The sequence below is a fragment of the Ammospiza caudacuta genome, chromosome 5 (assembly GCF_027887145.1).
Source record: "Ammospiza caudacuta isolate bAmmCau1 chromosome 5, bAmmCau1.pri, whole genome shotgun sequence".
Lineage (NCBI taxonomy): Eukaryota > Metazoa > Chordata > Aves > Passeriformes > Passerellidae > Ammospiza > Ammospiza caudacuta.
In genome coordinates this window covers 29,675,159-29,785,700 of record NC_080597.1, presented here as the reverse complement: position 1 = coordinate 29,785,700, position 110,542 = coordinate 29,675,159, and the positions used below count along the sequence as shown (strand labels likewise).

Here is a 110,542-nt window from a genome sequence, read left to right as displayed (position 1 = left end):
ACAAGTTCAGGGGGCACTGCAGCAATTAAAATGTCACAACTCAAAATGTCCCACAAGGCACTGAGCCTCTGTCTGGCAAACAGGCAGTGTACATGAAACAAAAAACCCCCTTTCCACCGAGTAAGCAAGATTTGTACCTTCAGGCCACAGCTTCCAACATGCTCATCCTTGAAATGAGCTTCTCACAGCCACACAACACAGCAGCTCCTGTATTTTCACTTTGCTTTCACTTCTGCCTCAACTGACAGCAAGTGTTTCAGCTTGATTTCTGCTGCAGCCTGCTGCAATGGCCAGAGCAGCCAACTATCTCCAGTCATTCTGAAAAGCCTTGTGGCACTCTGATTCAAAGAGCCCGAGACAGTTCATAAGAGGTGTGACCAGGTGGAGACACTTCCATTCTCGTTTCCACTGATGAGAGGTTATCTCTAAGACTGTCATTGCACTTCTCCATCTTTCATTACTTACAGGTGATCTGTGTATTGCATGGCTGTGTTGCTCGCAGGTAATTCAACCTGTGTGCCATCATTTGTTGTGGTGTAACTCAAAGGTTCTGTTTTGGAGTTGTAGCTAAAGCAGGAGCCCTCCCTCTCACCCTGATGTGGGATCAAGGGTTATCTGTAGCTGGTCCCTGTCCCTCAGGAAGCACAGAATGACTCAGTATCTCCAGGCTCATGCAGAGGTTACTGCCTTGGTATCTGGTGTCTACTGCGGTGCTGTTACACTTCACCAACTTCTCCTGTTGGATTTTTGGCCTATCACATGTCTTCATCATCCAGGCAGGTCTGAAGTCCTGAGATTCTGCACCCCCCAATCCCCCCTCTCTTTCTCTTCTTGTTCTTTTACAGAATCAGAACATTTATTTCAGACTCTTAAAACTTTGGTTTTTTCTTTTCCAAAACTGAAGAAATTTTCTGCAGTGTTTGCAAAGGTATACCTGCTCTAGATCAAAAACTTAAATAAGAATTCAAACTGTGTCTGTGATCAGGAAACCCATCCAGCAGCCATGACTATTACAGCCAGGACACACATGAAATTTTTACTTGTCATCTACATTCATGTTTTAAAGCTCTCCAGAAATCCTGTTATAGAACAGATTGGAAGACACCTTTCAGGGTCTCTGGTCCAACCTGATGGCTTTGTGAAGGTCAGCCTCAGAACTATGCCAGCCTGCTCACAGCTTTGAACAGTCAAATTTTGAAAACCTTCTAGTATACTCCACATTATCTCTGGGACCCTGTTGCTGTGCTGAGCTGTCCTCTCGGAGCAGCAATTCTTTGTATCTAGTCACAGTTCTCATTGTTGCAGCTTGTGATTTGCCTTTTGTCCTGTCACTGTGCCATTTGGAGAAGAATCTGACTCCGCCCTGCCTATAAAATCAGCAGTTCATGGTGGTATGACAGGTTAGGACAGTCTGGCTGCTTGAATTCCTGAAAATATTTAGCAGTGGTTTTAATCCCAAAATCCAGCACACCTGCAGGCCTTTGGTGCAACTGTCCAGAGTAGCTTGGGGAATTGGGGCAGCAGTGGGTGTTTTCTGGATGCAGTTCCTGCAGGGAGCTGTGCCTCAATCCCTCCCTCCACAGCCAGGACAGGGGAGTGTAGATCACTGCCTGCCTTCTGAAGCTCCTTCCTAGAGGACCAAAGACTCGAGTCTTCAAAGCTTTACTTCTTCTAACTGCAATTCCCTGCTAGCTCCCTGCTTGCTTTTTTCCTACTTTCCAGCAAACCTGATGCTCAGGCGAAGACCAGCGGTCTTCATCCTGACTCCAGCCAAGCCTAGCCCGCTTGAGGGAAGCAGGACCGAAATCCCTTTCCTTCTCAGAGCCCCGAGCTTTTCGCACCCTCCTCTGCCTCCCTGCTCACCTGCCCCTCCTCGATCGCTGCCCTCGGTGGTTCTGTCCTCGCCGAGCTCCTGGCCGCCCCAGAGTTGCGGGCGCGGCGCTGAGGGCTGTCTGGTGCTGCCACCTTAAGGCTCGAAATTCGTACTCCAGCAAAACCCGTGCCCGCCTTCCCTGGGGACGGAGGGTGGGGAGCTGGGGACCGGCCAGAGGCCGTCTGTAGCAGCTGGAGGATGGCACAAAGCCCTCACCCCACTCTCGCTAACTAGAGCCCGCTAACTCCTCCAGCAGCTCTCAGGGGAAAGCATAGCAGGCTTTCACGGAAGTTTTTGCGTGCACCTCCTGATTTTGTGGCTTGTGAGAAACCATTCTTTGTAATCTGTAGGGCAGAGTGTAATCATCGGAGCAGATGAGGCAGGAGATGAAAGTTTCTCTCTCAGATGTTTTTACAGCCTGCCTTTCTGTGGGGAGAGAGAGGGCTTGAGGCTTGGTTTCATTGGCTCTCAGCCACAAATTAGGGGTGTGGATGCATTTGCACTTTGAATGCTTTTTGGTGGCAAATTTTGTTGTTATTTGGCTTATTGTGTGATCTGCAGCCTTTCTCCTCTCGTTGTGCTTCTGGCTGAAAATTCGTGTGCTGTGTGACACCGAGAGGAGGCACCTCTGACCTGAGGGTCTGTCTGAAGCCACTTCTGGAGAGCAACCAGCCGGGGAAGACAGCGAGATCAGTGGCAGCTCTGACACAGCAGAGACCATGGAAGTCAGCTTGGCCGGGGGTGGCAGCTTTTCCCTCTACTGCTGTTCCCTCCAGCAGCACAAGCAGCAAGGTGTGCTTGTAGGAACCCATGTGGATTCTGTTTCTACAGGAGCACATAGGCGATGGGATCCATATGCCACAAAGCTGTCAGCACAGGTGGTGCCCTTCATTATCAAAAGACTTGCACAGGAAAACAGGTAGCATTAGAAATAGTTGCTGATTTTTAACTCAAAGTGCACAGGTTATCCCAGGTATTAGGCCTTAGGTCAAAACAAAGTGAACACAAATCAAAAAGGTTTTGATTTTGAAAAAAGAAATAACTCATCATAAAGTTAAAAAAAGCAATTGAGGATTTTTGTGAGGCCTTTCCCTCTTTCTGGATATGAGCTAATATGTTTTATCCTGGAGTAGCACAAATGAGAAAGGATCTGCAGAAAGGATTTAACTCACATACATAGTGCCTGTGTTCAGTCCATAGGAGAGCTAAGATTTGTCATCTCCATCTGTGGCATGGCTTTGAAAATTTTCATGGTTTTGTGGTTTTTTTAAGAAACCCAACAGAAAGTTTTAAAGTGTTATCACCTCAAAAGCGTTCATTTTTCATGCCTAGCTCAGGCCTGCATGTTGCTGGTGCTCAGGGACACCTCGTTCTGAGCTGCAGGTGCCACACAGCCATTCCGAGGGATCCTGGGATTCAGCAGTTTTAGGAAGCCCCTGTTTCTGTGCAGGTGGGGAAGCTGCTTATGTCAAGGAGCTTGCTGTTTTGCCATCAGAAGGCAAAAAGCAGGAACCAGCACATCCCAGGATGCTTCCTTACCACTCACCTGCTGCATGGTACTGTGATGTCTTTCAGCAGCAACCTGGACTTTTGGTCAGCTTAAAAATCACAAAAATACTTTCCTTCTCAGTTTCCCTAGCAGCCACCATCTTTGATCCTTCCTCCTTCCTGTGGATACCTCCTGAATAAAAGAGTGTGAGTATTTTTGTTGACACAAAAACACAATTACAAATGAGCACAGAAAATTAAGCTTGTTATGTGCGGTTGCTGTGAGAGTGTAGCAAGTACTGTTGGCAAAAGTAACCTGCAGATCATTTGGTATGGAGCTCCAAAGGTAACTGACAAACTGAAAGCCCAGTAGTAAGGTCTTGCATGAACTTCCATAATTTCTAATTTCTATTTCAATCCATATGCTCCCACTGTTACTAATTCATCTGTGAGCACAACTGTGCCAATACATCAAATCAAAAGTTATTTGAGGGTTTTCTATTCCTACAGAAATACAAAATACACATTTTGAGTTCCAATGCACATTTGGATTTGTGAAGCATAAACAATCATTGGGAGCATCACACTAAAATCAAATATAAACAACCCCCATTTCACTGTCATAGTACATACAGCAATCTTCTATTTTCAGCACACTGAGAAAAACTTCTAAATGCTGACTTGTATTCAAGTCATTGTTTATCCTGACAGAAAGGGTTTTTTGCAGATAAAACCATGAAAAATTCTTAATGAGAACTTGACGCTGCATTATATATGAAAATAATAAACTCTGTACTCTAGCAAGCATGCTGTTCTCTCAGAAATTATTCACAGAGGGTTTAGATCATCAAAATGGTATGTTTGAATATTTTCAGATTAGTGCGATGGTATCATCTGATATTAATGATTAATGAGTGAAAAGATAGAGAATTATTGCTGAAACCTGAAATCTGACTTTCCTGTAAGGAGACAGAATCACCCAAGGTTATTCTGCCTGCTCCTGACAGCCATAAACACTGAATTAGCCAGATTAGCTTCCCTTTTTCTTATTTTATTCGTAAATGACTAAATTGAGGACCTAACTATGAAAAAGCAGCATCCCTGACTATCCTTCCAAGGCATGGAAACAGCAGCAAAATGCTTCCAGTGAAAATCTCCCTCTGCCAGAAGAAAAAGATCCTAGCTAGACACTTCCTGGAACCAGAGTCTTCAGATTAGCTCTTTATCTATTTTAATCTGTATTTGAGATCATTAGCAACATATATCTTTGATTTGTAATCATTCTGGTATCAGTAGGTGATATCATAGGTATCACCTCTTAATTATTCTGGCTCATTAATGCCCTTTGCACCAGGATTTGTAGATTCTTTATCACAACAGAGTAAACAGCTCCATTAAACACATTATGCAAGAGAGGAAATGGAGCCAGGAGCCAGCTGAGTGCTACCCTCTAAGGCACAGCCACTTAGGTTTAGACTTGTGCTTCAGGTTAGGCTTGTGAAAACCACAAAGCCCAGACCTTCAGGGATGTTTCAACTCCAAAATGCATGCAAAGTGAAGTACTTTATGTCATCTCATTACATTTGATTACAATCACTTCATTTCAGAATTTTATTTCTTTACATTGAATTTAGTTTTATTACAAATCTACCATACTCAGATTGTTTCACTTTCTTCTCTGATTTCAAGATGTCAATGAGTAGCAATTCAGCAAGGTTTGGTCCATTTCTATGCATTTTGTGTCATCCCAGACCATTTTATTGTTTTATTTTTTAGCATTTCATTTCATCCCTTTCCTTTCCTGTCCATTCATGTCATTCCCTGATTTCAGGATTTCAATAACTATAATTTTCAATGAGTATAATTTTGGCAAGTTTTGCTTCTCACACTACAACTCATTTCCCAAAATCAGGGAAAAAAGGTAAACAAAGAGACAGAAGAAGAAATTGAAAGAATGAAATGCTAAAAAAAGAAAGAAAATTCTAAAACAAATGGAAAGCAACAAAAGTGACAGGGATGACCTGAAGTGTAGGGAAATGGAGCATGGCTTGCCCAACTGATCCTCATTGAAACCAGAGAACAAAGTCCAACAAACACTCTGGAAAGGAGATATGATGAAATTAAACTTTTACTTTTCTGTACAGTGGTGCTACCTCCAAAGCACAGTTAATACATCTTATTAAACTATGCAGCCAATGTCTGGTAGCTAGCCCACCATCCTAACAGATGGAAGCTCTAGTTTGATTCCCTGTCATGCTGAGGAATTCTTACAACTTTGTATTCTGACTTGGGGGAAGGAAGGTTCACTATCTACTCAGGCTTTATAGAGAACGTGGGGCAGAGCCTCTTCTTTCTATATTCTTTTAAAAAGCAATACCTGTTGTCAAACCTCACAAGGTTCTTAAATCAGCCTCCATTTCACACATGGTCTGAAACTTCCTAACATAATAAGCCTCTCTGAAGAGTGAAATACAGTGAAGTCTTGTCTCTAGATATTGAACAGACCAAGCATGAAATAATTATCAAAATTACTGTGTGCACATTAACATTCACACTATTTGGAATCTGAGACAGTAAAAAGCAAAAGAATTAAAGTACAATGGAGAACCAAGTACATGCTTACCTGATAAACATATCACCAGTTATGCCTCCAGACTTAGAACTTTTGATCTCTGCACCCAAATTCTGTTCTGGGCTTCTACTGGACCTGCCTCAAGACATTTCATGTAACATTCCTTTGTTTATTCAGATGAACACCGAAAGGCAGATATTATTTCATTCTAAAACTGCAATGTTTTCTAAAATGAAATTATTGTATTAAGCCGCTTGGAAGCAAGACAGACTCCTTATATTTATATTACACTTCAGATTACACTAGGGAAAACAATACCTAAAAAGCAGAGTGTCATTATTTCTAATATATAAAGCACTGAGTAAACAGCAAAACTAGAAGAATTTAACTGGAAGCTAGTCTCAAGTATTTGTTTGAAGAATTTAAACAGAAGAAAGATTTATTAAATAACAGCTTTACTGGAAACAAACTTTTTCAGCTTTGCTAAGTAGTGATACCTTCCATTTGAGGATGGACATTTAAATCACCTATGTAATCTAAAGTTTGGAGAAATATAGTTACATTTATCATGATGGTATCTGAGTGCAAAGAAAATCCTAAACCCAGGATTAGGATTATCCGACACAACATCCACTCTCTTCTGTCCATGTTCCCAGAAATGTATATGGTAGAAGTATTTGCCTTTTTCCATCTTCTGCATGTTCAGTTCATGAACATTGCTTTGGGAAATTTAGTGCGGGGATACATGGTGCTCTTTCCTTACAAAATACAAATATTTAAACCAGGTATTCAATATTTCCCAGACAGTTATGAGAAAGCCCAGCTCTGTGCCCTGGCAAGTCCATGTTGTTCTCCTGGCAACTTCAGAAGCCTTAAGCAGAAGAGTCATACAGGATGACATTAATGGAATTGGAAATTATTTCTGCCAGGCTAATTGAAGCCATAGAAAACAGAAAAAAGAATCTTAAAATGCATTCTGTATTGATCCAGGTCTCAGAGAAGTGTGTTCCAACAGCAATCTGCTGGTTTGCAAAACAAGCTTTCTATTGCTGTCTGCAATACATGAATTTGTAGGCTTCATATACAAATTTGTAGATAGGAAAGCTGTTAAAAGTTTCCTGTATTCTGGTACTAAATGGCACAATTGAAATATGCACAAATCACAACCAGGGCGTCTCCAACTCAAGAAGTTTAGGAAAAATATAAGCAAATGAAATTATTATTAACTGGGTAGTGACATAGCTCAGTGTCACAGGACAAATCAATGGCAGAAACCAAATCAAGACTGTTTTATCTGTCTGGCTTCCAAACCATGGATTTAATTACACCATTCTTTCCAAACGTGTCTAAAGAAAAGTAGAATGAGTTTTTCTGTGTGGACTTAAAGGTATCTCTTATGGGGGAAAAAAAAGATACAGGGTTCTAGCCAGTAGCTGTTTCCAAAATTCCCCGGGATGCTCTCATTACAGCAAAGAAAAAACCCCAGGTATCAGTATTAAACCAAAATTGAAAAGAATAGCAAGATACTCACAGCTCCTGAGAAGCTTAAAAAGCAAGAAACCAACACCAGCAGCTGAGAGAAATCAACAGCCTATGGTATCAGGGGCGTAAGCCATGTTTTTCTGACAGTTTCACAAGAGAATGTGAGTCAAGGCAACTGCTGCCAGTCATTTTCCAAATGAGCAGGCACCTTCCCAGAGCTCAGACACATCACAGAGGTTTAATGGAATCTTCAGGAGGCATTTTGGACCAGTGCTGGAACCACAACCTGTGCAAAGCAGCCCCTTGATTCATTTCCTCCCTGCACTGGGCTTAGAAATTGCACGTGCTGAGCTGTTTGGCTGCCTCAGATTGAAGTAACAGTGGGAGCAGTTCAGCCTGTGAGAGAACTGAATTTGGCCATTAAAACCAAGCCAGCTTGCTCTGATCTCTGCTTAACCCCAGCTAACATGACCAGGATGCTGTGGTTAGGGCCCATAACCACAGCTTTGGGTTTGCTGAGCTGCTGAAGCCGTTGCTGGGCAGCGTTACGTGTACGTGTGAGCCCAGTCCTGGATCATCTCAAGCTCTATGAAACGTCAAGTCAAATAAAGCCATTCTGCTCTTATCATTTTCATTTTTCAGTCCTCCCTGTCTAAGGCTTTTCTAGGGGTGACTTCATCTCAGTGGCTGCTTCATTCATCCAGATGTTGATGTTTGCAGCAACTGCACAGCTCACTCTGCCAAACTGCTCACAGCATCACTGGAGCTTGTCTCTTGACATCTTCCAGCACCAGCACAGAGTTGTCTCTCTGAGGTAAAAGAGAGGGGGCCCAAGACATGCATTGCTTTTGGCACCAAGTTCAGATCATTGCTCTTTCAGGGCAAGGGACGTGTCTGGGGATGGGATGGCATGAAGGGTAAAGGCATGGGCAGGGATGGGTGAAAGAAGTAAAGTTCAACTACAACTCACTTTGGTGCCAAGTGACCTGCTGTGATTGATATAGGGAAAAGGGTAGGAAGCCATGGAGAATTTAAGGAAGAAAAGCCTGAAGAACAGATTTCTTTGCAATGTGGGAAGACTGGCAGTAAGTCATAGTAACAGTAACTATGAAAGACTTGGCTATTTCACTTCTGCTGACTGCTTTATTATGAACAAGCTGTTAGCACAGTCCATCTTAAGGCTGTAGAAATACTTCTGATGTTTAAAATCCCTGTCTGAAGGCCAAGAAAGTCACAATGAACCAGCTGACACTAAAATTTCCAGAGTTGGGGTTGTGCTTTAGGCTAAATTTGTTTGGGAACATTCAGCCAAAAGTTTGTTCGTGCCTTTCTAACGGCTGACATCTTTCTTAGAAATCCATTGTTTATCTGACCTTCTCCTAACCCATTAGAAAAATTTCTGGTGCTATTTTCCTGTCTCAGTTGAATGCTTTGAAGCATTACAGACAAAATTTGGCAGGAGGCAGCTTTCTGTTAGGAAGACACATTGCAGCAGCTCTCTAAAACTGTGCTCAAACTTGGCTCTGCTACAGGCACTTGAAACCCCAGTTTGTGTGCACCTGATAGAGCTCTCAGTTCTTCATCTAAAACTCCCCCGAGATGTCTGAGTGGAGCAGGTGCTGGTTATTGCTGGCTGCCAAGGCTGCTAAGGGCAAATGACAAGTGTGAAGCTGGTCTCTGCCATGCACCCCTTGCCCATTCCAGCACCAAAATGGTCAGGGGGAAGCCAGCTGAGTGAAGGCATAACGGGCAAAAGAGACACTGTGTGCTGAAAAAAGGAGGTGGGCGAAGGTTAAAAGAAAGTCTGGAACCAGGTGGGAGACCATGGGGATTTTTGCCTTAGAAGAGGCCACCAAAGAGGAAAGGTTTCTGGGATCTTCACCAGCCCCAGCTCTGCTGTAACCTGGGAGATGAATGGCCAGGGAATGAGAGAGCAGGCTTCACACTAACCAATGTTCTTGAAAGAGGCTTTGCTTCTCCAGAAGGGAAAATTGCTGGGGTTTGTGTCCATCCACATCTGAGGTGTGAAGGAGAAAGCAGTCAGCCTGATGGGATTTGGACAAAAAATCTCTGGAAGCTCATAGAAATATTCATGCTATGTGACCAGCGCTTCCTGGTTGGCTCCAGACTTGAAGCAAAGAAGGAAGGAGGGAAGAAGGAGCGTCTCTTTGGCCATTGGAGGGGTTTCACCCACCGTTGTGGAGAGAGAAGTATGTGGTGCTGGGTAATTACTGAAACAGCAGGTTTCATAACCAGGCACTGACCTCTGACCTCCATGTCCAGGGTGCCAAAGCTGTGATCCTGCAGCAAGATCTGCAGAAGCTGCTTGCAGCCTCAGCTGGGAGCTGGCCATGTGCCGTGGACAGCTGTGTGTGGAACCTTCTAGACTTTTACACTCAGTTCCAACCCTTAGAAGGTCATTTGCCTCCATTGGTGGCATCTCTGAGGGACGCTTTGGGGACAAATGACCACCTGCTCCTCACCCACACAGGCACTGATGATCACTGTGGAAAAGCCCATCTAAACCACCTTTATGGGCAGCGTGTGAACAGTAGGTGGAAAACAGACTTGGAAGACAAAAGCTGTAATTAAAATCAGATTAGTCAGTGATCCTCATCTACTCTGTGCACTGAATACAGGCAGGGTCCTTCAAAAAGGAAATATAGCATGTAATTATAATTAAATCTGATCTTATGGACAATATGGACAAAAAGTCTCAACTAAAGTTGCCTAAATTTTTTAAAATGGCAACTCCTGCATTATATTGGTTCTGGATGCTTTGTTTTGCAAGATTAATAAGTTTTTTCTTAAAGTTGCCTTTTTCTATTTCAGTGCCTTCACTCAAAGAATGTTAATGGCTGCATGCAATTTCTGTAATTCCACGTAGCTCATCTCTAAATTCACTGTGCTCTGCCAAAGATATGCAGCCAGCACAGTGGGGCAGCAGTTAGCTAAAATTAATATTTATGGATTTGGAGGGTCTTTTCTCTGACTTGAAAACTGCTCAAAATATTACTTTATTGGAAAAAAAATGCAAATCATCATCTTCCATCCTTCAGAAGAGTAATGACCCTTTTCTCTTTCTCTGTGTCAGAAAGAGATTTGTTGTCTATTGTTTTTTTGCTGGCTTTGAAAACTGTTCTTTTGCAATGATGAAGCTATAGCACTTGTTCCACTCCTTTGCAGGCCTGGCCATCCATGCTACTAGCCAAAAGTGGAGGAGCTGTCAAGTTTGCAGGAAAGGATCATTTACCAAATTACCTTTTGGAAAGATGTCAATTGGGAAGTCAGTGCCAGTGTAGGGGTCTTTTCCTTAAGCTGATGCATTTCTCAGGTTACAGCTCTGTCACTTTACGTCAAGGCTGAGCCACAGGAAGCAGAGTAGCTGGAGAGTTCCTTTTCTGATGGCCTTCCATCAGAAGGGTGATGTTCATTAGAATTAAATCAATTCTGATCAACCATCCCTGTTAGAGTCCCCAGGTGAATGATGGGAGTCCAACAGCCTTTGGCTCTTTGGCTCTAGCCAGGGTAAGTATAACTGAAAGGACCTAGGTGAATATTTTTCTGCTGAAGTTCATAAAGGTCAGGCTCAAACTAAAGTGAAACAGGCAAGGTAGCATCCTTTTACTGGTGGGGTGATGAGGAAATGCCCACTGACATTCCTGGGGCCACATTTCCCATTTTTCCTCTGTCATCTGAGTGCATGTGTCATGACAATCAATGTGGGAGGAAGCCCTTGATCACCATTTCCCATTCAGCCATCTGCTCAAGCCAGCCCACCGAGGAGGGAACTGCTGCAGCTCTGTCTCCTGAGACCTCACACTAGAGCTGTCTGAAATGTGGAGGGTACTCAAAAGCCAACAGCTCCCAGGCTACACTGAAAACAGAGTTCAGCTCTGGCAGCTCTCCCAGGCCAGACTTGCCAAGAGTGCTCTCTGTCCCATCACCCATAATAACTTAATAACCTTAAGTTTGTCAGCCCCAGTATAAACACCTAAGGGATGTCACCGGTGATCATCCACCAGCTGGACTCTGTACTGTTGATCCCACTTCTTTCAGCCCCACAATGTGAACAATCACCCACCCACTTTATCAGCTACCCTGGTACTGTAGAAAATGGTGTTAAAGGCTTTGCAGTGTCCAGGAAATAAATGAGACACACTGATCTCATGCTTTGAGGAGGTTGCCCTCAAAGAACAACTAGCTCTTCTTGGCAGTTCCTTCGCTCTCCAGGGCAGTTCCCTTTGGGATTCTCTCAGGGAGATCCCTGGATGAAATGAAACCTGTTCTCCTGCAGGTAAAGGCAGTAATGCTGTTTGTACTGCTGATTTCTCGCAGGATTTAGTATTTCACAGTTTCATGGTTGCTGCAGGCAAAATTCATCATTGACCATCATATCCTGAACCAATTCTTCCTATTTTGTGAACAACAAACCCTCCACAGTGTCTCCTCCTGTTGTCTTCTCAATCAGCTGTGTCATGAAGCTGTCTTGAGCACCCTCAAGAAACCATCCAGACTGTGCCTGACCACACAGCCCTTCAGTTAAAGCGCACCGTGAGTTAGCCCTAAGGCCTGTGATTGTGTGGGATGGCTCTCTTGACTTTCTCTCATTTCCCAGGAGTCTGTACTGAGTGCCTGGCCCATCTCTCCCCATAGTGCTTTGCCACCTTCTCCTTGCCCACAGGCACTCAGCTGGTCCATCACCTCTCCCATGGCCACGTTCTGGGCACTCCTCTGCACAGCACACAACCACTCCTCACTGTTTCCAGCCTGTCCTTCCTGAAGACACTGTGCCCATTGGGGCAGCTCTCCGGGTGTGTGATCTACCCTGGTATGTCTCTGTAACTCAGAAGAAATCACAGCTCTGCAGTTGTGTGGGAGCTGGTATTCCCCCCAGTTGTTCCCCGTTCTACAAACAAACAAATTTTGTTTCAAACTACTTGAGACCAACCCTGCACCCTGAGTCATGATGCTCTCAAAACAGGATTCTGCTGTGGACACTCCAGCAAGGTAAGGTCAGCACACAGACAATGAGCATGGAGGTGCCTCCTCTGCCAGGGGAAAGGGCATTGGAGGCCCTGGCTGCACACCAGCGCTGCCTGCACAGCATTTGCAGGGGCGTTGCCCTGCAGCCCGAGCTCCCCATCACTGCTGCAGCAACTGTTCCATTAGGAGGCTTTCCTCTGATCACACTGAGATCACAGATTGCGGCGAGGGTGTATCTGGCCTCCAAGGTCAGTGTCCGGCTAGCTGAGGTTAAGGCCGACACCCAGCTGCATATCCTTCCAGCACCCCTCGGCGTCGTAAGGCCTCGGGCTGTGCTGGTTGCGGACTGGATCGCTGCTAAACGACGAGAAGGAAGGAGTTGGACACTCGCTGGGGGCGAAACAGGTGTATTGGAAAGTCCATGATGCCAGCCAGGGAGGGACGCCCTGACGTACCAGCGAATGACCCAGAACAAGGAGTGCATCAGGGTCATAAAGGGAAGGGGTGGATCCAGGCGGGGTTTACAAAAGACCAATAGGGGGAGGAGAGGGGATGAACCTAACACAAATGACATAGTAGAGAACCCAATAGATACGAGCTATGGGAGGGCCCCTGGGACCACAGCCAACCACAACCCCCAAAGAGGAGAAGCTTCTGGAACACTAGGAGGAGTGGGGGGGTGATTGACTGGACCCAGGGAGAAGAAAAAGTATACATATAAGGGAAAAAGGGGAGGAGGAATTATATAACCTAAAAGATTGACAATACACATAGCAAGGGTTGCTAAGGGAACAACATAACTGGCAGGGCTGTGGCAGGAAAACTGAGGAGGGCAGAACCATTTTACACAAAATGGGGGGGGAGCAGATACATAAAATGGGGGAGGAATTAAATGAACTTAACGAACACACTACAACAACAGATCAAGCTGTGATGAATTTACTGCTTCTTTTTATCTAGAGCTGACTATCCTAAGAGCAAGGCTTGTTGATCTCCATTGGCAGGGATGCCAGGAGCACACAGCTGTGCTGCTTAGAAAATACTTTGACTAACTCCATAATTGTGTCTGGATTACTACTGCCCCAAAGGCTGGATATTTGAGGCACCTTGTAATATATGTGACTTCTTCTTGCAGCTGAGCTGTGTTCCACAGAAGCTGAGGTCATTGTGCTGACTGATACTTGGAGTTTGATAAAAACTTTTAATCCTAGAAACATAAATTATTTTTAAAATCTCAGAGGACTGTTCTAAGCTAATTGCTGTAGTAAGTGCTTTCTGTAAGGGAATGTTTGATCTAACTTGAATTCTCTCAAGTTCCAATGGAACCTCTCCTTAGCCTGCAAAGAGAAACCTGTATGATCTGTGTTTAGGAGCTGCTTCTTCCTTGACTTGCCTGTACTAACAAGAAGGTGACACACAATTTTAAATAACCCCTTTCCAAACTGTCCCATGAAAATGCAGCAGGACTGGTTCCTTGTGAACTTCTCCTTGTCCGTCAGAGAAGGCAGCCAGGGCTCAGCCAGCCCCGCCCCACTGAAGGCATTGTTGGCACCAGCTGCCGCTTTCAGCAGGAACGGAGACCTCTGGGCTCGGGCTTTGGAAGAAGAGGAGGAAGAATGTCCCTCATCACCACTCCCCTAAGGCTGAGCCAAGCAGAGGAGGAGCTTAGAGGTAGAGCCAAGTTTCACAGTCAAAAGCCAGCAAGTGCAGGGAGAGAGGAGCAGCAGAAAAAGGCAGTGTGGGGAAGAGGAGGAAGCAAGGAGAAAGGAGCAGCTGTAAGGGCAAGAAAGTGAGAGAGGAGAAGAGAAAAGGCAAAAGGAGGCAGCAACAGTCTTGGGTCAAAAGAGGAGAAACAAGGAGTAGACAGGCTACAAAATGGCATTGCTCCTGTGGCTGGGGTCCCAGCTGTCATCCATCTGGAGCAACATCTCTATACTGGGAGTCTTTCTTACAGTGTTTACTTTACTGCTTGACTTCATGAAGCGCAGAAAGAAGTGGAGCCGCTACCCGCCGGGCCCAGCCTCGCTGCCATTCATCGGGACCATGTTCTCCATTGACTTCCACAACCCTCACCACTCCTTCGGCCAGGTGAGTGGCAGCCTCTGAGCAAAACCCTCCACATACAATCCACCATGGGCCCAGGAGGGCTGGGACCAGCTACAGGTACATACCATGGAGAACAGGAATTTTCCTTTCCCCTGAAATTGCTAGAGAGAGCTTTAAGACTAACTAGCAAAAAAAGGTAAAGGAATGTAAAAATATGCACACAGGATGATAAACATGGCTAGATAAACTGTGCCCCCAGTGACACAATTGTAGAGCTGGCTGCAAGCCTGACCTGTGGTCAGGCCTGGAGGCAAAGGAGCAGGGAGTTGTGCAAACAATGGAAGACAAACAAATATCTGTGTGCTGGGAATGTGGCTGCAGGAATGGCAGGCTTCCCTGGGAGTTACTGAAGCATGCCTGCAGGCATGTGACATTTTCAGTTAAAGAGACCAGCTTGTGGGATTTGCCCCTGCAGCAATACCCAAAATTAGAGTAGGTTCCTATTCAAAGCAGGGTTTAGCTTTCACAGGGCTTTCACAACCTGCAGCAGATAAAGCACGGGTGTTTTGTGCTTCAGCTTGCAAATTCTAAAGGCCTCTTTTCCAGGACAGCACTGTTCAGCTGCCTATCCAAAACCTGCCAAGTGGAGAAACTAAATACAGCATTTGTATGTAGTTCAAAAGCTTCTCATTTTCAAATCATATCACGTCAGGTCATACTAACCACAGTCTTGACCAGTAATCATTTTTAATGATGTATTTCTAGTGCCAGTGAAGTGCTAATCCCCTTTTCAACCCTACTGCAAATACAGTATTAAGTACTTCAATTCCTTTCAATGCTACAGTGAAGAAATCAAGAATCTTAGCTTTTAAACAAAGAAAAAAAGACAGAAAAAAAAGTAGAAGAAAACTGTGGGGTTTTGCTACTCTTGCACTGTCTTAAAACAACGTACTTCTGAGATATGCTCAGTGTTCCTGACTAGCAAGGGAGCTTTGACCTGCCTGCCCAGGAGTCCATGTCCCATTAAAGGGCTTGTCTACCTGGAGAAGGCTTTGCTCCATGGCCAGCTCCCATGGAGCTGACAGGATTCCCTGTGCAGCCATCCTGATTCAGCTGTATGAGTCTCACAGATCACAGCAGATGTAGGGTTCCAGTTACCAGTTGTACTAGATATGTACACTCTTCTTAGGGAGAAAGTTGACCTGGAACTCCAGTGTGAAATTGCCTTTCCCAGCCATGTTTCTGGAAACCTGTCTTTGGGTAGATCTTTAGGTACAAATGCATCTTGAAACGCAAATTACATATCACTTTATTATCAATACTTCCTTCAGCAGAAGTAGACCAACTGAGAACTTACTTAGCCTTTCAGATCAAAAGAAATAGAACCATTAGGAAATAATTCATTATTGAGCATGCAGTCTTTAAAAATTCCCACAAAGGTTCTTGACAAAATTAAAAGTACTCGCACAATGTTCATGACAACAGTTTGGCCAGGGTAGGTGTGTTCTACATTTTTCCACTTACAGGGCATTGATCCTGCTACAGCTGCTGCTTGGCACTGTTTGGAGCTGATACATTGCAAAGTTCAAGGTCAAAGATCAGCTGAAGATCTCTGAAAAAAAGTACCTCCAAGTTCACTCAGTAGTAAATGCCCTAAAGAAAGATATGGTGATATTTCTGATGTTACACTCAGCTCATTTTCAGGGACATGGGAAGCGACTGCCAGAGCCTGGGCCAGCTCTTGGAACTCCGGTGCCAAGCCCGGAGTGGGGAACTGCCTCGGTACAGGGATTTACCAGAGGCAGAACCTTTAGAGCCACTCGTTCTAAGGTGCCAGACACAAGCCATGACACGAACCAGGTTTAAGTGGTTAAAGTGGCAGAGAAGGTTCGGGAATCACGGGCTGGGTTACCATGAGAGGCAGGGAAACAGCTGGAACAAGGGGCGGGGAATGGCATGAGGGACAGCTTCGAGGAAGGGTAACACTAACTCGGGGAGAACATGGGGGTACAACAGAACAAACCACATAACAAAGAGTCAAAACATAAATTCAAACCGCAACAGACATGCTTTCTTATCTCGGCAGCTTCAGAAGAAGTTTGGAAACATCTTCAGTCTCCAGAACTGCTGGACCAACGTGGTAGTGCTGAATGGGTATAAAGCAGTGAAGGAAGCCCTGGTGCACAAATCAGAGGACTTTGCTGACCGGCCGTACTTTCCAATATATGAACATATGGGCTATGGAAAGAATTGTGAAGGCAAGTCCCATGACAATGGACATGCCTTGATGGCACTAGCAAGCGAAGGATTGGGTAGAGGCAAGATTTTCTCAGTGCAGTGCACCTTTGTGTGTCCCCCTGGTCAACCTCCTTGCATGTCTGGCACCCTTTGGTGGTGATAAACTTGGATTTGATTAAAGGGGGGCTCCCCTTCATGGCTGTAGTACAGCTCCAGCAATCACACACTTCTTCAGCTGTGTAAGGACACTGTACATGGTACAACCTTTCTGCCAGCTCCCAACAGCCACAAATTAGTACTTACAGTGCTTATGTAAGACAAAATGCTTATGGAAAAGGGTACATGTAAGTTTTTGCAAAAAATATGATAATTTAATTCAAGACAGAGTATTTTCCTACATCCTGCCCACATCACATCCTCAGCTCCTGTGTGGTGGCACATGCTGCTACCCAGTTCACACAAGCTATGGGAACAATGCTGAATGTTTTGGAGAGGTGATTCCTTTATCCTTAGCAGCCCTTGTTGCTCCCTTTGAATCCCCCTGCACCTTTGCCAGCCATGCACAAGCTTTAGAAGGTGCAGTGATCCTTTTCTGAATTGCTGTCTGAACAAGCTGCACCAGGTGAGACTGTTTCATCTATCCATACAGACCTGTACCTCCAGACTCACAATTGCTGTTCTCTAGCACCATTCACTTGATGTACAAGCCAAATATCTGACATTTCTTGCTCATCCACAATTCCAGGGATTGTTGTAGCAAGATACGGGCACGTCTGGAAGGAGCTAAGGAGATTTGCACTCTCTACGCTGAGGAACTTTGGGATGGGAAAGAAATCCCTGGAGGAGCGAGTGGTAGAGGAAGCTGGATTTCTTTGTTCTGAAATCAAGTCTGAAGAAGGTTTGTGACATCCACAAGGATGGGGAAATCACAGCAAAAGGCCATACAGTGATGCAGAGAGGAGTAATGCTACAGTCACTGCTGTTTGCATGCAGGGCTCTCTTCCCATGCAAATGCAGTATTCCTAGTCTATGTGCCCTCCTTGGAGCCTCTTCTGCTTTACACAGTGGGGCTACTGTAACACTAATCCATTTGAATCAGTAAACAAATAGGAAATTAGAAAGAGAGAGGTAAAACAGAGTTATTCCCAGAGCTCACTAACTCTACTTGATGAGGTTTAGTGGAACATACTGATATTATCATATGCAATAAAAGTGCAGCTGAGAGTTCACAGCCTGCCATCCAGACACAGAACAATGACTTACCTGTCAAGTCACAGAACAGCCCCACAGTTCAGTTTTTCTTGGGAATTTTCTTCTTTAAACATAGAGCAACTAAATATTAGTAAGAATGAGATTATTTCACTTCCTAGAGTGATGTTTGAGTGGTTTGGGGGCATTTCCTCCTGGTGTTATCAAAGTGGCATTTGTGTATTCTCACTGCTGACAGATGAGGTCCAGCAGTTTGGTGTTGCTGAGCTTCATGGCTTGGTCTCCATTTCCGTTTTCAGGTAAATCTTTTGATATACATGTTCCCTTAAATAATGCTGTCTGCAACATGATCTGCCACATTGTCTTTGGAGACCGTTTTGACTATGGTGATGAGACATTCAAGAAGCTGTCACGGTTATTTCAAAATTCCTTGGATGAAGAAACTGGATTCCTGCCTCAGGTAATCCACAAGCTGTAAGAAGATGCCCTCTATTACTTGAGAGAATTGTGTTTTCCTAATTTTTCTTTTTTTGCATCATGTAATAAATATCTCCTCTCTCTCTCTTTATCCCTTCTTTGGTTCTCACACCCCAGCTTCTTAACGTGGTGCCCATTTTGGTGCGGATCCCTGGAGTGGCACAGAACATCTTTCGAGCACAAAAGGAGTTCATGGACTTCATAGATGAGGCCATTGATAAACATGTGAAGACCTGGGACCCTGCTTACACCCGAGATATCACGGATGTATTTTTAAAGGAAATGGAGAAGGTAGGGTGATACTAGCAGACCCTACAGGATCAGGAGTAGTTCCTTTGCCAGTTCCAACTTGTGAAGCTGACTTTCCTCCTAGAGCTGCACAAAACCTCTTACCAACTAATTTCCTACTATTTCATTCCATGCTGTATCTTGAGAAGAAAGGTATTCTTCATGCCGGAACCTCTTTTATTGTCTTAGGACACCATGTTATCTATTGATGTCCTTGTTTCCATTTCCTGCCTTCACACTTCCTTCAGAATCTAGGAACTTCCTTCCTTCCAGCCTACAAAAATATGAAGGCTTCTAAAAGGCAATAATTGAGAATTCGCTAAATGTCCTAAGTTTGCACCAGGGAACAAGTCAGCATGCAAGGTTCTGTGTAATGTCAGCGCCTCAATGACTGATGCCTCAAGATCAGTCAGAAACTGGAGCAACAGACTGACTTTTTGGAGTCATTGCCCCATCCGCAGCCTGCCTTTAAACCAAGATATGATTTGAAACCAGTGTCTCCTTTGGGATATATATATATTTGAATTGCTTGCTAAGAACTCATTTGCTAGATCTCAGAGGAAGGCCTAAATTCTGAACTTCACTGAAATTAAAAGGAGTCTTTCTTTGAATTCAGTCAGGCACAAAGTCACTATAAAGTTAAAGATATTTGGGTTGGCCTGTCCATCTGCCATATGTTTCTGCACATGGATTCACTACATTTCAAGTACCAGATGAGCAATATTACCAAATTCTGCTTGCAAATCACTTCCCCCATCCAAGTCCTAAGACTGCACTGCTGCTCTGCATTACAAACCCTGCCATGCTGTGGGGATAAGGCACCTCCAGCCCATGGGCAGAGCAACGTGACCCACGTTACTCTGCACTGAGCAGTACAGCCTGGGGGTGGGTGCTGCCTCTTGTCACATCTCTCTTCTGTTCACTAACATCACCTGAAAGCCAGTCTGATAAATCCCTCTCCTGAGTTAACTTGGGTCAAGTCCATCCCAAAGTCCCTTGTCTGAGATCTTTTATTGGAATAACTGTGAGTCTTAAATGCATTATTAATTGCTATCCATATTACAACAGCATCTAAATATACAGAGTAACTTAACAGAAGCTAGTCCCTAGGAAAGGGAAGTATAGAGAGGATTAGAAAAGACAAGCAGGTGAACTCATGCAGAGAGCTTGTCATATCTCATATGCTAACAAATTTGAGCTCAATTAGCATTTGGTTGGGAGACCAGTTTTGCTAGAAGTGGTGTTACAGATTTAGTACGAAGCAATAATCCTTTAACCTGATAGCCCTGATCCTTGTTTTTTTTTATTTTTCAGTAGTAAGAAAACACCAGGGCAGAAGCAACGAGAATCTGTAATGCATAGCTAGAGATAACCCACTTAAAATAATGCTAATTTTGCATTTGCCACAACAATGAAGCCTCCTCTCTCCTCTGTGGCTTTTATCATCTGATCAAACCTGAATAAGTGTGCTCCACTTCCTCTGGGGGAAGATGTTACAGTGAGTGGCAAGGGCCTGCTGTCTGTTTGAGCTGAAGGCACAAGGTGTTTACATCTGTCCTGAAGGCAGGAGTAGCATTCTTCTCTGAGTATGCTGGAGGTGGCTGAGGGCCTTCAAATACAGGAGGTAACGGAGCTACAAAGTACATCACTCATGCTCAGACTGTTGCTTGTGCTGTAGGCCGGTCTCCCAATAAAAAGCAGGAACACATGCTAAAAAATGGATCTAGTGCTTCTCAGCACTTCTCTGGACAGTGATCTTCTTCCCCAGCAATTACTGCAGCTCAGATCACCCACTTTTTTGCTCTCCACAGGGTAAGGCAGCTGAAGAGAATGGTTTCCAGTATAACAACCTTCGTCTGGTTGTTGCAGATTTGTTTATAGCTGGTTCTGAGACCACCTCCACCACTCTCCGGTGGGCATTGCTGTACATGCTTCTCCACCCAGAAATACAGAGTAAGTCAGAAACTTACCTGCAGAAATGGAGCCTCTTCCCTTCAAGAGTCATTTCTCCACAAGGATTTTGCAATCAGGAACAGCTTTGATGATTGTTGGTCTAGCAGAAACAGAGGAGAAACACTTCCCAAACAGCTGTTCTGGCAGGGGTAGCCATGATAAAACGACTGAAGTTTGAAGGGCAAGTTTGCTCTTGCCTTCATTTTGAGGGCTTCATCTGGGGACTGTCTGAGGTCAGTGTAGGCTCTTCCAATATTTGGAACAGATTCTGATTGGTTTAAATTCTCTAATGCTGCTTGTCCAAGCTGGATAGAGGAGGGGTAAGGTAGCATATCAAGTGGCAAGACCTTAATAAGGGTGCTATGAGCAAAGAACAGTTACACATAGCCACTGATCAACTGAAAAATGCCTTCCTGTCTAAAACAGCTGGTCCTGTTCTCACACAGTGCTTACAATCTCCTGCAGCCAGTCTTCCTTCAGCTTGTACCAGATGCCTCTGGTTCTCTAAGGGTCCTCTAATTCTTTATCTCTTCTGCTTTCAGGTAAGGTCCAGGCCGAGATTGATAGAGTGATTGGCAGAGAGAGACCGCCCAGCATGATGGACCAAGCAAGCATGCCTTACACTAATGCTGTGGTCCATGAAGTGCAACGCTGTGGGGATATTGTTCCTGTTGGGCTACCTCACATGACATACCGGGACACCGAGTTGCAAGGCTTCTTTATTCCCAAGGTGACCGTGACCACACAAGCAACACAGCAACCTCTCCTTTTGCAGCTGCCATGCACAGGGTGGGGATGATCCCATCCAACCCTGCAGCATTGCACTTCCAGCCCCAATGGCAGTCACTGCTGAGCACTAAAATAGGACATTTTGCAATGCTAAATTCAGGCAGATGGTCACATCTGTGTTCTAGGCTCACACTTGTTGTATGGGAACACAACTGCAGTGGCAGCTCAGTGCAAAGGTTTCCTTTCCTCTCAATGAACCATGGTATTCACTGCCTGTCAGAAGCAGCCTAACAGACTCTCTAGAGGCACTGAACTCCAGTTTACTGGCTTTCCTGAGATGCTAGCAGTTCAATTCTAATCTCTGAAGCTACTCAGATGCCGTTGGCATTCAGGCCAGTTTCACTGTGACCAGCAGCTGCCCTGGCAGCAGTGGCAGAATTTAAGCCTGGGATTTTTTTGTAGCCGCGTGGTATCTCCTCTGATTTAGAACCTTGACATGTGAAACAGGAAAGCTTTGCAATTTTCCCTGGTCCCTGCAAAAGTTGGGCTTTGAAGTCTGTCAGTCAGCTTTTTCTCTGCAGCTCTAAAACAAGTCCAGGAGGATCTGAGAAGCAGATCCACTGCGTAACCGTGAAATTGGCATTTGCACGCTACAGCCTCTGTAAGGCTACAAATTGCAAAAGTTCAGGTGCTTCAGAGTGTAGGGCAGGCACCAAATGCCATTGGAAAAGGGCCCTGCTTTACCTCTGCTTCAAATAAGATGCAGAAGTGGAAATGGGGGCTATTAGTTGGCAGTCAGGGACTAAAGAGGAACCAGCACTGTTCTGTTGTGCCAAGATAATGCTGCTGGTCTCACTTGTTTCTTCTTGTGGGGGAGTGCAGGGGACGACAATCATCACCAACTTGTCTTCGGTGCTGAAGGATGAGACAGTCTGGGAGAAACCAAACGAGTTTTACCCTGAACACTTCCTGGATGCAAAGGGGCAGTTTGTGAAACCAGAGGCCTTCCTGCCCTTCTCAGCAGGTAAATCTGAGGGGAGGATCCAGCTGCAGGTCAGAAGCACAGCTGGAGGGTGATCCGGTCCCTCCGCGGCAATTCCGGCATTGATTATTGCTCTCTTTGCACACTTCCTCTTCCCTTTCTTGCAGGTCGCCGTGTCTGTCTGGGAGAACAGCTAGCCAGGATGGAGCTCTTTCTCTTCTTTACCACTCTCCTGCAGAAATTCACTTTTGTGCTCCCTGAGGACCAGCCCAGGCCACGGCAGGACGGTCACTTTGCACTCACCAACTCTCCACACCCATACCTGCTGCGAGCTCTCCCAAGATAGGTGCACACCACTCCCCTTTCACTGACAGACCACCACTGCCCAAACTCTGTCAGGAGCATGGCAGGTCTAGGCAGGATCATGCCACGTTCAATCTCAAGTCTCTGCAGAAGGCCACAGCTGTGTAAAGTAAGGATCTAGGCCACTATCTTGTTGAGCTTAATTCCAATTGTGCTTCTTGAATCAGACAAGAGAGCTTCAGCTTCAACAACAAGGTGACATCACAATGTAGTTTCAGTGTAGTGCTTCTGGAAAATCTTACCATCCAGGACATTCATGTCCCCTTCATTCCTTCCTGTTTATTACACACTTCTGTGTGTTGAACAAATATTGCACTGTCTTCATTTCTAGCCTCAAAGAAAGTAAGTTTTAATCCTGACAGCCCTTATGTCACACTATGTCTTCAGTAGGAATAAATACCAAGGAGTACATAAATAATCCAGATGGTGTTTTAGCCACAGAAGAAGGTCATTTGTGAAATACAGAAATTTCCATAAATACATTTAAAGAGAAATCCTGGTGTTTAGATTTATTATCTCATTCAATTAATTTTTTTTTAATTTTTGGCATTACATAAAGTCAGCTCTTGGACAGGTTTGGAACTCACCTTGGGATGGAGTTAACACTGTTTGAAACTGTATGGCCACAGATTTCAGAGCTGCCTCTCTCTTTCTTCTTGCAATATCCCTGACAAATTGTTTGAAAGATATAAAGATATGTTGATGTTTAAATTAGGAGTAGCCCACTTACCATATCTAAAGAGATAGTAGCACAAAGGAGCTCCTACATATAACCACCACTAAAAAAAAATAAATAAATATGAAATCGAGTGCACGTGTGCAGTAGTAATTTTGTGTAATAGTAATTTTGGAAGCTACGAAAGCTATGGAATTATGCATATACTTACTAACAAAATTAAGATCTGAACTTCAGCAGGAACTGCACATTTGCACATTTATGCTTTTCATCAACAAAATAACTTGAAAGAATAAAAGTGATGCGAAATCTCCTTTCTCGCCCCTCCTCTTTCTGGTTGCGTCAGTCCTGCTGTGCTCCTGCCTCAGATACTCACCTGAGATTTCTCTCCTCACACCCAGCACCTGCGCCTTTCTAGATCATTTCAGTGTTACTTTTCTGGTCTGTTCAGTGACACCAAACTGCATGTGTTCAGATTTATAGCGGCCAGCACATTCCCCAGTGTGTTTAAAGGGAAATTAACTTTGGAGAGATTCCGGCACTCGCTTATTTGGATAAAACGTGGGTATAGCTAAAGTAGAGAGTGTCTTTTCCAGCATGCAAGAGTGACAGAGAGAAAGTCCACTTGCCTGACCGAACAGCAGCCGACTGTGGCGTTCCAGGGCAAAGGGAACAAATGGCTCGCTCCAAATCACAGCCCCAGCCCTGCCCTGAGGGAGGAGCGGGCTCTGAGGGGCGGGGCAGACCCACGGCCTCAGGAGGCGGGCCCAGTGTGGGCCCAGCCAGCAGCTGCTCCGCCCCTTGCAGCACGGTGACTGGATGATTGGCGTTTCTTTTGACCAATCAGATGGGAGGCGGCCGGCCCAAAAGGCTGGAGTGGCAGCTCAGCTGGCCAATAGGAGCAGTTGCCCTGCCCTGCGCGCTCCCGCGGGCGGCGGAGAAGGTGGCGGTGGCATCAAGATGGCGGTGGCTGGCAAGGGGGTGGTGTCGGCCGCTGTGAAGCCGATCTTCAGCCGGGACCTGGGCGAGGCGAAGCGGCGCGTCAGGGAGCTGTACCGGGCCTGGTACCGCGAGGTGCCCAACACGGGTGGGTGAGGGACGCGGGGCCTGCTGCGCGGGCTCAAGGTCGGAACGGCCTTAGTGACATTGGTGAAGCCGGACGAGTGACAGTGTAGCGATTTTTAGAGTTGAGTTGCGCGTTGCTGGTGGAACAAGTGCAGAACGACGTGGATGACCGCAGTAGGTGTTGTGTTTCTCTTAGTGCACCTGTACCAGCTGGACATCACGGTGAAACAGGGGCGGAACAAGGTGCGGGAGATGTTCATGAAGAACGCCCACGTTACGGATCCACGCGTGATAGACATGCTGGTTATTAAGGTACACACTGTTACTTCTGATTTGTTGAAGCTGCAGAGAATATGGCTGATGGTGGTGAGTGTGATGGAGGAGAGGAACAACTTTGTACCAGCCTGTCTATGGAGTGGTTGTCTTTTGCAGTTGGATTGGTAATATCTGTGTCAGCAAACCTGTTGATAAGGGATCAGGTGGCTTTAGAATTCAGCAAGTGTATGTCAAGCAAAGCGACAATTAATTAACACTAAGCTTGTTCCTTTTTTTTGTTGTTTGCTCGCCCTTTTTTTAACAACAACAATCAAAGGGAAAATAGGTGCTGCTCACTAGTTTACTATTAAAAATGAACTTTCTTCCCTCTACAGTACTTCATTGGATCAGAAAATAGTTTTCTTCACTGATTCTGAAACATATATTACAGTGTCCGTACTTGGTGGGAAGCTGGTTTTGGGTGGCAGAACACTCTGGCTCTGTAACACATCTCATGGTGCGTTACAGATGCTTCAAAGCAATAATCAGCACCTCAGGCTTCAAAACGTGTCTGAGCAACAGTAACTCACCTGTGCAATTCTAATGCATTAGAAAGCTTCCAAACAATGACTGCCATGCTCACCTGTTTTGTTTCTTGCATTTCAAGACAATTACTCTGACTTTACATGATGAAAAAATCTGGAAACAAAGTCTTAGATAGTATGCTAGGTGACAGTTCCAGGCAGTCTCATTTTGCTGTGCTACCATCCTATAAAATGAGTACAAAAGAATGGAATTGTGAAGAATTTGCATGTCTCAGTGGCAGTGATACTGGTGCAAAACACTTGGCAGCAGTTAATTTTACAGCTGAAGTGTTGCTGTTCACCCAAATTCAGTAGAGGTGCTCGAAAATTAGGAATGTTGTGTACAATTTTATGGGAGGTGTGGGTCAGGAAAGAAACAAAGCAGGTTTTAAGAAGGGGACAGAGTCTCTTGCCTGTGTCACAGGGCTGGGAAGCTGTGCTGCAGAGAAATCCATGGAAGTCCCAAGGCAGGAACAGTATATTTGTGTCACAGTGCAGGTGATGCATGCAGGCTGTAGGAGTACAGAACTGTTGATGCAGCTATTATTTTTGTAGGTGTTTTTAAGTTCACTCAAATAACTTTCTCAGTACTGTGTGGTTAGACTTGGGCTCTGCCAACTAGTCTAAAATTCTTTTGTGTATGTGCAGGGAAAAATGGAGCTTCAAGAAACCATTCATGTCTGGAAGCAGAGGACTCATGTCATGAGGTACTTCCACGAGACGGAAACCCCGCAACCTAAAGACTTTCTGTCCAAATTCTATGCGGGCCACAATCCTTGAGGAACTGACTCTGTGTCTTCCTGCCTTATATTACAAATAAAGTTCTATACATAGAAAAAAAAATCCATACCAAGAGATTCTCTAGCATCTTAGGAGCTTAATGACTAGGCAAATCCAGAGCATGTGCAAGCGATTATGATCTGTTTGAAGAGCTGTCATGTCCTAGTTTTGCCAGTGTGTATTTTCAGTGGATGGCATTTATCCCATCACTTGCCCTGGGGTGTCTGCTGAGTAACCACAACACAGCCTGGCTGCTGGTCTTTGTGCTTGGCCTATAGCCCCATCTGTAGATGTTAGCTGTGTGAGCAAAAGGGCAGAAATGTTCTTGTGCTTGAGGGGTATGTTAGGGATATTGCAAGACACTGCAGTGTATTCATGCAGTGTCTTGCAATTTCATCCTATGACTTTGTTGAACTTGTGTTTTATATTGGACATTAGTCTCCTTCACTTCTCCCAGAGAAAATATCCTAATGGTAGGCAAATAAATCCTTGTATAATAAAACATCAGCAGAGTCCATTTCTCTGCTGTAAAATGAAACTACCTGGAAAAAGGGGATTTGTACTGTTTTCCAGAATAGGAAGGCTCTGTAACAGCTTCTGAAGCCAGGAGAAGGCGTCCCACCATCACCTCATCCACTGAATCAGGAATTATCAGTTCCCTTTTGAGAGGGATAAGGAGAATTTATTCTCTCAGCAGAGAACAGGTTTTCAGCAAGTAACTGGGTGCTCTTCCAGATGTGCCCAGCACTGGATGTTTGCAGTTAACTCAAAATTCTTTTATCCAGCCTAAATAAACATCTTTTTATCCTGTAAGTCCTGGGGCTTTCTTCCCCATGAGGACTGTAACACAGCACTCCTCAGGGATGTGTACATAGCTGCCTTGGGCCTCCAGGGTTGACAAAGCCAGGAGGGGCCCAGGAGGGACAAAGCAGTGAAAAAGATTTTGGCAGCATCTAAAACAGAAGTAGGTACATGTTTGGCTCCCAAGAGCAGATAAACTGGAACAACTGCTTCTCAGGTGGCTTTGGGCATGGAGGGGGCAACTCAGATACCAAGTGACTCAAGAACCTGACAGCTGCCTTTAGCTGCAGCTCTCGGGGTTACTCAGATTACAGGCTCCCTTTTCTCTAGTAGCCATGCTGGAGAGTTATTGAGCAAACATTAAAAGCTGTGCCAAAGAAGTAAGGGAAAAAATGTGGTGTTGGAACTATACACTGGTCCCAGTTCAATAGCAACACCAATAAGGAAGGAAGAAATGGGCAATCAAGAGGCCAGATCTAGTGACCAGAAACCATGAGACACTGGGGCAGTGCTGGCTTAAGAAAAATAAATAATTGACCAACCTCTCAAGGTATCATTTTGAGAGAACAGCTGGTCTGCTGTGACTAAAGATACTCCTCCTGTGCCATAACAGCAAAGGAGACCTTTAAAGTCTATGATGCAAGGATTTAAATGCAATAGCAAACACTTTTATGAAAAGAGGAGTTGAAGTTCATACAGTGAAGAAAACAAATACCTTAGGGCTCTTTCAGAAGGAAGTACTGAACTACCTAGGAAATATTGGATACCTGGAGCCAGCATTCAGAGATGAAATGCTGTAAAACACATGAACAAGTTCATTTGCAACTTGTGATCTCAACCCTTTACCAAAGCCACTCAGAGATTTAACTCTGTGATGATAATACTGTCTTTCATCTTCAGTGAGGTGAAGTTCATGACACAGTCCCCATCAGATACAGCTGCTAGGTTGTTGAATAGTGCCATTGTCAATGTGCACTCCATTCTTTAACAGGGCTGTGTTGTGGGGCTCTGCTTCCCCTAGGATTCCACATGTCCTGTAGATGAGTAGTGAGTTACTGAAAGGACTCAAAAGAGAAAGTAAGCATGAAGAGAGCCTCCCTACTGGAACAGACATCCAGAGATTGAAAGGTTAATACAGAAGTGCTAGGACATAGGAAAATAACATATAAAAACACAGGACCAAAGTTGCACATGTCAATCTCTGGGTCTTTAATTAAGTGTTTCCCATGTTGCTAATTAAAGGCATCCCAAGCAGTCTTTGATGAGGTGAGCATGTGTGTGCAAGGACGCAGGGCCTATAAAGCACTTCTTCAACCCTGATTACAGATTTCCAGCATACAGAGATGTGCAGGACACTCACTGGCAAAAGGGGATACAAAGCCCCCTGTCCCCTTTGGGAAGGGCAAAACACAGGTGACAGATGTTGGAACCATTGTTTTGTCAATGGCTTTCTCCTTTCTGTTCTTCTGTTCAGTGCTGCAAATAGAAAAAGAAGGTGTTACAGATACACTACTGAGCTGCAGTCTGCATCCTCCTCCCAAAACTACACAAGATGGGGTTTACAACAGACCAGTGCAGTCTTTGCAATCTTTTAAGTCTTAGCTTTTAGTTGCACAGTGCATGCTGGAAAGCCCCTTTTTCAACTGGAATACACCCACCAAACTGACTGTAAATCTACATGATTTACAACAACTTCTCTAAAACAGTTTCTTTGTTCTACAAATAATCAAATATACCCAAACTCTAATCTTTACACAAGAGCAAGCTAAACAGAATAATGGAAAATGGTAGAAAGTGTAGCGCAGTGCAGATAAAGGTGAATTATTTCCATTCTTCCTTTCTGCAATGAGTCTGAATGGTCCAACTACTCCAGTATTGTAACACCCAACAGACAGTCTGTTCTGATGGGTTCTGGAATGCTCTTAAATTGTTCACCTATATCAGAATTTCAGACAGTACATGATCGTTTAGGTTGGAAAAGACCTTCAAGTTCATTGAGTCCCAGTTGCTAATGCAGTACTGCCAAGTCCACTGCTAAAGTATGTCCTTAAGTGCCTCATCTACACCTCCTCTAAATACCTGTAGGGCATGTGACTCCACCACTTACTTGCCTGGGCAGCCTGCTCCAATGCTGGAAAACCCTTTCCCTGAAGAAATGTTTCCTAATATCCAATCTAAACGTTCCCTAGCAAAACCTGGGGCTATTTCCTCTTGTCCTGTTGCTTGTTAATTGGGAAGAGATTGAACCCTTCCTGGCTGCAGCCTCCTTTCAGGTAGTTGTAGAGAGTAATAAGCTCTCCCCTGAGCCTTCTTTTCACCAGGCTAAACAGCCCCAGCTCCCTCAGCCACTCCTCATAGCAGGTGTGCTTCAGACTCCTCAGCAGCTCTGCTGTCCTTCTTTAGGTGTGTATGTAATGTAGGAACACTGAAGTCTCTGTTGTCTGCAGTAAAGACCCTCCTTGACTACATTTTATTTCTGATTCAGCTAGCAAGATCTAAAACACCATCACTTTTTCCAGTCTCTAAGAAATGCCTGGCATGGAGATTGCACAGACACCAGTCTGGCCTACTCTGGTACGAAACAAAAAAGTTCATAGCCAAAGGCTATATCTGTGTCCATGTGTTTAACAAGTACATCTTTTAAGCTGTTGCTGCCTGTATTTCCTAGTCTGAGATTCTCCTCCCTGCCCCAAGCCAAACGGGAAGCACAAATAATTAGATTGCTGGTGTAGTTAATGACATACCCTTTAATCATCGTCATCGTCATCCTCTGGGACAAAGATATCATGTTCTTCAAGTAGGGCTGCAAAGTTCTTACTGATCTGAGTGCCAACATACAGGAAAGGGATCACGACGCTGAACACTCTGAGGAGGCCGAAGGGCGTCTGCAAGGAGTCGATTGTAAAAAATGGATCTTTACATCCAAGCAAGTCGCACTTTGGCTGAACCGGCGCACTCCCGGCTCCCCAGGCGCGCGGAGGAGCCGAGAAGCGGCTCCCAGAACGATTTGCGTCCCCGGTGCCAAGCCCCGGTCACCGCACCGCGCTTTATGAGAGTATTTATTATAGCGTTACAAACGTATTTATTATATCGTTACAGCGAGCGGGCAGCCCGGGGCAGGGAACACCCGTGACTTGGGAGGGGGGGCGGCCGTCGGTGACAAAGGGCGGCGCGTAGGCGGGTACTGATGTCCCCCTTGCGTCGCAGCGCTGCCTGACCCGGAGGGGACGCGGGGGACACCGGCCCGGCGAGCCCCGCACGCTCAGGGGCGCTCCCGTCTCCCTGCCGCTGCCCAGCGCTTCCGCATTCTCGCCCGCAGCCCCCCGCTCATTGGTACCAGACACTGTCACTCACTTCCACGACCCCGCCCACAACAGCTGCGCCCGCACCGATTGGTGACCGCTCCCACCCGTGACTGCCGCCTCCGCCCGCTCGCCCCTCACTCACCTTAACCGGCTTGGGCAAAATGGCGCCGCTGCGGGTGACGGTGGCGCCCCGGGAGGGCACCAGCGGCAAGGCCGGGGCCCGGCCCGGCCCGACCCAGCCCGCACGCCCCGAGCGAGCCACGGTGGCCGCCAGGAGCCGCCCGGCTGCCGCTGCCATCGTCCCGCCTGCCCCGAGTCGCGGCCCAGCCCAGGCGTCACCTAGGATCTCGCGAGGCTTGTGGGGAGGCGGCGCTGTCGGCACTGCACATGCGCAGGTGAGGCCGCGCCCCCCGGGGTCTGTGGGCGTTCTCGGTGCCCCCACGGGACGGAGCGCCCGGGCCGCCCCCGCCGCCTCCCGGTAAGGGAAAACCGGGCCGGGGAAATGGCCAGGCCCTGCAGACACGCCAGGGGTTCCATGGATCCATTAACAGCGCACGGGCTACAAATCAAACCGGTTTATTCGGCTTCGCGGCATAAAATACAAACTCTAAACAGTGTAATGGGATGTGTAATACAAGTTTCGCGTGTAAAACAAACTCTAAACAATGTAATGCAATGTATAATACAAGTTCCGCGTGTAAAACAGGCGCATGCAAAACCATCTCCTAAAACAGGGAACACGCCCTACCTAAAACAGAAGCACTTGGAAAGGCAGGATTCGCTCGTAGTGTTTTCCAGGTGATTGTGCGGAGAGAACACGAGTTTGGTGCTGCTGGTGAAAGATGCCCCGTGCCTTGCAGTGGGGCTTGCTTTCAGCTTCTCTGCAAAGGCAGCCGAGAGAGGTAACACTGAGGGGTAGCTCCCTCAGGCACTGTTAGTGCAGTAGCTACTGTACAAAACGCCTGATCTTGGTCATGATTGTCCACCCCGTGGCCAAAAAATGGGCTCAAATATGAAATGCTAGCCTCAGAAAAATGTAAGGATTAAATCAACTATTTTAGCAGGCCATGTCAGAATTGCCCTTCCTCTTCCAATTTCTTTTACATTTCAGTACCTTCCTCTCATCGCTTGTGCACTAAAGAAAACTCTTAGAAAAGGATCTTAGTTCAGTACTTTAAGTACAGTACCCATTCAACTTCGGTGTTCAGCTGCCCCTTTGCCTAGGAACCTGTTTTGATAGACATTCTCTATGTTTAAAACTAAAAAGGGAAAGTGGAGGCAGGAGATGAAACAGTCCAAACAGTCCAAACTTGAACGACTGGAGAAAAACCCTGGGTGGCAATCAGCCTTATTTTGCTGCCAGGGACAATGTGCAATGAAAACTCCCTGCCTTTCCTGTAACAACCTCTGCCTGCAGGAAGACAGACAGGCTGCTCCATTAGCCAGCCGAATGTTCAACCCCAGGAAGCTGAAATCCTGACCTCCTGCCTGGGGGCTGCTTCAAAGGCACTGCCAGCACAAGCAAGTCAGCTGGGCTGGCTCCATAGCCCCATCTCTGAGGAGGGAGGGCAGCACTCAGGTGCTTCCTGTCTAATGAAGCAAGTGGCAGTGATCATTAAAAAACCTGTACTCCTACACAAATTTGGGCAAGGCTCCAACATGGCTGCTACAACAGTGGGAGGGTGAGGAAACCCTGATCAAGCCCATCCAGAGGCCCAGGCATGGATGGCTGGGCTGAGTATAAATGTGGATCGGGATTCAGCCATTTTCTTGTCAGCACTGGAGAATAAAATATAGAATGATTCCAAATGCACTGAGATGGGAAGCAGAGTGCAGTGCCTCATTTGCAGGATTTGGGATTTAGCTGGGATATGGGCTAATGCAAAGATAGGTAGTGTGGAAATTGCGCTGTTTGAATGGGACAGATTAAAGCATTAAATATAAGCTCTTTAGTAGTGTTACGAGCACAATCCTGGCTTATTAAAACACACTAAGCTTCTTAAGAGTGAAACTGCCCTTAAATGAATAATACTGTCTCAGATTTAGTTCTGACAAACTGGCTTTGTTAATTTATCTTCCCTTTCAAGTCACTCCCAATTCTTGGGTCTCACGTAGGAACTGCCACCACATTTTGATTTGTTTTGGAAGTTGGGTCTTTACTGTCAATCTGCCTTATGTTAATCTGAGACATCAGGAATATTATCTCTCTATTACATTAAAAAAATATAACCACAGGAAAAGGCTTAACAAATTTGACCTTGGTCCCAAAGTACCCATGCTCAGAGCAAGGAGGCACAGGTAGTGCAATCCCCTGATGCTGCTGTCCTGGCATGGGAAAAGGGACACATTTGCAGCCAGGAATGCTGCAGTACCGAACTTTTCAAGCAGCACGATAGGGAGGCAGAAATGGCCCCTACGTCCAACCAGCTAAACTGCTGAGGAAGCCAGGGCCTTGCCCCATGGCCACCTGCTCCAAATTTTTCTGAAATATTTTCACAAAAGCTGAAAAAAAAGAATCCTCCCGAATTTGAAGATCCTTGCTGTGAAGTAATACAACCATGAACTGGAGAGGACTGGATTGTGTTACTCCCAAGTGAAGGTTACATTCTCACTGCCCAAAGTAATTTGTAAGATCTAATTTAAGATCTGATTTCCTCTAATATACCATTGAGCTATAATTAGGCAGGAGGCTGGAAGCTCATCATCCAAAACTACCAGAGACATATTTTAAAAGGCACCAAGAGTTAACAGAATTAATTTCATTTCTGCATTGGCTATCTCTATAGGCCATTGCAAAGTAGGAAGCTGAGTGTATTTAAGGCCAGAAAGGTTCCAGCCAGTCATGATCTGAAATGGGCTTTTGCTTTCCTAGCAAAGCTCTTTAATCAAAAAAGGACAATAAAAACAGCTTAAATGTTTTCAGATGGGAAGCATGCAACTAGATAAGGGAGATTTTTAAACCCTGTCCCAAGGGTGCTCTAGTCCCTGGGCTTGGCACCCACCTACTTGTACCGTGTGCCTTGTGGCCAAGGTTTGTGACCTACTGATGGACAAGTGTGTTTCCACAGTGAGGTGACAGGCATGCCCTCCCTGCAGCCCTCCCAGCCTGCTGGGAGGACAGGATGTGCTGCAGAGATCAGCCAAGCAATGCTGACATAGAGTCAGAGGGAAGCGCCAGCAGGCCGGGTGCAGGCTTGGTAGAAGGCAACAACATGGCTCTGACACTGGAGAGGCAAGCCTGGACACTGCCAACAGCCATAACTCACTCCCACACCTTCACTTCTCCTCCTGAACCAGGCCTCTCTCCCTCCCCACCCTTCAAAGCCTCTCCTCCAACTGCGCAGCACTGCCGGGAGCTGGGCAGAGCCACAGCACTGAGAGAGGCCCTGCAGGAGCGTGGCTCTGGACACTCTCCTGGGCAAGCAGCCCCATGAGCTGACTGAGCCCTCCATGGCACTTTGCAGGGGCTGTGGTCTAAACAAAGGCTGAGACATTTACTCCTGCCCAGGCAAAGAGGCTTGAGCATCCCTGTATAGGAACAGGGAAACCTTGAGCCAGAGATATTAGCAGGCTTGGTTACCGCTTGACAGAGTCCAGATGAGCCCTGGGGTGCTCCTGGTGTGCTTCTGAGGCTTCAGGCCAAGCTCTGTGTCTCCATTTCAGGCTTGCTGCTGAGTATGAGCACATAAAGAGACTGTTGCAAGACCATGATATCCACATCCTGAAGGATTTAGCTGAAAGAAGGGTTAGTGCAGATGAAAGCAAAAAAACTATGCAAAAGCCCCAGCTGCTGTGCCAGCAACAGCTGCAGAGGCTCACACGTCCTGTAGTGAGAGAGGCACAAGGCTGGAGGCACACGCCAGGGCCAGTGGCCTGTCAGAGGCACTTCACGAGAGCCCAGCCTTATCTGCAGCAAAAGAACAAAGGCAGAAGGACTTTGGCACAAGACCACAGACAGTAATAAGTACTGACCAAAAGCAAACTTCCACACTGAGAAACAAAACAACAACAACAAAAAAAAAAAGTGGTGAAGGAGAGGTAGGGGTGAAATACCCAGAGCATCCGCCGTGTCAGGACAGCAAGTGGCCAAGCCTGTTGGCTGAGGTTCATTGCTGATTTGGGCAGCTCCTATTTCCAGCAGAGAGAGTTTAAGTAAAGGTGGCTCCCCTGGTGTTACACACTCTCTGGCTGTATAAAGCCTCATGGAAATTAAATGTGAGGTTTAGAGATTTGAGTCCCTCCCAAGTGAAGCATACACACATCACACTCAGCCATTCAGGAGGGCAGGGGGCAAGCAGTGTCCCTCACTTTACTCTTCCTGCATGCAGGACAGGCTTCCAGGCATCAGCTGGCCAGTGACTTGTGTCCTGTGCCCCCAGTCACGGGTGTCCCCTCTTCTGCCTCTCCTGCCACTCCCGTCTCAGCACTGCGATCTCCTGCCCGTACCAGTTGTGCAGCTTGGAGAAGCAGATGGTTTCTGGTGGCACTGGGCTCTCCAGCATGGCTGGTGAGAGGCCAGGTGATGGGGATCCTGTGGCACTGCTGGCGGCCGAGCGCCGGCGTGGAGGCAGGGGCGGGGGCTTCATTTGCCCCCCATTGTGGTCAAGGGAGGTGGCTCCACCAGCGACACAACCACCACTACTCCATGTGGAGTAGCCATTCTCCAGGGTGGTGGGCTTCTCCTGGAGAGGCTGCAAGGCAGGGTTGGAGAGATGCCTCTTCCTGCCAGAGGAGGAGGACCTCCTTGGAGACTTACGGCAAGCAGCCAAGCTCTTGCAGGCCTCCTCCAGCTGCTTCTCCAGCTCCCTCACCACCAGCCGCATGTAGTCGAAGCTGGCCCGTGAGAGTGCCTTCACCCAGGCCTCCATGGCAGCCTGCCCGTCAGCCACCAGCACATAGGCCCTGGCACCAGCGTCATCAAAGCGGATGGCAAATGCGAACTCCTCAGCGGCCTCGCACAGCTCCACGGTGCAGCCCTCCAGGACCACCAGCCCCATGGGCTCCCGGCTCTCCCGCTCCTCGAAGTAGAAGAGGAGGTTGCCCTTGAGGACGAACCAGCGGCGCTGGTAGGAGGTGCCATGGTGGTGGTGCCGCTCCACCCGCTTGCGCAGAAAGCCGGTGTGGTCGGCCGGCGAGTCACAGGTGGCGTAGTGGGCCACACTCCGCTCATTCAGCTTCATCGCCCCACCTAGGAGCAGAGGAGAGAGGGGGAAGAGGTTGTCTTGGTGTGAGGAGCATGTCACTGGCCCCCCCAGAAGAGGCCTGATCCTGCTCCCAGGGAAAAGCAGCCCCCATTCCAGCAGCCGCTGATACAGGACAGCATCTAACCCAGCAGGTACCCTACAAAGGGCAGGCTGGTTCCTCGCTGCTGCAAAGAGGAGGTCACTACCAGAGCCTCACCACCCAGACACCTGCCTTCCCTGTGAATGCCAACACCGCTGTTTAATTTCTTATTCCACAGGTGAACTACTTTGCTGGTTTTTAATGGGGCACATGAAAGAAATTTGCCTCTCTGCCTGCGAGGCACTCATTTTGCTCTCTATTAGAAGGCAGGATAAGGAGGGTGTTTCAGACCCAAGGGCTCTGGAACTTGCATTTCTGTCCCCTTTCCCTACTCCCTGTCTCCATACAGGACCACCCATCCCCACCAGCCTTCCTGGAAGAACTCCCAGCTCCAGCAGGTTCACCAGCAGTGGGATGCAAGGTGCCGTACCAGCTGTGCAGGTCAGACTGCAAACCCTCGCTGCCTTCCTTGGCCAGGCTGCTCCCTAGCCGAGGGTGTTGGAGGCTTTGGCGTGATGAGCACCATCTTTGGAGGAGGAAAAGGATGAAGAAGAAGTAGTTATGAACCAGAACAGTTTGGGACTGACAGAGCTAAGAGCTGCGTCACTCCCACCTCAGAAATCCAGGGTCCTCAGTGCAGGCAAGCTGCACTGGAAACTGGGATAGTAAAACTGGGGGAACATACACTTGCTTCAAAGCCTGAGCCCTATCCCAGCTCAGGCCAGTGCTCCTGTGGGTTTGTTTTCTGGCTCCTGGGTTTGTTTGGGGTTTATTAAAAGAAAAAACTAAATGTTTTGCAGAAGCTGTCACTGTCCCATTTGTGAAGGCCCTTTGGTAGGCGACTCAGCAAGTCAAGGAGGGCAGAGCCTTGAGGGGCAGAGCCAGTACAAACCTTTGTGCATTGTTCAATTGCAAAAGGATTTCCAACCGCTAAAACTCCACACATAGAAATATGCAGAAAACAAACCACAGCCACCACTCCCAGGACACATCTGGGCGCTAGGAGCTCCCCACTGCTGAGCAACATCCAGAATCCCTCCCGGAGCCCCTCTCTCCCATCAGGGCTTCTGGGGCACGGCTGAGGACATGGGGGCACGCACCCCCGCTGAAAAAAGCCCAAGACCCCGATCAGACACCAGGAAAGGCTGTTCGCTCCCTGGAGGTGCTCTGCCCTGGGGAGCTTCCAGCCTGGCACACTGTGCTGCGGGCCGGCCCTCACGCGGGGGGGCTGCGGGGGTCCCACGTGTGCCGTGCTGGGCTCTGTCTTTGTGTGCGGGCGCACGCCCGTGCGATGGGGCCGCGTGTCTTTGTGAGAGTCTGTGCCCCTCCAGGGGTGAGTTCGTCGAGTGGCTGCGCCCCCGCGGCCCCGCCGCCGCTCCCGCCCCGCCGCCCTGCCCTGCCCCGGCCCGGCGCCGGCGCCACCTGGCCCTCGCCCAGCGCCTCCCGTGCGCCGGCGGGATCCCGGCCCCTGCCCGGCCCGGCTCACCTCCGGCCGCTGCTGCTCGGCGGTGCGGGGCCCCGGCCCTGCCGCGGCCGGGCGGGGAAGGCTCCTGCGGCCGCCGGGGCCGTCCCGCCGCGCCGACAGCACCGCCCCGCCAGCGGCCAGGGGGGAGCGGGGGGGCCGGGACACCGCAGCCAGACCGGAGCCGAGTCCTCCCGCACCCCTTCGCTCAGCCCGACACCTCTGCGGGGTCGCAGCCTGGGGGGGACCTAAACCCCCGCTCCGAATCACTGTGGGGTGCAGCAGGCACGGGGACGGCGGTGACAGGGTGCCAGCCACGGGGTGCAGCTGCAGCGGGGTGCAGTACGGGCTGGGCGCAGTTCTGATGGGCACCGGCTACGGGGTGCAGCCACAGTGGGGTGCAGCACGGACAGAGTGCAAGTTGGGGAGCGATATTAATGGGGCGGCACGGCTGTGGGCTGCGATACCGGCGGGGCGCGGTAGCTACGGGCGGGCGGGAGGGAGGGAAGGAGGCGTGGACGGTCCGTCAGCTGATGCGGACGGCATCATGTGAGCGGGGCCGGGCCGGGAGAGCCGCTCCGTGCTCTGTGCCGCGGCGGCAGCAGCAGCAGCAGCAGCAGCGATGGAGGCGGTGGCACTGAGCGGGCTGGCCCTGGCCCTGGCCGTGGCGCTGCCCTGCGTGGCCCTGGAGAACGGGCTGGCGCGCACTCCCCCCATGGGCTGGATGTCCTGGGAGAGGTTCCGCTGCAACGTGGACTGCCAGGCGGATCCCCACAACTGCATCAGGTCAGTGGATGGGGCTCGGTCAGGTCGAACTTCAGGCCCGGGATGGCTCTGGCACCGTCTGGGTCCCTGGGACCCCGCGGTGGATGGTGCATGGGAGGCGGGAGGCACAGACGCCCCGGTGCTGGGCCGGAGAGCCTCCAGAGCTGAAGGATGTGGCCAGGCTTTTCAGGCAGCCGGGGAAACGCTTCCACCTCGGTGAGATCAATAAACATGTATAGGGTTCAAATAGGAGCGCTGGAGACCCTCCTATGGCCCGGACCAGCCCTCCAGAGCCCCCAGTTAACCCCAAATCCCTCTGCCTGCCTCACCTGCTGAGGCACGGGGGTCGCAGGGTCTCAGCCTGCCATGCCTCCTCAATCCACAGCGAGCAGCTCTTCTTCGAGATGGCAGACCGGCTGGCAGAGGATGGCTGGAGGGAGCTGGGCTACGAGTACATCAACATGGATGACTGCTGGTCTGCCAAGCAGCGGGATGTGGCCGGACAGCTGGTTCCCGACCCCAAGAGATTTCCCAGCGGAATTAAGGCTCTGGCTGACTATGTGAGTGCCTGCTGGGGGCCACTGGAGATCTCTGTCCCCATGCCAGTATGGTGGGAGAGCTGGGAAGGAAAAAAGGAGTCTGGTACCTGAGAGACACCTTGGATCCCTTCATTTGCTCCTTGCAGCTCTGTTCTCCTCACAGGTCCATGCCAGGGGCCTGAAGCTGGGCATTTATGGTGACCTGGGTGTCTTCACCTGTGGGGGCTACCCAGGCACTACGTTGGAAAATGTGAAGCAGGATGCCCAGACTTTTGCAGCGTGGGGTGTAGACATGCTGAAGCTGGATGGGTGCTACTCGTCCGCAGAGGAGCAGGCAAAGGGTAAAAGTTCACCAGCTTCTGGCATTCCTTTCCCTGCTGCTTGGGGTGGGGCAGCTGGCCCTCTGCAGCAACGCTGGGCCACCCAGTGCTTCCCTTGTGCCTCCTATTGCAACTGTTGGGAAAAGAGGCGGGAGTTTGTGTGCCCTGGAGCTGGTGTAAGGAAGGAAGCTGGGCTAGCCTAGTATTCCCTGTGCTGGGTGGGCTGGGACAAAGGCTGCTACTGGGACATGGGCTGCTACCAGCCACTCCCTTCACTGGTTGTCATATTCTCTCCCTAAGGATACCCAGAAATGGCGAGGGCCTTGAACGCCACAGGCCGCCCCATTGTCTACTCCTGCAGCTGGCCAGCATATCAGGGGGGTCTTCCCCCCAAGGTAGGGGTTTTTCCATCTGTTGGCAAGTTCTCATGTCCCCTGTGCCCTGGAGGAGCTCTTGCTGGAGCACTAGGAGCAGGGTGTTACACCCCACTTAATTTTCCACCCTTGGATGGTGCTGCAGTCCCAGAGGGAATGTGGCCTTCCTGCCAGGCACCTGGGGACACTTGCGGGTCCCAATACAGCTAGGTGATGGGAGTTTGTGGAAAGAAGGCTCTGGAGTGTATCCTCTCCACTCTAATCAGATGGTGTGGGGTTGGTCCTGACAGTCTTCTTGTGAAACAATCTTGTCTGGTTTCAGTGCTTGAAATAGGATAATCTTCCTAGTATATGTTTCTCGAGAATTGGTTGCTCTCACATATTTCCTCTTTCACTTATTGAGTCAGTCCTGAGGTGCTCTCATTCTTGTAGCAGATAAGTTATCAGATTTCCCCATGGCCTCTGTGTTGTTTTGCCAGACATCCTGTAGCACTGGGGTGTGCCCAGACATAGTGGGATATGACTCTGTCTTGCCTCCTTACCCTTCCCTCCTTGCCCTTCTCCAGATTCCTGTGTCTTTTACACACTTGCTGGACAGTGCAGCTCTCAACAGTTCAACAGTGCTGCCCCTGCCTCCCCCACCTTGCAGAGCAGCTCTTTTTTGTCTCCTGCCTGACACTGTTCTCCTTGCCAGGTGAACTACACCATCCTGGCAGAGATCTGCAACCTGTGGCGTAACTATGACGACATCCAGGACTCCTGGGAGAGTGTCCTTTCCATTGTGGACTGGTTCTTCACAAACCAGGACGTGCTGCAGCCGGCAGCTGGCCCCGGCCACTGGAACGACCCGGACATGGTGTGGCTGGGTGATGGGTGCTTGGACCCTGTCTGGGGACGAGCATCTCCAGGGATCCCCTTCTAGGGGCAGGGCAAAGGAAAAGCTCCAGGAGCAGAAGCCCTGTTGCTGCAGAGGCAAAGCTGGCGTTGCCCTTGGCTAAGATGTGGGAAAAACCACTGTGGTTGCAATGAACCCTTCACCACTTGAATTTACCTCTCAAGTTTTTCAGGTGTTCTTGTCCTTCCCTGCACAGCCTTAGGGCAAATAGTGCTGAAGCAAAGGGTATTAATGAGTGTATGTTGCTAGCAGGGATGAGATCTCCTATGGCAGTGGTGGACTACTTAAGAGGAAGCAAAAGTGTGCGTGAGGTTTCCCTTGTGCATTCCCTCCCAGCAGGAAGCAGCATCACCACAGGTGACAAGCAGAGAAGTTTCTAACCCTTTTCTGCTACTTCCGTCTTTTCACTGTCTCCCCTCTAGCTCATCATTGGAAACTTTGGCCTTAGCTTCGAGCAGTCACGCTCCCAAATGGCTCTGTGGACAGTGATGGCAGCTCCGCTCCTCATGTCCACGGATCTCCGCACCATCTCCCCCAGTGCCAAGGAGATCCTGCAGAACCGCCTGATGATCCAGATCAACCAGGACCCCCTGGGAATCCAGGGGCGCAGGATTGTCAAGGTTAGGGGGAAAGCAGATGCATTTGGGAGAGCAGACAGGAGTAGCACAGAGCATCAGAATAAGGAGGGAGAGGGAAGCGATGCAGAGAAACAGGAGCAAGAGAGCTGTGGGAGTTGTGGGCCTGCTGGTGTAGCAGCCCCACAGGGCAAAGTCAGAATTCTGTTACACTGTTCCTGGCAATTCTGCCTCACCCACCTATCCCCACCGCTAGGAGAAATCCCAGATCGAGGTGTTTCTGCGCCCACTGTCGCGGGCTGCCAGTGCCCTTGTGTTCTTCAGCCGCAGGACAGACGTGCCCTTCCGCTACACCACCAGCCTGGCCAAGCTCCACTTCCCTGAGGATGCTGTGTATGAGGTGAGCCCCACTGACACACTGCATAGCAGGGCAGTCCCATGGCACATGGATCCCCCTCTTCCCAGATCTCTATGCGATCTGGGAAGGTGAGAGGGAGTACTCTCACCCCATGCCTCTGGGATGAAGGGGCAGCTGCCCACTGGGTCACTCTTCTGTTGCCCACTGCTGTGCCCTTTCCCACTATTCCATCTCCGTGACCACAGCTGGAGCCCAAGATGAAAGGTCTGGAATTGCTGGTAGCTCCATCTCTCTCTTTCAGGTACAAGACGTGTATGTTGGGAAGATCATTGGGGCCTTAAGAACAGCAGACAACTTTTCAGTGGTTATTAACCCCTCGGGGGTGGTGATGTGGTATCTCCGTCCCATGGCACTCCCGGTACAACCCTGGCATGTTGCCAGGCAGCAAGCCCCTGGTGAGGGTTTCCACCCAGCCCTTCTGTGACAGGGCCTAGTGGATGTGGACCAGTGCCAGGGTGAACTGTGAGACCCCAAGGCACGTGGCTCTTCACTGCACAAGTGCCTTTTGCTGGTGAGCCCAGCAGTGCTGGGCAGTGACCATCCCCTGGTACCAGCTTTATGATGTCTGCTCCATCTGCATAAACCAGGAATTCTTGTTACCCACTGCCTAAGGGTGTGCAGAGCATAGTGCCTCAGTGATTGCAAAGCCTTTTGAGATGCTCCTGTGGAAAATGCCATACAAGTAGAGTACACCACTACTGATGTTTGTCAGCTCTGACACCTGAGAACTTCATTGCTTTGAGCTGGGTATTACTGGATGCTGCAGGGGTTGTTTGAACTACACTTGTAGAAAGGCTTTGGGTGCTTTAATATCTCCTAGGGTTGAGACATCCCCTTTTCCCTTTTCCCCCAGGTGTGTGATGGCATTAACCTCAAGGATTAGACTTTGTCACCTTCTTTCTTTTGCTTTTATCAGCTTGGTTTAGAATAAGGAGCTGCCAGCTGGGCTGCATCCCTCCCATGTATCCCCAGCAGGACCAAGAGCTCTTGGAGACATAATGGCCCTGTGCAGTGAGGCTTTCTGCTTTCCTGCTGCCAGGATTCCAGAGGCCAGCACTACTGCACCCTACTGTGTGCACTAGCACTGTATTAAAGCTCTTCTGGTAGAAGTTTACAGCAGGGCAAAAATCTCCATGAGCCATGCACAACCCCTGGAGCTGTGCTGTGGTACACACCAAAAACTGCAGAGCCATAGCACTTTGTGTAGGAGTGCTGGCAGGAAGATGCTGATACTCAGCTGTGGTAGTCTTTTGGGTTGGAGTTGGTCACAGATGCCTCCAAGCTGAAAGCTGCATCCTTCTTTCTCTAGAAGGAAATTTCTGCTAAAAGGAGGATCAGATCCTACTTCAGCAGGCTGAAAACTCAGGGTATCTCAGGGAAAGGCTTCTTCTCCCAAGGGCTCTTGAGTCCACATCTCTATCCTGAGGAGGAACCTACACTAATAAACTGGAAGTGAGCATCAGGACACTCTAAAGCCTTCAACTGCTTCACCTTCATACAGCAGATTACCTATGGAGTTCTAGGTGACACAAGATTAAGCCTCAGACTGAGGAAATACAGTTTGGATTAGGAAAAAAATTCTCTATTTCTATTCAGCTGTGGGAGGGTTCCTGGTTATCTGTCCACTCTGATTCCTGAAGGACCAAATGGTTGATTCTGAACCCTTCCAGAAACTTTCTCGGCAGTTGCAGGATCAACATACTGAACACAACGCTTGCAGTTCTAATAAGGGAGGTCTTGCCAACAAAACAATGAGCTGGCTTTGTTCTTGGGGAGTGATTGAGGCAAATTGATTGAAATAAAGTGAAGTAGATCATAGATTCTGTTTCATGTGTTGCTAGCTATACATGCTTGGTTAATGTAGGATTACACGGTCATTACCTCAAAACAGGAACAACTTTGCTAGGAAATTTAACTGGTTTCTGTCACGGACATATTTTATGAAAAATCCTTTTGTTAGGATCTTTTCTCCTGAGAAGCTGAGAGGCCTCAGAAACAAAATGTAAACAATAACTATCTGCTGCTGTGGAATGCAACAGGTATATCTTTGATTGGTCTCATGTGGTTGTTTTTAATTAATGGCCAGTCACAGTCCAGCTGTCTTGGACTCTGGTCAGTCACAAGATTTTATTATCATTCCTTCCTTTCTTTTCTAGCCTTCTGATGAAATCCTTCTTTCTATGCTTTTAGTATAGTTTTAATATATCATTTTCTTTTAATGTTATCTATATAATAATATATATTATATAAATAATAATAAATCAGCCTTCTGAACCATGGAGTCAAGATTCTCATCTCTTCCCTCATCCTGGGACCCTTGCAAACACCACCACAGGTTTCCTGTCAGAAACTGCACTGATGCAGAGTAGGAAATTGCTTTCCAGTAGTTACAGCATGTTCAGCAGGGTAGCAGCATTCCTTGGCACAACAATCTATAGCCAAGTGCCATTTTCCTTATTATATATTTATTTTTCCATTGCTGCTGAGAAGTTTCTTTTAAGGACTTTAAAGGCCTCCCCTCTGGTGTAATGTACATAGAAGAGGTGCTGTGACTGCAGCTGTAATGAGCAGCAGCGTGGTGACACGGCCCCTGCTACAAGCAGTGATGGGACAGGAACATGTGCCACTTCTGGATACCTGGGCATAACCACAGGCCCCAGCCAGCCTTCCACCCTTCCCAGGCAGAAAGGGGATAAGCCCCACTTTCTTCACTCCCCCCAGTTACTTGATTCCAGGTCCAGCTTAGCCACATACCAGGGAGAGAGATGTACTGACCCACAGGTGACCCAAGGGAACAGCAGCAGTGGCTCTAGTTCATTCTAGCCTCCTGTGAAGTATGCAAGAATTAAGGTCAACACAACACACACACACCACTGAACTGGCAGATAAAGGTATCAACACTCCTGTATTAAAGTGCAATTGAAAAAGTTACAAACATTCATGGTTGATTTTTTTTTTAAATACAGAATTGTTAGAATATCTCTAAGTCAGAAAAAGTGTTTATAGATGAGGAAACTTACTTCCCCCCATGTGGAACTGCTTTAAGAATTCATTCTTTTAAGTTGTGCAAACCTGACTTGCAGGTGGGCCATACAGGGAAGTAAGAGGGAAAACACTCCTTTCCCCTCCTTGTGAAGGTAGGGGGGCTGTAGGAAGAAGTACAGTCACCCTATTAGGATAAAGGTAAAGGATCACAGGGTCTCCACCAGACTACAGACTCTCTTCAGAGCAGGTTTAACTTCACTATGTCCTAAAGAAAAAGGAGAGGTTGTGGCTGAGCAGCCAGAGTCTCTGCAAGAGAGCAAAGCACTGGAAACTCCCACCCAGACAGCAGCTCCCAGCCGAGGGCACTGCACCTGTGAGCAACCAGCTGTGGCATTACAGTGCCCACCTGCCCACACTGCTCAGGTGTGGGCACACACAGCCTGGCTCCAGCAGCTGAAGGAAAAGATGAAGGCCAGTTTTCCCCTGTGGAGGTAGCACTCAGCACAAGTTTGCTCAGCAGAGGGAGCCAGGGCTGCAGGACTTGTCTCCTGACAAGGCTACTGCCAGGTCATCTGCCTAATGTAACATACTTTGCTCCAAGGCAGGCAGCCTCCTGTGCAGCACTTGACTCCATTAGGCTGCTTGACACAGGATCCTTGCACGGATATGGGACCTGCTTGGAGAGGGAAAAGACAGACTGATCCTCAGGCCTGCCAGTCTATGAGCTCACTGCCCTGAGGCACACCTTTGTTTGCTCCTCTATTCAATGGCTACAAAGACAGGTTGATTGGGACCCATCCCCTTCCCTCCTTTGTAGCCAAATGCTTCAGCATCTCTTCAAATGCACTTCCCAAGGTAATGACCTTGTTATTCCAGAATGCCACACACTTCCAACACAATACAGCATGCCCAAAGCCCCATCTCACGCTGAATTTAAGGACATTTTAACACTTTTCTAGGGCACCAGAGGATCTGTGCAGGGAACCTCATAGCTCTCTACACCTTTCCTCCTGGATGGGGCTTCAGAAGTCAAAAGTTTGGCATTCCAAATTGTTTCACTCCAACAAGATCCCAGAGCCTTCACATTTTAGTCCTAGATTAGTCATGTGATACAGTTTAATAAGTCCATCTCTCTCCTCAAGCCAACGGCAGGGCAAAAGGTTAGTCCTCTGACCCCATGAGATAAAGCAACTAAGTAGGAAAGTGCTGTTGTCCTGCCTTGTGTTGCCACTGGATCAATGTTTAATGAGGGCAGGTGCTCAGCTGCCCAGCACTATATCTATTGCAGAGAAACAGAGATCTAGAGATATGCTAACTTGAGGGGTATTAACAGCCAAGTTGTCTTCAGGGAGAGAGAATGTGGGAGGCTGGCTGCAATTTCCTTCTGCTAGTTGTTCTTCTTATCCTCAGGAGGTGCATAAGGAGGTGGCTGATCCTGGAAAGAGACACAGTAGAGTCAACAACCATGCTTGTTTTATGGCCGGCTCTTTCCAGGCATTCCCAGGCTTGGCTCACCAGCAATGAGTGCCCTGCAGTGAGCTACAGGCAGAATGAAGTCCTATGCTTTAAGCTGTCATTTCATCACACCATTCCTCTCTAGTATCAGCTGTGTTCCATGATACATGCTGTCTCCATAACATTTCTAGGAAAATTACCCTCAAAACCAGGTAACAAATGGTCTACTGCAAATGGACCATTTAATCTGTTTTAAATGCCATTCTCCCTTCCTGTCCAGGGCTTTGGTCCCTGTTGAAGCTCTAGCTCTGACCCAGCAGACAGCAAACCCCTGGGCTGAGGGCCAGCTTTGCTGCTCCATCAGTCTCCAGCCTGCCAGAGCCAAGCAAGGCAGTGAGTGGCACAGCCAGACTGCCATATACCAGATGGAGACTACAGACAACCTCCTGACTGCCACTGACTGAACAGTAAGAGACCTCCCTGTCCCTGTGCAGCCCAGAAAGAAACCAAAACAGAAACCCACATGCCATCATCCTTAAGTGACCTATCCTTCTTTAACTCTCCTCATTTTCAGGCCCAATGGATGCAGAGAGCTCTGTGTTTTCTCTGTGCCCATGCAAGTCTGTTATGCCTTTAGGAGTAAGACAGGAAGTAAATGGCTGTTAATGGATCAATCTTAAGGCCCTCCTCCTTTCCTGACTGAAAAATTCACCAGTCTTCCTCACGGGAGACTCCCTCCCATAAAAATGCATTCTTGCTGTCCATGTTCAACATGAAGGTACACTAGACTTTGTAAGAAAGCAAAGCACCATCTCTGCTAGTGCCAGAGGAGGGAGTAGGCACATGAAGACCAGGCATGGCACTCACCATGGGCATGTACACGTTGTGTGGGTTGGCAGGGTTGTAATATGCACTGGAAGCAGCTTCCATGGCCTTACTGCCTCCTGGAAAGGAAGGAAAAGAAGCCACCTTAAATATCTGAGGCAATGGCCCTAGCCCCAGAGCCTTCTCCCCAGCTTCACAGGCAACAAAGGCCCAAGGAGCCAACAAAGGCCCAAGGAGCCAAGAGGAACTGCAGCAAGCTGGGTTAGAACTCAGAGCAGCTCAGGAAAGCTGGCTAGGGCTGACCACCAGCTGTGCAGTGCAAGGCAGAGCAGCTCCCTACAGAAGACTTGGGAGCTACTGCATCAACAGCTTCTCCACCCCATGCTGTGCCCAAACCCATTTGCACCCAGACCCTGGCAGCCGCCCAATCCCATTTACCTGGCATTCCTGGGCTCACCCAGGCTGGGGGAGCTGAGGGGCCTGAGGATTCTGCAGGAGGTGCCCCAGAGTAGGGTGGTGGAGGTGGCATGTACATGGGGTTCATGTTTGGAAGTGGTGGGTAAATACCTGAAAAAGACAACACCGGGCTGATACTTCGGACCACAGACCACGAGACAGAGAGCTCACAGGCCTGACAGCACATTAGCTGGGACAAGAGCAGTGGTAAGGGAAGCTCTCCAGGCTCGGCAGGGATGCAGACAGATTTGATAATTTGCTAATGCCTGTCATGTCAGCAGGCAATCATTCCCTCCCAAGCAGCAGCACAATTTGTAAACCACATTTTCACGTATCTAGAACTATAGCGACACATGGGTGTGATCAACAGCATGTGACAGATTTCTGCAAGGACAAGGGTCCTTGATGGAGACAAAACTACAGCAACCCTCACTGTACCACTGTCACTGCTTCTCAGCTGACATCAGAGGCAGTCACCATGCACAGCTTGCAAACCTGGGGTCTGGGCATAGGGGTAGCCCATGGGCTGCGGAGCCGGTCCGTAGGCGCTCCCTGGAGGCGGCGCATAGGGGTAGGCTCCGTTCGGGGGCGGAGGGGCCGCGAAGCCCCCGGGAACAGGGGCGTATCCTCCGGGAACAGGGGTGTATCCATAGCCAGGGCTCTGCAGAGGAACCCCACTGGAAGCTAAGGAACACAAGTTTAGTAAGCCAGACATCTTTTCTTAAAACTAAATGGAGAGAATAAAATTAAAATAGTCCTGTTATTTTCTGGGTTTTTTTTCCTGTTATTTTCCTGTTTCCCCTTATGTGAATTCACTATATAGTCCCAGCATAGTACTGTGCCTGAAAAGCATTAGTCACAGAGTGCTGAAGGAAACCAGCTGCAAAACTACAACCTCACAGGTCCCAGTCCCACCACAGAGCTCCCACTGCTTGAAGGAAACACCACTCTAAAGCAAGCAGCAGTACAGCGTGTTTTCCTTTTTTTAAAATATACTTTCATTCTGAAAACAAGTATATTTTAAAACACACATTTTTTTAAAAAAGAAAACTTCATCAGGAAAAGAGTTCTTATTCCTTCATTTAAAAATTTTAAAAAGAAATTGTTTTTTGAAACTTATATTTCCCCTCTCCAAATGTGCACATTAGCTTTCCCCATCTTACTGCACTAGTTTAGAAATGAGCTGAGAGCAGCTAAATGAAGCAATTTTTCACCATCACATATTTCAACTTTTTTCCAGTAGAAATAAGGCACTGTAGAAAAACGTGGTCCCCCCTTGGAAGCCCAAACCCCAGAACATTCTGACTGCACAAAGCACTAAAAAGAAATAAAGAAAAAGGATTGAAAGGGAAACCAAAAGTTCCCCTGGAAAGAGAAAAAAATACTTTGCTGTGGAAGAGGGCCTAGGGTACCCCTCTTCCCATGAAGTTCAGAACAAGCACAATTTGCTTACTAGCTCAGCCAACCATGGGGGAACCACAGGATCTGAAAATCCCTTACCACTAGAAGCAGCTTTCATCATCAGCTGTCCAAACTCCACGGCTCCTCCACTGTTGAAAGTCAGTTTAAATGTCCCCTGCCCTTCCCAGCCACCTAGAAAAGAGAATTAGGATTGAATCCAAGCCAGGAAAATTTTATACTTCAATTATTATTTTATGCTTCAATTATTATTCTGTTTATACTTCAATTATTATTTTCTTCTTTATTTCAAAACTATTTTGCATCCTATTACAAGAAGGAGTCATGGCACTGCTATCAGATGTCCCCCAAAATAACATCTCAAGAGGATCAAGAATTTATTGTTCTACCCTTTGAAAGGCAGAGTCATGTAGAAGCAGCCTACTCTACATACAAGGCTGTTTTGTTCTTTCCTGAAAGGTTTAATGGAACCTAATAAAGAACAGTGTAAAGATGGAACATTTATTTCACTGAGGATAGTAACCGAAAGTCCTTAGATGAAGTTTTATTGATATCCTCAGTGAACTACACATCAGGATCTGCAACTCAAGCCAGGATTTAAATCAAATGTAACATCTTTAATCTCACTGACACATAGAAGCTCTGACAGATTGTTAAATGCTGAGGCATAAAAGCAATTTCTCAGGGAAAAAAAAATCAAGTAGGCAATGTCTTGCAAGGCAAGTAAGACTGCTTCGTTTTTCTAGGACTTTTTGGGATTTGGTGGATTTTTTTGGTGGAGGGCGCTTTGAGTTTTGGTGTTTTTAACAAAAAATAGGTGTCATTTCAATATAAGATTTATCTTCCTTGTCTAACAATTAAATTAGTATCAAGAGAGATAGTCTCTTGGGGACAAAGTAGAAATAAAGTATAGAAATATAACAAAAGAGTCCATCATAGATAAAGTCATTTCTTTGGAGATTCACCTCTATAAAATCACTGTCTTAGTATGACTTCAGCCCAAGAAAGTGGGCTGATCCACAATCCACTTTAAAACATTGTTACAAACAGAAAGCAAAAAGAATACACACTTCATATGCCATGAAAATGCACATGAAAGGGCTGAAGAGGGAAGAAATTTGGACCAAAAGCCATGCTTCCAATCCCTGTTTATCTTTTGCAACTCCCCATGTGGTCATAAACACCTCTGTTAAGTGTTACTGTGCCTTCATGATCAAATTGGGATCAAAGCTAAATCAATGATGGACAGCAGACTCCCAGATCCATGCAAACCACACCCAAGGAGCTCTTGACTTCCAAAAAACCAAAAGTGGATGCTAATTCTAATTCTGTGTATCAATAGGGTGGGTAAATGACCAAGGCACCGGTCCATGCTTTCAGGTCAAAAAACAAGCACATTGGGAAAGTGAGTAAACACGACACACAAAGCTAGACAGGAGGTAAAGAATCACACAGAACCCATGCTGGGCAAGTCAGTCCCTGGCCTGAGGGCAGGAAGTAACAGGCAGCAGTGGCCAGAAGTACAGGAGAGGGGAGTTAGCCCAGTGTGGACACACCAGCTATACCACCACAGCTACTCTGCCATTGCTATGCACATCAGCTGGTCTGGTGCTCAGCAAAAATGGGCTGTGATGCTTGGGAAGAGCTCAATCTGCACAGCACTGCACGTACCTCCGGCCTCGGCCTGGATCTGCCCCTTGATGTAATTGGCAGAGAAAACGGGCTGCTCGATGGAGCATCCTTTCACCAAATAGAACGGCATCATGAAGGACAGCATGGGATCCTTGCCCTTGGTCACAAAGATCATCTGCAAGAGAGCAGGGAATGCTTCTGAATTACTTGAGTGCCACAGAGAGAGTGATGATGGAGCTATCACTGTATCAGCATTCCAAAAAGAGGGTGACTTCACCTCTAGTATGAGTATGCATTGAATTATTTCACAGCTTTAACACTGGGGATCCCCAACAGATTTGATGGCACATGGCTCACCGACCTGAGGCATGTACAATCCAAAATAATAAACCACTTAAAACACACCTGCACATTTACTGAGCTTTACTGCTCTGCTTTTTAAGGATTATCTATGAGAGTCTGCAAAGGAAGTATCATTGACACATTATATGAAATATATTCTCTAGACAGTGATTTCCAGGACTGCATGTGCCTTTGTAGGTGATTGGGATTGTGGCATAGGTATGGACTATCCCATTTCCACCTTTCCTTCTCCTACCTAGTGCTGTCAGTGGTCCCTTCCACAACAAAAATCCCTTCTTCTATCATCAACTAGATTTCTGGTTTAAAGTTTACAAGATCCCTTGAGAAAGAAGCAACCCTGCTGGCATCAGACTTACCCTGTAGGGGGTGAGATACAGCATTCCTTTTTTGGTGCCTTTGAAGATTTCAGGCTTGCCTGTCACATCACTGAAGGAGAGCTCCACATCTTTGCACTGTTTGAGGACACTGCAGGAAGAAATCAGACAGATTGGAGAGACAAACTTGGTGACAGCTCTGACACATACCCTCATCACACAGGGCAGGGAACAGCACAGCAGAATCTGAGCAGTATCCTGAAGTCCTGCTGCAGCCCCTGCCGTTTTGACTTTGAACAGAGAGGGGTGATTTATGCAGACTGGAGAATCCACGCTCTCATCTGAGACAAGCCCTGTCCCTCCTTCCACAAAGGCACCTTTAAAATACAGGGGGGTTTCTGTCTCCAACGGTGTCAGACTGAGGAATTCCACTCTACACACCAAGACCCTCAGCCCAAAGATCAGGGCACAGAAAGGGCTGAGGTGTCAGAAACCATCCCCTTGATGCCAAGGTGTAATCTCAGAGCATTCCTCCCTCCCCAGCCCATGCTGAGATCAAGCCCTCTGCACTGGAAAACAGCACTGCTGTGGCACCACACCCACTGTGCAAACCGAGGAAGTGGCTGCACTGGAAGCCTCAGGGCTGACCCTGCCTCAGGTGACTTGTGCAGGCTTTTGTAGTAAACAGTACCACGCTAAGGAATGAGGCAATGAGGCAGCAGGGTCAGCAATGACGATATCACTGTTGGAGATCTACGGGAACAGTAGCAGAGCTTCCTAATGACACAAACCCAAATGAGAATTGTGAATGCTGCAGGGTCAGGGGTATAGAGTAGCATGAAAAAGTAAATATATTTTCATAAAAAATGAGGCATCTTGGGAAAGCACATCACTGAGTCTATGGTGCAGATCTAAACACACCACAGAGTAAGAAAATCTGCAGAATAAACAAAAGAACCTTGAGGGTGATAAACGTTCAGCATATTACAGTGGCAGAAGACTCCAAGGTGTTTTGTGGTTCAAGAGCATGAAAACCAAGGTGACAAAACCCTAAACTAGCACAAGCCTGAATGGGCTGGATCTAAAATAATCCTTATGAATTCTGCTCAGCATACTGTAGAAGTCAAATAAAGTCAGGAAACTGTGCAATTATTTGGGGAAGGGAGGAATCTTCAGGGCCACCATATGGAAAAAAAACCAAAAGCCCTATAGTCTCAGGTAGTTTGCTGTTTAGGGAAGCGAAGAACACTGTAGATGTATGTGAAAAATGCAGCTACTCAAGAATAAACATGTTGAAAAGTCCAGCTTTGATAAGAAAGAACAACCTGACCAAGAAATTCTACTGGAGACTACTTCATAGCTGAGCTAGATGGAGATTCTCAGACTGGCTGGAAGGGACAGATTTATGAGACAGCAGAGCGCTTTCCATTTCCAAAATGCAAGGGGGAAACACATATTCTAAGCTAAACACAACCATCTTTTTGACAGCTTTAATCTTACCAGAACACTCCCTCAATCATGTCTTGTAGCAGCATTTCACATAATTTTGCCTCACTGGGAAGAATTTCTATGCCGTCATTGCAATGTTTACTGCTTTGCAGCTACTCACACAATCAAATAACATGGAGCCACACCACAGAGAGTAATGAGGCTGCTGAACCAGTCTGCCCCTGCATGCCTGTCCAGGGCTGTCACAGAGACTGTGCACCCTGAGGAGCTGCACTGCCCTCACTTGTGACCGAGCAGCACCCCAAAGAATGTATGGTTTAATGATCTCAAGCCAACGTGAAGGCTTGGAAGGGATCTTAAAGATTACCTGCTCCCAACCCCCCTGCCATGGCCACCTTCCACTAGATCAGTTTGCTCAAGGCATTATCCAATCCAGCCTTGAACACCGCCAAGGCCACAGCTCATCTGGGCAACCCATTCCAGAGCCCCACCACCCTCAGAGTGAAGAATTTCTTCCTAAAGTTTAGCCTAAATTTCTCCTCTTTCAGCTTGTACCCATTACTCCTTGTCCTAGCACTGGTCCTGCTCAGATACTAGAAGGCTGCAGTGAGGTCTCCACAACAAGCTTTTCTTCTCCAGGCTGAACAGCCCCAATGTTCTCAGCTTGCTTCATAGAGGAAGTGCTTCACTCCTCTTACCAACTTCGTGGCCTTCTCTGAACTTGCTCCAACAGTTTCATATCCTTCTTATGCTGGGGACCCCAGAGCTGGATGCAGCACTGTAGGTGAGGTCACACCAGAGTGGAATACAGAGGCAGAAGCACCTCCCTTGACCTTCTACCCACGCTGCTTCTGGTGCAGCCCAGGATTCAAAGGGTAGAGAAATCTCAAAGCTTTAACATGAGCTCAACATGTCAGAGAACCTTCCTGGCTGAGGTATGAGGAGTCAGCTCCAAACTCAACTCAAGACGGAGCATATTGTTCAAGTGTAGTCTTCCTATTGATCATCAGACCCAAACCAACTCCTTTGATCCTTTTACTTCGATCCTCTACTGGGCCTCGGGTTTCTAGGATTTCTCGTGCCAGGATGCTGGGAGCACCCAGCAGGACCGGACTGAAGGCCCAGTCTGTTCAGCGGGTCGGTCAATCCCCGCTCGGGGCGAGGCAGGCTGTGCTTCCACGGAGAGGCGCTTCTCCCGCAGAGGAACTCTGAATTAAAGTTCCTCACTGACGAATTCAAGCGACCAAGACTCCCAACTTAAACAGTCTCTGCCGCTCCGCCGTCACTAAGTGCATGAGCTTACAAAACACCAATTCCTTGACTTTTACGAGCAATGGTAGCCGCAGTCTTCACCCAGCACGCCCGCCGGAGCGGCTTTAAGGACGCCGGAGCTCCCGCGGTGAAGTCGGGGCAGCTCTACGGACTCCAGCCAAGCCTGCCCGCCCCGCCAGGGAGCCCTTCAGTAACGAAGACCCCCGGCCGAGCCGGGCCTGCGCGGCCGGCCAGGGAACGGGGGCCACCCCTGCGGGAGCCTCCCACCACCGGGCCCCGCCGTCCCGGCCCTGCTGAGGGGACAGGGGGCGAGGAAGCCCCACCCGGCCCCCCGGTACCTCTCGGCATTGGGGATGACGACACCGCCCTGCTGCGAGTGGTTCCTGTTCAGCGCCATCTTTGCCCCGCCGGTCCCACCCCTGACCCGGTGACGGCAGTGACGTCACATCCAGCGGGGCCCCGCCCCAGGGACGCGTTCCCGCTGGCCCCGCCCCCCGCGGCGCGCGCGAGGCGGAAGTGAGAGGGAAGCGAGGCGGAAGTGAGAGGCGGCGCCGCGTTCGTTTAATGGCGGCCGGTGGCTCTGAGGGGCGGCCCTGCCCGGCCCCTCCTGGCCCCGCGCCGAGCCGCACAACGAACCACAGACACTGTGCCTACACGCAGTCCTGCTCGCTCCTCTGGCTCTCTCTGCTCAGGGCAACCACGTCTGTTCGCTGCCGTAGTTGCCTCGGTGGAAGTTGTCCAGCATTTGCCGTGCTTGGCAAAGTTTTTCTGGCGAACGGCTTCTGTACTGAACGGCTTGTGAGCCTCCGAATGCGCTGAGCGGGCCTCTCTGGTGTAAGGTTTAGACTCTTCCCGTCTGCAGCATCACTCGGGATATCTCAGGGGAAGAGCTGACTTGCTGTGGTCATCCTGGAACTCAGCTGGTGGCGCTCGATTCAGATTTTTCCCAGCTTATCCATTCACAGAGGCTTCTTCCCAACAGTATCTCCCGTTGTCATGCCCCGTGGGATTTTTTATTTTTTGTATTTGCCGTTTGTAGACTTCCTGGTAGGATATCGACATGAGCAGATGGCAGTGAGGAGTACCTGAGCATGTTTTTCTCACAAGCTTGTACGGATCATTTAAAAGTAGTCTATGATCCGACAAGAAATTACAGAGCAGGGTGTAAAAACACGTTATTACAAAGAAATAAAAATTCCTAAACCTATAGGGCAAAACACACAACCTTGTCCTTGAAATCCACATTGCAGGCAAAGGAAAGTCTCTCTTCTGTTGCGTGGGTCTGCTTTGCTTTCTTTAAGCAGGGCAGCATTGCATCTCTGCCCTAACCCTTGGCTGGGCCCAAAAGTCATCAAGATTACTATTCTGTAGCCCAGGGTGAAGGGATGAGACGTGGCTTCGTGCTTCTGTGCTGTGAAGAAGCAGAGCCCTGGCAGTGTCTTTGACGAGGTTGACGTCTTTGATGTCCTTGGGCTGAGCAGGGCCAGCTGGGTGGCAGCATGGCCAGGTGGTCTCTGCAGGCGTCCATGGAATGGCTGCTGGCACCAGTGGCAAGGCTCCTGCTCCCTGCAGGACCGAGGAGCCTGGTGCAGGGGAGGGTGTGCAAGGCTGCACGCACACACTGCATACAGGAACACCAGGAGCTGTGAACGTGGGTGGGGAAAGGATGTGGAAGTGCTGGAATGGCCCTCACGTCCCAGTGCTGCTGAGAATGGCTGATTGGTGTGGACAGGTGGGAGTGAGAGTGAAGAGAACCTTTGCTTTGCAGTGACAGCGCCAGAGAAAGCCACACGATGGACACATGCTCCTGACAGTTTTGCTAAGGCTTGGAGAACCCCATTGCCAGCCCCCGCCCCCACACAGCTCCATCAAACCAACATCAAGTTTGACTTGAGTCTTCCTCTGCTGCTCATTTGCTGTTTTCTTCCTCCTCCCTCCAGTGCCAGCCTTTCCAACCCCCATCCCAAGCCCCGCTCTTCCCCTTGCTGGGTGCCAGACCATGGCATTCCAAGTCGGCTGGCAACTCTCCTGGAGGGGACAGTCCCTGCCAGCCATGTGACATGCAGAGACAGGCAGACACTGCCAGCCTCAGGACATCTCTGGTCTTCTCCCCTCCTTCCTTCTGCCCAGACAGCCCTGACACTTTTGACCTCGCTCAGGGACACCCAGACTGTGCCTCTTTCTGCTCACAGGTCTTTACCTTCCCTCCCCATCCCCTCCAGGGAAAGGTAAAACAAAAGCTTCTCAACAGGACACAAAAGCACATTGTTAAGAAGATGTGAGAGCTTGGGAGAAGGAGGAAACAGCCTGAAGAAGAGAAATATTCAAGTACTTGGAGAAATGAAGGAGAGACTTAAAGGATAAAAAACAGAAAAGAAAAGAAGGAAGAAAGCTATGGAGGGCTAAAAGGGAACGAGGACAAAAGCACAGGAGTGGAGGAGGACATGGCACAGTAGGAGAGCAGAGGAGCAGCACTGCTACAGTAGCAAATGCAGCCATTTCAATGAGGAGAATGGGGAAGAGGTGTCTCTCGCGCCCCACCCTGGCCCAGTGCTTCTCAATCCATGGCTGTTTGCACTCCTCCAAGATCCCCAAGGTGCTACGCCGAGTGGAGCTGTCCCTGGGGGAGGTCCCAGCAGGGACCCCCTGTGGCCCTGTCCTCCCTGTGCTCATACAGCAGACGGGCCATCTGTGGGGAAGGGTTTGGCCAGGACCTGCTCGGTGCTGCTGGAGAAAGACCACTGCAGCAGGGGCATGGGGTGACCCCAGCACAGCTTGGTCTGATCTGCACAGAGTCGAATGCCTGTGACACAAGCATGGCTTTTGACCTTCTTGCTGGGCAGGGCAAATGCACCCTCTGCAGCAGGAACACGTTCTTTCCCCCTGGGTTTTGCGTCTTTTGGAAAATATATCCATTTTCCCCAAGTACTTTGATGCTTCTCAAACAGATGCTACAGGCCAAGAACTAATTCTGTCTCCTCCCACCAGTCACTTGCTCTGAACCACAAAACAGTGCCAGTCTTCTCTCATCTACCCTGTTCCAAGCTGCCATTTCCCCTTGGGAAGCCACAGCAAGAAAAGGGGATTAATTGCCAAGCCACCATGCCCTCAGGCCAACCAGCTGCCTTTACATCCATGGAAGATCCAAGAGAAATCTCTGCTGACATTTCTTGAAACATGCATGCATTGACTCCACCATCTCTCCCAGAGTCTCTCCTTGCCTTGTGTCCAAGTGATAAAAACAGGACTACAGCATGCCCCACACCTCCCCCCTCCAAAATCCACACCCCTACAAATCCTTCCCCCCTACCACTATTTCCCCCAGACAAGATACACAGCTGAGACACAGGAAGGAGAGCAGGGAAGCTGGGGGACAGTGCACTGTGCACAAACAGACCAAGGATGGGAACACTCTGGGAGGGCCGGGGGGATGCCCTGTCCCTATCTGGCACACAGGGAGGCACACGCACGCCACACGCTCACACTCGCATCCTCTCACTCCCACGTGCTGCAGAGACAGGCCCGTGGCTGAGTCAGGGGTAGCAGGGGTGGGTTGTCTGGCCAGAGTCACCAGTGACCATGGAGGGGGAGGCTCTTTCACAGGTTACTTTCGTGGTTTTCCTCTGTCTCCACAGTCATGGGGGGCAGCCCTCCGTTGTCATTCAGCCGTTTGGCCCTGTAGGTCTCATAGTGGATGTTGTGGGTCACTTCTTTTAGGTCCTGAAGGTGGGTCCTGCAGGGGACAAAATGGGTCGGGAAAGAGGATATGACAGCCAATATCAGAACAGTAAGTATTATTCTTCTGATGATAATTTTATTCCCCAAATAGATGGAAGATTTTTTCAGTCAGTCAGTTTAGCTAATTATTGTTACCCCTCTTTCTGCATGGATAGCATGGGTGTCATCATACACAACTGAGAGCTAGAGCATCAGCATTTGAGAACACACAGGCAGGATGCAGGACATGGGCTGAAGTTCCTGGCTGTGCTTGCCAGTGCTCTGCCCTTCTCTCACCTGTGCAACTGGCCCAGCCACTGGCCCTCCTGGTGTCAGAGCAGACTGGGGCTTATCTGAAGCAGTGGTGAGGCAAGGAAGCAACAGGAGGTGTATCAGGTTCACTGCAGATCATAAGCTGCAGAACACTGCTGTGAGCATCATCCCTGACCTCCACTCACAGCCTGGGGGCTTGGATTGTTACAGGCTTTGTGATGATCATTTGGGTAGGATGTTTTTACTGAAAGACTTTGGAAAAGCAGCTCTGCTGCAGAAGGTATTACAAAACAAAAAGAGGAAAGTAGGGTGATGTCAAAGCATTGTACCTGGCCAAATGTCTCAATTGCACCATACCCACAAGTGGAATTAGCCACAGGGCTTTGATTTTGAACTGTGTTTCTCTTTTTATAGGGAAGAGAGGTCACCCTGAATCTACAGCTTTCCTGCAGAATATTTGTGCTGAGGCAGCTTCATGAAACAGACTAGAAATAAGACAGGACAATGAAAGCTATTGAAATATGAAGATTTTCACTTCCAGCTCAGATGTTCCAGCACATCCTTCAACCTGGAAGGAAACACAGTCTAGGATGTGGTAATGACCTCTTTATTACTGACCTGTTTGTCAGCAGCAAATAAAAGTTTTTGCAACCAGAAGGGATTTTGTTTTAACTCCCTTAATGGGAGTTTTTGCAATCTTGAGAGGGGTAGTAGTATCCTGCTTTTTTCCAAGCATCCAGCTCATACATGAAAACTAGCACCTACCTGACACAGTGTCACTAAGAGAGGCACTAGAATATCTACCCCTTAACTCAATCCAACCCTATACCACATAAGCTTTCACTGCCTGAAATTTACTTTATTTCTCTTTTAGTAAGGGGCTATTTAATTCTGACTGGATCTCAGGAAAACTCCCAGCTCGTCAAGAGCAAACTGGTGCATGACCATGACCTTACCTGATGACAAAATCTCGAAGTAGGGCAAATTCACAGTGATTGAGGTTTTCCACTGAAAAGAAAGCAAGCAATTGTTACATTTGATTTTTTCAACAGCCCCTTTGTGGACACAGAGCATGGGAAAGTCACTTCCATGGGGACAGGTTCCAAGTGGGTAGAGCTTGCATACTTCAGAAAGGACAGACAGTTGTCTGAACGCCACACTGTCGAGCATTGGGGAGACACACTAAGAGCAGTCACACATGAATTTTCATTTGAAAACCAAGACAACCTCAGGAGCTTAGCTTCACACATCATGGTGTTCAGAGTGGCTCCAGCTTCTGCCAGGTGGTGACAGTGGCACCATATTGACCATGGCAGTTCCCTCCTGGCACAGGTATTTGAGAATTCTCCTTTTGGCTGGTTTCAAGCAGTTTGTCACAAATGGGATGGGAAGGTAGCCACAGGACATGCTATCTGGCCCCTTGTCTATTACTGTGATCTGCAGACAATACTTTCAGCTCCCATAAGCAAGAGGTTTTTTACCTTCAATGATTCCCCAAGGTGTTTTCCTGCCCAGGACTCTTTTGCCATTCACTTGATACTCCTTGTCACTGCCCACTACTGCAAAGGGCATGCTTTCCTGCTGGTGAGAGACACATGGAAAGATCCATTGAACCCATTCCAGAGACCAGTACCACCATGGCTCCCCATCCACCTTTCCACCTCTCAGCTCAACAAACACAAGGCCTTCTCCAAGGGAAGAGATTCTCCAGAGCAAAACTTCACTGGCTGTCCTTTTCACCACTCAGTGCTATCCCTAGAATTCTGGACTCTTGCTTTCCAGGTGTTCTTGCACCCCAACAAGCTGTGTGGATAGCTTGGAGCAGTGCCAAGGGCTCCGGAGTTGGGGCAGAGCTTTTCTGCACCTATCTCCAGCATTTCTGAGGAGGGGGATGACCAGAGAATTACCTTAGCATAACCAACAGGGGGTCTGTCAGCCCAGAGATCATATGGATAGTTCAAGGTGAGTATTTCTTGACAGATTTGTAGTTCTTTACAATAGAAAGATGGGACTCAAATAATCCTTCCCCATAAGCCCCATGAACATTCATCAAGTTTAATATACCGAAATAGAAATATACCGAATATTAGAAATATACCGAGGAAAGCCAGAAATGGAGTAAGTATGCAGCTTTCCAGGGAAGTAGGACAGTAGGTGAAGCTATTGGGGACCCAGATATCTCTAAGCGCAGGGAGAAATTATCTGTTTCCAGAGCACAGAATGCAGGAACTCTGCAATCCATTGGGTTGTGCAGCTGTTCACTGCTGCTTTACTCTGCTTTACATTACAGATATCCCTACAAAGAGACTGCAATTACCACATAAATGGAGATTAAAAAGCTGTTTATTTCTTATGTGTGAGGGCAATAATGCTGAAGTGCAGAACAAAATGTGGTGCCCTCCTCATCCACCCTTCCCCTCCCACAATAAAATGTTTCCTACCCTGATTTTGTCGTTCTCTGTTTTATCCTCCAAGTCCTCATCAAATTCTTTCTGGGGATAAAACTCGATCCCATTTACTTCTAGTTCCTTGCGCACCTAATCAGAAAGACATTTTGGAGCACAAAGCAGCACAAACCTGAAGGGAAGGCAGTTGGCAAGGCCAGGCAAACACATCTGGGACATCCTTCCAGGGGGCAGAAGCTGCAGGGATTGTCCCAAGGAAGTGCACAGTAAAGCGAGAACACAAGGCAGCAATGATGAGTCTGTTTCCCAACCTCAGTTACTTGTCTGGCTGTCCAGTTCCCATGACAGAACATATCACAAGACATCACAAGGATACACACATTTCTTCCTTCTCTAACGGATGCCCTCAGAGATATAAACAGCAGCATCTTTAGGACTTAACCCAGCCACCCAGCGCTGGACTCTGTGCACACCCTGGGGACTGCACTGCAATCCCAGGAAGAAGGATACCACTCATTTCTCCCACCTCCAAGCCAGGGCAGGGAAGGATCCTATCCAGAAGAGGAGATACTCACTCTTTGTTTGAATTCAGTCTTCTCCTCCAAGGTCATTGTGTCAGCCTTAGCAATAACTGGGATGATGTTCACTACCTTGCTGAGATGTTTCATGAACTCCAGGTCCAAAGGCCGCAAGCTGCAGCCCAAGAATGAACAAGATGGAAGGGGTCACTTTTTACCCTCCAAGCCTTTCATCCTAATGACTGTCCAAGCACCAGGGCACAAGTGAACCCTCCCTTGTACATACCCTGGTTGCTGCCACCATGTTCTCATCTCCTTCTTCCCATCCATTCTGCCCTCTCCCAAAAACCACAGTGGCATTTCTCCCACTCTTGTAAGCTTAGACCCTTTCAAGCCCCACAGCTCCCAAAGTTAGGCTAAACAGTGCCCAGTCCTGCTGGATCCACGTCTGAGGTGCAGCAGTGTAGGGTGTATATCTGCCACAGAGGTACCAAGGGCTGGAGGAAGGACAAGGGGCAGTGTACGTACGAGTGCCCTGTAGGGGAGATGAAGTAGAGGCAGCAGTGCACGCGCGTGTCTGGAATTCGTTTCTTTCTTGCAATATTCACCTCCTCTTTCAAAAACTTTTCATATTGCTCGTTGATGTATTTCTCAATAGGCTCCCAGCTGTTAAAGTGGGAAAGAGAGATGAATAGACTGGTACAAATCTCCTCGCGTTCCTGCCCACAGTGTTCCCACCTCTGACAGCAGCAAAGCAGTCTCAGGCATTAAAAAAAAAAATCCACCTGAAGCATCTCGCCATCAGCACAGATGATTAAGAGTTTCTGTAACTGGCCACAAAAATAAGCACTCACCATGTAATATGTGCATACCCCCAATCACACACACAGATCCATGGTTTCACAGTTCCACAGCCCCATTATTAGTCCCCAAGTGCAATAGGATCCCAGATGCTTTCAAGGGCCAAGCAGATGACAGTCACTCATATTCCATCTTAACTTCAGCCCTTTCTGAGACACAAGGCCTTGACCTTGTAAAACTCACCAGTTCTCATTGTTGATCTGGTCTCCAAATCCTGGTGTGTCAATCACTGTCAGCTTCATTTTGACACCACCTTCTTCAATGACTGGGGGAAAAATTGCAAACAATCATACTCCTCCCTGGGGACCTGCTCTGTCATGAAACATGTCTTTGTGTCCCACAAGGGAACAAGAGAGCTGTGCCCTCGTCCCGGCCCAGCAAGCATAACCAGACCACCTTGTGTCATGCCTCAACAGTTGTGACCCTCATTTCCATGTCTGACCCCAAATTTTGGTAATATCTACACAAAAGCCACCTTACACCACTCTGTCACAGGAAAATGGATTTGTGCTCAGTCTGTGGCCCAAAGGTAGTACCTACCCTAACACAACTTCTCCCCTCTAATGCATCATCCTGAATCTGAGATGATGCTCATTACCCTGCACCACCACAAGAGTTGTGCTGATGCTTTGTGAGGAGCTGTGCACTACCAGGCTTGGGATGGGACCCAACAATGCAACTTGTGTAGCTTATCAAATGTTACTGCAGGTGAACATGACTTACAGCAAGGCTTAATCCCCAACTGCAGACTAATGTCTTAGGTGATGAAGTCTCTCTATTTGTCTACCCCTCACTTTTGGCTGTGGCATCAGGGGCTTTTCAGTTTAAGAAAAGCCTTTTCTGTCTCTGAGGCCATCTAAAACTGTCCTTTAGCTTCCTATGGAGAAAGAGCTGCCTAATACCAAAGAACTCTTTGCATAGACTGCTGGGATCTTCTGCAAGACTATGCTGAGGCATCAGCATTGCTTCCACCCCAGCAGCCTGGCTCTTACCGTGCCCAATGGCTTTGATCTCCACTGTCTTGGGGATCTTCTCCTCCCGGTTCCAGCCTGAAGATTTGCGGCTCACCTGGGATTTGAAGAGGGTGTTTACCAGCGTTGACTTTCCCAGTCCACTCTGACCTGAGGATTGCAGAGAGGAAGCTTGTGACATTTGCCACAGCATGGTGATGACAGCAGGCCCAAGGAACCCAGCCAGGCTGGCAGGGGAAAGGGCTGGAGGTCTCCTTGTCTTGTGCAGGCTCTGTTTTCCCTCAGAGTAACTTCTGCCTGCTCCCTCATGCCCTCCCAGCAGGGCTTGCTCTCCCACCTGGCCTCAGTCCCTGGGACATTCTCTGGCCATGGTTCCCAGTTCCTCAGCTGGTCTCTGCCTACCTACAACCATGATGTTGAAGTCGAAACCTGTCTTCATGGTTTTCTTGCGCATCTGCTCAATGATGGTGTCAATACCGATGTAGCCCAGCAAGCTGGTGTTGATGCCCATGGGCTTCATTGGTACGACTGGTTTTTGTCGTGGCTCTGGCACCAGCTCAGACATGGCTGCTTCGTTTTTGCTGTCCACTGGTCCTACATGGGGACAAAGATTGAAAAATCATCATGGAGGTGTAACAACAGCCTCCTTGCTGACCTGTCACAGGGGCTGAGGGCAGCACTGAGCAGCCTTTTCAAGGGCTACTGAGGATAACTGAATGTCAAGATTTTAGTGGTAAGGCTCATCATGGAGAAACATCTACTTGAGTTTCCAGCACACTCTTCTGTGTCCCACTCCAGATGAGGAGGTGAAGGGGGTTTCATTGAGAATGTAGTGTATTGATGGCTCCCTTCAAACAGCAAGAGCAGGGGCAGCAAGGATGGCTGGGCTGATAATCAGGTGCTCAAAGTTCCAGGTGTGTCTCCTTATTTTTGTCTCCTGGTTCTCAACAGGATCATCAGTGTTTTGGCCCTCCAAGTTCACCATAAAATTTGTGATGGAACAGACTTAAAAAAATTATGTGTGAAGTCCTGGCATTGAAACGGAGTTTGTTTGGGATGTACCATGAGGACTTGCATGCTTGGCCCTTGCCAGGGGTGGCCGCATTACTGGCTGTGGTGCACGGGCTGAATTCCTCAGAGGAAGACAGTGGTGGAAGTGAAAGCCTGGCCATAATCTCTGTGCTTGCCTCCCCATCCATCGACCAATAGTTTTTGTCATACTCAAGAAACTAATCATCATGATCAGAAAATTAATTATCTGCATCTTTCCCTCCTCATCTCTGCTTCCTCACTTCTTCCATGTAAAACAATTGGGTGAAAAGAAAACCCTGAGGGCTTTCCAGCCTCCCTGACCCTTTTTTGGGTGATGGTACACATTGCTAGGGGTAGGCCTCACCCATTTATCTCTGTCTCATTAATGAGTAGCTCCCACCCGCTGGGAGGAAGCGGAGGTTGGGAGAGGACAGGCATGGAAAAAAAGCTCTAATTGGTGGGGAAGGCAGGCGTGAGGGATGAATCTGGAAAGGAAGATGAAGGGGATAGGAATCAAATACCTTTCATATACAAGCCAGCTGCAAACTAGAGGTTCTCCCACTCTAATTACTTGACTCCCCCATGCTTTGTCTCATTAGAGGGTTATTTTTCCAGGATAGAGACAGAATGCATTTTTGCTTGGTAAGTACTTCATTTGTTTTGGATGCCACTTCAGTTCAAGTATCTCACACTAAATTATCCCTTTCCATCATGTTGGCAGAGGTTTTTTTCTCCACTTATCAGAATCCACTGGCAGCAGAAAAGAACATGAGCGGCTAGGCAGGCAACTGCCATTTGGTGGTGACACATGCCCCTCTTCACAAGGAAAATGACTCAGAAGTCACTGGACTGGTGAAATTGATGGCACCAATCTGGGGTTCCTGTCACAGCTTAGTCAAGCCAGGCAGAGACAGACTGAGAAGAGGTCAGAGAGATTTTGTTCAAGGACAGGGTTAGGCTGGAGCAGGCTCCATGGCTGAATGGGGACCCGGCCTGACACTCCCACATAAAAGCTCCAGTGCTGACACAAGGGCTGCTCTACACAGTGAAGATTTTACATTTTTTATAAGCTGTAATATTCCACTGTCCCGTGCTAAGGAAAGACATTGTGGAAGGGTCACCCTTGACGGGGGAAGGGTGCCTCCACCCAGCTCCTTTTCACTGCTTGGGAAGTCTTTTATATTAAACTGGGAGAAGGAGTTTTCCCCTGTGTGAGATGATGGTAGCACAGCCACTCATGTACAGCACTGTGGGTAACATCTGAAGGCTCTTGTGCCACCTCTATTCCACCTTGCCCACACAGGAGAGGTCAGTGGCAGGATGGCAGGCCCTCCTGCTTTTCTCTACCAAGTGAAGGCACCCTGAACTATCATCAGCCTCTCCTGAAGCAGCGAGCAGCACCCTGGGGCAACCAGAGCACAAGATGGACCATTGGCTTGAGTCAGACTGGCAATTTGGAGCACCTCACGCTGCCAGGCAGCTGCTGGAGGAGGCAGCCTGCCACACCAAGTGCTTCTCAGCTGCAATCCTCTCTCACACCCATCACAACTAGTATGTGCCTTTCCTGCTGATGAAGCATCCCTTGAGGCTCCCGTTGTCTTTTTTCAGACTTACCAAAGCTGATGTGAGCCAGGAAAGCCCATCTCTCAGGTACAGCACAGGGGGCCAGGCCAGCCAGTTCTCCTGCACCCTACCCTTTACTCTCTGTCTGCCTGTATCATGGTTGTGTGGCTGTGCTGTGTCCCTTTTGCTGCTGCAGCGTTCTCCACATACACCCCACACAGCCCTGCTGGGCTCCTACCTAGCCCTAAGAGTGGGAGAAGAGAGAGAAACAGAACAATGAGGGAATTAGGGACAGGGGGCTGTGGCCCCAGTGAGGCACTTGGCTACTGGAGAAATGAGGGCAAATAAACTCCAAAGGTAGAAGGGAACAGGTCAAGATGGGAAGAAAGCCCAACTGAGCAGCTGCATGGGATGGGTGCAGAACAGGGGCCATGTGGGCTGTGACCCTTTCATTGCCTGGGTGGTATCTTGTCCTCAGGGAATCTGATGCCTTCTCCTTTATTCCTTCAACCCTTGTTCTTACACAGGGAAGAGGAAGGAGGGAATTTGCTGTCAGCCTCAAGGCTCACTAAGAGGTTCCTAATTCATCCCTCAATCGCACCAAGGAAAGCCTTGCCCAGAGCCAGGAGATGTTGCTAACTGCTGTGGACATCATAATACAAGCTTCAGTGTTGGAGGCAGGAGCTTGCAGTGACTAGGGCAGATATTTCAGATTCAGGTTCTTGGGCAGCTATAGAAAACCCTGAGACCAGGAGAAAGCCACTTGCTTTTCTCCTCTAGGTCACTTGCCTTCTTCTCTGTGTGGGGTTCCTTCCCATACAGCCTCAGGCAGGGAAGCCCCCATTTTGCAGAAATTTGCCCAGGGTTCATCTTTCTGCACATGACTTTTCACCTTTTGCCTCCCACAGATGAATTCAAGGAGCCAGCTGAGGAACAGCCTGCTGGGCTATGCAAAACCAGGACCAGAGCTGTCCCTGAGACATGAAACATGCCTGCCTGCTCTCCTGGGAGTGGCTCTGTTTTATGTGCACTAAAGCTAATGGTTCTAGCCCCCTGAGCACACTGAGTGGCTGATCAAGGGGTGGCATTCCGTGTCCTGGGCTCATCCCGTAGCCCTTGCAGCTGTCCCCTGTAATGACTCAGTGAGAGGGCACTACAGTCAGTACAGCTGATAATGAATAGAGGGCTAGCCAAGGTTAACCACTTACATATGCTGTTTACAAGGCTCCCCTTTTCCCTGTTGCTTTGTTCTGCGTGCTAAGAGAAGCTCATTTAAGAGGGCTGTAGCTGGTGATGCCCCCCTGCTGCCCAGATCCGGTAGGAAGTGGCCCTGGGCTGGGCTGTTAGGGAATATTATCTGGCTCACAGGAGATGCTCCATGTGACTGGATCAAGGGATGGCACAGGTTTTGAGGCAGGGACAGGTAGAACCACGATGAGTGCCCAGAGAGGTCCCCATGGTCCCAGCTTGCTCCTGCTTCTGACACCCACTGATCCACCCCAGAACCTCCTCCTGGAAAGCCAGCATATGTGGCCAGCAGCAGACACCACCTGATCTACCACCCTTCGTGCTCTGATGTTCACAGGACCTGTGTGGGGACAGAGGTGGCCCTGCAGGTCCCTTGGGGGCTCAGGTAGTGGGGACCAACATCTACTATGTCCTGATAACCCAGATACAGTCGCATCCCCTCCCCCTGCCTTCCCATCCTTTGTCTGGCAAGAGGGAGGGAGAGCTGCAAACAGTGCTCACCACAAACCAGCTTCCAGCAAGGAAAAGCTATTTAACCCCCACGTAACACATGGATGGCCTCGCTGCAGCTTTCCTCTGGTGCAGCACAAGGTTGTCCCTCTGAAGCTGGAGGCAGTGGTCCTCACTCACATCTCACCCCAGCCCCTTCCACCCATTTGGTTCTGGATGTCCTCCCTGTTCCATGTAGACGAGGAACAGGGAGGAGGAATGGGTTCAAAACCTGAAGGTGGCTGGCAGAAGCAGGCCCTCAAATGGTGATGCCAGGTTCCTAGGAAAGAAAGCAAGCAGCTGCTTCAGCAGTACAGCCTCCCTGGAGCTCACGGCCATCAGGACCTGCTCCTTACTTTGCTTCAGATCCGCAGAGGTGCTGCACTGAGCATCTCTCCACTGGAAAAATACCTTTCCCTCCTCAGTTCCTATGATGACCCCAGGGCATTTCTTTCAGCTGTGCAGTGCAATGGCTGAGCCCTGCCGGATGTACTGCCTGACCTCAGAGTACAGAACAGAACCATTCTCCTTACCAAATCTTTTTGCCTGGCTTGAAGATCACCCCAATCCTCTGGGCTGCTGCAGCCTTCCCGACAGCAGCCTTTCTTCCCCTCAGCACTCTGCAAAGGGCTTGGGCAAGAGCCCGGCTGCAGTGAAATCTAGGGCAGAGTGTGCTGAAGCCTCTCTGGAGATGCAGAAGCTGGAGGTGAAGGAGCTGGGCACAGCCCAGGCCAGCCACCACAGCCCCAGCCATGCCCTTGGTGCTGCTCTCCAGCCCTACAATCCTTGTCCCATGTCCCAGCTCACCCCCTGGGTGGCACAGCTGTATCACACGGCGAGAGGATGCTGAGCACCCCTGGACTATGGCAGCCACACCACCACAGCTGCCTATGCCCCTGCCTGCAAGCCTGCTGGCTCCTGTGCAGATGCTCAGGGAGAGGCACAGCACATCCCCACTGCCTGACACTGGCAAGGGACAAGCCAGGTGCCTGTGGCACTCCCCAGCTGGATTATCCCTTCCTTTCAAAGCAGTGCCTGGCACTACCTACTCCCCATCAGCACCACGACCAGCCCTGCTCCTTCTCTTTCATACAAGGAGAACAAACAGAGGAAAGACAAAGCCGAGACCGATTTCCCCCACTGCCCTCCGGGGTTATCCCTGCCCCATGCCCAGAGCTGGGCAGCGTGGGGGCACACAGAGGATGCCTGCGCAAAAAGCCCCAGCGGTGTCCCTCTGGCGTTGCCCAGCCCTGCCAAGCCCGGAGCATCCTACCTTTGAACATGAAGCTTCCTTTGTCTCCGACTCCTCTCCCAAGGGGGTGGGTCTCCCCCCACTTTTCTAGCCTGACGCTGATGAAGCAGCACGGTGGGCTACAAAGCTCCACTTGCTTTTACCTTTGTCTTTCTTCCCTGTGTCCTCTTCTCCCCCCTCTCTCCTTCCCTTCCTTCTCCAGCGGCTATTTCAGCAGAGCGGGGATGCTGGTGCTGCTCCTGCTGCCATCGTCATGTGACCTGAATATTAAACATCTCCGCAAAATCTCCCCCCGCGCACCCTCCCCCGGCTCCATCCCAGGCCCCCGGCAGCCTCCCTGACTTGCGGGGGGGGGGCATGGCCTCGGGCACGGAGGGGCCGCTGCCGATGGGGCCCCCGTGTCCTGGAGGGGCCCTCACTGCACACCCACACCCCCCAGGCCTTTTCTTGCCCTTTTCCCTCCCAATTCCCCAGTCTTTTCAGCATCTCTGCTTGTTTAGGGAGGGGCATATTTAACCCTTCACAGCTTAGTTCCGGCGGGGCTGAGAAAAGGCCCTCTTTGCCCCTAGGTATTTGGTAGGATCAGGGGATTGAAAAATCTCCTTCTGCTTTCCCAGAGAGAGGAAATTGAGAATATTTTGGTTCATCGAAAGCGATTTGCCCTTCAGCTTTGCTGTGAAGGTGAGAGAAACCTTTTCTCCTCCAGCACCGTGATTGCTGGCTGTCAGCCCAAGGCGCAGAGGCAGAGCCAGCGCTGTCCCCTCTGCGTGCGTGTTTGTGCAAACCTGTGTGTGCCTGTGTGCGGTGAGCAGGGACAGGTCCTCCCACTTGGACCATGTTGCGGCACACAGGTCACATCCCCCTGTGCTCTGGCAGGCACCTCCATGTGCCTCCTGTGGATGTGGATGTGCCTGTGCCTGGAGAGCCGTGTGGCTGCCTCTGGCTGCTGGTATCTTTGGAGGGGGATGCCCTTTCCCTGCTTTGCATGTCCTCCAGGGCTACATCTGTGAGCCCTGGCCCCGACAGGGCCTGTGTACCTGTCATGCTGTGCTGGGGCACCGATATCTGGGAATGCTGTGACCCTCCAGTCAGTGGGATGACAGGAGCACCACGCGTTCCTCCACCACAAATCAATCCCCCTGGGTGGGGGCCAGGCTGTGGGATGCCTGGCAGACTTGGCAAGGGTTTGGGGCTCCTCTTTTTGCAGTGCTCTGGGACAAAAAGAAAACTGCACCCACTTCAGGTTTTGGGAACATTTAGCAGCAGTTTAGTCAGCAGTTACCCCGGGCTAGGCTGAGCAGTGGACAGACTGGCTTTGGACAGACAGACAGACAGACAGGCAGGCAGGTATTCCAGCACCCAGAAAATCTGACACAGTGACCATCGTGTTGGCTATCTTCCTGCTGGGTGCCAGGCTCAAAAGCACACGGGCTGTCCCCGCACCAGCTGCTGCCCACCCCTGATTCCTTCGTGGGTTAAGAGGAAATCACTCCAAGGGAAGGAAGCCCCCGTCCTCCCTCTCATCACCCTGAAGGGTCCTGCCCCATGCTGGGCTCATGTCATCGCCAAGGGACCCCTTGGTGCCTCCCTCCCTCCCTCTGCCCGTCAGCGGAGACCCACCGGAGCGTGGTGGGGCGTAGGACAGCCCCATCTTCGCCACCGAGGTGGCCTCGGTCCCGTCAGAGCTGCGGTGTGGCTGGGGCCCCTCGGTCGCCACGGGCCGGGGCCGCGGGGGGATCGGGGTGACCGGGGCCGGGCCCCGCAGCCGCTCCCAGGGCAGACCCCCGGGCCCGGCCGCCCGGCGCAGCGTGACCGAGAGGCAGCTCCGCTTCGTGGGAGCAGACACGGCCAGGGGCCCGTCCCGCCGCCGTGAGGGGCCCGGGATGCGGCTGGGGCCGCTGGGGCTGCCGGGGGCGGACAGGCAGCTGCGAGGGAGGGCGATCTCCTCGTCCATGGTCGGCTGCGGGCTGGAAGCGGAGGTGCGAGGGCTGGGCCCAGGCCGTCCCTGCTGTCAGGGCTGTGGTGTCGCGGGGTGCAGAGCTCCCTGGGGCTGCTGTCACCCACATGCTTGAGCCCCCACCTCCAGCCCTGTCCGGCCAGCCCGCCTCCAGCGGGACAATGGGGCTCTTGTGGCCGGCATGGCTCGCTCCCACGCTGGGCGCCATGGCCACTCCTGCCCCGGCCCAGCACCTTCCTGACCTCCGCCACCAGCAGCCCCACAGCACGGGCAGCTCCACAACACGAACCCCCTGCCCTGCTCCCGTGGCAGGAGGTGCAGGAGTGATGCAGAGGTCAGGTCAGGCCTGTGTTGTCTGCTTCCAAGGACACTGGGTGTGATTAAAAAAAAAATTAAAAATATTTGAATTTTTGAAATGTTTTCCCTTCTTCTCTTAGTTTTTCCCCCTCAAATGGCATATTCCAGTGCAACAATTTATATCCCACTGCACAAGTTCAGTGGTCACTTTTTGGATGTTTGTCCAAGTTGTTGCTTCATTCCCTTATTCTGATTTTCTTTTGCTTCTTCATTATCATAATTATTATGATTGTTTCTTAATTTTGCCAGCTTTGTGGCATTTTCAGGGTCAAGAGGGATTCAGCTTGCTATTTTACACCTTCCTCACTGTAAGAGGCTTTGAAGGGCAACACAATAAACAAGGAGGAAAGGAGAAAGGTGTTTTGGTGGGATGGGATGAGAATATGAATGGTTTGGTGGGCAAGTGGGAGCAAAAAAAGAGAGACAGGCACCCACAGCACCTACAGTGTGGCAGGGACAATGATTGCATGATCTCGGGTGACCAAGGCTGAGGAAGTAGAAGAGGAACACCATCCAATGACCCACATCAAGTAATTCGGAATGCTGGTGGAAGGCAGAGCTCAGGACAGTGTGAGTTCTCTGCTTCTTTAAGGGCAAAGAGACAGAAAACATGAAAAAAACTAACCTGATACTGTGTAGTATTTCCAGCAATAAGTATCTTCTCCGATTCTTTATGCAGTTTAATTCAGTATCTGTGACTATTTCTTTCTCCCTGAGGTCTTTCTGGCTGCACAGATCCACAGAGGAAAAACAATCTCAGTTTTCAGGCAGCATTTGCTTTTAATTATTCCAGGATAGCCCAGCAGTGTAGCTGGCACAGGAGCCAGGTGGATGGAGACCTACCCTGTTGTAAAGGAAACCTCACTGCAGACTGCTCCTTGCTGCCTGCCCAGAGCTGGAGGGAGGCAGCTCCCAGGAGGAACAACAGGAAAACAAAGCATCAACCAAGCAGTTTGTCACACACTTCCACTGCGGAAGCCTTTGACACTGCTGAAAAAATAGTCCTTCGTAGCCATGGAAAATACCTGGCTTAATGCTGATTGTGTCAGGGCTAAACAGCACAAAAAGTAAGCCAGAGGAGATGAACAATTAGTTTTTCTCTAATCCAGCCCTCACCCAGTTGCTGTCTTCTTTTGCTCAGTTTCTGCATTGAGTCATGGGCAGTGGAGCTCAACACAATTACAGCAGCATGCAGAGGAGAACACAGAGCAGGGGAGAGCTCTGGGACCCCTGTGAGTGCAGGCTCCCCTTCCTCCAGTTTGACTTCTTCCTGACTGCTCCAAGCCCCTCAGCTCCAGTGGAGATGTTTTTATGCTACCCCACAGCTCAGTTGTGTTTGTTTACAGAGCAGTCCCACCCATCAGGGAGTTGAGGAGAGGAAGCAGGTTTCCAAGCCGGTGTTTGGAGATATGGCTGTGATGTGCCAGAGGGCAGGGAATGTGAGCCATGCAGCTGAGGGTGGCACATCATGCCATGCAACCCAGCCCCTTGTCATTTCCATTTACAGTCCCAAGTCATGAAAATGTATCTGTTTCAGACTACACCTGCTCTTTTGAGTATTTGCTTGCCAGGGCAAGTACAATTTTGGGCACAGCAGTAATCCTATTCACTGCATTTCCCTGCTGAGTGAGACTCCCCCGTTAGGGTACTTGCATCACAGTCTCTGTCACTTGGCTGAACCAAAGGACTCTTGACTTGTCCTCTGTCTGAAACAGAGCCAGAAAGCTCCTGCCAATGTGCCTAGTTTTGGTGTAGAAAAGAATGGTAATGCAATTGCAGTCTGGCAGATGAAATGTCCCAGGAATACCCAGGACATTTGCAGGATGTCCTGATCCATTCCTTAGAGCTAAAAATTAACTTGGATCCCCAGAGAATTACCAACTTTCAGGCTGCACCTGTGCTTTGAGCTTTTCCTTGCCAGGGCAAGCAAAACTTTGGGCATGGGGTAATCCCACTCACTGCATTTCCCTGCATAAACCACTCACAGCAGCCCAGTGAACTCTCCTTCTTTCTTTGGGGATGGAGGAGAAAACTTCCTGCTCCCAGGTTCACAGGTGAGGCTGAGTGACACAAGCCAGGAGCTGTGGCAGATTTTCACAGCTGGCCTGAGGAGCCCTGCTGCTGAAAGGAGCCATTGGGGACTGGAGCACAGAGCCATAACAATGGAAGGACGCTGGAGATGTGTTTGCCAATATCCTGGCTGGCCCAGGTGATGGCACAGGATGCACAGACGTGCACATAGGATGGTGGCACCAGCTAACATACCTGGGAAATGCAGGAGAGGGGCACACAGGATCCCTCTGTGTCCAGAGCATTCACAGGTTGCACCATTGCACCTACATGCGTGCAAAGGGTGGATGTTGGGGTGGGAGGAGAGGAGACACAACCTCCTGCCACAGGCTCCTTGCTCTCTCAGGCCTTCCTGTACACACTGGGCATTGCACTGGGCTGTCAGGGAGAGAGAGGATGGGGATATCCCTCTCAGCCCAGTGTCACAGCTTCATACAGCACTTTGGTGGCTGGTCATCCCCATGACAGTGCAGGAAGCCTATAAACATGGGATTTTGTGCCAGACCCACATTATACGGCTTGGGTCCAGAAAGCAAAGGTGGTTTATCTGGCAGGCTCAATGTTCCTTCTCAGAGACATGCAGGGGGGAAAAGGGCTGAGGGATGCTTTGCAGGGGGGAAAAGGGCTGAGGGATGCTTCACAGCTCTCATTGGGAAACAGTTGAGAAAAAGAGCCTGTCCAAGGGCTCTGCAGTGCAGTGAACAAGTGCAAGTAGCTTCACAGACTATCCCATCTCCCTCCATGACAGAGGAGCAGGAGGTCAGGCAGATCAGGAGTGGCTGATGTGGTAAGTCTGGCAGCACCCATGCATGCAGAGCTGCAGAATGTTCTAGCTTGACACAGGACTTAAACCAACCTCTTTAATAAAGACCTTTAATTTCAGTGTGGTGCGTCTGGAATGGATGTAGGGATGGATGTTCTCCATCTCCCAAACAGACACAGAAGGGGTGTGCATTTAGCAACGATAAAGACGTTCAGTCTCTGAGGCTCACTGAGCCCTAGGTCCCTCTGCACAGAGCTTCAGCAAGCTCACCTCTTAGCATCAAGAGTGGGTGCTGGGAAGAGCTCAGCTGAAGCAACTATTTGTATGGAAACCCCATTTATTTTTCCCAAAAACCCCCTTGGACTTAGACAGACTGTGTTAGATTTAACCTAGGGAACGGGAGTACAAGGTTCTGTATCCCTTTGCAAAACTTGGTACCTTTCCTACTGAAGATCCTGTCAAGGTGCCAGGCAGCTCAAACTCAAGTGATTAACAAGGGATATTTCATTTGAGTGGTTAGTCAGTCTTGGCCACAGGAAGGAGCAAAGTCCTTGGCTGGCTGAAGAGCTGTGAGCACATGGGAAGCCCAGCCAAACAAATCTTGACTAAGAAGCAAAGGGGCAGAATGGTGAGTGAGGAGTACGAGACCCAGATCAGCAGAGAGCAAAGTGAAGACCAGCCCCACTTTTACCAAGGCAGGACTGCCATCCCTAGTGAGGCTTGTGGTCTGCTGCCCACCCAGGAGAGATTCCTCTGGCTGCAATGGGCAGCTTGTCAGACCTCAGGCACCCCAAAGGCCAGGTTGTCCCGAATCATCAGCGTCTTCCGAAGGTCTCGCTCCATGATTGGCCTCTGTGTTCGCCACTTATGGGCTTCCTGGAGTCCTGGTTCAAAGTAGTAAATGCAAGCTCCAAAGCCCACCAGGATGAGAATGGAGATCATCAGATACACGGGCACAAACCAATCCAAGAAGTGGGGCATGGCTGCCAGAGAAAAGGAGAGAAAGCTCATGCAGAGGGAGCACCTAAAACACACCTTCACCACCAAAAACCACCTCCTCCACCAAGACTGATCATAAGACATCTGCCTCATCAGCAGTGCCCAGTCCCTCCTCACAGCCCTGCTGCACCTGGCTTATGCTTGGTTGCACATGAAGACACCTCATCCACTGGGAGAGGTCAATGCTTTTGGGGTCATTGCTGGGAGCCCTCCACAGAGTGTCAATCCCACTCCCTCCCCACAGAGAGGGTTGAGCTTGCTTGCCCCGAGCCCGGCTGCCAGTGATTAAAAGTAGGCAGTGGGTAAATACAGCTGCTTCTCACCTCCTGCTTGAGGGAAAAAATCTGCTTCCCCTGACATCCATCACCCTTTTGAATTCCCAGTCTGAGCTGGTCTGGCTCAGGATTGAGCCCTCCCTTACTGCACCTCTATTTCAGGTCCTGCTTTGCCAGGGCTCAGGGTCCTTGGTTCAGCACCAGTCTGTGAGCAGGTCTGAGATCCCTCCACCACATCAGCCACTGTGCAGTGGGGGCACTCACCGGGAGCAGCCGATCTGCCTTGCCAAGAGCCCCTGGCCAGCCGGGTGCGAGGTGTGTCCGGAGCAGCGTTGCCCTGGGGAGCACAAAACAACACCACACTGTGTGATTGCTGCTGGGCCAGCACTAAACATGGGAGAGCAGGAAGGAGTAATCATCTCCTTGTCCAGAGGTCAGGGCTGAATGTTTCTGGAGGGGTGAACAAACAGGGATTCAGCCCCATAACCTGCTGGTGCCCTGGCACATTCTCTGCCCACCATTACAGCCCTGCTGATGCCATGCTTAGGGCATGCACCCTAACTTAGGGCCATTTAAATCTGTAATGGCATCATATTTGATCCCATCCCTTATCCCCATCCTTTGGGAGGGAGACAGCCACCCACATTGCAACCTGCAAAGGTACTCAGCTTGTTCAGCTCTGCTGCTTGCTCTGCACCAAAATGACAGGCAAGGTGCGGATCATGCAGGGACAGAAAAGGGGATCAAAAAGCATCCCACACAAAAAGCACAGCTACAACTTCACCAGGCACCAGATCTTCTGGGTTTTCACTGCGAATGTGCTGCTTGTTAAAGGCTTTGATGGATTAAACCTGGCACCCTCGCGCTTGGGAGAGCACAGCGATGCCAGACTCAGGCACAAAAATGCAGTCCTGAAAGGGGACTTTCTGTAACCCTCACCCCTTGGTGGGAATGATGAAATGCCCATTGACTTCTGTGGGGACACACTGAAGTGCACCCACATCAAACTCCTGGTTTTCCAGACAGATGAAAGCTGTCATGTCTGACCATGGCCCAAGTCATCCCTCTGCAGTAACAAACTATCCCCAAATTCCTTGCACAGGGCTGGTTAAAAGGAGGCTGGAGAGAACTCTGAGCATTTCCATCCTCCTCCCTGCTCCTGGCCTATAAGGTTGGTGCCTTTTTCACACCAGGGGCTGGGCTTTTTTCTTTTGTTTTTTTTTTAATACCACAGCCATCCGTTGTTTCCAATGTGCCCAGCAGCATTTATCTTCTGGACACCTCTTGTCCCAGGAGGACCTGTAACAGTAACTTTTTTGTCAAAGGGTAAGATCTGAAACAAGCTGCAGTTCTTATTACCACAAGAAGAAACTGCAGAAAATGCCTGATTTCCTCCCACTTATTGGCATGGATCTGATCTGGGCACTGCTGCTGCCTCTTCATGGCTGCCTGTGCCTTCCTAAGGTGAACAACTGCTGAGGAAAGCTCCCACCATAACTTCCAACAACATCACAGAGGTGTTGTGAGGAGCTGAGGGGCCTCCATTAACGCACCTAAGGGGACCATGTAAGGAATTAGGCACAAACTCCTTCCACAAACCTCTCCCCTCAGCAGCTGGGACTGAACTCTGGGCCAGAAACCCCTCAGCACAGCTTTCTTACACGCTCTGCAAAAGTAGCTCCTTTGCACCCCCTGTACCCCCCAGTTACATCTGCAGACATCCTGGAGATCTCAGGCTGCTGCTGCACCCCCCTTTTTCAGGTGTCTCAGCAGCTGCTATCTGTCCCTGGCTGGCAACAGCAATGGGCAGGATTAGGGACACTGTGAAGGTGAGTTCAGCTTGGATCTCCTGGGCTGATGGGAGGAAAGCCAATAACCTCATTCGCTTCCCTGATCATCCACTTTCCAAATGTGCGAGTGAAGCTGCCATCCAAAAAAGCACTGCAATAAAAAGCAGCCCTACACACTTCCCAATTCATCCTTCCTCCATCACTAGTAGAGCCAGCATTTCCTAGCTCCTCGCCAGCCACCTATTCTTCATCCTACTTGCTATGCAGCCCTGTCCTGCTGTGTCCTCACGCTGCTCACCATCCCCACCCCCTCAATGAAGGGTCCTCATCATGGCCATGCCGAGTGCTGGATGAGGTGTCAGAGCCGGCTTTTGTCAGGCAGGTGAGCAGATTTTGGCTGCAAATACTGAAAAGAGAGAGTTTCATTTAAAGATGTCAGCTTTCTGGAGCAGTTCTGCGGATATTAAATGTGCCTTAACCTTGCCAGACCACTTGATCTTCAGTACCTCATTTTGCAGTGGGACATCCATGTCCCCCCAAAGACACAAAAGAGTCCTTGGTCCTCCATCCAAACCCATGTCTTATATAGACAAGCTGTCTGACCCTTTTAAACCTGCGCTACACCTCACTCCCGCTTCTTGCCTTCAATGTCACCCGTGGATCCCCTATGCCGCCTCCCACCGCCCCCGAGGTGCTGTGGGCACACTGTGACAGGAGCCCCGGGGGCCACGTTGTTAGTGGCAGGGCACAAACTGCCTGGGGGAGGCTGGGAGCAGCCCACAGGAGAATTTGGGTACAGAACCCTCCCGTGCGCATGGCTGGGAGCGCAATTCATTTTGCAGCATTACAAGCCGTGGGGTCACCTCGACCGCAGGAGATTCCCCCAGAACTGGCGCCCCGGGGCCCAGCTGCCAATGGCTGGGACCCAGACATGACCTCGCTGCCACGCACGGCATCCCCAGCACGCACCGCTCCGTGCCCTGACACCTGTCACCTACCTTCCTCCACGGGTGCAGGGCGGCGGGATGGGACTGCTCCCTCCGGCATCTGCCGGGTGCCAGCCGGGATGAGTCAGGCTCCTTTCCCGGCCAGGCAGTGCCAGGGAAAAGGCACCCCGCGCCGGGAGAGCTGGGCGACAGCGGGAGGCGACAGGCGCGGCTGGGCGGGAGGCAGGCAGGGAGGGAGGGATGGCGGGAGCAGCCGCGGCGGGCGAGGGAAGGACAGGCAGCCAGCAGCGTGGCCTCATTGCCCAGCGGGCTTCCCCCACCGCCTCCCCGGCAGTGTCAGCCCCGCTCCAGCCTCCCCGGGGCACCCCCCGCCGGCCTTCCCCCACGCACGCAAGAACGGCTGCAGCGGACTGCGTCCCGGCGCGGGGAGGGGGGAGCGTTTTAGCAGAGGTCGCTATGGCAACGAGCATCCCCAGTTCCCCCGCACATGGTACCCGGGTCAGAGCCACGAGGGAGCTGCCCGCGGGATGCTCTCCCTCCTCCCGCATCATCCGCAGCCCGGCTGCAGCCCCGGAGGAGGAGGAATTCTGGGGCACACGTGTGTGAGCTAGAGCTGATGGAGATGGACAGAGTGCTCAGGCTCCACAGATTTACCAGCGTGTGCAGCCCAAGGACTGGGGACTGGTGGTTTTTCATCAGTGGATAGGAAGCAGAGAGAGAGAGAGGGAGGTTAGAGGCAAATGGGGGTTAGTATTCCCTTCAGGGCTTTTATGTAAAATTAATCCAATCAACACTTTGACCAAAAGAATCTTCCATCAGGAAACAGAAAAACAACGCTGTCTGAAGTACTGTTCTTGCTTTCAGTGAAATACCGTTTTCCTGAATCCATACCTAGTTCTGTCATTGCTGCTGCTGACAAGAGATGTTTTGTTAAAACATTTTCAGCTTTTCAGCAGCACAAAAATAGGAACATGCAAAGGGGTTTGGTTTTTTCATATTGAGGTAATTTTGTTGTTTGGTTTGTTTTTTGTTTACAAAGAGATTTTTTCACCATGACCCAGAAATAGTTTAACACAAAAGAGTTTTAGCAAAATCAATCAAACAACTGGCTGCAGCCCGAAGAACTGCCTGCTCTCCTGCCTGTGCTGTCCAGCTCCACCCACTTAGTTTTTGACACTTACAGCCCTGCAGATGTGCCAGAGTGGGTTATTGTAAAGGTTTTCAGGATTAATAGTACCCACTGAAATGTATGAGGCCCGAATTTGTGTCTGCTACACTCCAGGAGCTGTGAGATTTGAGGTCTCAGTTCCCAGTAGGTTGTGTTTCAGGCACAAAGGAGTTCATCCTCTCTCCAAGCCAAGCTGTGGATGGTGACAGAGCCCATGCACACCTGCCAGCTCCAAGGGTAATGCATGACAAGGTTCTGTCACCTGGTCTGTGCCAGGGTTTCATCCACCAGTGCAGAGACAAGGCTGTGATGGAGCCGGGGGAGCTGACTGGTATGCTCTGTGATTTCCTCTTCATCCTCTTTAGGTCCTCCTGAGCCTCACTTCTTCTTGATGTAACTGCCAGGCCAGGTATATTCATGCCACAACGTGTGAGGTCCTCCCATTTTCCCTGGCCAACTGTCCCGAGTCTCTGCTCTAGGTCACCTCAGAGGCACATCAGAGCCAGTGTGTATCTGCCAGTCTTCAACTCATTCCCAGATTTAAGCTCAGGCTTGATGCCAGCATGCTGGTCATGCAGCCAAAACCCCAGAACAGCAATAGTTTTGACTCACGAGGTCATTTTTTCCTCTGGCTCACTTCCCTGCCACGCAAACACTGGGAGGATGTGACAAGGAATGGTGATCACGTCATTCTGCAGCCACCACCACAGCAGTGGGCAAGGTAACGATGTGGCAGCCTCTCTTGCTTCAAGCAGGAATCCCCCCAGATGAGTCTGACCCTTGGACACAGCAAGAAAAAACCACGGGGCTTTGTGCTGCTGGAGCTGGGACACGCTTGAAGACCCCGTGCCTCTGATGCAGCTGCTTGCTGCCTGTGACTGGGCTCTCAGGTGCTGTCACAGCCTTTGGTTTCCAACAAGAGCTAAAGCTGCAAGACAGCTCCAGGCATTGATGTGCCAGTGCAGCTCAATCTGCATGGAAACACTTCAGCTGCAGTTCAGCTTCCACCTCAGAGGAGGCTGCTCTGTGCCACTCAGGCCTTCCAGGCATAAGCTTGTGCATATCATTCTGCCTGCTGCCTTGGGGCCTTCCAGCCCCCTTCACCTGGCTAGCAGGAAGCCTCTGAGTGTCTGTGCACACACTGAGCCCCTCAAAGCCATTCATCCCAGGACACCTGCCTATCACCAAGCCTCTGACTCCCTCCATGTCTCTGGGCAACCACAAATTCACCTGTGGGATAAAGGTAACATGGGGTCAGGTTTGATGTGAGAGGGCCACCCGGCCAGAGCAGAAATCATGAAACCCTTCTCAAAACCAAGACAAAAACCTTGGCTAGAAAAAAAGGAGATGGTCAGGCAACCTCAGGCACATGCTTCCTGCTTGTAGCACATCCATAAATCACAGCACAAACAATGTACTGAGCTCAACTTAATCCCAGGCCGGGTTAAGTGTTATTGCAGTCTTTCTTAACAAGTTTTTCCACTGTTCTTTAGTGTCTTTTATCCCTTTATCAGCATCTTCTGAGATGACCAGACCCAGGTCGATGCCAGTCTTTAAAGCAACACCCACCTCCCAGTATTGCTCTCCCAATGTAGGTAGAAGCATGGGAGAAGATGGAGTTTATCAAACTTGCCCTCCCCAAGGTCTGCAGTAGAGGACAAAACTTCAGCAAGGGTCACAGAAATGCTTCCCTGCTCAGCTGCAGGAGGTGAGGGAGCTGCTGCAGGATGCAGAAGGCACACAGGATGCATGGCAGGGCATCAGTTGGGGATACTCTGGTGGGAAAGCAGACTAACCCAACTTCTGGGTGCTCCTGCAACTTCAAAAAAAACCCCAACCCATTAGAGAAGCTTTGCTGAGCTGATCAAAAATGAAGGAAATGTGTATAGTGAGTTAAATTAAAGAGCAGAACAAAAAAAGCTGACTTACTTTGGGTCTAAATATAGCTGTGAAGAGCCTTTGCCAAAGGAAGCAGAAGTTGCCAGCAACATATGTGAAAATGTCATTAATTTCTCTAATAATCTGCACTTGCTGCAAATGATATAATTTTTGTCTATTAGTGAGAGAACAAGTGCAATCAAATACACATGAGCTCTATTTTGCAGGCTTCCCAGGAGGGACAGTGAGAAGTCAGCCTGGAGCCAGTAATGCATGAGAGGGTGACATCTCATGGAGCTCCTCCTGAATGGGCTGTCAGGAGCTGAGAGCTGTCACTGAGACAGCTGGGACCATGCTGGGGTCAGTGCTCCTCTCTAGACCGTCTCCAAAGCCTGTCTCCTTTGCTCCTCTGGCTGCTCAGAGAGAGCCAAGGGAGAAATCAGAGAGAAAATATCTCAAGATGCAGCCACTGCATGAATCATACAGCAAATTGGCCATGGATGCGTGAGGACAAGGTGTGCTTTTTAACATTTTTTGTACTGGCTGGTGCAGTCCTGCTGCAGGAGCAGCTGCCCCCTTCCAAGGGAGCACTCATGATGGCCAGGCCAAGTCTTGCTGATGTCAATTGTGTTTTTTGGGCAGCGTCAGAACAACTTCATGTTGACTGCAATACACTTCTACCCATTTGTGGAATGGTTTGTGCTACCAGAGCAATGTACAATGGCCCACTGAGTAAAATCAGGAGCTCTCTCCGTCCATATCATGCCCTGCTCTTGTCCCTTCTGCTTACATTCTGGGCCACTGTACTGACACCCATCTGTGCTCTCCTGCACCACTCAGAAGCAAAGATCAACTCATTACTCCCACTTTGCAACTGGAAATGGGGCAGCAAGAGGTGAAACAACCTGACACAATTACTCAGGGACATGCAAAATACACCCTGGTTTCCAACACCAACCATATCTCATCCCTCTCCCCTCTTCTCCTTGCCAACTTACAGATCTTAGGCAAGAGCTGCAGGCACAGTGCCTGACCAGTCTCCACTTCCTTACAATGTCCTCTACCACAAAAAATAATTTTCTAACTGTGGGTGAGTGGTAGCTTATCTGGATCTGCTGAATATCAACAGACACCAGCATGGCGAGAAGACGGAAGCCTGCAGCAGCAGGGCACAGCAAGACCCTAAAGCCACCCAGGTCCTTCAGTGGGGCCAGAGAATAGGTAATGGGGCAGAAAGACAACAAACGCCTTTGAGGTGGGTGCCAGAGCTTTTACCATATTTCCACACCTTCAGCAGCCCAAAAGGAACATTGTTCTATTTGCTCCCTACATCCCCCCAGCCTGGGAGCTGGCTCTCGTTATTTATTTCATCTGCTTGTCTCCCATCTTTAGGACACGTCTGCCCTGAATTCATCGTCCCTACCCCCCACTAAACTCAAAAACAGCCAGAAATATCTTGTAATCTCTTCTGCTTCACCTGTAATTTGTCTCATGCTGGCAATGAGGGAAACCGTCTGCCTTTGTCAAGATCAAAAACGCCACAGTGGCCATGTGATGTCAGCTTTCTTTAACCCTGTCTCGCTCCCCTTTGCCTCCCCTCTCCAGACTGTTGCAGAGTGGCAGATGTGTTTTCATTCTCCTACAGGCTTCTTTCTCCCCTGGCACATCTCCTGCCTTTTGGAGGTATCCTGGTTGAAAGGGCAGGGACAGCCAGCACCAGCAGGCAGCAGAATGGGTTCGGGACCCCCTTCCACACCAAGGTGGAGCCAAACCCAGGGCTGAGGCAAAGATCAGGAGATGCAGCAAGGTGGACCCCAGGCCACTGAGGTACACTAGACTCTGAGGTTTTGCATAACTGCATGTCATCCTTCTGCTTTGACCTCAGAATGAGAAAAACTGAGTCTATCTCTGTTACTGCAGTGCTCCTGCCCAGGCCCCCTCCTGCCTGTATCACAGACAGGGGAGCACTGGGCTGGGGAGAGGCTGACCAGACTGGGGGGTGATGGGGAAGGCACCCAGGAAGGGGCAGGATGGAGGTCAAGCCTGCTGGAGCTGCTGCAAAACCTCACACAGAATAATTCATTGTGCAAAGCCAGTTGCTACTGCCACACAGTGTTAGGGAAATTCCCTTCCCTAGCTATGTTATCAAGCAGTCCTTAGGGTATGGAAGTGTATTAACTATGTTAACATTTTTCCCTCATACTTGCTACTGGTGAGGCCACAGCTCAAATCCTGTGTTCAGTTTTGGGGCCCTCACTACAAGAAAGACATTGAGGTGCTGGAGCATGTCCAGAGAAGGGCAGAGAAGGAGCTGATGAAGTGTCCAGAGCCCAAGTGTTATGAGGAGCAGCTGAGGGAGCTGGGGTTGTTCAGCCTGGAAGAAACGAGGCTCAGGGGAAGCCTTATTGCCCTCTACAGCTCCCTGAAGGGAGGCTGTAGCCAGGTGGGGGTTGGTCTCTGTTCCCAGGTAACAAGCAGTAGGATAAGTTGCTCCAGGGGTGGTTTCCACTGGATTTTAGGAAACATTACTGAACTGTTGGTGGTCAGGAAGTGGAACAAGATGTCCAAGTGTGTGTTGGAGTTACCATCCCTGAAGTGTTTGAAAAGCTGTGGCAGGTGGGGACATGGCTGTTTTGAACATGACGGGGTTGGGTTAATGGTTGGACTTGATGATCTTAGAAGTCTTCTCAATCTAATGATTCTACGATTCCATGTATTAGTTCACATTATAAATTGGAATGTAAGGAGGCGGTGGAATTTTACGGAAGCCTTTGCTGTCTTTTTTTTTTTTTTTTTTTTGTCTTTTTTCAGTCTTGAGTAAACAAAGGGGCAACAGCTCATGGCAAGGGCCAGGGAGCAGCACAGCCCTGGAAATAAGGGCTCTGCTTCTCAGAAGCTAAAGGCTGTTCATGATCCCCCCGCACCGCCAAGGCAAGGCCAGTGTCCTCCCCTCAGCATCCCTCCAGTACTGCCTGTGGGTGCCTCAGGCCCAGCTGATCCCTGGGATATCTGGATGCCACAGGAACAGTGCTGCTTCGCAGGGTTTTATGGTGGTCTGTCAGACCTTGTGGTGCTCAGAGGGGCCCCAGGCTGTACCCGTGCATCACCGCAGTCCACAGCCTCCTCGTGAGGGAGAGTGCATGGGCAGGCGCTGGGCTCTATGGCAACCAATGCAAAGACCCAGGACAATGGCCTGAAGCAGTGTCAGGGGAGATTTAGATTGGATATTAGAAAAAGTTTCTTCACCCCTACGGTGGTCGTCCACAGCAACAGGCTCCCAGGGAAGTGGTCACAGCATCCAGCCTTACAGAGTTCAAGAAGCGTTCGGACGACGCTGTCAGGCACATGCTGTGACCGCTGGGGCTCCTGGGGCCCGTGTTGTGACCCCTGTGCAGGGCCAGGGGGTGGACGCGACGGTCCCCGCCTGTCCCTCCCGAGCCGGGCCAGCCCGTGAGGCGATCGCCGCCAGCCCCGCAGCGCCCCCTGCCGCCCGCCGAGAACCGCGCCCGCCCCGCAGGCCCCGCCGCCCACGTCGGCGCAAGGCGGAGCGCGGCCGCCGCCGTTTGAATTCCGGCGGGCGGGCAGGAGGCGCCGTCTCCCGCGAGGATGGCGGTGCTGCGGCCCTTCGACAAACTCCCGCAGCTCAACTCCGGCGTCCTCCTGGTAGGTCCGGCGGTGGCCCCGCCGTCCCTTGCCCTTCCCTCTTCCCGGCGCGGCCCCGCTGTGGGCCCGCCCGCCCCGTGCCCCCGCCGTGTCGGGCCCGGCCCGACCCCGCGCGGGGTTTGCCTGTCCGGGGCCGGTGTGCAGTGTGCTCTCGCTGTGCCCGCAGCTCGTGGGCTCGGACGAGGCGCTGCAGCGGCAGCTGGCGGAGGCGATCCTGCAGGAGAAGAAGGACTTCAACATCAGCATGTGAGTACTGGCGAGCGGGACGCGCCGCCTGCGGCTCCGGGCCCGTACGGGACCCGCTGGCACCTGGTCCAAGAGGCGCAAACCAGCGGCTGTGACGCGAATTCACGGAAAGCTTCCGCTTCAGATTCCCGATGCACCGAAATTGGTTAAAAGCGCGGGTTCCGTCCGCGTGGCAGAAGTCGGAGCGGTAGAGCACACGGTTCAGAGAGCGACTTCGCTCTTGCGAACGCTAGAGAGCACCAGTGCCCAGATGTGAGCGCATCTGCGGTGGGCAAACCCCTCTGTCCTCAGGGCAGGCACTTTGGGCATGCTTGGGAACGGAACGGGGGGCGGGGGGAAGCATTTCCCACGTTCATGTTCACAGTGCACATACCCTTGCCTTTTGCATGTTGCACAAATATTTCATTACTAAATTGGAAAGGTGTGAGAGCAGCACATTTTTTTCCCCCGCCTGAGAGACAGAAATTAAACATCCTGGGACAAAATGGGACAGGTACAATGCTTGCAAGTACTTGCAGGAGAGCAAGTGTTTCTGAAAGATGTCCATTGCTTTGAATGCTCCTTGTAGCTGTTTTCTGGTTTGTATGCACACATGTGCGTTTCCTTCTCAAGCTATTAAGATGCACTTGAAATTTCAGCTTTAGCCGCATGACATGTCCTGTCTTAAAAGCTTGATGAACTAACTTTTTACAATAAAATGTCCTTGACAGCTCTTTTACCAAGACCAAATGAGTTTAGTCAGCTCTTCAGAAGGTGTTTGTGTTATTTCTCTGCTATAATCCATGGCTATGCAGTAAAAGCAATCCAGGCTAATGTTCTGCTGGCTAATTAGAGTGACTGTAGTGCTCTGATTGTGGCATCTTGGATCTCTGTGCTAACTAATAGTAAATGAATTACCCCATTTTCTTTGTGAAACCTGCAGCCTCTGCTGAGCTGTGGAGTGCCATAACTAGATGGCTGCTGGGTAACTGCCCAAAGACACAGAATCGTGTGCTCGTGCTACAGGGCAAGGTACAGCCTGTATAAATATTGCTAGGAAAGCAAAGCCAGTGGGGTTCTTTCCCCCACTGAGTTGCTTTGGGATTGTGCACATTACAAACAAATACAGTATCTAATCTGACAGCTCTACCTGTCAGGTACAGCTGTTGGGTGAAGAGTTACAGGGCTTGGGTTCTTTGTGTCTCTTATTGCTGGGTATGGGGGATAAGGCTTCTGCAGTGCATATCTGGAGACTGCTGTCATCATCTAGTCATGTTGGTTTAAATATAACAGAATTCCAAACAATGCAGTGCTTTTTCTGGGTCACTTTTATCTTCTCCCCCAAGGAGATCTGATACTTTCATTGAAGAGTCTCCCTAAATTTTACCTTAAATTAATAACCTGCTTTGTGTTTCAATTGATAAGCAGTGTGTCTTTCAAGCTCACTTTGCTCATCTCTTGTGTTAGTTTCAGAGTGTTTTTGTTAAATCATATCTCCCATAAATAGAAGAAACAAAACACCTTTATTTGGAGACTAGCAAACAAAACTACAAACTAGGTAGGATTAATAGAAAGGAATGTGTGCCATGGTCTGTGGCCGCTGGAGAAAACTGTTAAGTCCTTGAGACTGAATTGCTAGAAGTAATATTCCCAAAGAAGACCAGAATCAATGTTTCTCTGTTGGCTTCCAGAGAGGAAATGGGTTGTGAGAGTGACTGAACTTATGGGTTGCTTGTTTGCCCAGTTTAAATGAAGGTGATCTTCCAAAAATGCAGTGCTGATAATGTTCTTCTCTGTGGAAGATCCAGTTATGTACTGCTGAAACCTTTTTTGGTAGAGTTTTTGGTTGGTTGGTATGCTTGTTTGTTTTTTGTTGTTGTTAGTTGTTTGTGGTTTTTTGGCTTTTTTAGTGGGCAGAGATGCAAAAATCCCCACCCTTGTTAGCTCTAATTGGCAGTTGTAGTACTGTGTAGAAGGATGCCTGAACTAACCTAGTAGCTTCTGACATAGCAAAAGGGTTAAAAGGGAGGGTAGTGATATAATAGAAGCTCTTTTTGAGTTATAACTTCATCTATAAAGCTGCTCTAGTGACAAATTTGTGGTTTAAGGTTCTTCTGTACCTGGAAACATTGCCTCTCCTGTGTGAGCATATGAGCAGTATCTCTGGAATGTGACAGAAAAACATTGATGCATTTGAAACAACTGAAACCTGGCAGGAAAATATTCCTGTAAAGAATTGGGGTTTGCTTTGTTAGAAAGGATTCTTTGTAACAATTAAATGAAATGACTTGCCATAGAGATCTGCATGGAGAAAATGTTTCTGTGAGTCTTGTTATGCTCTAATAAATGTCCCATTATAACCAGCCTTGTCTAGCAATTACCATTGTGCCTGTCAGCAACTGTGAGTGGGCCCAAGATATGAGAGTACCACTTAAACAATCACAGTGCCTCTTCAGTGCCCACGGATTCAGTAATTAGCAGGCTTCCTGCTAACTTGCTACAGGGTGAACTGCAGAGGTTGTGTGATTATGGGTGAGTGGGTACTGTCTTGCCAAGCTAGTTGGTTAAACTGGCAAATTTGTTATCTTGCAGTCACCTTGCTACATCCCTCCCCTTACCTTCAGAGAGGGATCATCTTCGACCCAGGATAGATCTGGTTGTGTTTATGATCGACATCAAGAGCAAGTACAGGTAAGAGAAGGGCAAAAAGATGAGAGGGGGGACTAATATTCTTTCTTGGTTTGATGGCTAAATCTGCATTTTTACTGTATTGGAGTTGCTGAATAGTGGGTTTCAAACCCAAGATTTGCTGTAGTGGAAGAACTCAGTAATGTATACAGTGGCTTTTTGGCCTCCAGCAGTGGATTAGGACTGAACTGCTCTGTCCAATAACATGCCTGTTGTGCACTAAGTTGCCATAGCAGAGAAGGCAGAATTTATTTCTGGATCTGGATGTGTGACAATACAAACTGAGCTTTGGAAAGATGCTGTCTGTAGAATTAGATGGAAGTGCTGGTGGTGCTGTGAAGTTCTATAACATGCAGAAGTCTGATGTGCACTGGGCAGTGCTGCCCAACAACCAGCTGTGTCTGTGTCCTCAGTTCACTGACAGTCCTGGTCAAGTGGGATCAGCACTATGGATATCTCTAGGCAAAAGAGAAAGGTCTGCAGGGATTGATCCCTTTTCTATCATCTTGTTCTCAACTTTGTAGAAATGATACTTCTTTCCCCAGGCCACAAGTAAAGACTTGCTAAGGCACAGAAGTCAGCATTTTATTGCTTACTTAACTTGTGACTGATGATCCTGGGCTCTCATTTACCAAAAATGACAGGCCCAGCTGCATACTTAGAGCACAGATGGTGCTACAGAAATGTGTGGGCAAGCGCTTCCTGAAAGAGCCAAAGTGGTGCTGAAGTTTCATTGGATATTAATGAATTCAGATGCTTAGTGTCTGTAAATCATGGAGGACACTGTTCAAACTAACTCTAACTGTTGAGTCTTGAGTAGAAAGGATATGTTATGGGTTATTAAACAGCTGTGGGTATTACAGAGGTCTCTGATGTCATGCTTTTAGCATAAAGCAGAACTTTGCGAGCTCACAAATCAGCAGATGTTAACATCATTGTTTTTCTAATTGTTCTTCTGAAAAATATTCCTGTTATCCTTATGCTGCACTGATTTAACCTCCCTGTCCAACTGGATTGCCTGTACTTTTCTGACAGCTTGAAGAATGTTGAAACTTCCCTGGCTTATGTGGATGCCAGCTTCTTCCTGGGGAAAGTGTGCTTTCTTGTCACTGGGGGTACGTATGGCACCTCTTCCTCCTCTTCAAGCAGCACAGCTCTCTTGGTTTGCTTAAAACAGGGCTCTGACTTAACTTGAAAGAAACTAAAGGAAACCAGTGGCTTTGTTGCAACTTTGTTTAAATTATTTCTGAACTCCTCTGCCTTTTTTATTATTTTCCTAGGTACAACATGGTTCTCTCATGCTCACTTGCTCTCTCCTTTTTGTTTTTGTCAGTCAGATCTCTCTTCTCTGTTCCTAATCCCTGAATATGATTTGTGTTACTGGGGTTTTTTTGTGTGTGTGTGTGGCACTCCAGAAGTCTGTTCTGTCTGCTCTTGCAGATCTGTCTTAATGACAGTCCTAATGAGCAGTGAGAAGCATATGATACTGTGGTAATAAAGTGACTCTAAATGGATGAGCTACAAAACTATCAAGTATAGTCTCAATATAGTATCCCTGCTGTGTACTGAGGCCGTGTTGTGCCTCTAATCTATCTGTCTCTCAGTGCTTTCCTGTGTACCCTCCCTGCTTCAGCTCTGAGGAACTGGAGGGGCCAGACTGTACTGCTCAGTGTTGGAATATAGGTGCTGTGTCCCTGGAGTTTGGGGGTCAGGAGGCCTAATTCTGAAGTAGAGCGGTCTTAGCATTGTCTTGTGTTATGGCTCTCTTGATGAAGTGAATTCCTTGGAGACCAGACCACTCTGATACCAAATGAGTCGGGAGGACTTTTTTGTGAGTGAGTGGAAGCTGATGGTGTGCTGATCCCTTATGCAGTGTTAATGTTACATGAAGAATGATGTGGTACTATTCCTGTTGTTAGTATTATGAAAGACTTCTGTGCTAATTCCATTTCAAATCTTGTACCATTCTGTTTGCACTGCTCACTGTTGCCTTACCTTCTGTTATGCTCTCAAAATTAGCTCAATCCAATCCTCAGCTCTGGCTTGTTCTGTGGATGTGGAATTTCCTAAAACTTTTCTTTGCTGATTATGAGTCTTGTAATGTGGGAAAATGTTTTTTTTAGTTGGCAGGGTGAATGCTTGCAGCATTGAGACGAATGCTGTCTGTAAATTAGGAGAAACCTACTGCAGCCCTGTGCTATTCTGTGAGCTGGAGGTAAGGTGCTTATTTGACATCTCAAGTTATTTCTGAATTCCACTGCTTTGTGATTGTTAGAAACTGGATTGTTAGAAACATTATATTAGCAATAAATACATGTAACAATAAATACATGTGCTGCTGGCCTTCATAAGTGTCAGAGACCAGACTCTGTCTACAAGAACAGTAGAGGTTCAGGAGTCTGCCTGTCCTTGAAATGAGTCTTCTAGTAATTTGGTCCTTCCTGTACAACTTCAAAACTTCACAAAGCCAAGCCTAAGCTAACAAAAACCATCTCTGATATGCAAAGCATTGGTACACTTGTTCCTTGCTGCATTTTCTCTTCCTGGGAGCCCCTCAGCTGTTATTTGCCGTGTGACCCCCTTGCCCATGTAACGTTTTGTGTCAGCCAAACTTTGTGGCTTCTCTGACGATTTTGCCATCTGATATCCCACTCTTTCCAATTACCTGCATGGTCTAAAAAGCTGGAGGGAGAGTTGGCATTCAGCAGCAGCACACTTCACTTTTCTGTGTACTTGTCCCTGCATGCTCACAGTTTCCCTACCAGCAGGTAGAATCTGTGCCTTTGGCAAGCCCTTCAGCATTCTACCTGGCAACACTGTACCTTCCTTAACGTTAGGGAAGCAAATGGGCCTGTTTGCAGCTAGCCACTTGATGCCTGCTCTGGTTCTTTCTTTTGTCAAAGCTTACCGTTGCTTTTCTTCTTTTGTATTGATTAAATAATATCTCCATTTTGTTTCCAGTTGGAAGGCGTTCGAGCTGCTACTGCTCAACGACTTGTGCGGATGTTAAGGATCTGTGCTGGTCTCCTACCGGGAGTTTCTGCCTTGTCCTTTGTCTCGCTGATGAGGAAGTCTGATGATGATTAGCTTCTCATTGTGATACTTCACACACATTCATCAGGTTTTTTTTTCACGTCAGGCATTCAAGCTGCTGCAGTTGGAATCACATTGGGAAGCTTTTTTTGAGTGACTTGTCATGACCACTCATCCAGAACTGTTCCTAGTTGCTCACCTCTCAATAAAAGTTTGATTCCTATTCCGTGGATAACAGATAGGGAGGGCAGTTTGAATTGGGGATTCTGATCCATTATTACATCTGAATCCCATTTCATGATCAAGTTTGAGTTTTTTCCACTTGGCCAGTGGCTACATGTTCTTCTGAGAGAATATTAGAAGAACAGGCTGCTGTCTCCAAAGTACCAGAGAAGAGGCAGCAGGTTCCTTCTTTCAATTGAAATGCAGCACCTTAGTCTAATGTGAAATCTTGCTGCCAGGTTTTGTCTGTCCACCAAGAGAAGAATGGGGAAGGAAGGCTGGCCTGCAGCTTCTAGATAGACTGCACTTGCCAGTTAATGATCCAGCTGTGTGAGCATCTGCCCAGCAAAGGACTCACTATTTCCATGTCTGGTTCCTAATTGGGAAGGAAGGGACTAAAGATAAACAACCTAGCGCTTTAGCTTTCTTTTAGATCCTCAAAGGAAAAGACTCCACCTGTCAAGCCCAAAGAGAGCCCCAGTAGTGCAGCCTCTGGGGCTGACCAGAGGTGAAACCCAGCAGCCAGGGCCACAGCAGCACACAGAAAACAGGTTGTCTCAGCTGGTTTGGCATATGCTGTGTATAATTCCTTTACTACAGGTTCTGACCAGCTGTAAGTTGTGCCTTGTGCTTACTGCAAGTCACTGAGGTTTGAGAGTTCTAATTTAATAAAGCAAGTGATATGTAATAGTTGTATGCTCTTTATTAGCCATGTGGCATGGGCTCTAAACCCTGCAAATGCTTGCCCTGGCAGGCTGGTCCTTTCTGGTAACTCCAACTCCCATTTAGTTGTCTTGCTGCCCTCATGGTTTCAACCATGTGGTGGTGGCAAAAGCTTTTCAAATACAGCCCTTTCTGTTCATTGAGTTGAGCCACCTGCCAGAATACAGTGCTTTTGGAAATGCTGGGATGTTGCTTACCCAGAAATGAAGCCTAGAGAGAATGTGTTAAGCTCCCCTCTGCTTTAATTTATTTAATCCCTAATAGTCTGCTTTAATGTTCCTAGGTGCAGAGCTCTAGCTGTGTGCACTGTTTCGGTTAGCTTGTTTCTGGCATCTGTCTGTGAGCAGGAAAAGCAGAAAGCAGCACTGCAGGCTTAATCAGCTGTGAGTGTTGGCAGTCCTTGCAAAGACAGCTCAGCAAGGCACAAAGCCTGTATCCTTGCTCAGAGGACACACAAATCCCAGCTCCAGTTGTATTGTTGCTCATGGGGGAGGGCTAGGGTGTTTGTCAGCTGAAACAAAAGGAGCTAAACCATTCAGCTGTGTTATGATGCCCAAAAGGGCTGGACTCTGGCTAAAACCCAAAGGAGAAAGACGTGCAAACTGTCGTAGCTGTGTAAGAAGGATTGGAAGCTTAATGGGCATGCCCTACTTTCAGCTAGCTTTGCCATCCTGAAGATACTAACCAGGACTTGGCCACCAGAGAGGGGAAAATCATGCTGAGAAACAAGTTTCTGTGTTGGTTATGCTGTCTCAGCCCTGCTCTTGCTTTGAGTCCCTCAAAATAAAGGAGACCATGGCTTAGAATAGGCTGGTTTCGATTTGCTCTCGATGTGCAGGTGCAGTCTGTGGGAGGAAAGGAAGGGAAGTGGCATAAAATGAGCCACTCTTTTGTGTCCTCTGCAACTCCTATAAGACAAGGAGACTTTTCCATATCCTAGGTTGCTCTCCAATTCAGTCTAATAACAGATGGATTCAGGTTAAATCCCTTTGGCCTCAAGAGTAATTTCACTGGGCTTTTTTTAACTAGTGAAAATGAAACCTTTTTTGGTCCACCCAGAATGCTTTGGAGTAATGCACATGTGCTACTGTCCACTCCTGCACCTTCAACGGGGTTTTTTTTCCATTGTTATGTTTCAGATGTGGTATTTCTTTCCTTCTACTACTTTCAAAGAAGAAAGATGCTGGTTTTGCTTCCTACAGGTGGCTGAATCTCAACTGGTACAAAATAAAATCTAGTTCCTTAAGAGCAGCATCTTGCTTCACCTTGGGGCAAATATTTTTCTTACTCTTAGGAGAAAGTATTTACTAGAACTGGCAGGGGAAGCGGAGCGTATCTAAGAATATGACACTGTGTCTCAGGTCCATCATGTTTTACAACCCAAAGTAGTTGGGACACATCTAAAGCTACATCTTCAACTAAGTAAATACCTCTAGGAGCTGTCAGCTATTAGTTTAGACAGGCCATAACACTGCCCTTACTACCAGAGGAGACAAGGCAACTGAGGATATCTTTCATCTGGATGGAGTAGCCAGGGCTAATGTTTGATAAAGGTCTTGTGAAAACTGGGATCAGAGGCGTGGAAGGCCTGAAGCTGAGTTAAGGCTAGTTACTCAGGTTCTGTTGTGTTCAAACCTCCTGAAAGAGCTTGCCAAGCTGACTGAAATCTAATCTAACAGAAACATTTTGAAGTTACTTGCTTTCTCTTCTCTCTTGCTTCAGTTCCCTATCCCTGTGGAGATTTTCAAAGAGGAATCCCCCTCTCTGTGGTGAAAGTGCCTGTGAGCTTTGTTGGTTCGACTGTTTCAGTTTGTGGATGTGTCTCTGTTTGTCAGTTAAGTCAGCAAAATCAGAATAAAAGCAGTTTAATTGGTATAGAAGAGCTCATACCAGTTGCACTGGTGTAAGCTTTGGCTTCACAGTGCTTTTTTGGGGGGTATGGAACTAAATGAGGTGGTAATATGGTCTCCTCTGCTATGGCAAGTTAAACCCACAGGACTTCATTTTCAATCCAGTCCCTTGAAGGAGATTTTGCATCCTCAGCCTGCTAGCTGAACAGCTCACAGAGGTGATCTGAGAGAGATTTTGGCACAAATCAGTTTGCTTGGCATTACCTGGTGGGATTACAGCTCTCTGCTGTGCCAGGTTTTCTAAGACTAACTCTGCTGCACCAGCAGTTAAACATGATAAAACATGATATGTTCAGTCTGTACCAATGGGAGAGAAAGCCTGCACACTGAAATAGCACCTGTAGTAAAAGATCTCTCTATTCCTGGAATAAAGATCAGAGATAAATCCAACCCAGGGGATGTATCTGTCCCTTCCAAACCTTGAAACTGGTGCTAGAGTTTTAGATTCAAGGCCACCTCTGATATTTGCTTTTGGAACTCGTTAGAACTGGATGTCCTGCTTGCCAAGACCTGTAGTTTGAAGGGAGTGGCTGGCTTAGGTCAGCAGTGGTGCTTAGCAGCTGCGCTCGAGCTGCAAGAGCTCCTTGGTTGCTCTCATCATGACCACTGTTCACAGCAGCGGTGCACAAGAGGGGACTCCTGCTCTGCTGCCTGGAGCTGACTGCCAGAGCTGTGGCAGAGGTCAGCTCTGCTCCGCTGCCAAAAGCAAAGAAGAGGCTTTCTCATGTGGGGTTTTTAACTTGTCTTGATTTTGCAGGAGCCCTGACTGGTTTCCAGCTGCTCTGTTTCCATTCAGCTGGCCCAGATCCCCTGGCAGTCCCCTCTGCACTCTGAGTGTTCTCCACTCCCCATCCTAAGCCGGTGTGCAGTGTTGCTGTGGGCTGCTGAACCACGGCCACTTTCCATTCAGTGGCCAGCTGTCCTTCTCTGGTGGGGAGAAGTGATTTATATGCAAGAGAAGGCAAGAGCTGGTACAGCCCAGAGGCAGGAGCCAAAACCACTGGATTTGTTTCACTTCTGTGGCTGATTTCTTGCATCCCCCTGGGCACGTGAGTGCAAATTCACTGTGCCTTGAGTGAAAATTTACTGTGCCTCACTTGCTCTGCTTCTACAGCAGGATCTGCCTCCACTGGGGGTGTGTAAGGAGGCCAAATTGACATTACTCTGGAGTTGCAAATCTGGCATTGAGTGGAAACCGGAAAAAAAGGTGGAATTCCGAAAAAACCCCTATTTTTTTCTTCTTTAGCAGGGTTTGACTTTTACCCAAGTTCTTTGAGGGAGGGTTTGGTGGGGTCTGCTGGTTGGGCACCTCCTGAGATCAGCTGGTTTTGTGCTGCCTACATGCCTGACTCCATTGCAGGGAGGCTGCCTGAAACTGGCTGCAATCCTTCTCAGAGGGCATTACAGCATGGTTAGGTTTTGGTGTGAACTGGAACGAAACCACCCTCTGAAATGCTGAAATTCCCTGCACAGTTCAATTATCCTTGAATTGGCCAGCAGGGAAATCAAAGTCTCTGGATCTGTTCCTTGCTGTTAAATATTTATACGGCACGGCGATGCCAGGCAGAAGGGCATCCCCTCGGGTCAGCTCTGTGCAGGAGGGGCTGTCTTGGCTGTGAAGAACCGACCTGCCAGAGAGGTCGGGCACGGGGGACTCTGGAGTGACGTGCCTTGCTCAGACTCCCTGGCAGCTGAGCAGCGCGGGCTCCCAGCCCGTGCTGGGCCACGTTTCCTTTACCACGGGCTCTTCTGCAGGAGCTGCCACGTGCTGCCGTGTCGCATCCCTCGTTCCCCGGAGCTTACCGTGTGCCGGGCGCTTTGAGAGGAGCCGGGCAAGGCACGGCGCCCCTGTGCCCCGCCCCGCCGCCTCCTGTGCCGGGGGAACCAGCGGTGTGTGACAGCGAGCCCGTGTTCTACATCCGTGCAGGCTGCTTCCCCGCCGGCCCAGGTGCAGCTGCGGGCTGGGTACCACAGCCCCGTGGGCTCTGCGTGTCACGGGAGGGAGCACCGAGGTGGGGCAAGGACAAAAACAACGAGAGAGAACACCTCCCCTTGGGAAACACGGCCCTGGTGTGCCGGTCTGCTCTAGCCTCCGGATCCCAACACCCTCTTGGCACTAGGACAAGCTGTGCCAGGGCCAGCTGAAGCACCTGTGCTCAGGCATGCTGGAAAAAACTAAAAGCCCAGCCAGCATAAAAAAAGCTGCTAAGGAGGCTTTTCCCATTTTCTGTCAGTATGGAGTATTGCTTTTCTGTTTTCCCATGAAAGCTCTGTGGTCCTGCTATGTGCTCACCGTGCAGTGACAGGGTGACAGTGCCATGTTGTGACTGGGCTTGCCTTGCTCCTGCCCTGTGCTCGGACTGTTGGAACACCTTGGGTGTTTGTTGAGGGCTGGCAGTCCTTGGGGGACTATCGTTGTCTGCACCGGTCAGCTCAAAGCTCTCCTGAACCTCTGTGCTGGCCACTGTCCTCGTTTTGACAGCAGCATTGGCATTGCCCCCGTGTGAATATTCAGCTTTTCCCCCCACCTCTTGTTTCTTTTGCTTGCTCTTCCAGAGATCACAGACGTGAAGCCAGGGCTGCATTTGCCTCAGCTGAGTAACAACCTGTGGCTTGTGTAGTGGTGGAGTATCTCTCTTTAAAGAGGGATGCCAGAATCAACTAATTAATCCTCATTCCCCTGTGGGACTGAGGGTTGACTCAGTGCCTCGTGCTGTTGTGCTGAATAGCAGAGGATCAAAGGCATTGGAGCTGGGGAAGCCCTGGGATAGCAGTGTTACAGGCACCTGTGAAGGCTCAATCTTGTGCACTTATCTCCAGGACTTCTTTTAGCCCTGCAGGGAATTGAAAACTCTGCAGCCTTAGAGACAAGGCTGGAGCTGCCCTCACCTTGCTCCAGAGGAAGTGTTTTCACTACCTCAGGTTGCCTTTTTACCTTTTCATTGCAGCCCCACTTGGCCACCCTGAGCAATTCTCCCTCCTGACCTACAGGTCCCTCACTGCACACACTGTATCTGTCTGGGTGAAGGGGAGGCTTAGGCACTGCTGACATTGAGCTGTGGTGGTGATGCACGTCCCTCTTGGGCATTGTGACCCCCAGCACGCTGCACGCCAGGCTGTGCCAGCATGGCTTGGCAGCCCTGAAGAAGTGCAAACAAACCCCTACACCTGGCCTTGGGCTGCCCTGGCATCCATCATGCTGCTGTGTGAGCTGCTCGCAGGGAAGGCAAGAGGAGCTGCTTGCACGCAGATGTTGTGTAATACAGACCTAGTTCAAACACAAGTTTGCAGGCTGGGAAGCCTTTGCCCAGTCTAGGGGGAAGAGGAGGACCCTCTGGGACAAGGGCTGCTGCACTGCATCTTCTGCTCTGTGTTATAAAGAGATGAAACATGAAGCGTGTGCTTTCTTCCAAACCTGGGTCTTACCCAGGCTGCATGTGGAGCATCACCTGTGAGAGTCCCCCTGAGTGTGCATGAGCTGTGGTTTGCCTGAGCTCAGCCACTGTATGGGACTAATACATAGTGATGGTGTCCTATAAATTATATAGTCGGCATGTTCACCATCTGCTCCGCACTGAAAGCTGACTGTGATTGAGATCTTCCCCACTTCCCAGAGCTTGACTCTTGCCAAGCTTGAAATGTGTGTGTATCTCCTGTAAGTGGTTCTGATTGAATCAGGTAAAGAGGGAATTTTTTAAGCAGGCTGCAATGTTCCCTGCACCCAAAGTGAGAGCTGAAGCAGCGGCCAACATCCCATTATAAGGCTATGAGTAAAACTGAGTCTGATTTAATGTTAATTAGGTTCTAAAGGGACTGAATCTTGATTGCAGTGGTCATATCAAAGATTTAAAATAGTAATGCAAAAAGCAAAGGAAACCCCACAGTGATTCATATAAGAAGGGGAAATAAAGACAGTCATGGAGGAAGAAGGAGTTTGAGGGGGCCTGAATTGCTCCGCTGCCCAAAAGCAGGAGGGGATTTGAATCAGATTATCCTCATTAGATGTCTCTTTAAAGCATCATCAAGCCAGATGAATGGTCTGGGGGAAAGCTTGCAGGCATGGTGGCTGTGATTATCACCAGGGATTTGCAGTCCTAGTTATCTAGCTTAGAGACAAGATTATTAGGGGGTATAAAGCTGTTCCTGCCCTCAGCCTCTAATGTGCATTTTCAGGCTGGGTGATGGGAAACGCTGAGTTGCTGCACAGCCCCTCGGAAGCCTGCCTGCATCCTCTGGTGGTCTTGCCCTCTGCAGGGCTGGCCAGGAGATCTTCCAGGGGGATGGACAGGCAGACTTCCCTGGGCACTGTGGCAAAGGGCACCAGCTCCCATACAGGTGCTTACACTGTGAATGAAGTGTGGAAGGGATCTTGGGAGGGGGGATTTTATTTGTCTGCCTTGGCAGAACCATTTGCTCCCCACAGCATCTCCCTTCTTGTGACAGCCTGTGCCAAAGCAACTCATCCTTCCTCCAGCTAGAGCCTTGAAGCCACAAAGGCTCAGAAGCTGGTGTGGCTGATACAGAGGGAATGCCTGTGAGCTGTGAGGAGGGCTCTCCCCTTGAAAGGGAATCAATGGAGATTGCCCACAGGTTCCTTGGAGTTCATCCTCAGGGGTGGTGGATATGGCACAGGGCTGCTGGCAGTCACTCTCCACCTCCTCAGCCCTGCAGCTGCAGCAGCTTTTCATCCTCCCCTTTATCTCCTTCCCTACTCTGCGTGTTGCACTCCTGTTTTTTCTCTGACTTTGGCAGGATGGCCAAGGCATTGTGCCCAGGTGCCAGCCAGGAGAGGAGGTGCACAGCCAAATCCACCTGTCAGTTCTCTTGTAACATTGCATCCTTAATACACTCGTGGAAATTCATAGCATTACTCTGCACTCAAGCCTGTACAAATAAAATCACTCTGGCCTTTTTACAGCAGGCTGAACCTAAAGGTCTATGGGAAGCTGGAGGATATTGTAGAGGTGCTGGGGCAAGTGTGGCTTTGGTTTTTGGCTCTGGGGTCATCTGCTGGAGGTTCATGCCTTGAGAGTAAGTGCTGGGGCTTCCCGCTATGAGTACTGGGGAGATTTCTGCTTCAGCATAAAGGATGCCTGACCTGGCTGAACCCACCTGTGGTTTTTCCTGTGAAAAACCTGAGGTTTTGTTCTGTGGCAGCACATCACCCTCAGCCACTGGTTTCTGTTTTGGTGCTGGAGATGCTGCCTGGCCTTGTCAAGGCACGTGAACGCTCCCTATGAACAGCCACAGGACAAACTTGGGGGGCACTTGTCCCCCGTTCCCAGTTGCCCAAGGGAGGCAGAGCAAGATGCCACTTCTCCTCAGGATGGGAGTTGGCGCAGCATCCCTGCTGCAAGGCAGAGTGGGCAGGGAGTTTGAGTACTGTTTGTTCACATTCAGGCAGAAGAGCCAGGCTCAGCTAATGCTGTGTTGCTCGTGGTGAGGGAGGGGGGAGGGCTTGCAAGAGCCAGGGCAGCGCCAGGGACCCAAACCTCACTGAGTCCCCCCCACACTCTGCAGAGCAGCAAAAGCAGCCAGTACAGCAGCTGGAAACATCCCTCACTCCTCCCCACCAGGGGAGATCAAGGGCTCAGCCCCTCCAGGGCTGGATCAGACAAGGGAGGTTTTTCCCATGTCCTCTGCGCTGCTGTGTCCCTCTTGGGCTCTATGGATCAGGGAGGGGGAATGGGCAGAGGGAGTTTGAGCTCAGGAAGGATTGACGCACCCTTCTGTAACCCCAGAGGGTTCTTCAACAGGCAGCCCACTGAGAAGGCTAATTTGGGTGTTCAGCATTATCAAGGTCCCTTTGCAGAGAGGGGCAAGGACACCTTTTTTTTTTCAGCCTTGCAGACAAGCAGAGCTCCAGGGACATATAAACAAGGAGCAGGGAGACAAATTCCACTCAACAGGATGGGGCACTGCCCCACACCAAACACCCCATGCAGGTGGCTGAGCAGTGTCACAAATGCCCTTGACAGGAAGCACCTACAGAGGAATCTGAGATTTAGAGTTACTGTGAATCTCTTGAAAGCTTTGGTTTCCCATATTATTCCTAAAATCTTCCCAGATTTTGTCCCTAAGCCCATCTGGCTTCAGGAAGGATCCTAGTGGATCCTGAGGAGAAGACTTATGCTAGAGCTGTGAGAAATCTGCTCCTAATAGCCATAATGGTACTTTTTGGGAAGGGATGTTTCCCACCAGTCAGCAAAGGAGTGTTGGGAAAGGATGCTGAGATGAGGTGATGAATGGGCTTTGGGGATTGGCTCCAGCCAAGGCATTCTACTGGACCATCTGAACGGGGTGCAGGTGTCAGGCTGTGCCAAGATGTTCCCGGAGCGCTGGGTGCATCCTGTCAGAGGTTTGTCCTGAGGTAACTGGGTCTGCTCAGTAAACACCTCACAGCTTCTGTGATCGACAAGCCTTTGGGTTTCCGGTGTGCACAAGCACAAGGTGAACTTTCGGGGGATATTTTCTGCTACACGCGGTTTTGCAAGTGCGTGCGTGAGTCACTTCACCTCCCCCTGACACCAGAGGAACTGCTCACACGAGTCCAGTCACTCATGTGTGCATGAACCCTCACAGGCCACTGCCAGCCCTCCATGCTCCTGGAGCACCAGCCCTGCCCTGTCCCCCACCTGTCCCAGGGATCTCAGCTGACCTTAGCCAAAGGCAGCCCTCCAGGTGTGGGATGGGAGCAAACAGCGCTGGAAATCAAACTGTCTGACTCTGAGATGAAGACGTAATTCTTGAATCGCTCATTTGATATCTTTTCTGGTTTATTTGTTTAATAAAAGGACTTAGCCAGAGACCTAGGCTCCTGGGGTTTACATTTCTCTGCAGAGGAGATAAGAAAAGCGCATTTCCTTATCCAGTGAGTCATTTTTTCTGCTCTTTAATTATGCATTTGTGCGATTATCAAGCGTATTCAGCTCTGAGATGCAAACAGCTCAAACTACTCACCAAGCTTTAACTTTTGCTATTCCAAAAGCGATCAACCACAGTTATGAAGGGTAGGGGAGGCAAAGATGGGGGAGACGAAAAGGGGGACAACTGATGCCCAGAACCCGGGCCATGCTTGTGAACAGGCCCACCTGTGAGTGCTGCTGGGGCACTCAGCACTGGTTTTCTCCTTGAGTAAGCATTATCATGTGTAATTTCAAACATATCTTCTTGGCCCAGGAGGAGGTGGACAAGCCAGGACGAGGGCAAGGCAGGGAAGACCTGTAGAGCCTGATAAAGAGGGATGAGAAAATGGGGGGGAATAGGGTAATGTCAGTGGCAGCAATGAGGCTGCAACCTCCTTCCATGTAACAGGACCTGGGAGCGCTTCATGCTCAGGAGGTCATGACAGCTGCCATCCCTGGGCTCCTCACCATCAGTTTGAAACTTCAAGTTTTCTTTCCATGTCCTGAAATGGGATCTGTCGGCTCCTGAGCTTTGATGTAAATCTTGCCCTCCATGTTGAAAGCACTGTGTAGGTTACTTGGTTTGGGCTTTCCCCAGTGTGCATGTTTGACTGGGCTCACAGAGTTAACCTGTAAGTGTGGTACAGCAGATGCTGGGAACCACTTCTAACCCCGCACTTTAAGCCAAGCAGGGAGGAGAGACAGGAGGAAGGGGGACACGGTGACAGTCCTGTGGTGGGACCCACAGAAATAGGGGCTGAGGGTCCCTGAGAGATGATTGACATGGGGAAAGTACAGTGGGGGCATTTGAGAGGTGAGGAAAACTGGGATGATGGAGAAGCATACCTCTGGGAAAAGGAGACTAGCTGATGGAAACACCCCAGGGCAAGAGGAACAGCAAAGCCTTTGGAGCAGGGAGGTGGTTTGGGGATAGGTATCCTGACAGAGCACCAGAAGTTTTGTGGGGATCCTCTGCCTACATGCATGTCCTCAGCCCCACCAGCCCACAAGGCAAGGTATTTTCTTTGCCCTGGACCCTAACTTGCACTTCTGAGAGCTGCCTACTGGGGACAGTGAAGATTCCAGGTGCCCTCTCCTTGCCAGGTCTTTCCTCTGTGGAGCTCAGATGTGGACTGGCTTTTATTTATCCCCCCTGCTGTGGGTCATGGCTCTGCATCACAGCTTTCCATCCCTTCCCACTGCTGGACACTTGACTCTCCAACTCCCTGCAGCCCAGTCCTGGTCCTCACCTGGGGTGTGTGCGAGGCAGAGGGTCAGCTGCAGTGGGAAATGGAGAGATGTGCTGCTGCTTGACCCAGCTCCCCCAGCAGGTACAAGCCAGGCAGAGCCTGCTCACGGCAAGCATCGAGGCAGAGGCTGCTGAGCTCTCTGTGCCCTTTGTGCCTCAGGGCTGTGCCGGGAGAGGGAAGTGCTTGGCATGCCCCCACTCGACTGGAGAGTTTTATTTTGACTAAGGTGGAGTGGGAATACCTGAGCCACAGGCACAAGAATGGCCAGCCTCTCACAGCTCCTCTGGCAGCCATTGCTGCTGGCATGGCACAGGGGTGAGGGATCAAGCTCCTGGGCACACTGGCTGGAAGGGGAATCATGGCAGGTTTGGAGCTGGTGGGCAGTGACCAGGTTTTTTTGGGGGACTTTGGCTTGCCTGGAGCCTTACAGTGCCCATGGTGGGGCTGAGACTGTGTTGGGGCTGCTTTGACATTGCTATGATGCAAACTATCCCCTGGAAATGCCAGTGGCAGGGAGGGAGATGTGCTGTAGAGCAGCTCCTCCCCTGCAGGGCATGGGGTACCAAAGAACTGTGCTTGGGCTGAGATCTAGCATGGGGAGCTGGTGACTGCATCCTGCTCAGAACTTCAGGAGGTGGGATGTGGAGCCTGTGGGCTCAGCTTGTCCAACAGTCACCTTGAGCCAGAGCACCCTTTAGATTTTTCTTTCTCCCCTCCCAGCCTTGATCCAGGACAGTGGGCAGTAAAGGCCTTACTAGAAGGAGTCCAGATGCTGTAGCTGCTGGAAGGACATGACTCCAGCAGTAAAACCCTATTAGGGATCTCCTGGGTAAGGCAGGTCACCAGTGTTGCTTCCCTCAGCTGAGAGCCAGCAAACAACTCTGACTGGCCTCTTTCTTTCCTATGGAGTGAAGAAAAAGAGTATGTGACTTTTGTTCAGTAGGAATGGAAGAGATCCACCTACAGCACTTAAATCCATCTCTTTGGGTCTCAAGCATCAGGTTTTGATGTGTGGGTGTTGGTGGCAGAACAGTTCACCTGCTCCTGATCAGGAATACCCGAGATTATTAAAGGGTTTTTTTAGTCCCTTCTAATGGTTTGAGGACCAGGCTTGCTTGGTGTGACCTGCTTTGCCCATGCCCTGCACATTTACTGAGCAGAACCAGATTTGAACCCTAAAGAATGAGAATGGCTGAGGAGCCACAGGTCTAGGTCTGTGTTGGAGAGGATGGAGAGAGCAAGGTGATGGACAGCACCGTTAGTAGGGGTGGAGAACGTACAACAGCTGGCCTGATTGCAGAGCAGTCACTGGCAGGATGTGTCCTCGGGGCAGTGGGAGCTTTTTAAAGTGCCCTTTCACTCTTTTCTCCTCTGGTCCTTTGCATTTTCAATCCAAGCCAGATCTGTGCCCCTGGGATGGAGTCTTGGAAATATCTGTGCAAAGGAAAGTCTCCTGTAGACACTGGAGGGGGCTTTTCAGTGTAAGCAAGGGAGGGGGCAGGCTGGGGGACATGCCTGGGCTGGGGGCAGCACGCAGGTGGGCAGGGGAGGAGGGAGGATCAAGGAGGTCAGGCTGGGAGACAACACCCCTGGGTACGAGGCTCAGGCACACAGGGGGCAGCGGGGATTTCGGCAGCATATTTTGGAGGAGAGGGGTAGTTTGAGGGCACATTGCAAAGGCAGGCAGGGGTAGGGCTTGGTTGCTTGCTCTCCTCCTCCCTGGTGAAGATCCGCCCCAGGCCGAGCACAGCGATTGCGAGCCCCAAGGGAGAAGACGCAGCTTGACAGACTGTATCTCCCTCTGCCACGGGGCCTGGGGCGCTGCGATTTCACACTCCGGCGGCCCTGTCACTGCTACGCCATGCAAGAGCTGGGCTCTCGCTCCCACTCTGCCATGTCCTCATCAGGAAAAGCTGCCATTGCCCCCTCCTGCCTCTCCTACGAGTGCTTCGACTCCCTGACCAAGTCGTGCATCAAGTGCTCCGACCTGTTCCAGGAGAACACAAGTAAGAGGACAAGGGCAGCTGCAGTCTGAGCTCCCCAGGGCGGGGTGGTGGTGGGCCAAGGAGGCTGGGGGCACCCCAGGGGTGGGCAGGTGGAAGGCACCTTCTCCTGAGGATGGCCATGGAGGTGGCAATGCAGAATGGAGCCCCACCTTCACCAAAAGCAGAGGGGAAGAGGGCAGCCAGTTCCAGTGAGAGGAACATGGTGTAGGGAGAAGTTGGATGATCCACCCTAGCGATCTCATCAAGCAGGGGGATATTTTGTTGCTGGTGGCAGGTGGGTCACACAGTTAAGTGCCACACCTCTTCCCTGCGACCGCAGCTGGCAGGCCAGCCAGCCAGGTGAAAAATGCTGCTGCCCTCCTTCCTCCTTCAGCTTTGCCCCTCCTGACACTGCCGGCATCTCACCCCACAGCAGAGCCTACCCTGGCACCCACCCTGAGCAGCACCTTCCTGATCTTCGGGGTCCCGGTGCTGGTGGGGCTCATCCTGGTTGTGGCTGCCATCTGTGTCTTCCTGGCCTGTAAGGAGGGAAAGCAGAGGAGAAAGAGGAAGGCAGCAGATGAAGAGGACAAAGGTAGGAGACCTGTTCATCTTCCTCTCCCTCTCACAACACCCTGAGGACCCTGGAGTAGGTGGGATCACTTACTGCTGGCTCCACTGAGGCACAGCCCAGGCTAGCTCCTCCACCTCAATATCAGCTCCACAGGCATCCCATGGCATTTTGGGGCATCTGAATCATTGCCTGAGTGACAGTGTCCCGCATTCCCTGGGAACCTATGCATGTACCTGACTGCCAGTGCAACCCTGCTGAGCCACCCCTCCCTTTGCTGGATCTCCCTGTGCCTTTGTTTGCTTAAAGTATGCCCTGGCATCATGCCCTCTCCACAGGGAACACCTATGGGGCACTGGTAAGTAGGAGCTTTGTGAGCTCACTGGTGAGAGCCCTCTCCCCCACTAGCCAGAGGAACATGGATGGAGTGGGAGTAGTGGGGGCAGTGGTGGACACCTGGGGATGGCTCCAGAGGCAGCCTCTCCCTGTGGTGCTGCAGTGGGGGTCCCATGTGGATCACCCAGCTTGCTTCTTGTGCTTGAGATGCCCAGCATCCTCCAACATGCATCCCAAAAACCCCAGTGGGATGTCAAGGCCAGCCCCATTGACAGTACACTGCAGCACTGCACAGGGTTATCTGGTGCATCAAAATTAGGGCTGGCTTTCAAGGAATGGGGCTGAGCCTTTCCTAGCAGGGTACTTCCAGGAGAGTAAGGCCACAATGCTCCATGATGGCCCATTTTGTTGGGGTGGCTCTTTCCTCCGTTGGCGGCCCCTGCACTGGCACTGATTCAGTCTTGAACAATCTTCTCCAAAGTGGTCTTGCCTGGCTTCACCCCTCCCCATTCCCAAGGAGGGGGTATGGCTGCCCAGGACCCCCAAGAGGGGCTGCCACATAGGGATGCTGGCATTCACCACTGCCCTACAACCTGGGGGGTGTCCACAGTGGGGCAGCTGGTCCTTGTGTCCGGGCTTGCCTGCACCCTTCTGGCACTGCCGGATGGTGACTCAGAGCAGGGGGACATTACCCGGGGCCTTTGTGCTCTGCGACAGCCCGTGACGCACATGCCTAGGAAAAATACCAAAAGCGAAAGAGAAGGGAGAAATCCAGCAGTGAGAGAGATCTGGCCACTATGGAGAGTGTTGGAGGCACTACTCAGTCTCCTGTTGCCTACCCTGGTCCACATCCCCCGTGTCCCCCAAGGCTGCACCACAGCAGGCCCAGCACTGCGGCATTGGATGTGTGGGAAGTGGCAGGAGGCTTGGGGCTGGAGGCACACGCCTGCGTTCAAAGTGTGTAAACAAGTCTATTTTTAAGTGGGAGGCAGTCAGGGAGGGTGAGCTGCCATGGGCTGGGCTCCTCTGCTGCCAGCAGGGTTGAGAGAGAGGACTCGAAGTGGAAGTGCAAGTTTCGGCCCTTCCCTCTTGCCTTTTAGGGGGGGAAAGCCCATAAGCAGGAGAAATTCTGCAGCAAGAGATGTGGGAACCTTGCAGACTCCTCCTGTTCCAGATCCATCTTCTCCCCTAGGGGCAGCACCATCTGCCTGGGACCTGCCTGACCCCACTCCATGAGCCCAGTAACCCCTTTTCTTGTCCCTTCCCAGAAAACATAGAGACCGCCAGCCCCCTGCCCAGCCAGGACTCTGCCATGCCAGAGGGAGATGGAGCCCTGAACCCAGCCCCATGCCTGCATCTTGCTGGGAGCCTGAAGATGCTGGGGCCACCCAGGAAAACCAGGGCAAAGCAGGGGCCGTGCTGCCAGGGCGATGCTGATGGTGACATGGTTCTGCTCTCCGCCGTGTACCCCCGGCCTGAGGAATGCAGCCACAGCTTCCCGCTGCCCGCCACTGAGCTGGGAGCCACAGCGCTGGTCACCACCAAAACCACCCAGAACTGTGCCAGAGAGGAGACAGTCTGAGGGCAAGGGCAATGCAGCTGGAGTGCTCTGGCCAATCCCTGTGCACTGACTGTCTGTTCCCGGGACAAGTGAAGCCTTCCATGTCTTTGAGCTCTGTGAGGACTAAGATCAGCCTTTTAAGATGACTGTCATTTTTGTGCTGAGTCCCAAGTTACACCTGTAAATGCTGGCAGACGCCAAAGTGGATCATGCTGAGTTACAATGAACTGTTGACAGCTGCCATGGCTGAGCCATTGGAAGGTGGCAGAGACACAACCTGTGAGGATGGAGTGTGGCAGGGACTACTGTGCCATTTCCAAGACAGCCATTTTGCCTGGACAGGTCTCCTGCTGGATGGGTAATTGCTGGGAACATGGGGCTGAAACACCAGAAACTGCAGGGGAAATGGAAGCAGGGAGTTACTTTAGGACCAAATTCCACACAGCAGTAGCTCAATTTTTGCTGACCTCAATAAAAGGACACCTCAGGCCATATGAAGCAAGACACACTCGGCATCTACTCCATTCACAGTGCTGCCACCCTCTCTTCTGCACTCTGTGATACTCAGGTCTTCCTACCCTCTGGGCTCTCTCACATGGTGGCAGGCATCCACTGGCATTCATGAGAACCCCTCCACAACCCTGGGGGTAGGAAAAAAGTTCATCTTCCCAAGCAGTGAAGAGGGGAAAAAATTTGTCCTTGCTCTGACCTGTAGTCCCTGAAGTTAGGGAGGACCAGGGGCAGGCAGTAGTGACAGCTAGTCCAGAGGAGCTCCCTGAATGTGTCATTACAGCCCCAGACAACCGTCACTCCAGCTCACTGTCGCTGCAGAAATACCGTGTGTCACTTGGGATGGATGCTTCCACACTGCACAAAAGCAGTCAGGGAGTGATGTGAGCGTAGGCAGGATGACTTAATGTATGACAGTGTCCTTGAGGCTTTGCCTGTGTGCCAGAGCTGGCCGGCGCTGCTGATCCCAGGCATTTCCCCGTAGGTGGGTTTCTTCACCGCCTGTAAGTGGCTTTATGGCACGGGAAGGGCTCTGTTTGGGAAATGAACTCGTTAGTGTGGGATTGCTGATTCTGAGTAATTACAGCAGCTGATGCCCACTGGCTGAACAGAGACTCTGGTTGGGTGAAGAGCCCCTGGAGAAGGTGATTAGTCACTTAGAAGTGCTTTGAGGGTTTTTTTACATGAAGCACCATCTCTGGGTCTGCTCTTCCTTAGATGAGGTGGCTTTCTTGTCCGGGAGGTTTTGGACACTGAACAGAGCTGGACAAGCAAGGTGTGGGGGCACTGACACCAGGCACTAATGGGCCACCAAGTGCCATATTCCCAGTAGGGTCAGCTGGAGGCTCTGTGTGGAGGGGATATCCCTCTGATGATGGGAAGGTGACTCCCTGCCCAAGCCTGAGTTCTCTCTGGGGCTGCAGGACAGATGCTACTGTTGAAGGGGGACCACCTCTGTTCTCCCCTTTCTGCACTACTGCCAGACTCACGGCATCTGTCCCATACGGGCAACCACAGGCACTGCCACAGGTGCCAAGGCCAAAATTACTCACCACAATCCCTCTCCCAGATCTTAACAGACTGGCAGAGGTGAACCCTCATCTGACTGAGGCTCTGCATGATCCAGGGTGGGATGGATCCCCATCTCAGCCTTGGGGCTGAGGATGGTGGATGAGGTGGTCCACGCGCCCAGTGACTCTCTCCTGGGGCTCCAGACACCTGTGGCAGAAACTGGGGGCTCAAAGGCTGGTGTCCCAGCTACCCACACCAGCCATGCTGCCCTTTGCAGAGGAGCTACTGCCGTGGCATGGATCAGACATCTCCTCATCCTCATCTCCTCATCCTCATCTCCTCATCCATGCTCTGCACCCAACCGTGTGAAGTAACTTCAAACAACCTTTGTGTATCTGGAGCGGGGAAAAGAGCCGAAGCCAGCCTGGGAGATGTTTCGTCACTAGAAGGACTAGATTGGTCACTAGAGGACTGCTTCTGGGAGACAGAGCGACCTGTTTCAGGGGAGATGGGGGTGATACAGAAATGGAGCAGAACTGTCAGGAGCCACCTCCACTTTCTTCCCAGTGTCAGCAGCAGCCCAGCCCTGTGGATGCACTGCCCACCCCAGATGATCCGGGAATTTGAAAAAGAAACACCCATATAAATCCTATTGAAAAAGCTCCTCTTTCTACTCAGGTAAGGACTTCTGTTCTCATTTCTGCTGGAGCTTAAGCCCTATGGACATCTCCCTGTATGGGATCCCCCTGGCATTTGCGGCACACAGAGTGGCAATTGGATCCACACTGTATTCCTCAACCAGTGAGTGCCCCTTGGATCTCCTCTCTGTTATGGCATGTGAGGTGTCTTCCCTGCATCATGTCTGCCACACTGCCAGCTGTGGTGGGGCAGGGGTCCCCTTCTGCCCAGTCTGCCCAGGAGGGATCTGTAACCTGCTCTGTGCGCTTCTCCATCCTTACATACAGGGCAGAGGGTTGTCCATTTTGTCTGCATGGAAAGCCAAGGGAATAGAGATTAACAATATGGCAGTGAAAATTAAAGAATAAAGTGAATACATTGTCAATGCATGCTCAGAGGTCTGATTGGGGTCCCCATTTTCCTGGCTTTAGGGGTCTCCAGCATGAGAGGTCCTTGGGGTACAGCAGGGATTTGAGTTGAAGAGGCTTCCCTGGCAGTGGCTTTATCAACACATTCCCTATCCATGGCCACCTGCATGGCCAGGAACCAGCCAAGCCTGGCCACTTGCCTTTCCCCACAGCCATGCCAGGAGCTGGCCATTAGGACAAGGACTGGGGAAAGTCTTTTATTTGGGGGGTGGGGTGGGGATGTTGCCTATCTTTGACTTTCCAGAGCAGTTTCTCACTTCCCTCTGTGAGGCAGGAGCTGTGCTTCCTCCTCAGCCTGGCACTCACCCCAGTGCCCGCACAACTGCCTTGAAAGGCTGGTGAAGCTGGGCTTCAGCTGGCTGCACACAGGGGCATGGGGCTTCAGAGGGAGCCAGGGGAAAGTCTGAGGAAACCCCTGGGCAAGAGAAAGTAATTGAGGCTAAAACCCTCCTCACTGCAGAATCACCTCAGTATCTCCCTAGACATTTCAACTCCACTGACCCTGTTTTGGAGGAGGTCATGAGCATATCTGAGCTCCTGCAAGTCTCACCAAAAATGCTGGTGGTAAAGGAAAGAAGTCTTGGTGTCCCTATGGACATGGGTTTGGTTTTGTCCATGGTCCTAGAGGCAGGAGCCATCTGGCCAACAGAACATGGCAGTGTTCTCTCTCTGAGGAGAGGGAACACCTGACCAAAGGTCTTCTGCAGCCAAACCCTTCATGTCTGCCAAACCCTTCTCAATCCCATAGGCTCCCCAGACTCCAAAGTGAGGCTTTCCTCCCTCACTTGCTCCTCTCCACTCCCATTACTTGTTCACCCAGCAGTGTAGACTCCTGATAGTTCACCCACAGGCCAAACTACTCCAGCCTAAAGTCCCCCCAGGCCCCCACAGACCCAGCTTGCCTCTCCCTGGGCAGGCCTTGACAGCAGGCAGGGCAGGCAGGGCAGGTGGGCACCATTTCATCCCATACACAAAGTAATGCCCCCATGGCAAACGTCCAACAGGGTCCGTCTGTCTCTGGGTGCAGCCTCTGATCCCTCCCCTTGCTGCAAGGACAGGGCTGTGGGGCCACCCCATCGTCTGCTTGAGGAACATGGATCTCATGCCGTCCCCAGGAACCTTTCCCACCGCTCATTCCCAGCGCCAGCCATGGCACAGCGACACGTAGGTGCCCCTGCCATGCTCGGGGAGCACGGTGGGAGGCTGCGGGAGGAGAGGAGAGCCCAGCGGTCCCGGGGCGCCCGCCACGAGGTGGCACTGACACCACACACGGCAGGGCGTGGTGGCAGCAGGGCCTGTGCCCCAGGACTGCCAGGGACACCAGGGACAGCCAGGCCCCAGCGCCACGTGGGCCAGACGGAAGGGGACAGTGGGGCCTGGCTCTGTGAGACCACACAGCCTCTGGCTGCCCAGGAGACATGGTCGCTGGTGGCTGGACACCTGTGGGGCAACCAGAGGCACAGAGAGCTGCTGCTCCATCCCCCAACAGCACTGAGCACATCGACCATCGTCCTGCTCCCTAAGCAGCCCATTCCCAGCGCTGTCAGACCTTTCTGAGCATTCTCCAGGACATAGACCTGCCACCCAGCACCTCCCTTCTCCATTCCCTCCCTGTCAGCCCCTGCCAAAAAGGAAAATACTGTGCTAGCCACAAGCTCCCCAGGTGCAAAAGGCCAGGGCTGGAGAGAAAGGGCTGGCCAGCTCCCTGTGCGATGCTGTCAGGGGACCACAGCCTTCCTGATGCTGCTCATCAGCATCCCTCCCTAATTGCTACCCAGTGCCTAATGACAGTAATTAGGAAGAACGAAGCTGCCTGGGGACTGGAAGCGCTGACGGAGTTGGGGGAGACAGATGGTGTTCGCACTTAAAGAAAGATTGAAAAAAATTTCCACTCAGCTTCGATCAGCCTCCTTTTCCTTTGCTTAGTGTCAGGATCACTTCGGTCCACAGGCACACCAGGGAGAGGCAGAGATGTTGCCCTGGTCATTTTCAAACACAATATCTGCGCGCACACACACACACACACACACACACGCAGAACCGCCGGTATTTTCGAGTGCCGAGGGAGCTGTGGGAGGGGGCGCAGTGCCTGCCTGGGTACCTGGCACGGAGGGGATTTCCTCACTGCCTTTGTGGGCTGGCACTCTCCCCTGGGGCCACCCCCACAGCTCCCGGCTTTGCTGGCTGTGATCAGTGAGCAGCTTCCCAGGGGTATCAAGTGAGGGAACAGCCCAAAACCACCTGAGTGGCTGTGGTGAGCAGACAGAAGCTCTCCTGGCAGAAAGAGCTGGCCAAGGGACAGCCCCACATTCTCCCCATCACTGTGGAGTGAAGACACAATACTGGGCTTTCCAGGGAGCACCCAAAACTGTGCCTCAGCAACCAGAGCAGCTGGACAGGGACTGCAATGCACTCAGCTTTACCTGCCTGGAGAAACCTCACCTGCAGGAAACCCCACCGGCAGAAACCCCCCTCCAAACCCTTTCACAGAGCCCCTTCTGCCCAAGTCCTGGGGTGATGCCACCTCCCTCCAGAGCTACCTGCCAGACTGCAGCTGCACCTGTGCTCAGAGATGATACTGGGCTGTGAGGGAAACCCCCTTCCTGCCCCTTAGCAGCTGTCCCAAATGCTCTCAGGATGCCCAGGACCTCCATTCCCCAGAGCACCCTGGGTCTCAGGGTAATGCTAGGTAGGGAAGATGCTCAGCCTCATGGAGGAGGATGCTCAGCCCTGCACTATGGCATCAGCCTGGCCCCGTTCAGGGGATGCTCCAAGGAAAGGCCCAAGGCAGTCATAGGGCAAACCTGCACATCCCCTGGGCCTTGAGGGGGCAACTTCTCCTTCTCCCACAGCAAATGGGGTCATTTAAAACCCATTCTGCATCCTGGCCACAGCTAGCAAGGCGAGTAGAACCTTGCCGAGTGACACAAACCTCATGTGACACCTGAAGTGATCGGTGGTGACAGGCAGATTGTGCAGGGAGAGCCTCTGCACTCCTTTCAAGGTGCTGCTGTGACAGGGACTGACCCTTCTCTCTCACAGGGACACCTCCAAGGAATGCAGGGCTCTCCTGCTGCTGAGAAGCTGGCATTCCCAAAGGGCTGTGGAAGTGGACACAGGATGTGGAAGAACCCCAAAAGTAAGGATCCAGTTTTGGACCCCCCTCAAAAGGGTCATCTGGGCAGCAAGGTGGCTGGTGCCAGAGCTAAAACACATGGTGCAGCCTGCCCTGCTCCAAGCTGCATTGCATCCTCCCCTCCCTCTCCTGCCATACGTTATTTCTTCTTTTTTCCCTCTTTTTCTGAGCGTGGGGCTGTGATGAGAGCCCAGGGTGCAGCCACAGGGGTCCAGAGGGAG

At 49.9% G+C, this 110,542-nt stretch overlaps 10 protein-coding genes across 13 annotated transcripts; 5 read left to right on the top strand and 5 right to left on the bottom strand.

Annotated features, from left to right (window-relative positions):
* The first annotated feature begins 14,111 nt into the window (after nucleotides 1-14,111).
* On the top strand, nucleotides 14,112-23,660 carry LOC131558204 (cytochrome P450 2D14). Its single transcript, XM_058805830.1, has 9 exons — nucleotides 14,112-14,489; nucleotides 16,534-16,705; nucleotides 17,431-17,583; nucleotides 18,194-18,354; nucleotides 18,489-18,662; nucleotides 20,471-20,612; nucleotides 21,155-21,342; nucleotides 22,224-22,365; nucleotides 22,491-23,660. The coding sequence occupies exons 1-9, from the start codon at nucleotides 14,277-14,279 to the stop codon at nucleotides 22,667-22,669; spliced, it is 1,524 nt and encodes a 507-aa protein (XP_058661813.1). The 5' UTR covers nucleotides 14,112-14,276; the 3' UTR covers nucleotides 22,670-23,660.
* A 612-nt stretch (nucleotides 23,661-24,272) lies between these two features.
* On the top strand, nucleotides 24,273-26,109 carry NDUFA6 (NADH:ubiquinone oxidoreductase subunit A6). Its single transcript, XM_058805839.1, has 3 exons — nucleotides 24,273-24,449; nucleotides 24,624-24,739; nucleotides 25,915-26,109. The coding sequence occupies exons 1-3, from the start codon at nucleotides 24,323-24,325 to the stop codon at nucleotides 26,044-26,046; spliced, it is 375 nt and encodes a 124-aa protein (XP_058661822.1). The 5' UTR covers nucleotides 24,273-24,322; the 3' UTR covers nucleotides 26,047-26,109.
* A 1,932-nt stretch (nucleotides 26,110-28,041) lies between these two features.
* Nucleotides 28,042-30,511, bottom strand: SMDT1 (single-pass membrane protein with aspartate rich tail 1). Its single transcript, XM_058805844.1, has 3 exons — nucleotides 30,295-30,511; nucleotides 29,592-29,732; nucleotides 28,042-28,323 (listed from the first exon to the last, which is right to left on the bottom strand). Exons 1-2 carry the CDS (start codon nucleotides 30,448-30,450, stop codon nucleotides 29,595-29,597), a joined length of 294 nt encoding a protein of 97 aa, XP_058661827.1. The 5' UTR covers nucleotides 30,451-30,511; the 3' UTR covers nucleotides 28,042-28,323; nucleotides 29,592-29,594.
* Nucleotides 30,512-30,740: 229 nt separating this feature from the next.
* Nucleotides 30,741-37,000, bottom strand: PHETA2 (PH domain containing endocytic trafficking adaptor 2). Its single transcript, XM_058805253.1, has 3 exons — nucleotides 36,922-37,000; nucleotides 35,866-35,961; nucleotides 30,741-35,340 (listed from the first exon to the last, which is right to left on the bottom strand). The coding sequence occupies exon 3, from the start codon at nucleotides 35,330-35,332 to the stop codon at nucleotides 34,532-34,534; it is 801 nt and encodes a 266-aa protein (XP_058661236.1). The 5' UTR covers nucleotides 35,333-35,340; nucleotides 35,866-35,961; nucleotides 36,922-37,000; the 3' UTR covers nucleotides 30,741-34,531.
* A 460-nt stretch (nucleotides 37,001-37,460) lies between these two features.
* NAGA (alpha-N-acetylgalactosaminidase) lies at nucleotides 37,461-43,060 on the top strand. The gene is made up of 8 exons (XM_058804772.1): nucleotides 37,461-37,683; nucleotides 38,048-38,222; nucleotides 38,365-38,542; nucleotides 38,822-38,916; nucleotides 39,590-39,751; nucleotides 40,213-40,410; nucleotides 40,622-40,765; nucleotides 41,025-43,060. Exons 1-8 carry the CDS (start codon nucleotides 37,520-37,522, stop codon nucleotides 41,205-41,207), a joined length of 1,299 nt encoding a protein of 432 aa, XP_058660755.1. The 5' UTR covers nucleotides 37,461-37,519; the 3' UTR covers nucleotides 41,208-43,060.
* A 586-nt stretch (nucleotides 43,061-43,646) lies between these two features.
* WBP2NL (WBP2 N-terminal like) lies at nucleotides 43,647-53,374 on the bottom strand. 2 transcript variants are annotated; one of them, XM_058804773.1, is made up of 8 exons: nucleotides 53,292-53,374; nucleotides 50,275-50,383; nucleotides 49,595-49,730; nucleotides 48,005-48,097; nucleotides 47,000-47,188; nucleotides 46,487-46,615; nucleotides 46,091-46,167; nucleotides 43,647-45,203 (listed from the first exon to the last, which is right to left on the bottom strand). In XM_058804773.1, the coding sequence occupies exons 1-8, from the start codon at nucleotides 53,348-53,350 to the stop codon at nucleotides 45,156-45,158; spliced, it is 840 nt and encodes a 279-aa protein (XP_058660756.1). In that variant the 5' UTR covers nucleotides 53,351-53,374; the 3' UTR covers nucleotides 43,647-45,155. The 2 variants fall into 2 exon arrangements, with proteins under 2 accessions (XP_058660756.1, XP_058660757.1); XM_058804774.1 differs by lacking the exon at nucleotides 53,292-53,374 and adding an exon at nucleotides 52,380-53,156.
* A 2,918-nt stretch (nucleotides 53,375-56,292) lies between these two features.
* SEPTIN3 (septin 3) lies at nucleotides 56,293-67,524 on the bottom strand. 3 transcript variants are annotated; one of them, XM_058804676.1, is made up of 10 exons: nucleotides 67,304-67,524; nucleotides 62,101-62,292; nucleotides 61,720-61,848; nucleotides 60,911-60,992; nucleotides 60,395-60,532; nucleotides 59,924-60,041; nucleotides 59,385-59,480; nucleotides 58,425-58,524; nucleotides 57,900-57,951; nucleotides 56,293-56,686 (listed from the first exon to the last, which is right to left on the bottom strand). In XM_058804676.1, the coding sequence occupies exons 1-10, from the start codon at nucleotides 67,311-67,313 to the stop codon at nucleotides 56,551-56,553; spliced, it is 1,053 nt and encodes a 350-aa protein (XP_058660659.1). In that variant the 5' UTR covers nucleotides 67,314-67,524; the 3' UTR covers nucleotides 56,293-56,550. The 3 variants fall into 3 exon arrangements, with proteins under 3 accessions (XP_058660659.1, XP_058660660.1, XP_058660661.1); XM_058804677.1 differs by having other exon boundaries at nucleotides 58,425-58,521; XM_058804678.1 differs by having other exon boundaries at nucleotides 67,426-67,453.
* Nucleotides 67,525-72,099: 4,575 nt separating this feature from the next.
* SMIM45 (small integral membrane protein 45) lies at nucleotides 72,100-76,619 on the bottom strand. Its single transcript, XM_058805904.1, has 3 exons — nucleotides 76,492-76,619; nucleotides 73,968-74,040; nucleotides 72,100-73,412 (listed from the first exon to the last, which is right to left on the bottom strand). Exon 3 carries the CDS (start codon nucleotides 73,408-73,410, stop codon nucleotides 73,204-73,206), a length of 207 nt encoding a protein of 68 aa, XP_058661887.1. The 5' UTR covers nucleotides 73,411-73,412; nucleotides 73,968-74,040; nucleotides 76,492-76,619; the 3' UTR covers nucleotides 72,100-73,203.
* Nucleotides 76,620-83,038: 6,419 nt separating this feature from the next.
* On the top strand, nucleotides 83,039-89,986 carry CENPM (centromere protein M). The gene is made up of 6 exons (XM_058805752.1): nucleotides 83,039-83,149; nucleotides 83,316-83,395; nucleotides 85,967-86,065; nucleotides 87,098-87,177; nucleotides 88,186-88,277; nucleotides 89,024-89,986. The coding sequence occupies exons 1-6, from the start codon at nucleotides 83,093-83,095 to the stop codon at nucleotides 89,147-89,149; spliced, it is 534 nt and encodes a 177-aa protein (XP_058661735.1). The 5' UTR covers nucleotides 83,039-83,092; the 3' UTR covers nucleotides 89,150-89,986.
* Nucleotides 89,987-101,909: 11,923 nt separating this feature from the next.
* LOC131558356 (tumor necrosis factor receptor superfamily member 13C-like) lies at nucleotides 101,910-104,579 on the top strand. Its single transcript, XM_058806010.1, has 3 exons — nucleotides 101,910-102,111; nucleotides 102,524-102,685; nucleotides 104,266-104,579. The coding sequence occupies exons 1-3, from the start codon at nucleotides 101,967-101,969 to the stop codon at nucleotides 104,577-104,579; spliced, it is 621 nt and encodes a 206-aa protein (XP_058661993.1). The 5' UTR covers nucleotides 101,910-101,966.
* Nucleotides 104,580-110,542: the final 5,963 nt, after the last annotated feature.

Excerpts from the sequence above, each read along its gene's own strand:
- SMDT1 (XM_058805844.1), bottom strand. The coding sequence starts at position 30,450 with ATGGCAGCGGCAGCCGGGCGGCTCCTGGCGGCCACCGTGGCTCGCTCG. Across the intron at positions 29,733-30,294 it reads TTTTGCCCAAGCCGGTTAAG|ACGCCCTTCGGCCTCCTCAG; the intron begins GTGAGTGAGGGG and ends GACTCCTTGCAG.
- LOC131558356 (XM_058806010.1), top strand. The coding sequence starts at position 101,967 with ATGCAAGAGCTGGGCTCTCGCTCCCACTCTGCCATGTCCTCATCAGGA. Across the intron at positions 102,112-102,523 it reads CCTGTTCCAGGAGAACACAA|CAGAGCCTACCCTGGCACCC; the intron begins GTAAGAGGACAA and ends CTCACCCCACAG. Across the intron at positions 102,686-104,265 it reads AGCAGATGAAGAGGACAAAG|AAAACATAGAGACCGCCAGC; the intron begins GTAGGAGACCTG and ends GTCCCTTCCCAG.
- SMIM45 (XM_058805904.1), bottom strand. The coding sequence starts at position 73,410 with ATGCCCCACTTCTTGGATTGGTTTGTGCCCGTGTATCTGATGATCTCC.
- SEPTIN3 (XM_058804676.1), bottom strand. Across the intron at positions 60,042-60,394 it reads ATCTCCCCTACAGGGCACTC|CTTGCGGCCTTTGGACCTGG; the intron begins GTACGTACACTG and ends CTTGGGCTGCAG. Across the intron at positions 58,525-59,384 it reads CAGAGAACGACAAAATCAGG|CAGGAAAGCATGCCCTTTGC; the intron begins GTAGGAAACATT and ends GTCTCTCACCAG.
- WBP2NL (XM_058804773.1), bottom strand. The coding sequence starts at position 53,350 with ATGGCGCTGAACAGGAACCACTCGCAGCAGGGCGGTGTCGTCATCCCC. Across the intron at positions 49,731-50,274 it reads TGTATCTCACCCCCTACAGG|ATGATCTTTGTGACCAAGGG; the intron begins GTAAGTCTGATG and ends GCTCTCTTGCAG. Across the intron at positions 48,098-49,594 it reads GATCCAGGCCGAGGCCGGAG|GTGGCTGGGAAGGGCAGGGG; the intron begins GTACGTGCAGTG and ends TCTCTTTTCTAG.
- CENPM (XM_058805752.1), top strand. The coding sequence starts at position 83,093 with ATGGCGGTGCTGCGGCCCTTCGACAAACTCCCGCAGCTCAACTCCGGC. Across the intron at positions 87,178-88,185 it reads GTGCTTTCTTGTCACTGGGG|TTGGCAGGGTGAATGCTTGC; the intron begins GTACGTATGGCA and ends TGTTTTTTTTAG. Across the intron at positions 88,278-89,023 it reads TGCTATTCTGTGAGCTGGAG|TTGGAAGGCGTTCGAGCTGC; the intron begins GTAAGGTGCTTA and ends TTTTGTTTCCAG.
- LOC131558204 (XM_058805830.1), top strand. The coding sequence starts at position 14,277 with ATGGCATTGCTCCTGTGGCTGGGGTCCCAGCTGTCATCCATCTGGAGC. Across the intron at positions 16,706-17,430 it reads CTATGGAAAGAATTGTGAAG|GGATTGTTGTAGCAAGATAC; the intron begins GCAAGTCCCATG and ends CCACAATTCCAG. Across the intron at positions 20,613-21,154 it reads TCTCCACCCAGAAATACAGA|GTAAGGTCCAGGCCGAGATT; the intron begins GTAAGTCAGAAA and ends TTCTGCTTTCAG.
- PHETA2 (XM_058805253.1), bottom strand. The coding sequence starts at position 35,332 with ATGAAGCTGAATGAGCGGAGTGTGGCCCACTACGCCACCTGTGACTCG.
- NAGA (XM_058804772.1), top strand. The coding sequence starts at position 37,520 with ATGGAGGCGGTGGCACTGAGCGGGCTGGCCCTGGCCCTGGCCGTGGCG. Across the intron at positions 37,684-38,047 it reads GATCCCCACAACTGCATCAG|CGAGCAGCTCTTCTTCGAGA; the intron begins GTCAGTGGATGG and ends CTCAATCCACAG. Across the intron at positions 38,223-38,364 it reads TTAAGGCTCTGGCTGACTAT|GTCCATGCCAGGGGCCTGAA; the intron begins GTGAGTGCCTGC and ends TTCTCCTCACAG.
- NDUFA6 (XM_058805839.1), top strand. The coding sequence starts at position 24,323 with ATGGCGGTGGCTGGCAAGGGGGTGGTGTCGGCCGCTGTGAAGCCGATC. Across the intron at positions 24,450-24,623 it reads CCGCGAGGTGCCCAACACGG|TGCACCTGTACCAGCTGGAC; the intron begins GTGGGTGAGGGA and ends TGTTTCTCTTAG. Across the intron at positions 24,740-25,914 it reads TAGACATGCTGGTTATTAAG|GGAAAAATGGAGCTTCAAGA; the intron begins GTACACACTGTT and ends GTGTATGTGCAG.